Source organism: Salmo trutta, chromosome 26 (assembly GCF_901001165.1).
Source record: "Salmo trutta chromosome 26, fSalTru1.1, whole genome shotgun sequence".
NCBI classification, from domain to species: Eukaryota; Metazoa; Chordata; class Actinopteri; order Salmoniformes; family Salmonidae; genus Salmo; species Salmo trutta.
Window position 1 is genome coordinate 22,913,179 of NC_042982.1, and position 109,437 is coordinate 23,022,615.

A 109,437-nucleotide genomic window follows, 5' to 3' on the forward strand; every position below is an offset into this window, starting at 1 on the left:
TAAAGCCCTTAAATAGGGCAGAGGCAGCACACTCAGACCTATATCAGGAAATTCCTAGAGGCAGAGATAGGACGAAGGAAGTTCTAGGCAGGATAGCACTTCTGAGCTCACAGTTTTCTTCTTCTTAGCAAACACTTGAACAGCTTTGGGATAGGCTACATCTAGCGCCCTATCATCCAGCCTCTTTCGAAATGGTGTCCTCTTGTAAAAGGGTACATTTAATAGGATTATCTTTCAAAATCCTCTTTATCTTAATCTGGATGCACCTTTCATATACAGCATTGTATTCTTCATGATCACCTTTTTTTCTTTGGCATCAGAATTTTTACTTGCAGTAGCAATACAGCACTTTTGTATCTCCCATTCATGATATGGCCTGAAAGGCTTCCTGTTCATTTGGATAAAGAGATGCTGCAGCCTTATTGGTAGGGCTGGCCATCTGGTTGGGAGCCAATCAAGAGTATAAACTGCTTATCTGGAGCACCGATTGGTTCACTGTAGTTTAGAAGAGAAAGTTGTCACCAGCTTTTTTTACTGTTTCACATTCCGTATAATCATGAATTAGTCAAAGGTTTTCTTAATATAGGATCAACTGGATTAGCCTGTAATGCAATTAATTCTAATTTGCTATGTTATAACTAGTGTGATTACAGTGTTATTACACAAATCCCTAATACTCCATTAGGGTGTTTTCTTGTAAAATGTTACAGACATTGACTTCACTTTACAAACCTAATTTGTGAAGGCTGATGTTCAAGGATGGAATAATGTGTTATAATATGGTCATATGATCATAACTCATTATAAGTTGTTGTAGACATGTATAAACATGATATGCCCTACACATGAATAAAAATGCTTCAAGAGCAGCAAACCAAGAAAAAATCTTACCCTAGATCTGATCAAATCAAATTGTATTGGTCACATACACATGGTTAGCAGATGTTAATGCGAGTGTAGCGAAATGCTTGTGCTTCTAGTTCTGACCGTGCAGTAACATCTAACAAGTTATCTGACAATTTCACAACAACTACCTTATACACACAGGTGTAAAGGAATGAATAAGAATATGTACATATAAATATATGGATGAGCGATGGCCGAACGGCATAGGCAAGATGCAGTAGATGGTATAGAGTACAGTATATTCATATGAGTTGAGTAATGTAGGATATGTAAACATCATATAAAGTGGCATTGTTTAAAGTGACTAGTGATACATTTTTTACATCAAATGTTTTATTATTAAAGTGGCTAGAGATTTGAGTCAGTATGTTGGCAGCAGCCACTCAATGTTAGTGATGGTAGTTTGCCCCCGGTAATGCGTTGTGCAGACATCACTACCCTCTGGAGAGCCTTACGGTTGTGGGCCGAGCAGTTGCCATACCAGGCGGTGATACAGCCCGACAGAATGCTCTCGGTTGTGCATCTTTAAAAGTTTGTGAGTGTTTTTGGTGACAAGCCAAATTTCTTCAGCCTCCTGAGGTTGAAGAGGCGCCTTCTTCACCACGCTGTCTGTGTGGGTGGACCATTTCAGTTTGTCCGTGATGTGTACGCCAAGGAACTTCAAACTTTCCTCCTTCTCCACTACTGTCCCGTCGATGTGGATGGGGGGTGCTCCCTCTGCTGTTTCCTGAAGTCCACGATCATTTCCTTTGTTTTGTTGATGTTGAGTGTGAGGTTATTTTCCTGACACCACACTCCGAGGGCCCTCACCTCCTCCCTGTAGGCCGTCTCGTCATTGTTGGTAATCAAGCCTACCACTGTAGTGTCGTCTGCAAACTTAATGATTGAGTTGGAGGCGTGCATGGCCACACAGTCATGGGTGAACAGGGAATACAGGAGAGGGCTGAGAACGCACCCTTGTGGGGACCCAGTGTTGAGGATCAGCGGGGTGGAGATGTTGTTTTCTACCCTCACCACCTGTGGGCGGCCCGTCAGAAAGTCTAGGACCCAGTTGCATAGGGCGGAGGCCTGACCCAGGGTTTCGAGCTTAATGACGAGTTTGGAGGGTACTATGGTGTTAAATGCTGAGCTGTAATCGATGAACAGCATTCTTACATAGGTATTCCTCTTGTCCAGATGGGTTAGGGCAGTGTGCAGTGTGATTGCAATTGCGTCGTCTGTGGACCTATTGGGGTGGTAAGGAAATTGGACTGGGTCTAGGGTGTCAGGTAGGGTGGAGGTGATATGATCCTTGACTAGTCTCTCAAAGCACTTCATATTAGGCCTACTAATATCACTGATACAATACATGGTCTGTTTTCCTTTTCTTTGGGGTGTTGACATAGAATAGTAGGACTCACAATTGGTCAATCTGTAATAGCTTAGTTATGACCCTCGGCATAATTTGTTAGATATTCCAATAATGTATCTGTCTGAAACTAAATTGCACTAATTGAACCCAACTTCAGTGATGTTCGTGGAAATGCTTTGCCCTTATCATGACTCCAACTGCATCGCATTTGGGACCGGCTGTAAACCACCTTTGGTCTGCTTGGGTTCTCGAGAGCTATGCTATGTTGTTGTCTTAGGTCTCTTTATGTAGTGTTGTGGTTTCTCTTTTTTAATTTTATTTAACCTTTATTTAACTAGGCAAGTCAATTAAGAACAAATTCTTATTTACAATGACGGCCTACCAAAAGGCAGTCTCTCTTGTCATTTTTATTTTTAATCCCAGCCCCCGTCCCCGCAGGAAGTCTTTTGCCTTTTGGTAGGCCGTCATTGTAAATAAGAATTTTTTAAATAAAGATGAAATAAAATAAAATTTTAAAAGAGCTACATCATGCTAAGCAATGCTGGGGAAAAGTTGTTAAAAATAATGTCCATAGCTTCAGTAACTTGTTATGCTATGGGCATGCCATTTTATTTTGTCCATGGTAATTAGAGAAACTATTTAGTCTGCAGACCAGTAACTGCATTGTCACCGCTCATTGTGGTTTTTGTAGCTTTGCTGTTTCATGCGTTTAGGTCAGAGTATTGGGTCAGAGCAATGACTGTTTAATTATGAATGGGTCAGAGGGAGTTTACAGCGATAGGGCGGAACTGGCGTTCCAGGAACAGACTGAATTGAAAGAGGACGGGAGAGAATCCCAACATAAACACTGTGAAATATTGAACATATTCCTACTCTCATTCAAAGAAAAGGCCTCTCCAATTTTCCGACGATATCAAGGGTGCGGTCGCTTTCAGTGTAGTTGTTTTCGTGGTGTTCCCTGAGCTTCCCTCACATTTTTCCCCGCCGTATTTGTCACGGAGGGAGGCGGTGGAAAGCACGGCCGCCATCTTTGGGATCTGCCTGTAGTACGGGATTCGACAATCTGGGCCCCCGTTAGTCCAAGGCAAGGGTGGAGATTTTTTGCCAACTCTACACAGCCAACCTAAATCAACAAATCGGTTGGCAACTTTGAAAAACATCAGAAATCAGTGTAAGGAAAATATAATACAGGAAAAAACACACGCCCAGTACTCTTCCTGTCCACAATTGGTTGAACCACACGACATTCTCTGCTCGGCTCAAACCAGCCAGGCCCGTCGGAAGGGTGAGTTTAAACTGGCTAGCAGCAGCTAACGATAGCTAGCCTCACATTTTTAACGGGTTAAAATGTGAATGATACGGTGGTAAACAGTACTTGCAACGTTGCCCTAAAATGCACTTATACCTACGACACTTGTCATATCACCATGTATTGCTTGCACACCACATAAGAAACTAAGTTGGCTTCTATGGCTAGCTAACGTTACTAGTAACATCAAGTTAGCTAACAGTAGTACTAGTTAGCTGCTTCACGTTTTCTTGGCTGCATCGACCAAACTACTCGAATGGGGTGTAGGTAACTAGCTAGCGGTAACTTCCAGTTTGTTGACATTAGTAAAGCTACTAAAGTTGGCTGCATTGTCTCGTAGTAACGTTAAATGTTTTGTCGATTGGATTTTGGGGAGTTCTGACAGAACTTTGAGCAATGTCTTGGCTATAGCTAGCTAGGTATGTGTTAGTTATGCCACTACTAGCCTTGGCTGGGCAGCTTGCCAGCGAGCAAGCAAATGGTTAGGGAGTCTAGGGACGTTCCTCAATGATGAGTTTGCCTTGAACGTCATTCGTCAATTTACAATCTTTCTACTGTACTGTCACATTAACTAGGGTACATATTAGGTGTATGTTGCATCTCTCGCAAAGATCAGATGGTAAACAATAGTCTGTTTTGTTATGTTATCTGTTTCTTTGATCCACACAACATTTGTTTACAAATGCTGGGTGTTCCAGTCCTTATGCAATAGGTACACATCATTAATAAGAACAGAACACTACTAAATGCATTTGAATAAACCTAAAATTGCACAAGCCTGGCTATTATTATTTTTAAGAATGAGACAACACTTGGCAATAGCTTGCATTCCCATCCAGCTGCTATGACCCTAGTTTAGACCCCTCTATGATTGGATTTGTTAGCTGTGACATTCATATGCCCCAATCCATTAACGTTGGCCTAAAAGTCTCCATAAATGCTGGAAGGCACATTAAATCTGATGTCCTCCTTGCATATTGATTAATAATTGTCATTTCCCTGGTTCAGTTTGTGTGTGTGTGGTGTTTTGGTCAATTAAATGGGTGCCACTACCTTGTGAACTGAAATGAGTTGGCTATGTGTTCATACTCATTTCATTTGTTTATGGGGCTCTTACACAATCATGAAAATAAAGGGGTTGGGTCAATTCAGTTTTCAAATCAGGAAGTTAATTGAATATTGCTAATTGTTTTCTACTATGATGATCAATTCATGAATTGGATTTCAATTCACTTCGCAAACAGTGTACTGCATACTCCAGAGAGAGACACACATAGGTCCCAGGGATAGGCAATAAGGATGGCCATGTTTGTATCCACACCCTTGCATTGTCAATACATGAAATTATTGATTAGCCTATCACAGACCACATTACACTTACACAGATAATACAATACAGTTTTCCCCTCTAAGAGCTCCAAAGCAACACCATTGCTAGGGCTGTATAAGCTACGATAGAATAGTCTTACTGCCTGAAACAATTCCCAGCAGGGCCTATAGCTGAGCGAACAGGAAATGCTGAGAAATACAGTGCAGTGACAGTATGCAGAGGGAATTCCATCCCTCCAGCTTGTTGTCCTGTTCTGCTGTCTTCTTGCTGCCTCTCTCTCTGTGTGTATGTGTGGCACGCCGAAGTGTTTCATTAAATGTATCAGTTACCATCGCTGTCACTGCTCTCACATGCATCCTGCCGTTCAAAACGTCATCATCATGAGAGATGGGCTACAACAACAAGGCTCATTCATGAACAACAATGTAGTAAACAACAATGGCAATAAATCCACAGTCCCATGCCGTTAATGAGACTTTATTTCAGGGCTGTGGCTGCATCTGTACAGCAGGGTAGTGAGTCGTCCAGTGGGACAAAGGATGTCTGCCTGCTGTGCCTGAGGGACTGGAGTCCGGCTGTGCTGTTCCTCCCAGGCCAAGAAGGAGAGGAACAGTCTTGTGACTCTGGCGTCAGAGAGGGAGAGTGTTGCTCAGTGTGTCTGTGTGCAGCTGATCATCTGAGCTGGCTGGGCACAGTCAACCTTCCTCAGATAACTAGTTAGCTATCAACAATTACATCATGTTTAAGATCCAGCGATAAGTTACATGTTTATTGAGGCATACAGACAGTGACATATTGTGTTACTGCCAGAAATGTTTTTGAATTACAAAAAAAAATTGGCACTGTAGCCGACTCAATTTTCTGGTGTTGTCGAGGAGTGGCTATGCAGCCATAGGAGCAACATGTTACTACCACACTTGTTGGTCTTCCTCTGGCAATGTTGGAATAGGCCTAGTAAAAAACAGAGTTTTGTTTTTTTATTTGAGGATGGAAAATACCCCCTAAATATATATATTTGAATCAATTGACTGAGGAAATGTCTGTCTTGACCGTACAGGTCTAACAACTAGCCAGTTTTATGTTATGGATGGTATGGTGCATAGCTCATATCATCCATTCCTTAGTCACCTACTGTGTTGTAATGTTGGGTTTTCTTTGTGTGAGGTTATCAGCTGCAGGGCTATTTTCTTTGTTTCCTCCTTACATCTGTCTGTCTGCATACCTCTGTCTATCAGCCAGGACACAGCCCACTGGCTTTCTTACAGTAGTTGCTGTTTCTATGGAAACAGGAGACTGTGGTCTCTTCCTACTTCGTTTGCCAGAATGGACCAAGAGCTATAACTGGCCACTCTCCAGAGCTCAGCCTGACGTCACTGGCCAATGTGCCCATCCCTCGCTCCTATTATTAGGCTCTCCTGTGGCAGCCAGGGATGCTCAGAGGGCCATGATCCTACAGTAATGGGCTGGACATGGCAGGCACACTAGTTTCTTTCTCATCGTCTGCCTAAAGCAGCCCATGGTGTGCGTCATATCCGAGGGAGAGAACACTAGACTGAGCCAAAAAGTTGAAAGCACAGCACTGGTGTTTTTTTTCTCTCAAACCATTGATGACACAACTGAATTTGTACACCTGAGGAAACCCTTCAGACCGAAGACTGCACACAACTCTGCCACTCGAGGGTGTCTCCTTTGCACTTCCTCTCCCTCATGCATAAATAATAATGACATGAACCATGTTTCCATCTACAGTTTTTATGCGAGTAAAGTCATACCATATATATAATTATATATTTTTTACGACAGCTGTGATGGGAACAGGAAGTTTCGATACAATTTTATAAATACAGACATAATTTGTTCATTTGACATGGTGGGATCTTTTTGTGTCTGTAAAATATATTATGTGAGAAATGGTGGTGGAAACACCTTTATGGGCAATATTAACCATCATATCGAAGTAATCTTGGAGTTGGGCGATGATATGGTGTCGAATCGTAGATTTTATTAAACTACAGATTAAAAAATGTATGAACTTCACAGGGTCATGAAAGTGCACAATGATCTTGATGCTCCTTTCCAATAAGTATCGAGGGTCTGATTCTGGTGACATGATGATCGATGCATGACAGCAATTTGACTAATAAATATTCTTGCTCGTATCCATAATAATCTCATGTAGACTAGCCTACCTAATAAGAGCATCTGCTAAATAACTAAAACGTGGGAAAAAGTATGATATTAATGTGCTCGCTTAGTGCTACTTTGCTAGTTCTCACTCTCTGTCCTCTCCATCCCCCCAGGTGTGTACACGTATGAGGCCACTGTCCTGCAGATGAACCGTCGGTGGGGGCTGTCACGTCGCTGTCGCATATCCAGATAATCCCTGGCCGCGGCGGTGGCGGCACTGGCACGTCCCCCCCTCAGCATGCCCAACACTAGTCGGGCGGGGAGCCTGAAAGACCCCGATGTTGCTGAGCTCTTCTTCAAGGAGGACCCTGAGAAACTGTTCTCAGACCTGCGAGAGATCGGACATGGCAGCTTCGGTGCAGTCTACTTTGTGAGTACTTGGACCCGCCACTCTGTGCTCAGTAACAGAGCTGGACTTACATTCAGAACTGTTTAAGATATAGGGCAGGGTGTTGACTTTGTATTTTTCTTCAGGCACGAGATGTGCGGACCACTGAGGTGGTGGCCATCAAGAAGATGTCGTACAGTGGAAAACAATCCAACGAGGTAAGAGTGACTGTGCATCAAATGCCGTTGATGTTACATCAAACAGTTATAACCAGTGTTGTACAGTATACCGGTACTATGGTAATATCACTGCACCAAAACGTTATGATACCTCATTTTAGAATACCGTAGTACTGTTTCATATGATACTACTGGTCCAATGATATCCACTTCACTTTCATGCGCATATCACGTAGCAGCTGTAATCAGCCAGCCACATCCTCTACCAGCCCTGTCATCTGCTTCTCTCCGTCCGCCCTCCATGCACATCTATTCCTCCGTAAGGATTTTGAAATATAATTTAGCCTTGATGGCGAGCGGGAATGCAGACCCTGATGAGTCTTTTGTTAGAGTTGTACATTTGTTACATTGGAGCAGCATGCAACGCGAGCAATGTTGGTACATTCTATAATTTCATCCCTTGTTATGACCAAGAGCACACAGACCAGTCTGAGTGGACTTTGCAAGTTCACTGTCATGCAGCCTCTGAGTGTCAGAGGGGAATGGAGCAGCGCTTCGCCCCAGGCATGCTTGCAGCTTTACAGCAACGAATACGGCTTGTCTCTAGCCTAAATGGTTCAAAAATATCACCCATATTACCAGTTTTTCTTTCTATCAGGATTCACGCGCATTTTAAGTTATTTCACAAACCATGTCGCGGGCTGTTAACTAATCCTGGGTTTCTAATTATTGGTTTGATAACAAACAACGTTGTTCAGTCATGTTACCTAGCTAGCTAATAACCTGGTAACTTGACTGTAGGTTTAAGCAAATTTGATTGGCACAGGAAGAAAGCAAAAGGTTCTGCTACTCATGAGGTGTGCTTCAAAGGTAGGATTCATATAGGCCTAATGTAAGAATAAACTATATCAACAATCTATTTCTTTCTGGTGCTCCTTAAATTCTGCTTAGTGCCTAATGTTTTAAAAGTTGGGAGCAGTGTGTTTGGGAGAGAGAGAGAGAGAGTGGTGTGTGTTTTGTTTGGGCTTCCAAGTGGCGCAGCAATCTATGGCACTGTATCTCAGTGCTAGAGGCATCACTACAGACACCCTGGTTCGAATCCAGGCTGTATCACAACCGGCTGTGATTGGGAGTCCCATAGGGTGTTGTCTGGGTTTGGCTGGTGTTTGCCGTCATTGTAAATAAGAATTTGTTCTTAACTGACTTGCCTAGTTAAATAAAACAATTATGAGAGTAAGGGAGAGAGTGTGTGTTTATGAGAGTGAGGGAGACTGTGAGGAAGGGAGAGAGAGAGAGTGTGTGTCTGTGTTAACTGAAGAGTAAAGAAGGTTTCATGCAGTGTTTTCCCCTTACTGACACAGTGACATGCAGATCATTATGCAGTGTTTTCCCCTTACTGACACAGTGACATGCAGATCATTATGCAGTGTTTTCCCCTTACTGACACAGTGACATGCAGATCATTATGCAGTGTTTTCCCCTTACTGACACAGTGACATGCAGATCATTATGCAGTGTTTTCCCCTTACTGACACAGTGACATGCAGATCATTGTGCAGTGTTTTCCCCTTACTGACACAGTGACATGCAGATCATTATGCAGTGTTTTCCCCTTACTGACACAGTGACATGCAGATCATTATGCAGTGTTTTCCCCTTACTGACACAGTGACATGCAGATCATTGTGCAGTGTTTTCCCCTTACTGACACAGTGACATGCAGATCATTGTGCAGTGTTTTCCCCTTACTGACACAGTGACATGCAGATCATTATGCAGTGTTTTCCCCTTACTGACACAGTGACATGCAGATCATTATGCAGTGTTTTCCCCTTACTGACACAGTGACATGCAGATCATTGTGCAGTGTTTTCCCCTTACTGACACAGTGACATGCAGATCATTATGCATTTGTATTCCTTCCTCCCATTCCTCCAGCCAAATCACAGGTAGGCCTTTGCAAATATGAGCAAATCAGCCAGTCTATGCAGTATTCTATTATACACTGAAAGTGTGAAGTTAAATTCAATATGTGTTGTATTGAGTAGAAGTGTGAATTTCAGTGACAACGTGAACAAGGGGTTGGTGTACATGGGGAAACGGGATGCTAGGCCACAGATTTTTTTTTTCTTCTCCACATGGTATCGTCACAACACTAGTTATAACACAACAGATTCAGACAAAAATGTCACACTTGTTATCAGTTACCAGGTGAAGCTTACTTTGTTATAGATATAATCCAGCACCTTTCATAATTCTAGTTTTGTTAGTAAGCATCTCTCACTTGCAAATAGCATAATTTTTTCTGAAAAGTGCACAGTTAGCTAAAAAATATGTAAATCAGATAATTGTGTGACAATGTCGGCATGGAGTACAAACAATATGATCTATTAATCCCATGACATTGTATTTAATCAGTGGTGTGATGACACATCGTGTTCTCCAGGAAACAGTTGCCTCGTTTTAAAGGTTACGCAACTTCAATGAGTTGAGACAGTGCAGGGCTGTTACAGATGTTTTGTTTGTTGTCTCAATATCGGTTTACAGTGAAAAGGCTCAATAGCATCTAATCTAACAAGGCCTATTCCTTCAAGATCCTTTCCTCAGTGAGTTTGGAGCTTTAGGCCTATAGTTTCTCTAAATTTTGGTCTTCAAAGGGATTTGTTGTGTTTCTCAGCAGTTTCGAATTAAAACATCTAGCTTATTTGCTTAAAGTAGTGGAACTGCAAACCTGTTCCCTGAAGCGCAGTCTAAAAACAGTTGATAATCAGATTTGAATCTGGCAAAATGACTGGATTGGGTAATTCATTAACCCAAAGAAGTGGAGTGGAACTCAAAGGGAAGTAACTAAAGTTCAATGTAGAACACCTAATAGTTCCAGCCTGCGTTTCTGTCCTTATTGTTGAAATGGGCAATCTGCAGTTGCTACATCCATTTTTGGACTTATAAATGAATGATATACCTATTGATTCTTGAAGAATATAACTTTTATAAATACTTAATGAGCTTAGTTCAACTGTCGTACCCCATTAGAACCCCAAATATAACCTTGTTTTTCTCCAGTATTTGTAAGCATTGTAATTTTAAACAAACTGTATGGCGTCGAAACATTCTTAAAACTATAGATGTGATATCTTGGATGGTCAGACTGCATTTGAGTGGTTACATTTCTCCAGGTGCATCCCTCAGCTTTTTACCAAAACAAGAGGATGGATGACTGCTAATTGCCTGAACTGCAGATTGGCCCTTTTAGAGCATGTTACGCAAGCATGATGTAATCGTTCCACTGTTTTACCTTACAGAAATGGCAAGACATAATTAAGGAGGTGAAGTTTCTGCAGAGAATACAGCACCCAAACAGCATAGAGTATAAAGGATGCTATCTGCGAGAGCACACTGCCTGGGTAAGAGTGTTATCTGAATGGAAAATATAAACAATAGGTCAAAATGCTATGGTGAATACTCTGAAACAGGTACATTAATTAACCCTGTATAACACTCTCTCTTTCTGTCTCTGTAGCTGGTGATGGAGTACTGTCTAGGCTCTGCCTCTGATGTCCTGGAAGGTAAGATGGGAGTTTTTATGACACTGTGATGATTTATAAGATGAGTTCTTCTTTGTGGTTTTCACCATGATTTGCAGCACTCTCATCCCCTCTATCTCTGCATCTTCTGTAGTTCACAAGAAACCTCTACAAGAAATGGAAATAGCAGCGATTACCCACGGTGCTCTACAGGGGTTGGCTTACCTTCATTCCCACAACATGATTCACCGGTGAGTAGTGCTAGTAGCTGTATGTGTGAACGTGCTAGACTGACTTCTTTGTGCCCTTAGGGAGAGAGTGTGCCTGTGCCAGTGGAACAAAGCTCTAATGCCATAATCACTCTCCTCTGTTTGTCTGTCTGACAGAGATATTAAGGCAGGGAACGTCTTGCTGACAGAGCCTGGCCAGGTGAAACTTGCAGATTTTGGTTCTGCCTCCATTGTCTCTCCAGCCAACTCTTTTGTGGGGACGCCATATTGGTGAGTGGCAGAATTCCAATGTACAAGAAAAATGGATGGTGTTTGAAATATGGGGAAGAATTTAGAAATGGTTCACCCTCTATAGTCTCATTCAATATTTTCCATCAAATCAAAAGCGATGTAACGGTCATTAAAATGGGTATGTTTCCTCAGGATGGCCCCAGAGGTAATCCTGGCTATGGACGAGGGTCAATACGATGGGAAGATTGACATCTGGTCTCTGGGAATAACCTGCATTGAATTAGGTAAACTCTTTAGTCCATGTACTCTGCTCTGGTTCAACTCTAGCTCTCCTGTTGTTTTAATGTTCTCCTTTGTTCATTCCCTATCTCAAACCAGTATCTGGCCAGTAAAGAAAGTATACCTATTTTTATATTTTTCATACTGGTTGAAATAATACATGTGCTAGGTTTTGTCTGTCTTCCTAGTTCTTCTCCTCCCCACTGTCCTCCTTGTTATGTTTGGCTTTTAGTGGATCCTGGTAACCTATTGTTTTCTCTGATCTTTTTTTCTAGCTGAGAGAAAACCTCCACTGTTCAATATGAATGCGATGAGTGCCTTGTATCACATAGCGCAGAATGAAAGCCCCACACTGCAGTCAAGTGAATGGTACGTCATGTAGCTTCGTCGGAGTTGACTTACTCTTTAGGAGAAGGCATTTGTCCGCTTTTAAAGTGTGTCATGGTGAGAACGAAACTAACTCTTCCCTCTTTTCCACATCTCTCACTTCAGGACGGATTACTTCCGAAACTTTGTAGATTCTTGCCTTCAGAAATTCCCCCAAGACAGGCCCAACTCTGAGGAACTTTTAAATGTAAGACCTCTGATGTACACTACATGACCAAAAGTATCTGGACACCTGCTCGTCGAACATCTCATTGTAGAAATCATGGGCATTAATATGGACTTGGTCCACCTTTTGCTGCTTAAACAGCCTGCGCTCTTCTGGGAAGGCTTTCAACTAGATGTTGGAACATTGCGGCAGGGACTTGCTTCCATTCAGCCACAAGAGCATTAGTGAGGTTGGGCACTGATGTTGGGCGATTAGGCCTGGCTTGCAGTTGGTATTTCAATTCATCCCAAAGGTGTTTGATGGGATTGAAGTCAGGGCTCTGTGCAGGCCAGTCAAGTACTTCCACACTGCTCTCGACAAACCATTTCTGTATGGACCTCGCATTGTGCACGGGGGCATTGTCATGCTGAAACGGGAAACGGCCTTCCCCAAACTGTTTCCACAAAGTTGGAAGCACAGAACCGTCTAGTATGTCATTGTATGCTGTAGCGTTAAGATTTCCCTTCATTGGAGCTAAGGGGCCTAGCCCGAACAATTATTCCTCTTCCACCAGACTTTACAGTTGGCACTATGCATTGGGGCTGGTAGCGTTCTCCTGGCATCCGCCAAACCCAGATTAGTCAGTCGGACTGACAAAGACCGTGTTTCCACTGCTCTAGAGTCCTATGGCGGTGAGCTTTATGCCACTTCAGCCGACGCTTGGCATTGCACATGGGGATGTTGGGCATGTGTGCAGCTGTTTGGCCATGGAAACCCATTTTGTGAAGCTACCGACGAACAGTTATCGTGCTGAAGTTGCTTCCAGAGGCAGTTTAGAACTCGGTAGTGAGTGTTGCAACCGATGACAGACAATCTTTACGCGCTACAGCACGTGGCAGTTCCGTTATGTGAGCTTATGTGGCCTACCACTTCGCGGCTGAGTCGTTGTTGCTCCTAGACGTTTCCACTTCACAATAACTGCACTTATAGTTGACCGGGGCTGCTCTAGCAGGGCAGACATTTGACAAACTGACTTGTTGGAAAGGTAGCATCCTATGTTGGTGCCATGTTGAAAGTCACGGAGCTCTTCAGTGAAGCCATTCTATTGCCAATGTTTGTCTATGAATTTTGCATGGCTGTGTGCTCAATTTTATACACCTGTCAGCAACGAGTGTGTCTGAAATGGCCAAATCCACTAATTTGAAGGGGTGTCCGCATACTTTTGTGTATACAATGCATTCGGAAACTATTCAGACCCCATGACGTTTTCCAAATTTCGTTACGTTACAGCCTTATTCTGAAATAGATTCAATTGTTTTTTTCCCTCATCAATCTACATACAATACCCCATAATGACGAAGCGAAAAAGTTTTTTTTCTGCATTTTTACTAACTTATACAAAATTAACAGAAATACCCTATTTACATAAGTATTCAGACTCTTTGCTTGGAGTCTAGAAACTGAACTCAGGTGCATCCTGTTTCCATTGATCATTTGGGGCGGCAGGTAGCCTAGTGGTTAGAGCATCGGACCAGTAACCGAAAGGTTGCTAGATCGAATCCCCGAGATGGAATCCCCGAGCTGACAAGGTAAGAATCTGTCGTTCTGCCCCTGAACAGGGAAAACCCACTGTTCCTAGGCCGTCATTGTAAATAAGGATTTGTTCTTAACTGACTTGCCTAATTAAATATAGGTAAAAAAAATGTTTAATTATCCTTGAGATGTTACTACAACTTGATTCGTCCCCAAGAACCCAATGGTCACTATGACAGAGCTCCAGAATTGCTCTGTGGCGATAGGAGAACCTTCCAGAAGTATAACCATCTCTGCATCACTCCACCAATCAGGCTTTTATGTTAGAGTGCCCAGATGGAAACCACTCCTCAGTAAAATGACACTCCTCAGGCACATGACAGCCCGCTTGGAGTTTGCCTAAAGACTCTCAGACCATGAGAAACAAGATTATCTGTTCTGATGAAACCAAAATTGAACTTTGGCCTGAATGCCAAGCGTCACGTCTGGAGGAAACCTGGCACCATCCCTACGGTGAAGCATGGTGGTGGCAGCATCATGCTGTGGGGATGTTTGGAAAGATGAACAGAGCAAAGTACAGAGAGATCCTTGGTGAAAACCTGCTCCAGAGCGCTCAGGACCTCAGACTGGGGCGAAGGTTCACCTTCCAACAGGACAATGACCCTAAGCACACAGCCAAGACAACGCAGGAGTGGCTTCGGGACACGTCTCTGAATGTCCTTGAGTGGCCCAGCCAGAGCCCGGACTTGAACCCGATCGAACATCTCTGGAGAGACCTGAAAATAGCTGTTCATCAACGCCATCCATCCAACCTGACAAAGCTTGAGATGATCTGCAGAGAAGAATCAGAGAAACTCCCCAAATACTGGTGTGCCAAGCTTGTAGTGTCATACCCAAGCAGACTCGAGGCTGTAATAGCTTCCAAAGCTGCTTCACCAAAGCACTGCGTAAAGGGTCTGAATACTTATGTAAAAGCGATATTTCAGGGTTTTAAAAAAATAAATTAGCAAAAATGTCTTACTCTGTTTTTTCTTTGTCATTATGGGGCTTTGTGTGTAGATTGATGAGAAAAAAATATGTTTAATCAATTTTAGAATAATGCTGTAATGTAACACAATGTGGAAAAGCGGTCTAAATACTTCCCGAATGCTTTGTATAGTGTGTATCTTATTTATGATTATCATGATCTACCAATGCCAAGACCGATACAGAGCTCTGTTCACTTGATTTTGAGTTTACCTTAAATTAACATGAATCATACCCACCCTCAACTCAAAAGAAAATGATTGGTCCCTCTGCCTCCCTCTTTTTTAGCATGCGTTTGTGCAGCGGGAGCGGCCCGACTCTGTCCTGATGGACCTGATCCTGAGGACCAAGGTTGCGGTGCGGGAGTTGGACAACCTGCAGTACCGCAAGATGAAGAAGATCCTCTTCCAGGAGGCTCACAACGGCCCTGCAGCTGAGGCACAGGACGGAGACGAGGAGGTCAGTCGCCCAATCTGGCTCTGCTCTCCTGTGGAGCTTAGTTTGAGAGCATGGTTTATACCAGAACCATCGTAGTCTTTTGAAAAAAGCCTAGGTAGGACAATAATGATATTAATAATAATATTTCATTTGTAAACGATTATTTCCTCAATAAGGTGGAAAACAAGACACACACAAAATTCAGCAACCTTACATCAACAAGTAGAGAAAACAATCACAAATCATCAAACCACTTTAAGCGATCAAACATTAAAAGCTAGCTTGAATAGGTAGGTCTTCAGTTGTGTTTAAAACAAGGAAATTATTTAATAGAAGTTCCTCTAAATGCACTCTTAACCTTATAATATTACGGTTAATTATTATTATATTAAGGTAGGCCTGGTGAGTCTTAAAGATTCTCTCAATATTCAGTTGTTCCTTTTTATCTTCTGCTCATAACCTGCTGTAGTTGACACACTGTCATTCAGAAAGTATTTCACTCACCTGTGTCTTGCTGTTGTTATGGTGTTGTCCCCAGGAACCGGAGAACAGTGGCAGGACAGGCACAGTGAGCAGCGTTGGCAGTAACCAGTCTATCCCCAGTATGTCGATCAGCGCCAGCTCCCAGAGCAGCTCTGTCAACAGCTTGACCGACGCCGGAGATGACAAGAGTGAACTGGACATGATGGAGGGAGACCACACGGTCATGTCTAACAGCTCCGTCATTCACCTCAAACCGGTGGGTAGAGATGATCTTAGAGCTGGACCCGCAGGCAATGTTCCCTCAATTTATCTGGGGTACTAAGCAGATTTCTGGTCTGCTGGGTGCAAACTTGAACGTTGTGAGAAGCCTGTGCAACTTCTGGCACGCGTTTACTGTGAACACTGAGACTGTACCCGCATTTAGTTACAGTGACCAAGTAGGCTACTGTGGCTGTTTATCATAATGTAGGCCTATCAGAGTGGCCTACCATTAAAAAACAATGGAGAAAATGCATCTTATAACATTTTAACATGGAAATAGCTGTTCCATCATTCAGCCTACAGTAGCATCCAATGTGGTGTTCAATGTAGGCCTACATTCCATAAGATTTATGAAAAAATACATATAAGGATTGACAACCTGTTTATCCACTTGTCCTTCACGCAAGGAGGTGACTGAAAATGTTGTTTGATGCAAGAAACCACTTGCATCAAACAATGCATTATTATTCGCATACCATTATTACAGAGAATCAGACAAATTATACTACCCTCTGCCTATTGGCTACTTAGCTTATTCAAGCCTGTCTCAAAATACAACACTGCCCCTTTAACTCCCGAGTGGTGCAGCGGTCTACGGCACTGCATATCAGTGCTAGAGGCGTCACTACAGACACTGGTACGATCCTGGGCTGTATCACAACCGGCCGTGATTGGTAGTCCCATAGGGCGGCGCACAATTGGCCCAGCGTCGTCCGGGTTAGGGGAGGGTTTGGCCGGGGTAGGACCATCATTGTAAATAAGAATTTGTTCTTAACTGACTTGCCTAGTTAAATACAAATAATTTGCAAATAGGGATACTGCAGCTCTGATTGGTTATGGTGCACTGGTCTGTGTAGAGTATCTCTTACATAGTTTGTTTTGTTTCGGGAATGTTGCATTGATTTGATCACATTTCGCACAATAGTGGGAAACATTGATAGTGCCAACATAAGGGGAACACTAGAAAATTGAGTGAAGTTCAATCTCGTGCTTTTCTGCGCGGGCTGATATTTCTTCTGCACTGCAGTCCCGGGGGAACTTAGAGGGAACATTGCTCGCAGGATAACTGGACACTGCGTTTAATAATAGTGAGATGATTCAGTGATATACAAGACATAGTGTTTCCTGGTGCCTTTCACAGATTATGTGTAAGCGGTATTTTTCTGGTGTTGATGTGCTGCGTTGTATTTGTTTCTTCAGGAGGAGGAGACAACTTATCGCGAAGAGTCGGAACCTAACAGCCGGCCGCCCACTGAGCCTCAGTCTCCCCCTGCACACACTCCACGGCCAAAACACCACCGCAACCGCGAGCACTTTGCCACAATACGCACAGCCTCCCTGGTAAGAGCCCTAGAAATACAATGATACTGTATATAACATGATTTTAAAATGGACCCTTAAAGCCCCAGTGCAGTCAACTTGATTTTTCCTATGAAGTTGGAATAATACTGTAAAATTTTTATAATTCTTATAATGCCCTTTTAGTGTAAGAGCTGTTTGAAAAGACGGGTGGGATGGAGTTTTGGCATGCCTGGTGACATCACCAGGCGGTAAATTGATTAATAGACCAATAAGAAAGAGTTCCAAACCTCTCTGCCAATAACAGCTAGTTTTTATTTTTCCTCTCCCCACTCAGACCACTCCCAGACAGTCCTAGCAAAATTCTTGCTTGAGAAATTGCTCTTTGCTAAGAAGCTGTTTTATTTTTCTTTGAGTATTTTAATTGAAAACAATCACGGTAAGGTACTTAATTGTTACCCAGAAATCATTTGATATTGAGATAAAGGCCCAATTCAGCAGTTTTTTTAAGTGTCTGTTCCTGTAGGAGATAATAAGCTGAACCTAGAGTTCTATGATAAGCCCTATGTTTCCCCCAGGTGACCCGTCAGATGAAGGAGCACGAGCAGGACAGTGAGCTGAGAGAGCAGATGTCAGGCTATAAGAGGATGAGGAGGCAGCACCAGAAGCACCTGATGGCCCTGGAGAACAAGCTGAAGGCTGAGATGGACGAACACCGGCTCCGTCTGGACAAAGAGCTGGAGAACCAGAGGAACAGCTTCGCTCAGGAGATGGAGAAACTCATTAAGAAGCACCAGGCCGCCATGGAGAAAGATGTACGGTCATTTGCTCACTTACTTCATAATTCATACTTTGTCTAGATTCTACTACTGTTCCCTAGGTCTCTGTTGAATATTCTTGTTTGAAATTTTCAAATGTTTAATTTGTGTGTATTTCTGCAGGCGAAGACCTTTTCCAATGATGAGAAGAAGTTCCAGCAGCACATCCAGAGCCAGCAGAAGAAAGAGCTGAACAGCTTCCTAGAGTCCCAGAAACGAGAGTACAAACTCCGCAAGGAGCAGCTCAAAGAGGTAGAGAATCACACGCAGTCATACAGATGAACACACATTATACAAAGGCTTCAATCATTGCTATATCATTTCAAGAAAAAACAAGACTTGCACCATTGTTCGCCTACATACTCCTCTCAGCATGTCAGACAGACTCAATGAATGACTAAACCTCTACAAAAAATTTGCAAATGTGGACAGCAAGCTCCCATGTCGACTTGCTTAAAGCGGCAATCCGCAGTTGAAACGATAACAAAGCGTACTCCCACTGAGGTTGAGGGATGTGGCTGGAAAAAGTGTAACCACACTTAAGTTCATAGACAGAGTTATGGATGCAAGGACTGACCATCCATGATATCTAAATTATAGTTTTAACCGTGTTTTGAGGCTATACAGTGTTTGTTTACATTTACGTTGTTTGCAAACATTGGAAAAACAAGCTTATATTTTGGCTACTGATGGGGTACGACAGTTGAACTAAACTAATGTCTGCCCTTGTTCTTCCCCCAGGAGTTGAATGAGAACCAGTCGACCCCTAAGAAGGAGAAGCAGGAGTGGCTGTCCAAGCAGAAGGAGAACTTCCAGCACTTCCAGGCTGAGGAGGAGGCCAACCTGCTGAGGAGACAGAGACAATACCTAGAGCTGGAGTGTCGACGCTTCAAGAGGAGGATCCTCATCGCTCGCCACAACGTGGAGCAGGACCTAGTGAGAGAGGTCAGCTGTAATCACTCAGCTCTCCTCATTCATACAGTCCCTTGTTCCTCTCACTCTCCTCAAAAGAGGGTCCCCTTGCCTGCTCTCGGTCTTGGTTTTGTAACCATGGCTCAGCTGTGGGTTCTGCTCATTTTCTTACTTCCATACATAGTTCCAACATTCCTTTCGAATACTGCCCTTTGTCTTATAAAATGCACTTTTCTCCTAACCTGTATGGTTGTTCCTCCCTGCCTGTCCGTCTGTGTGTAGGAGCTGAATAAGCGTCAGACGCAGAAGGACCTGGAGCATGCCATGCTGCTGCGGCACCATGAGTCCATGCAGGAGCTGGAGTTCCGCCAGGTCAACACCATCCAGAAGATGAGGGCTGAGCTGATCCGCCTGCAGCACCAGACAGAACTCACCAACCAGCAGGAGTACAACAAGAGGAGGGAGAGAGAGCTCCGACGCAAACACGTCATGGAGGTCCGACAGCAGCCCAAGAGCCTCAAGGTGAGCACACATTGTATACTAACAGACAAATTGTTGTTTTCTGTTACTGTCAACGATGTAGGAACCTGTAGGATGTAGGAACCTGACCCCTCACTGTTTTGTTTGTCCTCCCTCCTCTGTCCCAGTCCAAAGAGCTCCAGACCTGACCCCTCTCTGTTCTGTTTGTCCTCTCTTCCTCCCTCCTCTGTCCCAGTCCAAAGAGCTCCAGACCTGACCCCTCACTGTTCTGTTTGTCCTCTCTTCCTCCCTCCTCTGTCCCAGTCCAAAGAGCTCCAGATTAAGAAACAGTTCCAAGACACATGTAAGATCCAGACCAGACAGTACAAGGCCTTGAGAAACCACCTACTGGAGAGCACACCAAAGTCTGACCACAAGGCTGTCCTGAAGCGTCTAAAGGAGGAGCAGACCCGCAAGCTGGCCATCCTGGCTGAGCAGTACGACCACTCTATCAACGAAATGCTCTCCACACAGGCTGTGAGTCACACAGGGACCTTGAAAACACTGCAGGGAGGGAGGCAGGAGAGGGATAAGTTTCTAAAAGCTGACTACTGATGATGGGCCTTTTGGCAATGAGGTCCTTTATCTACTTCCCCAGAGTCATATGAACTCATGGATAACATTTTTATATCTCTGCGTGCAGTTTGAAGGAAGTTGCTAACTAGCACGCTAGCAGATACCCATAGGCTTCCAGTCATTGTGCTAATGCTTGTTAGCGAAACTACCTCTAACTTCCTTCATACTGCACACAGAGACATACAAATGGTATCCACAAGTTCATCTGACTCTGGGGAAGTAGATAAGGGCCTCGTTGTCAATATCCCGAAGTATCACTTTAATATTGTGCTGACTCCCTGTCTGGCTCCCCTCGTCTCTAGCTGCGTCTGGATGAGGCTCAGGAGGCTCAGTGCCAGGTGCTGAGGATGCAGCTGCAGCAGGAGCTGGAGCTACTCAACGCCTACCAGAGCAAGATCAAGATGCAGACGGATGCCCAGCACGACCGTGAGAGGAAGGACCTGGAGCAGAGAGTGTCCCTCCGGAGGGCCCTACTGGAGCAGAAGGTCTGATCTTCCATACTGGGAACATTTTTTACATAAATGACTCAAATGGCACCCTATTCCCTGTATAGTGCACTGTGGTCAAAAGCAGTGCATTGTAAGTGGATAGGGTGCCATTTGGGATGTAGTAATGGTGTATTAGTGGCAAAAAGCTTCAATTGAAATATAGGCTTTATTTCATTTCAAGCTCCAGAGTTTGCTCTTATCATTGCTAAACCAGTGCTATTTTGACATGAAAATATTATGATACTGAGCAGCTGTGTGTATGTTTGTATCTTCAGATTGAGGAGGAGATGCTGGCCCTTCAGAACGAGCGTTCGGAGAGGATCCGTAGCCTGCTGGAGCGCCAGGCCAGGGAGATCGAAGCGTTCGACTCAGAGAGCATGCGTCTAGGCTTCAACAACATGGTGCTGTCCAACCTCTCCCCAGAGGCCTTTAGCCACAGCTTCCCAGGGGCCCCAGGCAGCTGGGCCCACCCCCAGACACAGCACCACTCTGGGGGCTCTCAAGGGCCACACTGGGGCAGTGGAGGGTCAGGGCACCAAGGCAGCCATCACCAACACCACTACCACTCTGGTCAAGGAGGGTCCCCCATGCAGCAAGCCTGGGGCCAAGGCATGCAGGGAGGCGGGGGTCCTCAGCCGTGGGGCCACCCCTCGGCAGTGCCCCTGGGGGCCAGAGGCAGTGGAGGAGTGCAGAATAGCCCCCAGGCACTGAGCAGGACAGCCTCAGGGGGGCGCAGTGAGCAGGCTATGAGCAGGAGCACCAGCGTCAACTCTCAGATATCCAACGGGTCGCACCTGTCCTACACATAGACTCCCAGAGTCAGAGTAGGATGCTGCCAAGTCCACAGAGCAGAGTGGGACAGTATGGGCTGAGCTCTACTACACCTCCACCTCTCTTTCACACATTTTTCATCCCCTCTCTCCTATTCCTCTCCTGTCCTGTGTACAGATGTGAATGCGTGTGGAAATAAATGTTGCTCAGGTCAAAAGGGCTGAAAGAGGCACACCCCCTCTACACAGCAGTTTATTAGCACACATACAGATCAGTTCTTCTGTTTCTATAGAAACCATTCAGTGTCAACACTAAATACTTATTATTTAGTGTTCTCTCTCTTAGAAATCATTTTCATGTACATATATATGTGTTATCCATAGCCACTGCTCTCCTTTTTCACCACTGAGACCACTGTCAAAAAGCCTTTTGACGTCTGCCAACTGCTTTTAATTTAAAAGTTGCTTAGTGTCTACCAATCACAGCAAACTAAGACAGCCCAGGAAATGCCCCTGCTCCAAATTTGATAATACATTGGCCCATCTATCTATCCAGTTACTTTATTATTATTTATTTGTTTACTCTCCTTATGCTAGCCTGCTTTTATGGTCATTTTAAATCGCAGAGATTGTTTCTCTTTCCAAATCTGAAGAAAGTTTTGTGTTCTAAAATGTTTTAACAGGGAGAGGTTTAATAAACTGCTCAGATACCGTATAGAGCTGCTTGACAATATCTGAAACAAATTAGAGTTGGTTTGACATTATCTTTTAGGTTTGAGATTGTGAGGGACACTGGGACACAATGTTGTTGGCTTGTATTTTGGCCAGCTTCCATAACTCGCTTTTGTTGTTGTAGCCGAAGCTACTTTAAGCCAGGCAGTTGTTATTAAACATCTCACAAACTTCTATCAACCCCTGTTGCAGGAATGTGGTGACATTTTGTGAATGGGATTTTTTTAATAAGTTTTTACATGCAAGAATCTGAGAGTTTTGTAGAATTAGATCAATTATATTTTGGCTGTTCTTATTTGTCTGTTTTTTATTAAGAAAGAAAGATAATAGTTTTTTGGAATTGCAGCTCGTAAGAGCAAGAGAAGTTTGTGTTTTTAGCAATGTCATATCATCGAGGTAGGATTTTTGTTGTGAATTTCACAGTTACACTTGCAGTTTGAAAGATTTAAATGTTTACATTTAATATATTGAAGAAGCAGTAACAGACAGTGAACCTTTTTATATCAATGAGCATTTTGCCAACATTTAGTGATCTGCATTTTATTTTACACCTCCCTGTGGGAGTCTAAGCTGCTAATTTATCCATTTGCCAATAAGAACACTAAAGCAGAATATGAATGTTTTAGATGCTATTCTTTCTATTTGTCTGTTTCGGATGCAATGCTAGGGGTCCAGGCTGACCATAGCTTCAACTATGGCCATATTCAGCTGTTCTGTACTACTGTAGTGTGTGGCACTGGCCACTAGGCAGCAGTCTTCAACCGTTCCTTAGGCCATAATAGCCCACCTACAGTAGATCCAAATCTTCACTGTTGTTTAGGGTTTCCAAGTGGGTGGGTGTGTCTCATAGCATTACTACATCAGCCAAAACCAGAGGGACATGGCAGAGCCATAATAAACTATAGGCTTAGCTAACAGCTAAAAGTTTATATGTATGTTAATACTCAGTAAGATGGTGCCTTTGTATGCCATGATACTGATAATTCATTCTCAGTGTAAAACTGGCATATTTTTTTATGTTTTAGTTCAGCTTCAGATTGATTAAATAGTTTACCAAGTTTGTATTACATTTGGCATCATTCAATGAAAATTGTGTACTTCAGGAAGAGAGGATCCTAACATCTGTCCTCATGTACCTATGAAATTGATGTCCATATCAGGAGTTTTGTGAAGTGATCAATTGAGCAGAAGTTCTAAAGGTGATAATATCATGCATACAGGTACTTGAGGGCTGGTTCTGGGTGTCTGCTGTGCGGAGGATGACAGATTGTGAGTTCCATCTTAGTTGGCTGAATGATCGAGGAGGGGATCAGTATAATTATTACATGATTGTCATGATTGTCCGATACAAGAGCCAAGACTCTAATACCTTTAATAAGAACCCTGACATTTATCAGTTGATTTTATTTTAGTGCCTTTAAATACTGCTGTCTTGTCAAAGCACTTTATACAGTACATACAATGTATAGAGTAAAACAGATGGTAGTTTGACTTTATTTTAGGCACAGCAACCTGAGGGATGAATATAGTGTGTCTGTATTATGTGGTTGAGGTGGGGAAGTTGAAAAGTGTAGCTAATAGTTGACCTTAGTCAGATACGTAGTCAGGATTTGATTACCTGGGGTTAATTACAAGTGAGTTAGCAGAGTCATACCAGTATGTAGACGTATTTCTATGGCTCTGTGGAGGATTCATGTTGGACAAGAACGAACCAGATTATGGTGACAGGGATAGTTAAAGGACTTATATTGTATGCTTGGTTAAAAAACACCTTTTGCACAAAATGTTGCAGGCCAGGTTTAACATGAAATAAGTGGGCACAGTAGAGCAGAGCTTCCATAAGTTGGAATAAAATATGATTTCAGAATGTGTTTAAAAGGGAAAGATTTAATCTCAATGTAATGGCTGTTTTTGACCATGACAGCAGGCTTGGCAAGGAGTTCATGTTGTGGGAGCTGGTTAATGTAATGCAGTCAGTGTTTAAAATGATAATGGTCCACAACTTGAGCAACACTAAACACTCTGCAATCAGGAAAAAAGAGACCATCTCATCAACCTAAAAGTAACAATGGCAGATAAATGAAGCGCATATACTTGTTAGTTACTGGTGTTCGGCATGTAAATATAACACTCGCACTAAATTATCATTCTACACTTATGTTGCTGAGTGGTTAAAGCTGGAATCCTTAATGGTGAAACTGCCACGTCCGTTTGGGATGTTACAACAACAGAAGTTACTGCAAACAACGAACACTGTTTTTTTTCCTATCGGACATCAATGCACGCGCTATTTTTTTTTTACCACACTGCTCAACGCACCTCTCCTCAGTTTCGTCCACACGTTAATAACCAAGGTGCTGGGGTGGACAGTGGCACTGTTTCCCCTAATGCAGATTCCATCTTTTAAAGGTGGCAAAGCACTTATGTAGTTATTTACTCGGACACCCACAGTGGTTTCTATCCGTGAGCGCGTTCTCTCACCCATGAAACAGTTTCTTTCATGGGTGAGTTTATGCCATTGTGGTTCCCCTCTTTATTTTCTCAACCTCCATTCCCTCAATCACCAAGTCTGCATTTACTATGAGGGTAACTATCTCTGTATGGAAAACACTTTAAAAACATATCTATTGAAAAGGCCACAAGGCTTAAAAATACCTAATGTTGCAGATATCTTAGGAAATTAAAGTGGGGTGAAATGTTCATATTGTGTATATCTACAATTTAAGAGATTAAACGTTTTAACTAAACTTGCGTTGTGACGAAGAACATTTAAAAAAAAGAATCTATAAGACTAACATTATTTAACTTGATAGACACTAACCAAATATTAAACAACATTGAGATTGGTATGGAGGTCTGTAAAAGTAACTGATGAAAAGTGAGCTTGGTTGTGTGTACACTGACTCTTACTGCTTTCTGTGCATGCATAGCCAACACTGTCATTTTCCTTTACTGTCACACTTTGTTAGTCATTGCACCCTTCATGACACCTGTCATTGCATTGAGTCTGTACCTCCTGTGTTTCCTTCTACTCCACCCTCTCTACATTCACATCCACCAGATTAGTACCTATTCTGATGTTTGTTCTTGTTGAATGTGATGCTACAATTGTTCAGTAAAACCTTGTTTGATTTTAGGGGCACAAAGAGATGCAGGAGAAGTTTGTTTTAAATGGTTGCAGACTCTAATCCCCAAATACAATTCTCCAATATCTGCCTCAGAATCATATCCAACTGTCCTTTCCAAAAAGCAGGCATGGGTTTCATTATGTTACAGTACATAGGGCTGCGAGTGTGTCCCAATACTCTCCAAAACCTTCCACCTCATGTTTCCTTTCATTTGTAACCACAGAGAGTTGAAACGCCTCAATAGGTTAATTTACCACTATAATGCTTATACCCACCAAGTCTTCTATGATCAGTGGTCAGGGGGAAAAAGGTATTTCTGATTATTGGGACCTAGCCCATGTTCAGGTCAACAGCTTCTTAGGTCAATGGTTCATTCACATGTCAGGCCAATGAAAGGTCCTTGCTATCCGTGGTCCTTGGGACGTCCCTACCCCATTGGAGTTGACATTTTAAAATGCTTAGGGTTCAGGGTAGGAATGTCCCAAGGATCCCGGATAGCACTAACCGTCAATGAAACCTCATCTCATACGAGATCGATTACCAACCCGTCACACCTTTTTGTTCATGTTTTTTTAATATTTTTTTTGTGAGGGAGACTACTTAGATATTTTTATTCATATTTGTTTTAATCATGTACAAGGCTTCTCCACCAACCTGGATAACGTTTTTAATTATAATTTAACATTGATGGTGTCAACTTTTGTTCTACTGACTGAAAGTATGGGATACTGAGTAAGAAACAGGCTAAAGAAAAATGGAGGTCCTCCCTCTGGTCAAACACTGTGCCATCCCAGAGCTGCCAAGCCCAGACACCACTGCATTGTTTCATCTCCAGAGTTCCCTTTGGCTTGGGCTGATGGCATGATTTTTTTTTTTTAATAGCATGATGTGAGCCATTTGGTTCTGGTCAGATGGCCAATGTAGAGGCTTGAAAAGATTGAGTGGTGATAGGCTACTTATGAAAACAGAGGGTCCATTTCTATGAGGATGTCAGTATTCTTCCTTGGCACAGCATTACCACTACAACTCATATATAACCTGTATTAAAATGTATAAATTGTGAAACCTGTTATTGAATGTCTGAAAGATTAAGAAGATTATACATACATTTTCACCAAAACAATATACAAAAAAGTGAATTGAAATGTGTAAAAAGATTCATGAAACAGAAGAATAAAACTAGGATCAAATGTACTATTTTGTTTGTATTATAATGACTATTGTGCTGGCAGAGGGATATTGAACAGAAATCAGCTGTAATAAAGTAATTTTAGTATATAACTTGTGTCCTGTCTTTTCAATTTGGAGCATAAGACATTTGAACATTGTGTTAGAAAATGTTCACTTTGTACAGAATCATTGAGCCTGGTTTGCCATTCTTTGTTCAGTTATTACATTCCACTACCTGTACTCTGTCATTTGCCAAATTTGGCATATGTATCGTGCAATTTCAGTGCCAACAGACATTGTATTTTAATTCCATAATTTTTGAATTTATATTAGGATGTAATATTTTTAGAATTTGTAATGCAAAAATGTAATATTTGAATTCATAATTTGATTTGAATCAATTGAATGAATATTGCGTTCTGTTTTTTTATTCCATTTAAATGTAATTCCAGTTCAATATTGATATATTAAATTGCAATATGGTACACTATATATACAAAAGTATGTGGACACCCCTTCAAATGAGTGGATTTGGTTATTCCAGCCACACCCGTTGCTGACAGGTGTATAAAATTGACCACAACGCCATGCAATCTGTATTAACAAACATTGGCAGTAGAATGGCCTTATTGAATAACTCAGTGACTTTAAACGTAGCACCGTCATAGGATGCCACCTTTCTAACAAATCAGTTTGTCATATTTCTGCCCTGCTAGAGCTGTTCTTGTCAACTGTAAGGGCTGTTATTGTGAAGTGGAAACGTCTAGGAGCAACAACGGGCTTTTCGGCACAACACCGGAAACTCAACTCACTGGTAGCGCAGTAACTTTGCTGGTGCATGCAGGCAATCAGGCAAAGCAGCCCCTGAACAATGAAAACATGCATGTTAGCTGGCTAAATAGCTATACAATGTTATATTTAATAAAGTAAAATCATATTAACTTCTCAAATAAGTTATTAAGCAAGCTAGCTAAATGTTCTAGCTTGCCAACAATACAAAAAAACTCAGTCAGCTGGTGCTAATTGCAATCTAGCTGTAGCATTGCGTATAGCTAACGTTAGCTAGCTAGACCAACCAAGTTTAGCTAAACATCTTGCCTCCATGAATGTTATTGATATTCACGGACTTGGATACCATTAAATCTGCTCCCATCACGATTAAAAGGTAAGATACTTTATTTCCAATGTTTATTGTTAGCTGGCAATGATGCATGTCACCAAGATTGAGAGGCAGCTAGCTACCCTCTCACTGAACACAGCTGATCAACGTTCCTCCCTAGACCAACATTCTACTTATTTGGTTTGGGCTTGAGTTCATGTGCTAGTGTTAATAATCCCCGAAATGTCCTTGCTTTCAACCAAAAAAAAAACCTGTTTGCAATCAAGATCTAAAATTGCCATTGCTTAATATTGTTATCTTTCTTCAGGACTAGCAGCTCTCATGTTGCTCCCACCAGTACCTTCACTATTTGTCTGTATAGGACTGTAGTGTTGGTAAGTTCCCCTATGGTTTAACTCTCCTCTCTGCTCTGTCTCATTGTAGAAGCCCCAGGATGGTGTGTGAGCTGCTAGTCTCCTCACTATGGTTCCTTTTTGTAATATTTTGGGTGGAGACCATAAGCGTGTGGCTGTTCCTATGTATCTTCTACCAGGACCAGGCATTTTATCACTGGGGAGATGGGTATGAGTATCTAATCATATTTTACACACAGGCAACTTGCTGATTTTCAATCGTCTTACAAATATCCAGATGAAGTATCAAACAGACCTTCCTTTCTCATTGTGTTACTACAGGGTATTTGCAGATGACCCTGGCCAAATGCTGTACATGTTGAGCAGGTGAGTCCTAATTTTGATTTCAATCTGTTCTTAGGTGTGATCAGATTAAATGCAGTACTATAACTTGTATCTGAAATGGGGAAACTATACTGTTAATAGTTATTACCATGTTGCATGTCACAAGAATGTGTTTACACATACTGGCAAGTGAATAGGCATCATCCGGTTGAGTTTTTGACACTCATGAATAAAGTCTCCATTGTTCTCTTTCCACAGAGTGGATCCCTCTGGACAGATGCAGACCTGAGATAGGGAAAGAATGAGGAACAGCACATCATGGATTGTTGGATGGATCTCATGGATCTCTCCAGATATAAAATGATAGGAGCTGTATGTTTGAGCCACTCCTATAAAATAATGAGAACAAGTAGTTGTTTTCTACCTCCCTGCTACTGGTTCCCTCTTAGATTTAGCGCATGGTCTTTGTCAACATGAACAAACTGCATTGAATGCAGTTGGATTGTTGTTGGATATGGGTAGAGACACCCAGCTTGGCAGAAAGAACCAGGAAGGGGGTCCTGCAGTAACTGGAATTGATGCATAGTGAGGCTGCTAAGTGTTCCCCACCAAAGCATGAACCATCATACATATGTTCTATTTCTATTGTCTGTGTTAATATGTGATAGGTCAAACAATGTGAAAAACACTTGGCAGATGCTTTGAAAAAATATTTTTAACTGAGGTTTAGTCCATAGTCAATGTCATTTTTGTGGATTTCAGCAGACTTGCACATTATCATGGTTGTACACCTTTGTTTGTTTTCACATCTGTCTATATACATAATCTGCTTCAGTCTGGGCACTTACATGACAGTGTCACTGGATTGTTTTGTTATGTAAAACACTAACATTATTGACATGACACACATATTTAATGAAAAGCTTTACTCTTGGAAATGTTACAACATTATGAAAATATAATTTGCACTCATCAGTGTTTTCTAATTTGCTCTTAAACTAAAATGTTGAATGTAGCTTTTTTGATGAAGACCATAGATCTGGGTTTTCTTGTTTTTTGTTGCTGTTGTAAAGCTCACACCTCAATAATAATGTAATGAATGCTCTAATCTCAAATGAGGAAAATTATTAGAATCCATAGATTAATTCCACATTTAGATTTGTATCTGTTCATAACATGTAAATTGTCTTAATTGAACGATTGTCCTTCTGTAATGTCAGGCATAGCCTAACACAAGTATTGTCTTTAATGTCGACTTCTTGTTTAGGAAAGTGACATGTCAGGTGTTAAACTGGGCAGTGACATCAATGGTACGTTTGTTTTTATTTCTTTGCATCCGAAGACCGAATAAATTCTAACATTTTCCAAGCTTGTTGTTGCACTTCTATTTCAAACAGTTTTTTTGCTACAGATTGGTTGTCAGTATGTCATTTCACCATTTCATATTCCAATACAGTAGAGGGCGATGATATTTTATTTTTGTAGCTTGCTTTCCGACGGAGAATCGTATAAATTGATACTGGCCAGTTTAAGGTACAACTGCCTACCACAAATCCACATACGATATATAGCAACAACTAACGGTAGATCTGCTACGCAATTATATTCAGGCCGCTCCGAAGCTACCCATGAAAATATTAGGGGTCCTACTAGTAGTAAGATGCCGCCAGCCAAGACAGAAAAGCAAAAAGAGCACAAGCTCTGAGTACTTTGGAGTAAATAGCTAGCTAGCTAGGTAGTCAACGGGGTTTCTTATTCTTTCAGGTAAAGTGTTTTAGTAAGGAGTTACTTGATCGGTTGTCTGAATTTACGTGAAGCTGTGCTTCCAGTCGTGATCATTATTTTAAGATAATGGCTCCAACTATACAGACACAAGCCCAGCGAGACTCAGAGGGTCACAGGTAAATATTCTCTCCGATGTATTTGCTTTGCCGCAACCTAGCTAATGACGGCATGGCTAGTTAGCGATCATCATAGTTTACATATGTTCTGACTGTGCCATCATAAGTTACTATTGAAATGGGGGCTGTGTTACTTCCTATTTATTCAGTCTCAGCTGAGTGTGTAGCTAACAACACTTGCTTTTTCTATCAACATGTCTAGGAGTTCATCACACAGAACTGTTCCAGAGAGGTATGTTTGCAGTTTGATGTTTCAACAAAAGAGATTCAGTTACAATTCAAGTTATTGTGTTTTTAAATGCAAAGGGGGTTGGAGATCTCTATTTTTTTAACCTTTACTTAACTAGGCAAGTCAGTTAAGAACAAATTCTTATTTACAATGACTGCCTACCAGGGAACAGTGGGTTAACTGCCTTGTTCAGGGGCAGAACGACAGATTTTTACCTTGTCAGCTCGGGGATTCGATCCAGCAACCTTTCGGTTACTGCTCTAAGCTCTAGGCTGCCTGCCACCCACCATGTCATTGACAGATCAAAACCCATATGACCATTAGGTGGTTATCTTTATCTTTAGGTTATGAGGATATGCGGCATCAGTGGTTGATAGAACATGTATTTGATGATGACTTCTTCTCTGTACATCTTTTAAATGTGTGCTTCCATGTTTGACCCAACCATTCTCCCAGGTCCGGCGTGGTCTGTCGGGTAAAGTACTGCAATAGCCTGCCTGACATCCCATTTGATCCCAAATTCATCACATATCCATTTGACCAGCACAGGTAAACACCCTTGTTCCTACCAAGTTTCCTCTGCTATTAAGGTCAGTCCAGATGTTGCTATGCCTATTAAATGTATTGTTGTTGGACCCACAGTGTGCAGCTTTTCTTTTCTAAGCCTTCTCCCATAAATACCGATCTGCCACTGACTCTGATGTGACTGGATGTTGCGCTGTCTGGTGTTAACAGGTTTGTGCAGTACAAGGCTACATCGTTAGAGAAGCAACACAAACATGAGCTGCTGACTGAGCCTGACCTTGGCGTCACCATCGACCTCATTAACCCAGACACCTACCGCGTCGACCCCAGCAGTATGTTTCTGAACGACATACACACTTATACCACACAGTCAGTATATTTTTGTGGTGGTTGCTTAAAGCTTGTGTAGTATTGAATTAGAATCGTCCCATCCTTAATTTTTCTAGTTCTTCTGGATCCAGCTGATGAGAAGTTATTGGAAGAAGACATCACAGCTCCATCCAGCTCGAAAAGGTTTGGATACAAACTGTGTACCAGTCAATACAGTATCTGTGTGACAAAATTCAGCTAAAATGTTAAGAATGACTTGGAATCTGTGTTATGAGCTCTTTGTTTGTTTTCCTGTAGATCTCAGCAGCACGCCAAGGTAGTCCCGTGGATGAGGAAGACTGAGTACATCTCTACAGAGTTCAACAGATATGGTGTCTCCAATGAGAAAGTGGAAGTCAAGTAAGTGTGACCTAACAGGCTACCTAACCACCAAATTCAGCATACACACTTCCCATTTTGTAGTGTTTTCCCTGTGTGTCCCACCCCTTCTATAACCTATGTGTTCTGTCCTTAGGATCGGTGTGTCTGTCAAACAGCAGTTCACAGAGGAGGAGATATACAAGGATAGGGACAGCCAGATTGCTGCTATTGAAAAGACCTTTGAGGATGCACAGAAACCGGTGAGAGTGCCCCGTGTTTGGCTCTGCACAATTTACTGTGCGATATTCAGTTCAAATAGGTCTTTCAGTAACAATTTCAAAGTCAATGTCCAGCTACACAGAGATGACACAGTTCATTGTATGCTCCTTCTAATATGATTAATTCCATCACAAACAAAGTTAATGTTGGATCTTATTTGTACCTAAATTGTCGCAGCAAAATAATCCTGCAGCAACAGGATTTTAATGTTGAGTCCATAATGTTGCTTGATTGGTGGTTAGGCTATTAGCTGGTCAAAATGAGGCTACATGAAAAGTGGTACACTTAATATATCTGTATAATATAACAGGAAAATTCTCAGCAACAAAAGTGATCAAATTAAGATCCTAGTATCTGTACATCACACGCTGTGTACCTCCTCCTTCCCCAGATTGCCCAGCACTACAGTAAACCCAGAGTCACTCCTGTGGAGGTGATGCCTGTGTTCCCTGACTTCAAGGTGAGCATCCATAACACTCAACAGGATATACAGTATCATTGTACTGGTCTTGGCTACCTATCTGCATTATGCCCATGGTCTTTGTTCCTGGGGAGTCATTGGTTCCTGTATCTGTTTCAAGCTGAATGTGTTCAACTCTTGTTGTCTTGCCCTAGTGTGTTGTGGTAAAGAGTCAGCATTAGTATGTTCTGTTCTCTGCTCCCCAGATGTGGATCAACCCGTGTGCTCAGGTAATCTTCGACTCTGATCCTGCTCCTAAAGACATGTCAGCACCCCAGGGTGTGGAGATGATGTCACAGGCCATGATTAGGTGAGGACAAAACATTGCCACATTGTGTGTGTGTGTCTGTGATTTTCTGTGACCGTCCTGCACTATGACAATTTACATCAGGTTCTGAATTGTTTATTGTTGTGACCTGCAGAGGTATGATGGATGAGGAAGGAAACCAGTTTGTGGCCTACTTCCTGCCCAATGAGGAAACGATTCGCAAGCGCAAGAGAGACGTGGATGAGGAGCTGGACTACATGCCTGATGATCTGTGAGTAATCCAACAAGCATTTACACACTTGAGTAGACAGGACACCAACAATTCTACTGATATGTTAACTATACTATCCCAATAATATTCAGTTTTCACGTTGTCATTGTCTACTTCCTCACACCTACTTGGTTCACCTTGTCCAAGTACATAACCTTTATGGTGTTGGAATCTCTGAAACACACTTACTGTATCATTGAACTAGATGTGATGAGGATGGTGTCTTTGTGTGTTCTAGGTATGACTATAAGATAGCCAGGGAGTACAATTGGAACGTGAAGAACAAAGCCAGCAAGGGCTATGAGGAGAACTACTTCTTTATCTTCAGAGACGGAGATGGAGTCTACTACAACGAGCTGGAGACCAGGTAACCACTGGCCAGAGTGGGGGGGTCTCAAAGTGGGGGTCTGTTGGGTTTACTGTAACAGGAGGTGACGTGGGTTTCTCTTGGAAGAGAGAATCACATGATTCTGGTAGATTTGTATTTTCTAGGGTGGGTTTAGTTAGTTAGTTAGGCCTGAGGACACCACCTGTGAAGGTTGTTGTTCTGACTGTGTTGTCCTGGATTGCAGAGTGAGGCTGAGTAAGAGGAGAGCTAAGGCTGGAGCCCAGTCTACTACAAACGCTGTGCTGGTGTGTAAGCACAGAGACATGAACGACAAGGAGCTGGAAGCACAGGTGAAACTGCTAGTCAGGCCCTCCTTTGGGGGGGGGGGTCACCTTCCTTGGATTACTTCTGTTTTCTACACTGAGCATTACTTTCAATCTGTGGGAACTACTGTGTTTACTTAATAAGTGGACCTCAACGCTGATAGATGAACAGGTAGTGCTGGACATAAGCAGAAAAGTGTACATTTGCAAACATGTAAATAATCAGAGCAATAACGACATCTGTCTTTGTGTCCATTAGGACGCGCGTAAGGCTCAGCTGGAGAACCATGAACCAGAGGACGAAGAAGAGGACATGGACTTGGGTAAACTGCAGGACTCTGGTCAGTCTCCCCCCTCTCTGTCCTCCCCAATGTTTACTACTGTGTCTGCAGAGTCTCTGTTTACAACTGCTTCTTAGATCCTTATGAACTAATTGTCTGTATCTGTTTGTTTCCAATCCCAGGTGATGAGAAGGAGAAAGGCAGCGAGAGTGAGGCAGACAACTCTGACAGTGACTCTGACAGGGAGGATGAGGATGGAAAGCGGAGTGGAGCTGAGAATGATGACGAGGAGGGAGTGAAACGGAGGAGGAAGGCCAGTGGTAGCGGCAGTGAGAGTGGCGAGGAGGAGGTCAAGCTGGCGGATGAGGTGGAGATCTTCGGTAGCGATGACGACAGTGATAACGATGATAACGAGCCCAAGAATGGAGCAGCCCGGAGCAGTGGGGAGGAGGGCAGTGGGAGCGAGGAGGAGGAGAAGGAGAGCCATAGGGAGAGGAGTAGGAGTGGCAGCGCGTCTCCGGCCCACAGTAGCGGGAGTGACCACTCAGAGGGTGGCCATGCCCAGAGCGGGAGTGGCAGTGAGCAGGCCTCAGATTCTAGCGATGGCAGTGACAGTGAATAAGAGCCTAGGCCTTCTTACTGTGACAACGCTGGCACTCCATGCCTTACCCCCGAGCACCAGCCAGCCCAGGCTCACGAGCCCCACCCTCAGAACAGCCCTGTCTTTACAGAGGCCAGCATCTCATTCCTGTTGAGAGTTAGTCTGCTACTTTTTTTTAGGAGAGACACAATCTCTAAGGGACTTCTACAAGGCTTTTGGGTACATGTAAATGCCAGTTACTCAAATGTCAGACTTTTGCTCATAGATATAGTTGGAGCCACTATCTTAGTAGTTTTGTGTACAGGACATGCTTCATTGAATACAATTATTTCCTACCAACAACATATTTAGTTTGTTCTTTTAAGCCTGAGTTTCTTTTCTTTTTTGTCTCACTCAATATGAGGCACTTAGTGGTGTGAAGCAGATAAAAAAAAAAAAATTCTGTAGAATTTTCTTGTGCATAAATCTATATATATATATATATATATATATATATATAAAAAAAAAAAATGTTGTCCTTTGCATTTGAGGATTCAATGCATTATAAATGTAATTGGAACAGTCAATAAAATGTGGGATAGTTTTGTAAGGAAATTTGTTTTTTCTTTAAATGTTTTTGAGTTAACTTTCAAAAGAACATTCTTTTTCTGCGCATTTCTTGTTTCCCCCCCAGAAACTATTACAATGAACCTGTATAAGTTCAGTTGTGACGGAAACTTCTTAAGATTTAGACATTGTAAATAAATGGTAGTAGCAGACTTTACATGTATGCCTGTATGTTTCTTATACTGCTAACAGTTACCCTCTCCATAGTCCCCTGTTTTTAGATGAAAATGCATTCCTGGAAACATTTTCCTTCTGACGCAGTAATAATGTAGCCTGGTCCTAGATCTGTTTGGCCTCTCATCAATTCCTTGTCACTCATTGGCATGACAATTCCACAAGGAGTTGTTAAGAGAGCAGAAACTGGCAACCAGGCTAGTAGTACTGGTTTGAGTATAACTAAGGAATAAGAATGCAATAACATAAGTGACAAAAGCAATTTATTGCAAACTGGTAATGAAGTTGATGTTGCACTTCTGCCAACATGAACACACGTGTCTGTTCAGCGAAAGAAAGACAGTTTGTTTATCAGCCACTCTTCAGACAAGTCATCTATGTTTCGCGTCTCAAAAACCTATTGAGATAAAAAGGGGTAGGAGGATCAGGATTAACATGCTTATTTTCTGAACATTTTCTATTATAACTTCTCTATTTTGTGAGTTTAGGGTTGGGCTTATGTTCAGATCATTATTATCAGTCAATACTCAAAACGGACAATAGTCCTGACCTTTGTGAGCTCTGCTGCGGAGACCAGTTGGTTCTTGCTTCCTGCGTACATCATTTGCTGCTCAGGCTTGCACCCTGTTGAGATGAGGAGGGTGTATAAGCTAAAGATGTCTGTCCACTGAACCTTTTTGATCTCCTTATGGTAAACACTGATTGAATCTCATTTCTATTTTCAATTATCAACCCTTACTACCTTCAAAAATGATTTGGTGCAAAGGGATGTTGCAGTACAGTAATGCTAATCCTTCACTCAATTGCCTGTTCACTGAATTAGGGTGGTTTACTCACCAACTGGACTTGAGAATATGAAACACAGCGGATAGGACACCCTGCCATCTGTATGGACGTATTTGTAGCTGTAAACAATGAATGTACACTATATTGTCAAGGAGATCCAATCACTGGTCAATGATACAACTGTAACACTGGCAGTTCTGGTGAATATGAGGTTAAACGATTTCTGCTGTATCATTCTGACATGTTATAAAAGGATATCTTGGCTGCCGCTCGGGAAGTTCATTCCTCAGGTCATCCAGGGAGATGTCCTGAAATGTGAGAGCATGTTTTGAGTTTAACTGGTATTGATACAGGTGTGGATGGATTTGAGTAATTATTAACTCAGTGTGGGATATTCAACATCTCAGGTAGACATTGTGACTTGCCTCATACTCTTCCTCCAGGATCACAAGCTGTTTTGCCATGTCAATTTTCACTGAGGGAATAGGATAACATATGTTTTTCTGTTTCTGGGTTTATGTTTTTTTTAAATGAGGTGAAACAGATGACAATTGGAACACGCTTTCGATTAAGTCTTACTCACTCAAAATGGCTGCATTGTTGGTCTCTTTTCGAAATCTGAACTTCTTTAGTTTTTCTTTCAGACTCTCATCCACCTCGCACACAACCAGAGAGCTTGACTAGAATATAAATGTGAAACAAGTTCATCACCCATGGGAAGTTTTGACACATTGTAATTGTATATGTTGGTCATATTGCTACTGTCAGGCTACATCATTGAAAGTTCTGTCATATTTCACTCAGAGAGAGAGAATAGAGAAAGAGGGAGGGAGGGAACCGGAGAAAGAGGTTTTAGAGCAACTTGATATCTGAAGTGCAAGTTTCCATGAACGCATAGCTCATAACAAAATCTTAAAGTGACATATTGAGGCCATGAAGTACTTTTGTTGCATCATGGAACGACACAGCTTCCTGTGTCAAGATGGTATGGGGGGAAGGGAAGGAAGTGGCAAAAATACATTTACGCCAGCCTAAAAAGCTTTACAACATAAACTAGGACATCACCGTCCATGCCGAAATACATTTTCCAGGTAAAGTGCAATATCGTAAAAATAAACGGTCTCTCATACCATTCTAGAAGAGGTCTTGTTTTGGTTTCTTGTCTGCAAAGATATTGTCTTCTTGTTGAGGTAGTTACTCCTCTGCCAACTGCTTGTGACAGGATGCTGTCTTACTATCAAGATCCTCCTTTTATGTAGTAGCACATACAGTAGGGGAGGGCAGACATGTACACATATGACCATCCCAAGTACCCCCTACCCGCACTGTGTCAGATGTAGTCTTTTGTTAGGGATATCGTTAGTTCAATCTGCAATCCTTTGTCACTGTATCCGACAGGAAATCGTGCATTTTTAATAATACAATGTTGTATACAGGGCGGCAGATAGCCTAGTGGTTAGTGCGTTGGGCTAGTAACCAAAAGGTTGTTAGATCAAATCCCTGAGCTGACAAGGTAAAAATCTGGTGTTCTGCTCCTGAACAAGGCAGTTAACCCACTGTTCCTAGGCTATCACTGTAAATAAAAACGTGTTCTTAACTGACTTGCCTAATTAAATAACAAATAACCAGAATACTTAGTGTTGCAACAAGATAAAATAACAAAGTGATATTCTCTTTTCACATTTGTTTAATGGGTGCAGTCAGAGAAAGCTGAGCATTTTTTGATATTGTGATTAATTCTACATTAGTGTTTTCAGCCTTTATTTCAAGAAACGGCCAATTTGCCAAGGAACTGTCTGTGTGTGCCCTCTGTCATTTCTATCTTCATTCCTCAAACGTTAATCTAACAGATCAAATGCAATCAATCCAAATATGTTTGAGACTAAGGAGTTGAATTTGAATGAACAGGGTGCTTGGTTTGACAGCAGCTATGCATCACATCAAAGAGGAAGAGAAGAAGCGAGAGGGATAATTGGGCCCAAAATCTCTCTTCTCCCGCAGGTGGTGTTTTTGTATGGAGGTCACGAGGGTGTTGAATTTGGGCAACAAACATTGCATGGCTTATTTGCTACGTGTGGCTTATTTGATCGATTAGAAGTTTCGTAATGCTTAGATTGATACAACTGTACTGATATAAGTAGGACACGTGATATGCCGGCAACTTTGAGAAAAAACACGTTATATCGGAGTTGTGCCCGTTGTTCATACGCGTCTGCCCTCTCATTGGCTAGAATCGTCCCACCTGATCTAGCCTCCTCCCGACTGCCTTCCATTTTTTAAGACATTTATTTCCATTGTTAGAGTGGCCACTTGAGTATCTGGTCAATATAATGGATACTCTGTGATCATATCGATCAACTTCAGTTTAGTAGTGGTGTGGGTGTTTGCGTTTAATCCACTAGATGGGGAACTTTTCTCTTTGTTTACCCCGCCCAAACGCCTTACGTTCGTCTCCGACGTTGCGTCAACTCTGAATCGAAGTTGGCTAGCTAGATTGAGCCAAGCGTACTTTCCCAAATTTTCTGTGTTCAAATAAACATGTTGTACATAGCTAGACTGTTTTAAATGTTACCTTTGAAATAATCAGAAAATCATTATTTTCAAAGCAACCAACGACAACTGTTGGATCGAAATCTTCGTCTCATCCAGCGTTTATAAATGAAGCAATAGCTTACCTGCTACGTTAGCTAGCTAACAAGTGACAATTTACAAAGAAGGTAAACAAACCAACCGCTAGAGGTTGGAGGGTGGGATGTGGATATAATGTATGTAATCTGACGTGTTTTTTGCTAAATGGACCATGGAGGACCTTTGCAACGCGAGGACTCAAATGTCGTTTAACGAGATGAAAAATAGAGAGACATTCCAACATCGCTACTGAAAAACAGTAACGTTACCATTCCTGAATCTCTCATCTATTTACACGGTGAAGGCCTGGTGCTAGTTTTTAGCTAGCTAACTGACCCCTAGCCCATCAAATCCACCCTGGCAACAGCCGTACCCTGGAAACGTCACCGTTGTCACACAGGTTTGTTTTTACGTTTTCTGACTAACTAGCTTAGCTAACTACATGTATGACCTGGTGAAACGTAGCTAGCAAGCTAACTTGCACAGGTAAGGCTGCGAGTTAACGTTAGCTAGCTACGTTTGACATAGTTACTGGCAAACTTGCTACGTCTACCAACAAACTAGCTAACGTAGATGAGTAACGTTAGCTATGTAGATAGGCCCTTGTTTCTGGACTGTCTTACGCGAACGTTAGCCTAGATAGAATAACATACCCCTCCTATTTGTTAGCTAGTTACTACTAATACAGACCATCCTGGCCAGAATTTAGCTTCTAACGTTAAGTTCTGTTTTTAAAAACTTGGACAAATATCTATAGGTTGCTGGCTGGTCTCAGAGCGTTTCGTATTATTCTGTACGTAAATCCGAGACACTCCATTTAGTGTGATATGTCACGTTTCGTATGGTATGTATTAATTTGTGGATGTCCAACACCCATTTCGTATGATACGTTACGAATTACAAATCGTATATATGTTACGAATATGCAAAAACGTACAATATGTTATGAATTCTGGTTAGGTGGCTAACGTTAGCTAGGGGTTAGAATTAGGGATTAAGGTTACATTTAGGAGTTAGGTTAAAGGGTTAGGGGAAGGGTTAACTAAGTAGTTACAAAGTAGCTAAAAAGTAATTTGTTGAAAAGTTACTTAAAGTTGTCCGTGAAGAGATTCCAACTCGCAACCTTTGGGTTGCTAGAAGTTCTCGTTATACGCCCACCCCACGACCAACCACCCTACTTTCGTTTTTACCATAAGTTAACATCTGTCTTGTGTAACCATACCAAACGTAACATATTATAGTTTGAGCGCCCGGATTTACATTTACTATGTTACGTCTAGCCTATGAGGCCAGGCTGGTTCTAATTATGTAAATGAAACATAGCTACATAAGAACTAGGCATTGCAAGTTCTATACCCACAAGTCAGGTGGTCATTGCAATACTGGGAGGGTTGGATGACTGTTTCAGATTTGATGACTCCATTACTTTACCCTGTAACAAGCTGTATTGCAAGTCATCACATAGTATTTATTGTTCTAAGAATACATGACAGCCATGGAGATAATGTGGTCTTTGTTTTTTGCTTCAAGTCAAACAAACTCATGCATTGACTCGGCAGTTAGGCCTAGATGTTGGCTTTATTAAACATTCACAGATGTTGGCTGAATGGTCAATAGAAATGTGCATGCATACTGCATTGATGTTCTCTGTGTTGATGCTGAAGTGATGATGCTGGCAATAATGTGCTCTACTTTCACTGTACCATGAAGCTGATTATCCTGCATTATGATTAGCTGGCCTAAATATTAGCGTGTTGTACAGAGACCATCTTTACTCTGGCAATTCCACGGTAACAGAGTGACACTAGCTAGGTTTCCATCCAATTGGCAAAAGTTTCATGTGAATATTCTAAAATGAGCATAAAAACTATATGCACATTTTACCAGAGATGTTTCTATCAAATTGACTTGTTGCAGATCAAAAGCAGTACGTGATGAGGTAGTGCACATCATTTTACCACAAAAGGTATTTATTTTCATGTAAGGAATAAAAAATACAAGATAAATGGGTTTCCATCATATTTTCAACTCTACTGATTATTTTCTCACAAATTTGTTATGCTTTATATAGCATGTGCCCACTCTGGTATTGGCACGTGCACTCTAGCTAATAGCGCCTTCCTCGAGCTGTTGGCTAGAGCACACGTGTAGCCTAGATCAGGGATGGACAACTGGCGCGCATGGCCCCCCTGTTTGTAGGCCCGCAGACCAATTTAAATTAAAAAAATTATTACAAAAAATGAGTTACTCAGTCGGGGTCTCAACTTACTGTTGAAAGAATAATATAATGCACAAGGTGCAATTTTGAATTTGGTTGTGCATCACAGCAGTTACTCAATTAGCCCGCCCATGTCAACAAAATGTTTTTAGATTGGTAAATTAGTCTAGCGGCTAGCTATCTAAACTTGTAGTAAGCGTTGTCGAAATACCGACCAGGGTAGGGTCCATTTAGTTATATTAAAAACTGCAAACATTTGCCTACACCCTATGGCAACATGTGTAGAATTGCAGTGAGTTAGCTGTAAAACAGCAAATTTTTCTCTCCGCCCTAAGGCAAAATAAGTTCAATTGCATGACATGAGTTATAAAATTGCTAAACCTTCTTTGTGCCCCATGGCAAAATGTGTAGAATTGCAACAAACTTGCTTTAAAATGGCATCTTTTTCTCTATGCCCCATGGGAAAATGAACAGAATTGCAGGCAATGTACTTTTCAGCTTCTTTTAATTTTCTTCGCTGTCACGAGAGGGTCGCAATTTCTTTTGATGAAGAACTGTGCATATGCAAAATTTGTTAACATAATGTCTGTGCCGTCATTCTATTCTCCAAGTAAATGTGTTTTGGTGAAATGTTCAGTGTAAATTGTTAAAAGTAGTCATTGTGCATAGAGTTGTATGGTTTGTTTTACTTTGCAATCATTGTTTTTTGTTTGACATACATTTTAAAGTGAACAGTAGCTAGGTTTCCATCCAATTTGTGACAGATTTTCATGCGAATATTATAAATTATGCATAAAAAATATGCACTTTTTCCCACCGGTTTGTTTCCATCAAAACTGACTTGTGAATGAAAGGCTGTGCGTGATGACTTAGTGCACATGAACACTTTTGCGCAATAATTCTCATGTACTGAATGAAAAACATACATTTTACACTCTATCAATGATTTATTTTAAGTAATAATAAATAAAAAAAGAAAGTTTGTCACACAAGCAAACTTTTACAATAAATGGCAAAAAACGTATTTCCGTGCATGCTCTCTAGCCAACAGTTCGCTGATAAATTGAACTGGTTAGGTTATACTATGAGAGGGATATGAGCAACATCATTCTTATTTCGTAATTGGTAGCTAAGCGCCGATCATTATTTCACAGCATACACTACCGGTCAAAGGTTTTAGAACACCTACTCATTAAGGGTTTTTCTTTATTTTTAGTATTTTCTACATTGTAGAATAGTGAAGACATCAAAAATATGAAATCATGTAGTAAGCAAAAAGTTTTTTTTTTTTTAAATCAAAATATATTTGCGATTCTTCAAATAGCCACACTTTGCCTTGATGACAGCTTTGCACACTCTTGGCATTCTCTCAACCAGCTTCACATTGAATGCTTTTCCAACAGGGTTCCCACATATGCTGAGCACTTGTTGGCTGCTTTTCCTTCACTCTGCATTCCGACTCATCCCAAACCATTTCAATTTGGTAGAGGTCGGAGGATTGTGGAGGCTGGTCATCTGATGCTGCACTCCATCACTCTCCTTCTCGGTAAAATAGCTCTTACCCAGCCTGGAGGTGTGTTGGGTCAATGTCCTGTTGAAAAACAAATGATAGTACCACTAAACCCAAACCAACTGGGATGGCGTATCGCTGCAGAATTCTGTGGTAGCCGTGCTGGTTAAGTGTGCCTTGAATTCTAAATAAATCACAGACAGTGTCACCAGCAAAGCACCCCCACACCATAACACCACCTCCATGCTTTACGGTGGGAAATACACATGCAGAGATTATCCGTTCACCCACTCCGCGTCTCAGAATGACACGATGGTTGGAACCAAAAATCTCCAATTTGGACAAATTTCCACTGGTCTTATGTCCATTGCTCGTGTTTCTTGGCCCAAGCAAGTCTCTTATTATTGGTGTCCTTTAGTAGTGGTTTCTTTGCAGTAATTTGGCCATGAAGGCCTGATTCACACAGTCTCCTCTGAACAATTGATGTTGAGATGTGTCTGTTACTTGAACTCTGTGAAGCATTTATTTGGGCTGCAATTTCTGAGGCTGGTATCTCTAATGAACTTATCCTCTGCAGCAGAGTTAACGCTGGGTCTTCCATTCCTATGGTGGTCTTCATGAGAGCCAGTTTCATCATTTATGGACTTGGTATTTTACCAAATAGGGCTATCTTCTGTATACCACCCCTACCTTGTCACAACACAACTGATTGGTGCAAATGCATTAAGAAAGAAATTCCACAAATTAACTTTGAACAAGGCACACCTGTTAATTGAAATGCATTCCAGGTCTCAGGAAGCTGGTTGAGAGAATGCCAAGAGTGTGCAAAGCTGTCATCAAGGCAAAGGGTGTCTACTTTAAAGTATCTCAAATATAATTTCATTTAACACGTTTTTTGGTTACTACATGATTCCATATGTGTTATTTCATAGTTTTGATGTCTTCACTATTATTGTATAATGTAGAAAATAGTAAAAATAAAGAGAAACCCTTGAATGAGTAGTTCTAAAACTTTGGACCGGTAGTGTACAAATGAAGACCCTCCATATTTATTGAAAAGGAGCGTCAAGCTCACTACCGTGCACTTTCACCACCCCGTTAAGTTCATTTTAACTTATTGCATCTGTAGCCTAATAAACTGAATGGTTTTTTTAAGTAGTAGTGGGAAGATCACACAACAAAGCATCGCGTGACTGCAAATATACCTTGACATGGTTGTTCAATCAACAAATGCGCAATAAATAGTTTCCACCGCAATTTGTCCCGTCATTAATTTTACCGACACAGAAAGATCCCACCATGCCGAACAAACATTCTGTCAACATTTCTGAAACTGTATGGAAACGTTGTCAGATTTCGTGATTGGCCCCTGTTGTAAGTTTGTGTTTGACTCACATTATGGTTATTATATTGGAGCCACAGTATATTGAAATAACCACAAAAAAATGTGTTTTGTAGACTGCCCTGACTTAAGCATGTGGTCTGTGGTAGTCATGCCACCATGTTGATATTGGTTAGTTCAATTTATTGCATGAGCAGCATTTCTGGTATTGGGATTTCATCGTCATGATCAGGGTTCAGTACTAGCATCAAATTCCTGGTTAAATTATACTGAACAAAAATAGAAACGCAACATGCAATTTCTAAGATTTTACTGAGTTACAGTTCATATGAGGAAATCAGTCAATTGAAATACAATTATTAGGCTCTAATCTATGGATTTCACATGACTGCGTATTTAGATGGGCATCTGTTGGTCACAGATACCTTAAAAAAATGGGCCTCAGGATCTCATTACTGTATTTTTTAGCATTATGTTCGTTGTCCGTAGCTAATGCCAGCTCATACCATAACCCCACCACCACCATGGGGCACTCTGTTCACAATGTTGACATCAGCAAACTGCTTGCCCACAAGACGCCATACATGTGGTCTGCAGTTGTGAGGCTGGTTGGACGTACTGCCAAATTCTCTAAAACAATGTTGGAGGCGGCTTATGGTAGAGAAATGAACATTCAATTCTCTGGCACCAACAGCTCTGGTGGACATTCCTGCAGTCCGCATGTCAATCAAATTGAGACATCTGTGGCATTCTGTTGTGACAACTGCACATTTTTAGTGGCCTTTCATTGTCCCCAGCACAAGGTGCACCTGTGTAATGATCATGCTGTTTAATCAGCTTCTTGATATGCCACACCTGTCAGGTGGGTGGATTATCTTGGCAAAGGACAAATGCTCACTAACAGGAATGTAAACAAATTTGTGTGCAATCTGAGAGAAATACTATTTTTGTGAGTATGAATTTCTGGGATCTTTTATTTCAGCTCATGAAACATGGGACCAACATTTTACATGTTTATATTTTTGTTCAGTGTATCTTATGTAGTTTTCCTTTCCGTTGATTTGTTAGGATTTGGATGATGCTGATACTGATGTACCTGAGAGAGAACCCTCCTGTCTAAGACACAGCCAGCTGGATTTAACACACCCTCTCCCAGCCCTCCCCTCAGCACCCCCATCTCCTGCACCTGAACCATGTGAGGGCCCCTCGCTCCACTTTGAGGGGATCCCAGGACTGTTGTGTAAAAGCAGCCACTGAGCGGGGCCAGAGTGAACCTGTGTGTGAGCAAGCAGTCTTCCCCCTAACCCCCACCCACATATACCCGCCCCCCTTCCCGTTGGGAACACGCCATGATGTTCCGAGACCAGGTGGGCATCCTGACGGACTGGTTCAAGGGCTGGAACGAGTGTGAGCAGACGGTGGCGCTGTTGTCCCTGCTGAAGAGAGCATCTCGTACCCAGGCCCGCTTCCTGCACATCTGCCTGGAGCACTGGCTGGCAGACTGCACTGAGATCCACATCCTGGAGGCAGAGGCAAACAATGCAGGTAGCTAATAACTGCAGATTTCTGAAGAACACATTTGAAACCCTATTGGATTAGTCATATTGTATTACCGGTACACCCTATCTTATGGTGTAAAAGCCATGTAACAGATAGACCTACAACCTGTAAAAATGTAATTTACTTGTAAACAATTGCCCCTCTGTCCTTCACCTCTCCAGACATTGTGAGCCAGTGGCACCTGGAGCCCATGGAAAAGGCGGTGTCCCTGCTGCTGTCCCACCTGCCCCTGCTGCAGCCCCGCAACAGCGAGGCCAAGTGTGAGTACATGAAGCTGCTGCAGAAGGTGCTGAGCCACACCATCGAGAGCAGTCTGTTTGTGGAGGAGAGCAGACAGCTGCTGTCCTACGCCCTCATCCACCCGGCCACCACCCTGGACGACCGCACCTCGCTGGCCATGTGGCTCAACCACCTGGAGGAGCACCTCTCCAGCGGCTACCCAGCGCCCTCCCGGCCCCCCTCTGGCCCCTACCACCCCCGCCAGGGCTCAGATGAGTGGCCGGGCTCCGCAGAGGTCCTGGACCCTGGCCATGGCTGGCTGGACAAGCCCCCCTCCTCTAGCTCCTCCCCTGCAGGGCAGAACGGACACATGTCTTTCCAGGGTGGGATGCCCTCGCCCATCAACAGCAACAACGCAGGTCAGTGGCTCACATCTCCTACCAAGACAGACTGAGGAAGAGTAAGGACATGTTTGGGTGAAGAGGAATATGCTAAACATAACCAAGATACAATACAACTTTTTCTTCATGTGGTTATGTAATCATGCTATTAATCAACTATTTAGTCTGTGATCTTTTTAATGATTGTCACATCTAAAGAATCTCTCTGTTTAGGCCTAGCCTTCATTAAAGGGATGGTTTACTGTGATTGTCTCTAACATCCTGACCCTACTGTGTCCCCTGCCAGGCATGGGTCAGATGGGCCAGCCCAGTCCTCTGAAGAGGTCCTCGTCCCTAATCCCCTCCAGTTCCCAGGTCTGTGGCGCAGATTGGCTGAGCCAGGACGACCTGGGGGGGCGACAGGCCTTTGACCACGCCCCCCTGTCCCCCCAGAGTAGTGTGGCATCCTCAGGCAGCGAGCAGACTGAGGACCAGGGCTCCAGAAACACCTTCCAGGAGGATGGCAGTGGCATGAAAGGTCAGGAGGTCAACCATAATACGCCAGGGGTTCAAAGCTAACAACAGGCCAGGGCCGGTCACACTGTTGTTGGTATTTCACTCTGGCAAAAGTCATGACATGCCAACGGCTACTGCACTTGGCAATGGTTGAATTGCCCAGTCAGTGGGATGTTATTTTTTGTTGTCTCCCCTCGTGTTTCAGTTTTTTTTGTTTGCGTGTGCTCCAGATGTCCATGAAAATGAAGTAGGACAGCGTTCTCCAACTAATGGATCTGAAGTGTTTATTTTGACATGCACTGCATGGATGCGTCAAGTATTCCACAGCAGTATCTATTTAAGTGATACCTGAGAAGCCGGTGTTTGGAGGATATATTGGCACAGGTGTTGTTAGTCTCCAAACACCAGCTTCGAGGGCATTATCACTTTTATACAATGTGTTACCAACATATTCAAATAATGACTGACATATTTTCATGACGAAACATTATTTTGATTAATTTATTCATACTATTTCATCCTTCCACAATATATAGACCCGACACAAATCTATGGTTGCTGAAGACGCGACCCAGTCATTCAGTCTTTTTGTTCTGTATCAATGGACGCGACCTAGTCGTTCGTTCTAAGTGTTCCATTGCCATACTGGCTGTCAACGTTCTTATCCCTTGCTTGCTAGCTAGCCAACTACGGCTAACGTAGTCAGCCAGAGTAACAGCAAAGTATTTGCATTTGTTTAAGCTGTTTTCTAGTGACATTTATTTGGATACATCCATAACAATGAGCTAATGAGGCGCAATTTCGCCTGGCATAGAAAATGTGCTCACTCGTCAGGACACTGTTGTTCAGAGGAGCTAGCCAACAACACAGCTACAGCAACACAATCCCTTCAAACTGAAGCTGGAAAGACTGCAAATTAGCTGCGTTTTGTTGTACCTTTTTTCAATTTAATTTTTTTGTATATATCCATAGAAATTATGCCAGCTAATTCATAATTTCGACTGGCTGAGAAACTCTGCCTGCCTGCCTGTCTGTCTTGTCGACTCCCGACTCGTTCATTACTATGGGACAACAGGAGATTCAGTTTGAATATTGAAACAATGTTGCAAATGTCGGAGAGACAGACGGCAAGGTTTATACAAATCTCCGCTGTTGAAAACGAAATGTTAGTCTAAAAGAAATGTGAGAATATCTTGATGCTTTTTATAGTGGAGATCAAGTTTCTAAGTTGCCTGGCTGGGCCGATGACAGTGGATTGCACAGTCAGGTGGAACAGAGTAAATAGGCATTTTGATGTCATAGATTTTAGCCGGTGGCGACTTGTGGAATAGACACCGGCTGGAATTCAGTTTTAACCAGTCAGCATTCAGGATTAGACCCACCCGTTGTATAATATTCGTTAGAGCTCTATCCTTGTCATTGTTTATGGACTAGAGTTACAAGGACTCAGCAGGAGAAGAATAACAACTTCTGAGCATGTTGTTTTTCTACTTTCTGTTTCAGATGTGCCCATGTGGCTGAAGAGCCTCCGTCTTCATAAGTACGCAGCACTTTTCTCCCAGATGACTTATGAGGAGATGATGATTCTGACAGAGCACCACCTGGAGTCACAGGTTTGTCATCGTTTGTCACAGGTTGGTCAGCTTCTCTCGTTAGTCCTCTCTTTCCCCTGCCCTCCTCATCAGTGTTACGGCCAGCTTTTTTGTCCAGCATAGTGATACCTCAATGAGCCATGAAATTAATAATCGCTGCACCCTACAGTTATACACAGCCTCCCCAGCACAGATAAATGTCTTGGCTCTGCTCCATAGCTTTAATGAAACAGATGGTGATCAGAAGTGTTATTTAGTAACTGGATATCTGGATGTCCATGTTTCTGTGAGCAATGATTCCTCCTTTTGTTAACTCTTTGTCGTCTTCTTCCAGAATGTGACCAAAGGTGCGCGGCACAAGATAGCCTTGAGTGTCCAGAAGCTACGAGAGAGGCCAAGCGTTCTCAAGTCTTTAGAGAAGGTAAATCACATGCTGTCATCACTATTATTTTAAAAGCATTTCAGATTCATTTTTATCTTATGATAGGCATGCTGTTCTGAACAACTTAACTGTTAGTTTCCATTTGGATCCCTGTGGCTTATATGGAAAAATCCAATTAAATGTGAATGAAAATGTCCACTATAATAATCACCAATATTTTAGATATGATACGACTCACATTTTTTTTCAATTAAAAGTTAACCAGCAAGTTCCGTGAAAATTTCCTGTCATACTTCAAGACCGCTTTGCTAATAAGATAATGCTATGATTGATCCAACAGGATATATTGGAAGGGGGCAACCTGCGTAACGCCCTACAGGAACTACAGCAGATTATCATCACCCCTATCAAGGTCTACAGCTACAGCCCTCCCAGTGTTTCCCACAGAGGATCCCCCTCAGACCACACCAACCCTGGAGAGGACAAGGACCTGGCCCAGGAGGGCTTCCAGCCCCACAACCCCCCTCCCTGCGACGGAGAGTCCTCAGCCACACCCATCTCAGACGGCGACATTGCTGGCCAGTTCACGCGTGTCATGGGTAAAGGTAAGAGAGGACAAGGCTTTTACAGGGCTGAGTACGTTTACATGTACATTCGTGGCCAAAAGTTTTGAGAATGACACATATTAATTTCCACAAAGTTTGCTGCTTCAGTGTCTTTAGATATTTTTGTCAGATGTTACTATGGAATACTGAAGTATAATTACAAGCATTTCACAAGTGTCAAAGGCTTTTATTGACAATTACATGAAGTTGATGCAAAGAGTCAATATTTGCAGTGTTGACCCTTCTTTTTCTTGACCTTTGCAATCCGCCCTGGCATGCTGTAAATTAACTTCTGGGCCACATCCTGACTGATGGCAGCCCATTCTTGCATAATCAATGCTTGGAGTTTGTCAGAATTTGTGGGTTTTAGTTTGTCCACCCGCCTCTTGAGGATTGACCACAAGTTCTCAATGGGTTTAAGGTCTGGGGAGTTTCCTGGCCATGGACCCAAAATATCGATGTTTTGTTCCCCGAGCCACTTAGTTATCACTTTTGCCTTATGGCAAGGTGCTCCGTCATGCTAGAAAAGACATTGTTTGTCACCAAACTGTTCCTGGATGGTTGGGAGAAGTTGCTCTCTGAGGATGTGTTGGTACCATTCTTTATTCATAGCTCACACACAAAAGTGTGAGTGAGCCCACTCCCTTGGCTGAGAAGCAACCCCACACATGAATGGTCTCAGGATGCTTTACTGTTGGCATGACACAGGACTGATGGTAGCGCTCACCTTGTCTTCTCCGGACAAGCTTTTTTCCGGATGCCCCAAACAATCGGAAAGGGGATTCATCAGAGAAAATGACTACCCCAGTTCTCAGCAGTCCAATCCCTGTACCTTTTGCAGAATATCAGTCTGTCCCTGATGTTTTTCCTGGAGAGAAGTGGCTTCTTTGCTGCCCTTCTTGTCACCAGGCCATCCTCCAAAAGTCTTCGCCTCACTGTGCGTGCCTGCTGCTTACACCTGCCTGCTGCCATTCCTGAGCAAGCTCTGTACTGGTAGTGCCCAGATCCCGCAGCTGAACCAACTTTAGGAGATGGTCCTGGCGCTTGCTGGACTTTCTTGTGCGCCCTGAAGCCTTCTTCACAACAATCGAACCGCTCTCCTTGAAGTTCTTGATGATCCGATAAATGGTTGATTTAGGTGCAATCTTACTGGCAGCAATATCCTTGCCTGTGAAGCCCTTTTTCTGCAAAGCAATGATGATGGCACGTGTTTCCTTGCAGGTAACCATGGTTGACAGAGGAAGAACAATGATTCCAAGCACCACCCTCCTTTTAAAGCTTCCAGTCTGTTATTTGAACTCAATCAGCATGACAGAGTGATCTCCAGCCTTGTCCTCGTCAACACTCACACCTGTGTTAACGAGAGAATCACTGACATGATGTCAGCTGGTCCTTTTGTGGCAGGGCTTAAATGCAGTGGAAATGTTTTTTGGGGATTCAGTTCATTTGCATGGCAAAGAGGGACTTTGCAATTAATTGCAATTCATCTGATCACTCTTCATAACATTCTAGAGTATATGCAAATTGCCATCATACAAACTGAGGCAGCAGACGTTACGTTACATCCTTATTCTAAAATTGATTCAATAAAAATGTTCCTCATCAATCTACACACATTACCCCAAAGCAAAAAGAGGTTTTTCTAAGTTTTAGCAAATGTATTAAAAATAAAAAAACATATACCATATTTACATAAGTATTCAGACCCTTTATGAGACTCGAAATTGAGCTCAGGTGCATCCTGTTGCCATTGATCATCCTTGAGATGTTTCTACAGCTTGATTGGTAAATTGAATTGATTGAACATGATTTGGAAAGGCACCCACCTGTCTGTATAAGGTCCCACAGTTGAGAGTGCATGTCAGAGCAAAAACTAAGCCATGAGGTCAAAGGAATTGTCCGTAGAGCTCTGAGACAGGATTGTTTCGAGGCACAGATCTGGAGAAGGGTTCCAAAAAAATTCTGCCGCATTGAAGGTCCCCAAGAACACATTGGCTTCCATCATTCTTAAATGGAAGAAGTGTAGAACAACCAAGACTCTTCCTAGAGCTGGCAGCCACCATGGTGGTGGCAGCATCATGCTGTGGCAATGTTTTTCAGCGGCAGGGACTGGGAGACTAGTCAGGATTGAGGGGGAAAATGAACGGAGCAAAGTACAGAGATCCTTGATGAAAACTTGCTCTAGAGCGCTCAAGACCTCAGACTGGGGCGAAGGTTCACCTTCCAACAGGACAACAACCCTAAGCACACAGCCAAGACAACGCAGGAGTGGCTTCGGGACAAGTCTCTGAATGTCCTTGAGTGGCCCAGTCAGAGCCCGGACTTGTGCCCAATCGAACATCTCTGGAGAGACCTGAAAATAGTTTTGCAGCGACGCTTCCCATCCAACCTGACAGAGCTTGAGAGGATCTGCAGGGAAGAATTGAAGAAACTCCCCAAATACAGGTGTGCCAGGCATGTAGCGTCATACCCAAGAAGACTCGAGGCTGTAATCGCTGCCAAAGGTGCTTCAACAAAGTACTGAGGAAAGGGTTTGACTACTTACAGTTGAAGTCGGAAGTTTACATACACCTTGGCCAAATACATTTAAACTCAGTTTTTCACAATTCCTGACATTTAATCCTAGTAAAAATTCCCTGTCTTAGGTCAGCTAGGATCACCACTTTATTTTAAGAATGTGAAATGTCAGAATAATAGAAGAGAGAATGATTTATTTCAGCTTTTATTTCTTTCATCACATTCCCAGTGTGTCAGAAGTTTACATGCACTCAATTAGTATTTGGTAGCATTGCCTTTAAATTGTTTAACTTAGGTCAAACGTTTTGGGTAGCCTTCCACAAGCTTCCCACAATAAGTTGGGTGAATTTTGGCCTATTCCTCCTGACAGAGCTGGTGTAACTGAGTCAGGTTTGTAGGCCTCCTTGTTCGCACACACTTTTTCAGTTCTGCCCACAAATCTTATATAGGATTGAGGTCAGGGCTTTGTGATGGCCACCCCAATACCTTGACTTTGTTGTCCGTAAGCCATTTTGCCATAACTTTGTGAGTATGCTTGGGATCATTGTCCATTTGGAAGACCTTTTTGCGACCACATCTTGAGGTGTTTCTTCAATATATCCACATCATTTTCTTCCCTCGTGATGCCATCTATTTTGTGAAGTGCACCAGTCCCTCCTGCAGCAAAGCACCCCCACAACATGATGTTGCCACCCCCGTGCTTCACGGTTGGGATGTTGTTCCTCGGCTTGCAAGTCTCCCCCTTTTTCCTCCAAACATAACGATGGTCATTATGGCCAAACAGTTCTATTTTTGTTTCATCAGACCAGAAGACATTTCTCCAAAAAGTACGATCTTTGTCCCCATGTGCAGTTTCAAACCGTAGTCTGGCTTTTTTAGGGCGGTTTTGGAGCAGTGGCTTCTTCCTTGCCGAGCGGCCTTTCAGGTTATGTCAGAATAGGACCCGTTTTACTGTGGATATAGATACTTTTGTACCGGTTCCTTCGAGCATCGTCACAAGGTCCTTGGCTGTTGTTCTGGGATTGATTTGCACTTTTCGCACCAAAGTACGTTCATCTCTAGGAGACAGAACGCGTCTCCTTCCTGAGCGGTATGACGGCTGCGTGGTCCCATGGTGTTTATACTTGCGCACTATTGTTTGTACAGAAGAACGTGGTACCTTCAGGCGTTTGGTTCATCCTTGGGAGCAATTTCCAGACTTGTGGAGGTCTACAATTTTTTTTCTGAGGTCTTGGCTGATTTCTTTAGAGTTTTCAATGATGTCAAGCAAGGAGGCACTGAGTTTTTAAGGTAGGCCTTGAAATACATTCACAGGTACACCTCCAATTGACTCAAATGATGTCAATTAGCCTATCAGAAGCTTCTAAAGCCATGACATCCTTTTATGGAATTTTCCAAGCTGTTTAAAGGCACAGTCAAGTTAGTGTATGTAAACTTCTGACCCACTGGATTTGTGATAGTGAAATAATCTGTCTGTATTGTTTGAAAAATTACTTGTGTCATGCACAAACTAGATGTCCTAACCAACTTGCCAAGACTATAGATTGCTAACAAGAAATTTGTGGAGTGATTGAAAAACGAGTTTTTGACTCCAACCTAAGTGTATGTATTCTTCTGACTTCAACTGTATGTAAATGTAATATTTTTTTTTTTTGGGGGGGGGGGGGGGGCTTCATAATAGAGGTCGACCGATTTTATGATTTTTCAACACCGATACCGATTATTGGAGGACTAAATAATGAAACATGTTCAATTTGGTTTAAATAATGCAAAAACAAAGTGTTGGAGAAGTAAAAGTGCAATATGTGCCATGTAAAAAAGCTAACGTTTAAGTTCCTTGCTCAAAACATGAGAACATATGAAAGCTGGTGGTTCCTTTTAACATGAGTCTTCAATATTCCTAGGGAAGAAGTTTTAGGTTGTAGTTATTATAGGAATTATAGGACTATTTCTCTCTATTCGATTTGTATTTCATATACATTTGACTATTGGATGTTCTTATAGGCACTTTAGTATTACCAGTATAGCTTCCGTCCCTCTCCTCGCTCCTACCTGGGCTCGAACCAGGAACACATCGACAACAGCCACCCTCGAAGCAGCGTTACCCATGTAGAGCAAGGGGAACAACTACTCCAAGTCTCAGAGCGAGTGACGTTTGAAACGCTATTAGCGCGCACCCACTAACTAGCTAGCTATTTCACATCAGTTACACCAGCCTAATCTTGGGAGTTGACAGGCTTGAAGTCATAAACGGCGCAATGCATTGTGAAGAGCTGCTGGTAAACCGCACGAAAGTGCTGTTTGAATGAATGCTTACTAGCCTGCTGGTGCCTACCACCGCTCAGTCAGACTGCTCTATCAAATCATAGACTTAATTATAATATAATAAACACACAGAAATACGAGCCTTAGTTTCTGGATTCGACCATATTAATAACCTATCATCTCGAAAACAAAACCGGTCCGTATTTTATCTAACAGGTGACATCCCTAAGTCTAAATATTCCTGTTACATTGCACAACCTTCAATGATATGTCATAATTACGTAAAATTCTGGCAAATTAGTTCGCAACGAGCTAGGCAATGAACACAAGAGCAGTGACACAATTTCATGTTAGCAGGCAATATTGACTAAATATGCAGGTTTAAAAATATATACTTGTGCATTGATTTTAAAGAAAGGCATTGATGTTTATGGTTAGGTACATTGGTGCAACGACAGTGCTTTTTTCGCAAATGCGCTTGTTAAATCACCACCCGTTTATCGAAGTAGGCTGTGATTTGATGAGAAATGAACAGGCACCGCATCGATTATATGCAACGCAGGACACGTTAGATAAACTAGTAATATCATCAACCATGTGTAGTTAACTAGTGATTATGTTAAGGTTGATAGTTTTTTTTATAAGATAAGTTTAATGCTAGCTAGCAACTTACCTTGGCTTCTTGCTGCCCTCGTGTAACAGGTAGTCAGCCTGCCATGCAGGCTCCTCGTGGAGTGCAATGTAAGGCAGGTGGTTAGAGCTTTGGACTAGTAACCAGAAGGTTGCAAAAACAAATCCCCGAATCCCCCCTGAACAAGGCAGTTAACCCCCGTTCCTAGGCCGTCATTGAAAATAAGAATATGTTCTTAATCTGACTCGCCTAGTTGACTTGTGCTTGTGCTTCTAGTTACTAAAAAATAAATGGCAAATCGGTGGCCAAAAATACCGATTACCGATTGTTATGAAAACGTGAAATCTGCCCTAATTAATCGGCCATTCCGATTAATCGGCCGACCTCTACTTCATAATTTTGCTTAGATTTCTAAACCTGTTTTTGCTTTGTCATTATGGGATATTTTGTTTAGATTGAGGGGGGAAAAAACATGTTATCCATTTTAGAATAAGGCTGTAACGTAACAAAATGTGGAAAATGTAAAGGAGTCTGAATACTTTCCGAATGCACTGTATATCGTGCATTTGGACAATTGTTGCACTTGGTTGTTGTGGATGGGAGATGTGTGTTTTGTTTGGAATGAGTTTTGGACGGTTTGTGTGTGTTGGTGTTGTGTAGCATTGTGTGAACCTCCTGTCCTGTCCATGTGTTGCAGTGTGCACTCAGCTACTGGTGTCCAGGCCGGACGAGGAGAATATCAGCTGTTACCTGCAGCTCATTGAGAAATGTCTGACACATGAGGTGAGATCGCGCAAAACCACGTCTATAAAATAAATACATTTAAACTTTTTCACATTCAGCCAGCTGGTGGTTTAAAATGTGACAAATCTGCAAACGATGTGTAACAACACGTAATGCTCCTCTCAACAGTATGTTGTAAAGATAACTTTCACTGCACTTAGAAAGTAATGGAATTGGTTTTTTGTTTTGTTTTTTTGCTGCTATGTGCTCTCTACCGCTCACTCTCTCTTACCTCTCCCTCTTTTACCTCTCTCTCTCGCTCACCATCTCTCACCCTCTCTCTATCACTATCTCTGTCTGTCTCTTACCATTTTCTCTTGTCTCTCAGGCTTTCACAGAGACTCAGAGGAAGAGGCTGGTCTCCTGGAAGCAGCAGGTTCTCAAGCTGCTCCGCTTGTTCCCAAGGAAAGCCATGCTGGACATGCCTGTGTACCGACAGAAAGGGTAAGACCACTGAACTTCTCTTCTCCTTTTGATCTATCACTCTTCTCTTTTTGATCTATCACTCTCCTGTCATGGCAGCTGAGTTTTTGTGCCATGATCTCTCTGCTACTTTAGTATGCAGTTTGTCCAGGTTCTCTCTCTCTGCCTCCTCTAGCTGGATTTCCCCCAGGGCTCTGTCTGACAACTGTTCTCTCTGCCTCTAGCTGGGCATATGGTTCCAACTCCCTCCCCACAGCAGGCTCTGTGAGTGCTGGGGGTCTGGCACGTAGGGGGCAGAGGGCATTCCAGATGCCCCCTCGTGGCCTCCCTGCCGGGCGCATGGGGCTCCTGAGTCCAGGTGGCATCGGGGTTGCCTCCCCACGCCACACCCTCACCAGCCCCACACTGCCAGGCCAGGGCAGACAGGTCAGTCATAGAATGGGATCATATGTCATATAGCCTGTTGGCATGGGATTCACCCACTGAAGTTAATTTATAGGAAAGTCAGATTCATTCAAAAGATAAATTATTTTCTAAGAAGTATTTTTCATTGAGGGTTTCAGCTAGTTAGCCAACATTAGATTTAACATTATTCTATTGATCTACACGTTATTATACCCACAGGGTGATGAACTATCCTTAGACAACATTTGTTTTGACAGATTTACAAGTGCAACCACAGGAAGTGCTGACAGTTTAATTAATGCAATACCTAGGGCAACATGTGGGTTAGGCACTGCATTTTGATATGCATTGGTTCATTATCATAGCTGGAAAAGTCTCTTTGTAGTCATCGTGCTGGGAAGACTAACATGGTGTAGAACATATAGGATGAGTGGCATGTTTGTGATGAGAGATGTTCTGTTGTCCCTGTAGAACCTGTGGTTTGCCAACCCTGGGGGCAGCAACAGCATGCCAAGCCAGAGTCGCAGCTCCGTGCAACGGACACACTCACTCCCTGTCCACACCTCCCCGCAAACCATGCTCCTGTTCCAGCAGCAAGGTAGGATCCTAGCACCCCCTTCCCTCAAACATTACCCCAACCACTTGTAAACATCATATACACTGTCTTACACATACCATCCACACCTTGCTCCAATCTCTATTCCCACTGTCTTTTTACACATACTAGCCACACCTTGCTCCAATCTCTATTCCCACTGTCTTTTAACACATACTAGCCACACCTTGCTCCAATCTCTATTCCCACTGTCTTTTTACACATACTAGCCACACCTTGCTCCAATCTCTATTCCCACTGTCTTTTTACACATACTAGCCACACCTTGCTCCAATCTCTATTCCCACTGTCTTTTAACACATACTAGCCACACCTTGCTCCAATCTCTATTCCCACTGTCTTTTTACACATACTAGCCACACCTTGCTCCAATCTCTATTCCCACTGTCTTTTTACACATACTAGCCACACCTTGCTCCAATCTCTATTCCCACTGTCTTTTTACACATACTAGCCACACCTTGCTCCAATTTCTATTCCCACTGTCTTTTTACACATACTAGCCACACCTTGCTCCAATTTCTATTCCCACTGTCTTTTTACACATACACGTGCATGTCTCACTACAACCTTCATTCACATTTCCTTTTATATCCCAGCGATATCTCCTTCCAAACCCAATCATACATGGTCTTTATGCATTTCACCCACATAGCCTTCTAAACCCAATTTTACGGCAGCTTACACATCCCACACACATCGCCCTACAAACCGCATTCACACGGCTCCATATCTAATGCATCTGTCAGTTTTTTTAAAGTGTGATTTATGGTCCAGATATGGTACACACACAAGCGGGATAACTGAGTGACCTGTGTCTCGTCTCTCCCAGAATGCCAAGTTCCAGGTGCAGACCTGGAGATCAACCCCACGCTGGAGTCACTGTGCCTCAGTATGACAGAGCATGCCTTAGGAGGTGAGTCAAAACACACGCCTTACACTCCCACATCCAACTTCTTGGAAGTGTTATGACACTGATATTTAAAACCACATTTAGGTTAACTGGAATTTTCTGATGTTGTTGAATAGTTTAATTTGTATTTGGCAGAGAGTGAAATAAAGTTACGATATGAAATCAAAATGAAAAAATAATACATTTTGTATTTATTAATAATTTCTTCCCAATCCTCCTTCCTGTAGATGGAATTGACCGAACATCAACAATTTGAAAATAAAAGCAGTGAAAAGAAGAAACCAAACCGACACTTCACTTCAACTGAGGCCTGTTCAGTTTCTCTTGCCCAGCACAAAAATATATGCTTAAAAAACAAAGAAAAATGGTCACTACAAAACGACAACTGTATATGTTCTCTGATATTTTTCTACTTTATTATACTTAACTAAGTTTATTATAAATGGAATACAGATGACTATTATATTACAGGAGGGAGAAGAGGTTACTTGTGCAACATGCTCAATGTCTTCTGCAGGACTGTGACATTAAAACGAGCAGAATGAGGCTCAGATTGTTGAGCTTTGAGAGGGAAATGGAGGATTGGTGCTGTCTTAAGGGCGTTCTATCTTACATGTTTCTCCCCTTTTCCTCCCAGAAACACGCAGAGACACGCCTCTCACCCCCAGATCCTGTAACTGTAGGGCCAGGGTGTCCCGACTAGGAGTAAGGCACTTGGCCTCCCACACACTCTGTGGAATTGGGAAGTAGAACAGCGATTAATCACACACGACCAGTCTGTAGCGCTGTTCTGATCCTAAAACACAACTACAGCTGTCTACACAACCACCCTACCCAGCTACAGCCAGAGCTAGTTAGGCCCTATACGTAGAGACACCCAACACCCTGGCTCATTCCCCTCACGTACCCAGCATGGGTTGACCCCCAACATGGGTATTACTGGCTCTGACACCTCTCCACCTCTACTAGGCCAAAGAGAAGGGCTCTGTGTGAATCCCTATGTTAGAATGATTTTTGGAGTGGCCAATGCAACAGTATACATGGTAATTGTTAAAAGAATGGCGGTTTGACGGTAACGTGTCGGCTGGAACTTGTCTGCATTGATATTTTGTTCCCTACTACAAAAATGATGATGAATCTCATTTGCAAGTTAAGCGCCGAGGCAAACCCCATAGGGTTGAATAAGGGCTGATGAGGTTTGTTCTATGTGGGGCCTGAGTGAGAAATTGCATTGGTAAAGAAAATGAAAGAAACAATTCCAAGAGGGGAGCTGTTGGTGCATCTGTTTTCAAGTAGTTACCTCACTATGTTATGCTGTGTGAGGAACCTTAATGAATTCCGTTTCTACCCTGAGGTCCCATTTATGATTGGCTCTGAAAAATGCAAAAGAAGCGCTGTCTCTGCCTCTCAGAATGAACCAGTACCCACCTCCTCACCCTGCCCTCTCCTCAACATGGCCAGTGTAGAGATTTGATGAATCATAATTTTTAAGTAGCCAGAATATATTCGGCCCTACGCTTACTTACAGTTTAAGATTACAGATTAAGACATCGCGAGCTATGGCTCGGAAAACGTACCTCAATCTAGAGATGAGAAATGCGTTTGTACTCCGAATTGGCCCATTATCTCAAATGTTACAGCTAGAATATTGAACAACTTCTAGTTAAGTAAACTGCCGTTTTCGCCCTCAATAGCCACAACAGTCATTATGGACTGGCATGTCGCGTTGAACAACAATGGAGCTGATTGGCTGACACTGCCATTCCAAAATGGCTGATGTGGCTTCTGCTACCTACCACGAGGACGAAACTAGCAGTGGTTCAATATTCTCGTTGTAACAGTTGGGATAATGGGACAATTCGGTGTACAACGCATTTCTCATCCCTGGATTGAGGTACGTTTTCTGAGCAACATCTCACACTGGCTCCGCAGTGTCTTCATCTAAACAGGAAGCCTGTCCCACCCCAGTGCAGCTGTAAGAAAGCGTAGGGTGGGAATCTATTCTGGCTAACTTTTTAAGGTGCTTGAAATATGTCCTGTTTGGATCTCTTTGTGTTCCAATTGTAAAACCCTAACATTTATTTAGTGGTATCAGTGTTGAATCAGAAACTCCTATACAACCTCTGTCTTTGAATGTGGCAGAGCGGAGGTGCATGTATGTATATGGTCTTAACGTTTGGATCACCTTTTGGTTGCATCACGAGGCAGGGATATCCATTCGCATTTTATTTCTGCAGAGCCATGGCTGGTCTATTTGTTTAGTAAACATGGTTATTTACAAGCTTGACTTTTCCACTTTTTTTTACTACTCTCCCTTCATATTAATAACTTGTCCTTTTTTCCTATAATTGCATGTTTTCCCCCACACTAATTGAACGATTGTTGTAGATATTGAGAGAGGGCAGTGTTGCACAGTCACAGTAGTGCTCAATGTCTCCAAATCCACCAGAGAGCGGAGATGATGGGACTGGAGTTCAATGTTGATACCTCCTAATAGCACTGTTTACCTCCCTCTGGGAGTGCCCATGTCATGTTCTGTGATGTGTAATGATGGGTCTGAAAATGACTGTTGGCACTTCAGTGCTCATTAATATACTGTCTCCTCAATATGTAAGGCCTAAAGCGCGTAGCTAAGCCTTCTAACACGAGCTAGCTGGGTAGAGAATGACAGATGCCTTTTACCCCCTCAGCTGCTTATTTACTTGCTGTAATCATCATTCTCACTAGACTAGATACTGTCTAGTGAGTGAGACCTGTATGAGGGTATGTTGTGTACCCTCTGCTCTGTGCTCCTGAAGTTTTTGAGTGACAAGAGAAGACTGATATAGCCTGGCCTTATGTATTTGAACTGTCAGATGCAACAGGCTGATAGACCGTTGATGTCACCTGAAATGCACAGTGACAGCTTCCTCTCTCTCTCGCTCTCTCTCTGATTGGCTATTGAGCCAGAGTAGTGTCCTAGTCGTCATGGTTTTCCTCTGAGCTGGCTCTTGGATAGATCTGACTTTATGAATAGATTCATGCTCACTAAGAGAGTCAAATGGTTTAAAAAATGTTCACAAATTTCAGATTCAGATAGGCAACCAATGATCTCAATCTAAGCTATTAAACTGATAATACATTCATACTAGCATGACATGTAATATGGCTCAGGTTGTAATTTCTCTCAATGCATACAATGGCACCTGAAGTAAGTCCTCCATGTAGGAGGTAGCCAGTCCACTTGTAGAAAAGGCTTAGTTCTTTAGGCCAGGCTAAATTGAGTCTGTTCATGCCAGGGTTTTAGGATGCAGAGGGGGATGAAATGGCCAATCTGAGCCATAATGTGTGAGTTTGAGTCTAGCCTAACACTAACAACTGGCCAAGGAATATGTTTACCCCCATGTTTACATTCCAGTGAAATGGGTTAGAAAGTGCACTTCATGAGTCTGGCTTTATTTTCACATGCCAAGCAGAATTATGAGGTACATAGCCAGCCTGTCATACATGAGACTCCTCCTCTCCAGTGGTCTGTCAGATGTGGTCGATGTCCCTGCCTGGCATAATAAATAAGCAGTACGTTGTAGGCTTTTTTTTTGCATCTCTGTCTTGTACAATTTATATTTAATTCTGACTCCCCAAACATTTTTCTAATGTTTTATGACTGAACATTTTGCATCCCATGCTTACACACTCTACTTTTTTACTGTCACACATTGTTTGAATCATCTGAACTACAACATTGATCAGATAGACAGTCCAAATAAAGGAGTTACATTTTTTTGCTACGTGACTCATGTTTGTGGTATCATCAGTTTTTTCTTTTATTCACAGTATTGCATATATATATATCACATACAGTTGAAGTCGGAAGTTTACATACACTTAGGTCAGAGTCATTAAAATTCATTTTTCAACCACTCCACAAATTTCTTAACTATATCAAAAGAAATCAGCCAAGACCTCAGAAAAAAATGTAGACCTCCACAAGTCTGGAAATTGCTCCCAAGGAAGAACCAAACGCCTGAAGGTACCACGTTCATCTGTACAAACAATAATACGCAAGTATAAACACCATGGGACCACGCAGCCGTCATACCGCTCAGGAAGGAGACACGTTCTGTCCTAGAGATGAATGTACTTTGGTGCGAAAAGTACAAATCAATCCCAGAACAACAGCCAAGGACCTTGTGAAGATGCTGGAGGAAACGGGTACAAAAGTATCTATATCCACAGTAAAACGAGTCCTATATTGACATAACCTGAGAGGCCGCTCAGCAAGGAAGAAGCCACTGGTCCAAAACCGCCATAAAAAAGCCACACTACGGTTTGCAACTGCACATGGGGACAAAGATCGTACTTTTTGGAGAAATGTCCTCTGGTCTGGTGAAACAAAAATAGAACTGTTTGGCCATGATGACTATTGTTATGTTTGGATGAAAAATGGGGAGACTTGCAAGCTGAAGAACACCATCCCAACCGTGAAGCACAGGGGTTGCAGCATCATGTTGTGGGTGCGCTTTGCTGCAGGAAGGACTGGTGCACTTCACAAAATAGATGGCATCATGAGGGAGGATAATTATGTAGATATATTGAAGCAACATCTTAAGACATCAGTCAGGAAGTTAAAGCTTGGTCGCAAATGGGTCTTCCAAATGGACAATGACCCCAAGCATACTTCCAAAGTTGTGGCAAAATGGCTTAAGGACAACAAAGTCAAGGTATTGGGGTGGCCATCACAAAGCCCTGACCTCAATCCTATAGAAAATTTGTGGGAAGAACTGAAAAAGCGTGTGCGAGCGAGGAGGCCTACAAACCTGACTCCGTTACACCAGCTCTGTCAGGAGGAATGGGCCAAAATTCACCCAACTTATTGTGGGAAGCTTGTGGAAGGCTACCCGAAACGTTTGACCCAAGTTAAACCATTTAAAGGCAATGCTACCAAATACTAATTGAGTGCATGTAAACTTCTGACCCACTGGGAATGTGATGAAAGAAATAAAAGCTGAAATAAGTCATTCTCTCTACTATTATTTTGACATTTCACATTCTTAAAATAAAGTGGTGATCCTAGCTGACCCAAAACAGGCAATTTTTACTAAGATTAAATGTCAGGAATTGTGAAAAACGGAGTTTAAATGTATTTGGCTAAGGTGTATGTAAACTTCTGACTTCAACTGTATTATATAAGAAACTTTGCAACAGTTACATACAGTCTTATCATAGGTCATTCTGATGTATCATACCGATGAGTATGGATTACAAGTGTGTATGTTTTGCATTTAATGGTGCCACCATTACATTCCATTCCAGTACACCACTACATGCCTAGTCAGTTAGTCAACAACATCAGGAGACTCAGTAAGTCAATATTTACAAACTACAATAGATGGACTGCCTGTACATTCATACATTTCGTCTGGATAATACACCTATCCATTTTTAATACGTTTGCTTTGAAATGTCGTATGTTATAGATTACATCGAGTTACTTAGATTTTTTTGTTGTTGATTTTTTACTTCCGGGTTGTGAACTTTTCCTTTTCCTGGTTTTATTCGCTAGCTTTTGGAGAGAGCAACAACGAAGTTTTTATGGTAAGTAAATTGATCTGATCAACATTATATCACATTTCCATTACAGTATAAGATTACGGTCAAATAAGGAGAGACTTCGCGAACATTCCTGTGTAATACTTTTGAGTGACAACCTTTTTTTCCCCTTGATGTTGCCTTCTGTGTTAGCTCAAATAGCAAACGTGCTTCCGTTATCATTAACCAGTTTAGTTCGTTTTTAGCACATTGTCAAAGGGTTTTTGTTATGTTTTTGTGTAAGGTTTAAGTAAGCTAACGCATCTTGCTAAAGAAAATAGTGATTCCTTAGATGTTTCAGAAGATGATAGGCTAATGCTACATAGCCATTTAACTAGCTAACGTTAACTGGCTAGCTAGAGGCACCGCTTCAATCGCATCCAGCTATAAAAGAACGCTTGCGTCATCTCCGTTATCAAGGAAGGAAGGAAGGAAGGAAGCGAGCGAGGGAGGGAAGGAAGGAAGGAAGGAAGGAAGGAAGGAAGGAAGGAAGGAAGGAAGGAAGGAAGGAAGGAAGGAAGGAAGGAAGGAAGGAATGGAGGATGGGAGGGAGGGAGGGAGTAAGTCAGTTAGTTAGTTAGTTAGTTAGTTAGTTATCTACTTGGGTTCTCAAGCATTTTTGAGCCGGAAACCCCATTTGTGATAGCAAATTCATCAGGAACCGCCACATAATCAGAACACAACTGGAGTGAGAAAAAATAGCATACTATGGGTTTTACTTTGACTTTGGCATTGCATGTTCGGACGAACCAAGTCTCGGCCCCTGGGAAGGAACTTTTTTAGCAGTTTTATTTATAAACATTAACACGTTTTCCATGCTTAAAGCACATTTTCTGCAATCCTACATATTTTGTCATAGAGCGGAGCGATTTTTTGTTGTTGCAGCTTTAAACCTCAAATCCAGAAATTCTACACATTTTGCCAGGAGGCAGTCTCATGGCAAAAGTTGCAGTTTTAAAGCTTGAATTACAATGAACATTTTATTGGTCACATACACATATTTAGCAGATGTTATTGCAGGTGTAGCGAAATGCTTCTGTTCCTAGCTCCAACAGTGGTGTATCTAACAATACACATAAATCTAAAAGTAAAATAATGGAATTAAGAAATATATAAATATTAGGATGAGCAATGTCAGAGTGACATTGACTAAAATACAGTATATACATATGAAATTAGTAAAACAGTATGTAAACATTATTAAAGTGATAAGTGATTCTATGTACATAGAGCAGCAGCCTCTAAGGTGAAGTGTTGAGTAATCGGGTGGCAGCTGGCTAGTGATGGCTATTTGACAGTCTGATGGCCTTGAGATAGAAGCTGTTTTTCAGTCTCTCGGTCCCTGCTTTGATGCACCTATATGGACCTCTCCTTTGGATGATAGCAGGGTGAACAGGCCGTGGCTCGGTGGTTGATGTCCTTGATGATCTTTGTGGCCTTCCTGTGACATTGGGTGCTGTAGGTGTCCTAGAGGGCAGGCAATGTGCCCCCGGGGATGCGTTGGGCAGACCGCACCACCCTCTGGAGAGCCCTGCGGTTGCAGGTGGTGCAGTTGCCGTACCAGGCAGTGATACAGCCCGACAGGATGCTCTCAATTGTGCATCTATAAAAGTTTGTGAGGGTCTTAGGAGCCAAGCTGAATTTCTTCAGCCTCCTAAGGTTGAAGAAGCACTATTGTGCCTTCTTTACTACACTGTCTGTGTGGGTGGACCATTTCAGATTGTCAGTGATGTGTACACAGAGGAACTTGAAGCATTTCACCTTCTCCACTGCGGTCTCGTCGATCTGGATAGGGGTGTGCTCCCTCTGCTGTCCACGATCAGCTCCTTCGTTTTGTTGAGGGAGAGATTATTTTCCTGGCACCACTCCGTCAGGGACCTTACCTCCTCCCTGTTGGCTGTCTCGTCATTGTTGATAATCGGGCTACTACTGTTGTCGTCTGCAAACTTGATCAGGATCAGCATAGTGGAGATGTTGTTTCCTACCTTCACCACCTGGGGGCAGCCCGTCAGGAAGTCCAGAACCCAGTTGCACAGGGCGGGGGTCAGACCCAGGGCCCAAGCTTAATGATTGAGCTTGGAGGGTACATTGGTGTTGAAGGCTGAGCTATAGTCAAAGAACAGCATTTTTACATAGGTATTCCTCTTGTCCAGATGGGATAGGGCAGTGTGCAGTACGATGGTGATTTCATCATCTGTGGCTCTATTGGGGTGCAAATTGCAGTGGGTCTAGGGTGTCAGGTAAAGTGGAGGTCAAATGATCCTTAGCTAGTCTCTCAAAGCACTTCATGATGACAGATGTGAGTGCTACAATGTGATAATCATTTAGTTCAGTTACCTTTGCTTTCTTGGGTACAGGAACAATGGTGGACATCTTAAAGCAAGTGGGGACAGCAGACTGCGATAGGGAGAGATTGAATATGTCCGTAAACACTCCACCCAGCTGGTCTGCGCATGCTCTGAGGACGTGGCTAGGGATGCCGTCTGGGCCGGGAGCCTTGCAAGGGTTAACGCTTAAATGTTTTACTCACGTCGGCCACGGAGAACGAGAGCCCACAGTCCTTGAGAGTGGGTCGCGTTGGTGGCACTGTGTTATCCTCAATGCGGGTGTGATTGCCTTACAGAGGGAATAACCACACTGTTTGTATTCAACCATATTCCCAGCACCTTGCCGTGGTTAAATGCAGCGGTTCGCATTTGCGCGAATGCTGCCATCTATCCACGGTTTTTGGTTTGGGTAGGTTTTAATAGTCACAGTGGGAACAACGTTCCCTATACACTTCCTGATGAACTCAGTGTCCGTGTATACGTCAATGTTATTCTCAGAGGCAACCCAGAACATATCCCAGTCCGCGGTTGCATGACGTCGGTGTCCTCAGCGTGGCTGGTTTTCCCTTTGTAATCCGTGATTGTCTGTAGACCCTACCACATATGTCTCATGTCTAAGCCGTTGAAATGCGACTCCACTTTGTCTCTGTACTGACATTTTGCCAGTTTGATTGCCTTACAGAGGGAATAACCACACTGTTTGTATTCAACCTTATTCCCAGTCACCTTGCTGTGGTTAAATGCGGCAGTTCGCATTTGCGCGAATGCTGCCATCTATCCACGGTTTTTGGTTTGGGTAGGTTTTAATAGTCACAGTGGGAATAACATCCCATATACACTTCCTGATGAACTCAGTGTCAATGTAATTCTCAGAGGCAACCCGGAACATATCCCAGCCGCGTGATCAAAACAATATTGAAGCGTGGATTTCGATTGGTCAGACGAGCATTGATAGACCTTAGCACGGGTACTTCCTGTTGGAGTTTCTGCCTTTAGGAAGGGAGGAGCAGAATGGAGTCCTGATCTGATTTGCCGACGGGAGGGCGGGGGAGGGCCTTGTAGCCATCCCGGAAGGTAGAGTAACAATGGTCTAGAGTTTTTGAAGCGCGATTTCTGCGGACAATGTGTTGATAGGACTTCAGTAGCGTTTTCCTTCAATTTGATTTGTTAAAATCCCCAGCTACAATAAATGCGGCCTCAGGATTTGTGGTTTCTTGTTAGCACAAAGTCCAGTGTAGTTCCTTGAATGCCGTCACGGTATTGGCTTGAGGGGGAATATACACGGCTGTGGCTATAACCGAAGAGAATTCTCTTGGGACAGTCGGCATTTGAGTGTGAGGTATTCTAGTGCGTTTATGTTCAAAAACATTTTTCTAAAACATTTTAAGGGGAATACAAGAAGTGTTGAAAAATGTATAAATGGTGTTGTACTGTGGATACCAATATCCCTGTGAGCCTTCCAGGCCCATGTTGCCCAACGTTAAGAACATAAATTGTAGATTAAAGGAGCTAAATGTAAACATTTTGCATTGTAATTCCAGGAAATGACCTTATACTATATCTACAGTAATAGTGGAATGAAATTACAAAGCAAAAAATATCACACCCTCTCAACTTATTCCACTGATCCTTGGCCAAATGTATTTAATCTGTGAGTAATATTCATTTCAGATCTGGTCCCGGACCCCACTTTGAGAACCCCTGATCTACTAGATGGGTTATTGACAATGAATATAGTTTATTGACTGTACCAATCGATAGTCTTTGCTGTCAGGGTGCAGCAAAAATACTTTTTCAATGTTTGAAAAAAGTTGACATCATGTTTTGTTAATTTAAAGACATTTTATGAATTTTATCCTAGTTTAAAAAAAAATGACATCCCCTCATTCTTGTAGAAATCAGTTGACAAGCCTAGTGTGATCAAAAAATGGTGTTGTATAACATTGTCTTATGGTTTATTATCCTCTATATAATGTATTGTTTTCTGGCATGCTTCAAAACAATCTTGCTTATAGGCCTTAGTTATATTTAATGTATATATGATCGTTTGCCCCTAATTGCTGCAGCTAAGAGAAACTCTGTTTTTTATTTTTTATCTTGTAGCCCCAAGTGACTGTGTCAGTGATTCATGGGACATGCTATTGACAGCCTTTGGGAAGATTCTGAATGGGAGGGCTTGCTGCTGAGAACTGACTACAGCCACAAATCACCTTTTCCCTGCAGCTGACCCCGACTGCAACTACCATTATTCCAGCCCATAATTAACCTGTCATGTCTGAACCGAAGGAGTCGGGTGATCGTGGGAAAGACAGGGAGCGGGGCGCCCGTCCCAAGGTGAGACACAGCCGGTCTGAGGAGAGAAGAGATGCCGGCGGGGGGCAAAAGGGAGGAAGAGGAAAAAAGAAAGGCCAGACGTCCCATGAGCAAGCTGGGGAGCGGCCTGTCAGCGATGGGTTTGAGTATGGGGACCTACTGACTGGTCTGGAGCCCAGGGACCGCTGCTCCTCCTCACCCCTGAAGGAGGGTAGGAGATGGCAGGGCCTGGAGGGGGTCACTTCACTCAGCCAGGACAGGGGGACAGCCAGGCTGGCACAGGGGACAGCTGAGCCATCAACCAGTGAGGCTGAGGGCAGGGGGGCAGGTGGCAGTCGCACACTCCGCCAAAAGATCCAGGATGCAATGGGGCAGTGTTTCCCCATAAAGACCAACACTCCATCGTCGTCCAGTTCCACTCAGCAGGTCTTTATGCCACAAGCTGCTGCTGCCGGGGCTGGGTCCTCCTCGCGCCGCAAGATCCACCTTACTGAACTCATGCTGGACGACTGTCCCTTCGCTGCAGGCACCGAGCTGGCTCAGAAGTGGTACCTCATCAAGCAGCACACAGCCCCCATCTCCACACCTCCCGTAGTGGACACCTTGGTGGTCAGCACTAGTGCCTCTGCCTCAAACATGGCCGCCGTGGTGGAGGATGTGGATGACCGGTTGCGAGAGCGCAGGCGCATCAGCATCGAGCAAGGCGTGGAGCCGCCGCCCAACGCAGAGATCCACACGTTTGAGGTGACGGCCCAGATCAACCCTCTGTACAAGCTGGGGCCCAAACTGGCCCATGGTATGAATGAGCTGGCAGGGGACGACAGGGCTACCATTCACCAGCAACAGCAGCTGCTTCTCCAGAGGCAACAGCAGCACCAGCTCCTGCTGCAGAGCTGTCTGGACACTCTGGATGAGGTGGTGGCCGTGGCCTCCTCCTCTTCTGCCTCAGCATCTGCCTCGGTCCCTGTCTGTGAGGCTACTTCTGTGCCTGACCCCATGGTTGACCCTGAGGTCACAGCCAGCCTCCAGCCAACCGAAATTGTTGTGCCCCAGGCTGAGGGTCCCCCTACTCAGGACGGCTATCGCATCCACACCCAGATCGACTACATCCACTGTCTGGTGCCTGACCTGCTGCAGATCACTAACCTACCCTGCTACTGGGGTGTGATGGACCGCTATGAGGCCGAGACTCTGCTGGAGGGCAAGCCAGAGGGCACCTTCCTCCTCCGCGACTCAGCTCAGGAAGACTACCTCTTCTCCGTCAGCTTCCGCCGCTACGGCCGCTCGCTGCACGCCCGCATCGAGCAGTGGAACCACAACTTCAGCTTCGACGTGCACGACCCCAGTGTTTTCCATGCGCCCACCGTCACGGGGCTGCTGGAGCACTACAAGGACCCCAACTCCTGCATGTTCTTCGAGCCTCTGCTGTCCAACCCCATCCACCGCACCCTGCCCTTCACTCTGCAGCACGTGTGCAGGGCGGTGATCAGCAGCCGCACAACCTACGACGGCATCAACGTGCTGCCCATCCCCAACACCCTGAAGAAACACCTGAAGGAGTACCATTACAAGCAGAGGGTGAGGGTACGGAGGATGGACACCTGGTGGGAATAACAAAGACCTTCTGGTGGAAGTGAACCACAACTAGGTTACTAACTTAACACTATGGAGGCGGGCCTCGCTCAGTGGACAACCAGTTGACTCACTCCATTTCCTTCCATTTGTCTTTATTAACATATACCTACCTACTGCATTCACTGTATACCTAGCTATCTGTTTTATCTATTTATTATTTACGGTATAAGACCAATGTCTTAAACTCTGTGGATACTATGTTAATTCAATTCTGATGCACATTCACACATTTTTCTCTGCTCACAATAAACTTCGGATTCATCGTAATGATACACCATGTGTGTAGAGATGTATCAATTCTTTGGGTTGAAGTGAACAGAGTCAAGGCTGGTTTGGTGGAAGTCTTATGGAACACGTACAGGTTTAATAATGGGTCAATGAATTACCATTGCCAAATGTAGGCTACTGGAGACAAACAGATGTGACTTCTAGTAGATAATGTGGATGGCAACCTGCTGGCAAGCTGCTGAGGACCTAGCTGGTGGTATAAACCATTTGCAAATTCATTTTTTATATATTTTGTGTCATTCCTTTGAAGGCGAAAGAAAGGTACTTGAAAGGGAATTTTTGACTCGTCCTAATTACTTGAATAATCCAATACTTTCCTGTATTGCCTATAGTTTTCAGAGGTAACTAAAACTATGGGGTGTAAGGCAGGTAAATGTCTCAAGCTTCTATCCATGTAAGATGTTACCGTTGTGTTACTTCCTATCAAATTAGAGAACCCTGAAGCCATTGCTGAATGCCTAACACAAAATGAATCCAATTGCATGCGAATTGAAGCCGTTTGTCAGTGTTAGAGCAAACAGACAGTGAGTGACGATAATAGAGCTGTTTTTTATGGTGCTGAGAACAGAACATGAAGCGGCACCTGCTGAGAAGAGCTCTATCTCTGTCTAGCTTTGGTCTATTGATCTTCTCAGCCTACCACTGAGCCTGTGTTGGAATCAGAGTAATGATGATGGAAGCACATTTAGGCTACCCTTACGTTTTGATTATTGAGTCATTGTGCTTTGTGCTTCGAGGCTATTGCTTTAGCCTGGTCCAATATACACATTCCAGCATGATGGTGATTTTAGGAAGGCCTCCATTTTGTATTTCGAAGTGATCTCAATATCATGTTTCAGTACTGGCTATATCAAAGGGAGCAGTGTATTATCAATGAGCTTTAAAAAAAAATAAAACTCCCTTTTTAGTACCTTGTCCTCATGACCTGACCTGAAAACCTTGCCAAGCTGTTGTTGAATTTATGCCATCTCTCTGTCGATGATGTTTAAGCCTGAAAGGCTGATGAAATGATACAGTTAGTTATTTGTACATTTACACATCCCTTCTGCTGGGACTAAAAGCAGATCTGGAAGAATTCAATAAAGCAGACCTCTAACGTGACAGACAGGAAATTGTATTTGCATATATAAATAGAAACTATCCCTTTAGTAAATTAAATAAACACATTTATGTATTTTTTTAACCTTTATTTAACTAGGCAAGTTAAAGCAATGAATGCCCTCGTAAATGTTCCCAAACAAGACATAGAGGACAAAAAACATTTAATGCAAGGACTTTCATTTGACGTTTTTTTTGGGGACCCATTCATGGATTAATTGCATAATTTACCTATGCAGTGAAGTGATTGACCACTTTGTGTGAACACAATTTGGTATTAATGGAAACACACAAAGAGAGGCCTCTGTGCTAATTGATGTGTGCAGTGTGCAATAATTACAGTGGACAGCCGTCCTGATATTAATGAGTGAGCATGGAGAATGCACTTCTGTCAGCAGCCATCTTAGGTATCATCACTGGTATGTCTTCAGATGGATGCTTTGATTTAATCTAGAGCATTTATTTTATTATGCTACTGTTTGTATTTAACATTTTATCACTAAGGAGGATGTCACCATACTTTATGAAAAGTTCCATGTCAGCACTCAAAATGCACAGTGTTAGGGAGCCATCCCACTGGGCACAGACTTCATTTCAATGACTAGTTTTGATTTATATTTGGTTGTTGTCAACTAACGTGAAAACCACCAAAAATATAATGTAATTGGATTTAGGTTAAAAGTTGGGTTAAAAAAAGACAAAATTCCCTTATGTTTATGGCTTTTTTCAAATCCAGTCAGTTTTCCACATTGATTCAACATCATCACATAGAATTTTTTTGTTGACATGACGTGGAAACAATGTTGATTCAACCAGTTTTTGCTCAGTGGGATGGCCTTGTATATTTCCATAAGACTAATGTTAAAATGTTTTCTATGTTGGAGGACACATTTAACCTAGAAAACCATTCTTGGGCACATATAACTATTAAAGTGTAGTGTTGGAAAGTAACAATGGAAGTGCTCATCTTGACATAATGGTGTCTACAACGTGTATGCCTGGCTAGAGATTCCTCCAGCTTCATATGCATACAGTAAACTCATTCAACATTCAACTTTAGAGTTTTTTTTCTTGAGTACTCTCTCTGTAGCTCTCCTCTTTAGAGTTGATCGACGTTGGCTATAGGGGGCTGCAGGGTTGGGCATTGCCCACCCAAAATGTCATGTTGCCCACCCAATGGATTATGCCTGAGTTAATGTTAAACATATACAATTGCAGTAAGCAAGCTTTGAAACAGCCAAAACATTTGTGACTGCCCACTAAGGCATAATCTTAGAACTTGCCCTGGAGTTGATCTCCAAGTCCTGTATGTCTTACTACCTTTGCCCTTCCTCTGACTTGTTACATTTTCCACCAACTGTTTTTATGATGTGTGATTGATATAATCAGTTTCCACAGTGGGAACTACAGTATCACATCACGCTATTAGGGAGGGATGATTGCTCACTGTGCTGCTGTGAAGAAGAGCATTGCTTTCCATTGGGATAACTATCTTGTTTGGCTGAGTACCAACTATGTTTTTGCATAGTACATTTTCTATTCAGATATCTGTCCAAACAACCTTAATTGGATTTAGAGTGCTGAACAAAGAGTGCTGTTCTGGTTGATTAGGTTTAGATGTTGTTGTGGGAAACTGGGAATACTTTCATTGAGTTTCCCAGAATCAGCAATCCTCTCAGACATGGTAACAATTGCCTTTGTACCCAAAATACACTGAAGTGGACACATCAATGGTTTCAAATGAGTGAGGAAAGTAACACTTTTTGCTTTATGACCGGGTCTAAAATTAGTCACCATACTATGTTCAGCTTCAGTCTAATTAGAATCATCCCATCTGCCAAAGTGTTTATTAGATACCTCAATCAACTCCTACGATTGCAATCTCTCATGTTGTTCTAAACATCACACTCAGTACAACCCACAGAGCAGAGGAGCAGTGGTAACGCTGCTGTATCGTCAGGAATGCAGTAGGTGGCTCTAAAGAGCTTCAGCAGACTGTGTGTGTATGCGCAGTAGATGGGAGGGGGATTGGGGGTGGGGTGCTGTGGAGGGAGTGTGACTGCTGCCAGCGCCCTGGCTCTCATCATGCAGGTATTACAGGCGTCGGGGGAGAAGGAGGACTTCACTGCGCCTGGATCAACGTGCCCAGAAGGACACGAGGCACAGCAAGGCCCAAAGTTGATTGGCCACACATACTTAGTCTGTTTGGGTCTTTCCCGTCTTCCTTTGAGGGAGAATATTTTCCCTCTCAGCCTAATCTGTAGATTAAGAAATCAGGGGGGTGGAGAACATGCTTGGAGTGTTCACAACACCTGAAGACAATATGTTCCCAAATAATATGTGGTTTAGAATCATAAAAAACAGTGAAATGGCTCATTGTTGGGGAATGAGTCTCTCAGGGGTGGTAATGTTGTCTGTGTCTGTATGTATTGGGTCCTGAGCAGGAATATAATCATGAGAATCATCCACTCTGTATCTAGGACATGAATTCAGAGGAGGGTGTATCCAACTGATTCCAGATTCATGCCGGATGGATAAGGCTTGACGAGAGATTCCTCTTGTCCACCCAGGGAGTAGGAATACATTTCACAGAGCAAGCAGGAGTTGTGCTGGCAGAGGAAACTCTGCAGCTGACAAGTTCTTTCACTCTTACAAAATTAATGCCACAGGAGGCCGGTGGCACCTGAATTGGGGAGAATGGGCTCATAGTAATGGCTGGAATGGAATAAAAAAATAATGTCATTTTTTATTTATTTCACCTTTATTTAACCAGGTAGGCTAGTTGAGAACAAGTTCTCATTTGCGACCTGGCCAAGATAAAGCATAGCAATTCGACACAGGGTTACACATGGCATAAACAAAACATACAGTCAATAATACAGTAGAACAAAAGAAAACAAAAAGTCTATATACAGTGAGTGCAAATGAGGTAAGTTATGGCAATAAATAGGCCATGGTGGCGAAGTAATTACAATATATCAATTAAACACTGGAATGGTAGATGTGCAGAAGATGAATGTGCAAGTAGAGATACTGGGGTGCAAAGGAGCAAAATAAATAAATAAATACAGTATGGGGATGAGGTAGGTAGATAGATGGGCTGTTTATAGATGGGCTATGTACGGGTGCAGTGATCTGTGAGCTGCTCTGACAGCTGGTGCTTAAAGCTAGTGAGGGAGATATGAGTCTCCAGCTTCAGAGATTTTTGCAGTTCGTTCCAGCCATTGGCAGCAGAGAACTGGAAGGAAAGACGACCAAAGGAGGAATTGGCTTTGGGGGTGACCAGAGAGATATACCTGCTGGAGCGCGTGCTACGAGTGGGTGCTGCTATGGTGCCCAGTGAGCTGAGATAAGGCGGGGCTTTACCCAACAGAGACTTGTTGATAACCTGTAGCCAGTGGGTTTGGCGACGAGTATGAAGCGAGGGCCAATCGGCAGACTCAATAGCCTTGGTTTTTCTAATGACTGCCTCGCCTGGTTCACCAACTACTTTGCAGACAGAGTTCAGTGTGTCAAATCGGAGGGCATGTTGTCCGGACCTCTGGCAGTCTCTATGGGGTTACCACAGGGTTCAATTCTCGGGCCAACTCTTTTCTCTGTATATATCAATGATGTCGCTCTTGCTGCGGACGATTCCCTGATCCACCTCTACGCAGACGACACCATTCAGTATACTTCTGGCCCTTCCTTGGACACTGTGCTAACAAACCTCCAGACGAGCTTCAATGCCATACAACACTCCTTCCATAGCCTCCAACTGCTCTTAAATGCTAATAAAACCAAATGCATGCTATTCAACCATTCGCTGCCCACACCTGCCTGCCCGACTAGCATCACCACCCTGGATGGTTCCGACCTAGAATATATGGACAACTATAAATACCTAGTTGTCTGGCTAGACTGTAAACTCTCCTTCCAGACTCATATTAAACATCTCCAATCCAAAATCAAATCTAGAATCGGCTTTCTATTTCGCAACAAAGCCTCCTTCACTCACTCGCCGCCAAACTTACCCTAGTAAAACTGACTATCCTACCGATCCTCGACTTCGGCGATGTCATCTACAAAATAGCTTCCATTACTCTACTCAGCAAACTGGATGCAATCTATCACAGTGCCATCTGTTTTGTTACCAAATCACCTTATACCACCCACCACTGTGACCTGTATGCTCTAGTCGGCTGGCCCTCGCTTCATATTCGTCGCCAGACCCACTGGCTCCAGGTCATCTATAAGTCTATGCTAGGTAAAGCTCCGCCTTATCTCAGTTCACTGGTCACGATAACAACACCCACCCATAGCACACGTTCCAGCAGGTATAGCTCATTTGGCCGCCTTTCCTTCCAGTTCTCTGCTGCCAGTGACTGGAACGAATTGCAAAAATCGCTGAAGATGGAGACTTTTATTTCCCTTGCCAACTTTAAACATCAGCTACCTGAGCTGCTAACCGATCGCTGCAGCTGTACATAGTCCATCTGTAAATTGCACACCCAATCTACCTACCTCATCCCCATACTATTTTTATTTTATTTACTCTTCTGCTCTTTTGCACACCAGTATTTCTACTTGCACATCATCATATGCTCATTTATCACTCCAGTGTTAATCTGCTAAATTGTAATTATTCGCTCCTATGGCCTATTTATTGCCTACCTATTCATGCCTTTTGCACACACTGTTTATAGACTTTCTTTTTTCTACTGTGTCATTGACTTGTTTATTGTGTTATTGGCTGGTTTATTGTTTACTCCATGTGTAACTCTGTGTTGTTGTCTGTGTCACACTGCTTTGCTTTATCTTGGCCAGGTTGCAGTTGTAAATGAGAACTTGTTCTCAACTATGCTACCTATTTAAATAAAGGTGAAAAAAACAAACAACGAGAGCGTACAGGTCGTAATGGTGGGTAGTGTATGGGGCTTTGGTGACAAAACGGATGGCACTGTGATAGACTGCATCCAGTTTGTTGAGTAGAGTGTTGGAGGCTATTTTATAGATGACATCACTGAAGTCGAGGATCGGTAGGATGGTCAGTTTTACGAGGGTATGTTTGGCAGCATGAGTGAAGGATGCTTTGTTGCGATATTAGGAAGCCGATTCTAGATTTAATTTTGGATTGGAGATGCTTAATGTGAGTCTTAAAGGAGAGTTTACAGTCTAACCAGACACCCAGGTATTTGTAGTTGTCCACGTATTCTAAGTCAGAGCCGTCCAGAGTAGTGATGCTGGATGGGCGAGCAGGTGCGGGCAGTGATCGATTGGATAGCATGCATTTAGTTTTACTTGCGTTTAAGAGCAGTTGCAGGCCACGAAGGAGAGTTGTATGGCATTGAAGCTCGTCTGGAGGTTAGTGAACACAGTGTCCAAAGAGGGGCCAGAAGTATACAGAATGGTGTCGTCTGCGTAGAGGTGGATCAGAGAATCACCAGCAGCAAGAGTAACATCATTGATGTATACAGAGAAGAGAGTCGGCCCGAGAATTGAACCCTGTGGCACACCCATAGAGACTGCCAGAGGTCCGGACAACAGGCCCTCCGATTTGACACGCTGAACTCTATCAGAGAAGTAGTTGGTAAACCAGGCGATGCAATCATTTGAGAAACCAAGGCTGTCGAGTCTGCCAATAAGAATGTGGTGATTGACAGAGTCGAAAGCTTTGGCCAGGTCGATGAATACGGCTGCACAGTAATGTCTCTTATCGATGGTGTTTATGATGTTGTTTAGGACCTTGAACTTGGCTGAGGTGCACCCATGACCAGCTCTGAAAATAGATTGCATAGCGGAGAAGGTACGGTGGGATTCGAAATAGTCAGTAATCTGTTTGTTAACTTGGCTTTTGAAGACCTTAGAAAGACAGGGTAGGATATATATAGGTCTGTAGCAGTTTGGGTCAAGAGTGTCACCCCCTTTGAAGAGGGGGATGACCGCGGCAGCTTTCCAATCTTTGGGAATCTCAGACGAAACGAAAGAGAGGTTGAACAGGCTAGTAATAGGGGTTGCAACGATTTCGGCAGATACTTTTAGAACGAGAGGGTCCAGATTGTCTAGCCCGGCTAATTTGTATGGGTCCAGATTTTGCAGCTCTTTCAGAACATCAGCTATCTGGATTTGGGTGAAGGAGAAATGGTGGGGGCTTTGGCGGTTTGCTGTGGAGGGTGCCGGGCAGTTGACCGGGGTAGGGGTAGCCAGGTGGAAAGTACGGCCATTCGTAGAGATATGCTTATTGAAATTCTCAATTATAGTGGATTTATCGGTGGTAACAGTGTTTCCTAGCCTCAGAGCAGTGGGCAGCTGGGAGGAGGTGCTCTTATTCTCCATGGACTTTACAGTGTCCCAGAACTTTTTTGAGTTAGTTCTACAGGATGCAAATTTCTGTTTGAAAAAGCTAGCCTTAGCTTTTCTAACTGCCTGTGTATATTTGTTCCTAACTTCCCTGAAAAGTTGCATATCACTGGGGCTATTCGATGCTAATGCAGAACACCACAGGATGTTTTTGTGCTGGTCAAGGGCAGACAGGTCTGGAGTGAACCAAGGACTATATCTATTCCTAGTTCTACATTTTTTGAGTGGGGCATGCTTATTTAATATGGTGAGGAAGGCACTTTTAAAGAATAGCCAGGCATCATCTACTGACGGGATGAGGTCAATGTCATTCCAGGATACCCCGGCCAGGTCGATTAGAAAGGCCTGCTCGCAGAAGTGTTTTAGGGAGCGTTTGACAGTGATGAGGGGTGGTCGTTTGGTCGCACACCCATTACAGATGCAGGCAATGAGGCAGTGATTGCTGAGATCTTGATTGAAAACAGCAGAGGTGTATTTGGAGGGCGAGGTAGTTAGAATGACATCTATGAGGTTGCCCCTGTTTACGGATTTAGGGTTGTACCTGGTAGGTTCATTGATAATTTGTGTGAGATTGAGGGCATGAAGCTTAGATTGTAGAATGGCCGGGGTGTTAAGCATGTCCCAGTTTAGGTCACCTAGTAGCACGAGCTCAGAAGATAGATGGGGGGCAATCAATTCACATATGGTATCGAGGGCACAGCTGGGGGCAGAGGGAGGTCTATAGCAAGCGGCAACAGTGAGAGACTTGTTTCTGGAAAGGTGCATTTTTAGAAGTAGAAGCTCGAATTGTTTGGGTACAGACTTGGATAGTAATACAGAACTCTGCAGGCTATCTTTGCAGTGGATTGCAACACCGCTCCCTTCGGCAGTTCTATCTTGGCGGAAAATGTTATAGTTAGCGATGGAGATTTCAGGGTTTTTGGTGGTTTTCCTAAGCCAGGATTCAGACACGGCTAAGACATCCGGGTTGGCAGAGTGTGCTAAAGCAGTGAGTAAAACAAACTTAGGGAGTAGGCTTCTAATGTTAACATGCATGAAACCAAGGATTTTACGGTTACAGAAGTCAACAAATGAGAGCACCTGGGGAGTGGGAGTGGAGCTAGGCACTGCAAGACCTGGATTAACCTCCACATCACCAGAGGAACAGAGGAGAAGTAGGATAAGGGTACAGCTAAAGGCTATACGAACTGGCCGTCTAGCACGTTCGGAACAGAGAGTAAAAGGAGCAGGTTTCTGGGCACGATAGCATAGATTCAAGGCATAGTGAACAGACAAAGGTAAGGTAGGATGTGAGTACATTGGATGTAAACCTAGGCATTGAGTAATGATGAGAGAGATATAGTCTCTAGAGACGTTTAAACCAGGTGATGTCATCGCATATGTAGGAGGTGGAACAAAATGGTTGGTTAAGGCATATTGAGCAGGGCTTGAGGCTCTACAGTGAAATAAGACAGTAATCACCAACCAGGACAGTAATGGACGAGGCATATTGATATTAGAGAGAGAGGCATGCGTAGCCAAGTGAACATATGTGTCCAGTGAGTGATTGGGCTGACTGGGGACACGGTGATTCAGACAGTTAGCAGGCCGATGCTAACAAGCTAACAGTTAGTAGGCCGGGGCTAAACAAGCTAGCAGTTAGCAGACCAGGGCTGGCAAGCTAGCAGTTAGCAGACCGGGGCTGGCAAGCTAGCAGTTAGCAGACCGGGGCAAGCAAGATAGCAGTTAGCAGACCAGGGCTGGCAAGTTAGCCTTTTCCGGGACGTTGCGATAGGGGTAAGTCTGTTTTTGCCGCTTCGTGCGGTGACGTTGATAGACCAGTCGTGGAATTAGTAGGGTTCCAAGTAGCTCTAGGTAGCTAGTAGGCCGCGGTTAGCAGAATGGGCCTTCAGCGGACGTCGCGCCTGAGGGGCCTGTTGGAATCCTCGGGCAGATTATGTCGGTATTCCAGTCGTAGAGGATCGGCGGGGTTCCGTGCCCCGTACCGTCAGTAGAAGGGGTCCAGATATTGTAGCCCAGGAGTGGGCTTCGGTGGTAGCACAGGAGCCCTGGCCGGGCTAGCTTCAGGCTAATTGGTGCTTGCTCCGGGATGGAAACGCTAGCCAGGAGTAGTCACCCAGGATTGCGGTTAGCTAGTTGCGAAGATCCAGATGAAAATGTTCAGAGTTTGCGGTAGGAATCCGGGGCTATGGGGGGAAAAAAATAATAATAATAGGTCCGTTATGCTCTGGTTTGAGTCACGTTGTTCGAACTGGCGAGAGCTTTCCGAGCTAAAGCTTAGCTGATGACCGCTAGCAATGGTTTGCTGATAGCTGGTAGGTAGTTATGGAATGGCATTGAACACCTTAAACACATGGTTTCTATGTGTTTGATACCATTCCATTTACTTCAATCCAGCTGTTATGAGCCGTCCTCCCCTCTGCAGCCTCCTGTGAATGAATCCCACTGAAATTCAGCCCTGAGTATGGATTGCATTATGAATCATGTTCCTTTCACCAAATAAATACACTTAATTGTGTCGTTAAAGCAGTACGAATAACAGTTTTGAAATATTGCCGAATTAGGTAACTTGTCTTCCCTGCGAACAGCATTTGGTGAATTTATTGGATATAACTATCAGTGATAAGCTCACAGTATCCTACTGTAGATATTTCCCTGTATACAAGCTTTAACTTAATACATGCACACAGCTTATTTTTTGTCATCCAATATTTTCTTGTTTGCTTAGGGCTTTTTGTATGTCCTTACACCACAAAGAAACAGTACATTGTATTTACAGTGCATTACTTATTCTATGTACTTCTGTTTTCCCTGTGGCATACTGTATCTTCATGGCAGAGAGTTTCCTGCCTGTCTCATAACCCCTCCCTCTCTCCTGCAGTGGCAAATCCTTGTTGCCACAATGGGAGGCGCGTACAAGAGCCAGCGGATGGCGCACACGTTTGATGGAAAGGCATAGCAAAGAACGCCAGACACAGCCCAGAAATGCATTTGCCACAAATTACATATGTATGTTAGAGCCAAGGACTCCTAGCAGTGTTATTATTTTACTTTGACTTTATCAATTCATATAACATCTACTAGCATGTAACGTGTGGATTATGACAGTATCTTAAGGAAGTGATTTGAATGTGCTAATTAATGATGTTGTGATATGGTACTTCAGAGAAAGTGCAGCTCAATCTCCAGAACTAATTAGTAACATCGCTCTCCTTGATGAATAGGCTATTATCAACTATGTAGAACTATTAAAGCTTTCCTTGATTCACCTGGAAATAGAAAACAAACCAGACTCAAAGTAAACAATCTATTTTGTTTGTCTTCTTCTATTATAAAAGTGAAAGGTATGAGCCACGTAAATATAATCTTCTCTCTTCTACAATCTTTCCTCTTATAACAAATCCAAAATATCTATAGGGTCCAAAAAAAACCCCATCAAAACCAAATCAAACGTTTTGGTCGCATACATGTGTTTAGCATATGTTATTACGGGTGTATCGAAATGCTTGTGTTTCTAGCTCCGACATTACAGTAATATCTAACAAGTATTATCTATCAATTTCACAACATATACCCAATACACACAAATCTAAGTAAAGGAATGGAATTAAGAATATATAAATATATGGACGAGCAATGTCAGAGCAGCATAGACTAAGATACAGTAGAATAGAATAGAATGCAGTACATACTCATATGAGATGAGTAATGGAAGATAGGTAAACATTATTTAAGTGACTAGTGTTCCATTTATTAAAGTGGCCAGTGATTTCAAGTCTATGTATATAGGCAGCAGCCTCTAATGTGTTAGTGATGGCTACTTAACAGTCTGATGGCCTTGAGATAGAAGCTGTTTTTCAGTCTCTCGGTCCCAGCTTTGATGCACCTGTACTGACCTCGCCTTCTGGATGGTAGCGGGTGAACAGGCAGTGACTCGGGTGGTTGTTGTCCTTGATGATCTTTTTGACCTTCCTGTGACATCTTCCTGTGACCCATTGTTTGTGGTTCAAAATGTTTAATGCATATACAGTATCCCCACACTACAGTACTGTACACTGAGTGAACAAACATTAGGAACACCTCATAGACTGACCAGGTGAATCCAGCTGAAATGCTATGATCCCTTATTGATGTCACTTGTTAAATCAACTTCAATCAGTGTAGATGAAGGGGAGGAGACAGGTTAAATAATACTTTTTAAGCATTGAGACAATTGAGACATGGATTGTGTATGTGTGCCATTCATAGGGTGAATGGGCAAGACAACATATTTAAGTGCTTTTCAACAGGGTATAGTAGTAGGTGCCAGGCGCACCGGTTTCAGTGTGTCAAGAACTGCAACGCTGCTGGGTACTTTATACTCAACAGTTTCCCGTGTGTATCAAGAATGGTCCACCACCCAAAGGACATCTAGCCAATTTGACACAACTGTGGGAAGCATTGGAGTCAACATGGGCCAGCATCCCTGTGGAACACTTTCAACACCTTGTAGAGTCCATGCCCCAACGAACATTTTGCTGTTCTGAGGGCAAAAGTTGGTGCAACTCAATATTAGGAGGGTGTTCCTAATGTTTTCTACACTAGGTGTATATCAAACACTTGTTCTCATTAAAGTATAGCTTTAATTAACAATATTGTCTCCATACAAATGTCATGATGTGACTCACAGATCAAATCATAAACATGGACACTGACAATATGCCATTTCACTGCCTGCTAACTGTCTTGTGCAATGATGCTGGAATTAAGATACAGTTTAATTTAGACGGAAAGGGAGCGTGTCTGTCAAATGGACATGTTGAACTTAGAATCAGTGCGCAACAGTGGAAGCCATTATCTCCACAGAAACACAGTTGAGGGGCTTGTAGCTTTGGTCACTTTCAATATTATTAACGACAGAAGATTTGGTTGTCGGTGCAGCACCAAGCAGCTGCAATCAGGAGCACTGCTCTTTCACGCTCTTGCTCAATAATTAGAAACAGGGTGGATGGAGGGAAGAGGATGTGTTTAACCTTCATGTCTCCTTGTTTTCTTCTCTGTGAATTTGCTACCTCTTCCAATGTTCCTTCCTGTTTTCTGTTAGCATCCTGTTTTTGGTGCAAACCACAGTAGTCCAGATGTTTATGAATATATTTGTAGTCCCCTTTCTGTTGTCATGTGTGTTTCAGATGACCAGTGCAGTAAATGTTGTAACTGCAATGGTTTTTATTTCATTTTAAATGTATAATGGTATAAACTTTGGCTCTGATTGTGACATTTCAGTGCTCCTTCTCTTGGCATTTAATGCACAAAGACACCTTGGCGTCCTGCAGGCAAGCTATTTTTACCTTTTGTAAATTGCTTTCTCTGCTTAGGAGGGTAGAAGGAGAAACCTTTCACAGGTAGGGATTTGGGATCTTATTTCTCAAAAAGGTGCTTTTCCATGCTTATCCAAAAAATAGACAAAATCCTGAAATGGTGAATTGCAAAAGGAGTGTAGGATTAGGAGTTGTGAGGACATGCTTTGCTCTGCATCCATAGCTCATTTTGCATTCCAACCAGGATGCTTGGCTTTCAGCCCCTGACTGCCAGAGTAGAGGCGATCCCAAATTCCTGTCAGAAAAGCACAGGAAGCTGTGACCTCCTTTGAAAGCCTATGAATCATCCTGTTATCTTCAGCACTTCACCAAGAGGAACTCTCATTTGAACATATCAGAGTCCAGTCATGACTGGGTAAATGAACGGTGCAGGGGATTATTCACACCACAGTTTAAATCTGGGAATCAAATTGGAATGGCTTTTGGAAATACCATTTCTCTAATGCACCAACACCAGATTAAAAAACAGTTACTTTTGGATAGTGAGAGTGATTGAGAATAGATGTGAGAGAGAGAGAGATTTATTGAATTATACTCCTTCAGCACTGCAAGAGCAGACTAAGGTAATGAAGCAGGAAAGCCATTAGTATGGCCTATGTGTGTCTATTCAAATTAACTCTCGGCCTTGCAACTGTGACTCAAAAAACCACCTCTTCAAGTCCACTGATTAAATGCAGTGCATCCCAACACTGGCTGATTTCCCTCTTATTACCAGTGAAAGCTCAGGTAACCCAAGTCAAGTTCATGGTCTAAAATTCTTTCTTGGGTTGCCCATTCAAAGTGTACAGTATCTCCTGTCAGCAGGGACCTCATTTGTTCATTAATTATTTTCAATGAAATGGGAAATCGTGGGAGGGCATTGCAAATGAAATGGGCTCCATGCAGTTTCCAGGGCAGGCAGGTGGAGTGGTTCCCTTCGTTCATGTTTATAGTTCAGAGCAAACTGGGACAAATATCACTGTGGAACTAAAACATGTATTCTCGATTTGTGCTAAAAAATAACATCATCTGTTTGGCTTTGTCCATTTTGTCATACACATTAAATTCAGCTGTTTGAATCCAATGTTCTTTTGTTCACTGGACATCTCGGTAACTTCAAATGCATATACTGCAGTTGAGATGTTTTAGATAATAGTATTTACTCTTGGGATTAATTATGTGCTTAACTTTTTAGATCAGTTATTAAAGGCTTATGAATATGAATTTTAGGGCAGATCATTGTGCTATTGTGATGCTGGGGATGGAGCAGTTACATTAGTGAAGACCTAGATGGATTTATTGGTATTGCATTGTGGCATTAATCCCCTAGTCCCATTATGCAGCTCAGAGTGTGAGAGAGAGAGAGGGAGAGCATTCACTAATGCAAAGGACTTACTCTATGAGTTGATAAGAGATGGACTCCCGCTTGTTGTTGTGGCTTGGCAGAGTTTGCCAGACAACATTGTAGACAACATTGTGTTTTTAAAGGTCACTACTTCCCCCACACACAGACTTGATGATGAATATGTTGTCGCAACATCATCATATCTCCTGGGAGCTTGGAGACCACAGCGACGTCCGTCGTACCACCCACTGGTTTCACATACGGTAGCTGTGACGTTGTAATCCTGACAATAGTTGCCCTCTGACGATTTGAGAGATGTGTAGTCGTGGAAGGGGATGTGAGAGAACGGTGGGGAACACCACTGATGGTTGATTGCGTCAGCAGGGGAGAGTGAATGCTGCTCTGTTCTTATTTGCCTGTCTTACAATAGCTCTAAATTAAATCAACAATCAGCAATAGAGCACAATGTTATGCTCACGGGCAGAAATGTAACCAATGAGCCCCAATTGCAGGTATAAATGATGGTGTTCATGCCAAATTGAATGATTCAGTGTAAATACAGTTCCTTCAGAGAACTATTCACACCCCTTGACTTTTTCCACCTGAATTTAAAATGTATTGAATTGGCGTACAATTTTTACAAATTAATACATAATGAAAAGCTGAAATGTCTTGAGTCAATAAGTAATCAACCCCTTTGTAATGGCAAGCCTAGATAAGTTCAGGAGTAAACATTTGCTTAACAAGTCACATAATAAGTTGCATGGACTCACTCTGTGTACAATACTAGTGTTTAACATGATTTTAAAAAATTATTTTCATTTATGTACGCCACACATACAATTATCTGTAAGGTCCCTCAGTCGGGCAGTGCATTTTAAACACAGATTCAACCACAAAGACCAGTGAGGTTTTCCAATGTCTTGCAAAAAAGGGCACCTATTGGTAGATGGGGGGGGGGCAGACAGACATTGAATATCCTTTTGAGCATGGTGAAGTTATTAATTACACTTTGGATGGTGTATCAATATACCCAGTTACTGCAAAGATACAGGCCCCCTTCCTAACTCATTTGCCGGAGAGGAAGGAAATGGCTTAAGGATTTTACCATGGTGACTTTATGGCTGTGATAGGAGGAAATTGAGGATGGATCAACAACATTGTAGTTACTCCACAATCAGTGGCGATTTTAGCATGTCAATCTTGCGGGCCAAAAAAAGAATTTGTGGGATGCATGTCAGCTAAGCCACAACACAACACAAAATAATACATTAATTGCACTATAACTGTCACGCCTGCTCCTGCTCCCCCTCACTAACGCTCAAGGGCGCCAGACTGCCCATCATTATGCACACCGGTCACCCTCATTATGCGCATCAGCGCAATATTGGACTCACCTGGACTCCATCACTTTGTTGATTTCCCCTTCTATATCTGTGTGTTCCTCAGTTTGTTCCCCGTGTCAGCACTAATGTTGTTTTTGTTTCGCCTGACCAGACGCTGTCTGTGTTCTGTTTCATGTCCGTATTTATGAAATGTTCACTCCCTGTACTTGCTTCTCGTCTCCCGGCATCTGTCCTTACAGAATGCTGACACCACAATTTGAACCATCAGGGAGTTTTTAGTTTTTGTTGGTGATGTCGGGTCCTGGTGCCACTGCCGGGTCCTGGTGCCACTGCCGGAGGAACCGGGGGTGCCTCAGCTGGCTCGTCGGGCTTCCACGTCTTAGCTGGCTAGAGAGGTTTCCTTGCCTCGGTTGGCTCGGCAGGCTCTGATCCCACGTCATGCCTCAGCCGGTTCGTCAGGCAGCAGAAAATATGGAGTGTAGCGCTGTGATTGGCTCATTGTTCTGTCACTCATGGGGACACTATTTCACCGCCAAGTCTAAGGGTAGAGCTTGAAAATTCATACCAAACATTGTTGGATACCAGACATTGTTGGACTCTGTGCTCACTTGGACAGGAAGGTGGCATGGTGGTCCTTTGTGGGCAAATTTTGTCATCATAGTCTGGCATTCTCTGGATTTATGGTGCTTTCAAGACAACTGGGAATTCAGGAAAAAAAGGTTGAATCATCATGATGTCAGTGATCTTCAGGTCATAGATTTGATGTCATTTTATCTGTGGCCAGTGACCTTGAGCCTTCTTGGATGGGCACTTCTAATGTAACTCTTTGGCAGCACCCAAGGGGCTTGAATTTTCAAGCTCTACCCTTAAACTTGGCAGTGAAATAGTGTCCTCATGAGTGAAAGAACACTGAGCCAATCACAGTGCTACACTCCCTATTTTCTGCTGGCTTGCCCCAACACCACAGAAAGCACTGAGCTAGGCTGAAACACCTGCATTTTGGAGCTGCCTAACTCTTACTGTTTGTATGCGACTTTATTAACTAATTTATATATATATATATATATATATATATATTTTATTTTTAATTTTTTTTGCATTGTTTTCAAACTGATATGTGACACGTATTGCCAAAAATAACATGCAAAACAGGGGAGCCCCCCAAAACAATTTATTTAAAAAATAATAATAATAAAATGTGGGGTTTAAAACAGGAGGGGTTTTCCTGTAAAAACAATTGCCTGTAAAAAAAACTGCAAGAAAATTGGCAAGCAATTAATTTTTGTTTTGAATACAAATCCAATACAACACATTACTGAGTACCACTCTCCATATCTTTAAGCATAGTGTTGGCTGCAACATGTTATGAGTATGCTTGTAATCGTTAAGGACTTGGGAGTTTTTCAGGATAAAAAAGAAACGGAATGGAGCTAAGCGCAGACAAAATTCTAGAAGAAAACCTGCTTCAGTCTGCTTTCCATCAGACACTGGAGTTACTTACTAAGAAGACAGTGAATGTTGCTGAGTGGTCGAGTTACAATTTTGACTTAAATCTGCTTGAAAATATATGGCAAGACCTGAAAATGGTTGTCTAGCAATGATCAACAACTAATTTGACAGAGCTTGAATAATTTTGAAAATAATAATGGGCAAATGTTGTGTGTGGAAAGCTCTTAGAGACTTACCCAGAAAGACTCACAGCTGTACTCACTACCAAAGGTGATTCTAACATGTATTGATTGATAAATTACTTTTATTTTTCATAGATCTTTTTTTACAAATGTTAGAATTGTTGTTCCACATTTACATTAAATAGTATTTTGTGTAGATCGCTGTCACGTTCTGACCATAGAAAGCTTTTATTTTCTATGGTAGAGTAGGTCAGGGCGTGACAGGGGGTTTTGTCTAGTTTATTTATTTCTATGTTGTTTCTGTATTTCTATGTTGTTTTTTGGGATGATCGCCAATTAGAGGCAGCTGATCATTGTTGTCTCTAATTGGGGATCATATTTAAGTTGTTGGTTTTCCCACTAGGTTTTGTGGGAGATTATTTTGAGTAAGTGTATGTTGCACCTCTTCGTCACGGTTTGTTGTGTTGTTCATTAGTTTATTTGTATGTCTTGCATAGTTTCACAGTTATAATAAAATGTGGAACGATACACACGCTGCGCTTTGGTCCCATTCTTCAGACATCCGTGACAATCGCTGACAAAAAATGACAATTAAATCGATTTTAAACCCACTTTGTAACACAACATAATGTGGAAAAAGTCAAGGTGTGTGAATACTCTCTGAAGGCACTGTAGGTTTAAGATGGCAGGCAACCAGGAACTCTGTGTGAAGCATGCTCAGGCTCTATTACAGCTGCATCTGAGCCGACTTTGTATGGCTTATGTTGTGTAAAGATGGCTAATAATCGCTATTACACATACATACATAAGGAGTTTGAGGGTTATCAGTTAGCTAGGGGAATTTTTTGAGCTACAGATACTATAATGACCTCTCATTGTGCAGGGCAACTCATTTAAATCCAGGTTAGGGATGCTTTTTGACTGTTAATGCCTGTGACATTTCTAAATGTCTAGTTACATAAGGTACAGGGCTGCTAGCCCCAGAGAGGGAGACAGCGGACCCCGGGTGAGCAAGCAGAGGCCAGGGGCCCAAGAGGTGGAAAAAAGGATAACCTTTTAAAATAAAAGTAGATTAGGTCATTCATCCTTGTCAGTGTTTTCACTGTTTCCGCCGCAGAGAAACCGTATAGCCATGCTGGTACAATCTGAGAACTTCACATACAGCCTGATCAATCGAAAAGCATTCCATTGTACATCCTTGTGTCTCCTGGAAATGTCCCCCACATGACTGCTGGAATAATAGCACAGTTGGATAAATACAGGACTTTATAGCCAGTTCAATGGAATGAATATTTAATGTGTAACTGTGGGATATGACTGTTATAACTGATATGACTTAAGACTATAGCCATTCATTTTCACCTGCACAATTACATGAGGTCACTGTTCATTAGTTTCACATAGAAGACATGAGCTTTGGGGTAAATTTGATTTACTTTGAGGTACATTTGGTTTGCTTTGAGATACATTTAGGAGATTTAATGGCCGGTCTAATGCATGACATTGGAATTGTCTGTTATATATATAAAGGCTTTATAAAGGCTTAATAAGTAGTAAATTAACAACGATGAATTATTCTTATTTAATTACATCCTTTCCTCAAAGCATATAGTTAGCAAATAACTTTATTTTTGAAAATGCACTTGCATTTTTCAGAGGTTCTGCTCTGCTGTTCATTGAACATCAAACAGCATTGAGCCACACCTGTTTAGCTACAACATAAAAAAATTATATACACTACCGTTCAAACGTTTGGGGTCACTTAGAAATGTCCTTGTTTTTGAAAGAAAAGCAAAAAAATAATTGTCCATTAAAATAACACCAAATTGATCAGAAATACAGTGTAGACATTGTTAATGTTGTAAATGACTGTTGTAGCTGGAAACAGCTGGTTTTTAAATGGAATGTCTACATAGGTGTACAGAGGCCCATTATCAGCAACCATCACTCCTGTGTTCCAATGGCACGTTGTGTTAGCTAATCCAAATGTATAATTTTAACCTCTAGAGGACCCCTTCGAGATAAAATCCCGTTAACGGGATTGGTTGGACAACAACCAGTGAGATAGCACGGCGCGAAATTAAAAAAAAAATCATCTCAAAATTAAAATTAAAGTATTATTCGGCATTTTAAAGATACTCTACTCGTTAATCCAATCACATTGTCCGATTTCAAAAAGGCTTTACGGTGAAGCAAAACATTAGATTATTTTAGGATAGCACATTAGCAAAAAAATAAATAAAGCCATTTTCCAAGCACGGATAGCCGTCACAAAACCAGATATACAGCTCTAATTAAGCACTAACCTTTGACAATCTTCATCAGATGACACTCCTAGGACATCATGTTAGACAATACATGCATTTTTTGTTCGATCAAGGTCATATTTATATCCAAAAACCAAATTTTTACATTGGCGCGTGACGTTCAGAAAATGTTTTCTCCCCATAACCGCCGGTGAATAGGCACATCCATTTACAGAAGAACTCATAAACGTTGTCAAAATTTACAACAATTTTTAATTTAAAGAATTAGAGATAATCTACTCCTTTATGCAACCACTTTGTCAGATTTGTAAATAACTTTACGGAAAAAGCACATTGTTCAATATTCTGAGTACAGAACTTAGCCTTCAATGCTAAGCTATACAGTTAGCCTACAACCACGGCGTCGACAAATCTCTAAAAATAGGTTCGAAATATTTTCTTACCTTTGCTGATCTTCGGCGGAATGCACTCGGAAGGGCACCCACTTCCACAAGAAATGTTGATTTGTTCTGCAAAGTCCATCATTTATGTCCAAATACGTTGTTGACCCATCCAGAACACTTTACAATGCCATGTGGCGTGGACGCAAATCCATAGACGAAATGTTTACAATCAATCCTTTAGGGTATTTTTTTACGTAAAATTGCGATAATTTTACAACCGGGCAATAGGTATTCATCCCAGAAGAAAAATAAAAAACATGAAGTCACGTGCACGCGCATCATAAGACACCTGTCCTCAGACTGGCCAGTGATTGACTGAGCCACAATTTTCTGCCCGGTAACAGGTGATGGATGAAACCAGTTCCTAAAGATTGTTGACAGCCAATGGAAGAGTTAGGAGGTGCAACGTAAATCCTATGTCACTGTAGTTTTTCAAGGGATTCAAAAGAAAAACTACATTTCTAATTTCTCCCACTTCCTGATTACATTTTTCTCAGGTTTTTGCCTGCCATATGAGTTCTGTTATACTCTCAGACACCATTCAAACAGTTTTAGAAACTTCAGAGTGTTTTCTATCCAAATCTACTAATAATATGCATATTCTATTTTTTGTTTAAATTGGGTACGTTTTTCATCCGGCCGTGAAAATACTGCCCCCTAGCCCCAAGAGGTTTTAAGAGGCCAGTTGATCATTGCAAAACCCTTTTGCAATTATGTTATTATGTTAGCACAGCTGAAACTGTTGTTCTGATTAAAGAAGCAATAAAACTGGCCTTCTTTAGACTAGTTAAGTATCTGGAGCATCAGCATTTGTGGGTTCGAATACAGGCTCAAAATGGACAGAAACAAAGGACTTTCTTCTGAAACTCGTCAGTCTATTCTTGTTCTGAGAAATGAAGGCTTTTCCATGCGAGAAATTGCCAAAACCGAAAGATCTCGTACAACGCTGTGTACTACTCCCTTCACAGAACAGCGCAAACGGTCTCTAACCAGAATAGAAAGAGGAGTGGGAGGCCCCGGTGCACAACTGAGCAAGAGTACATTAGAGTGTCTAGTTTGAGAAACAGACTCCTCACAAGTCCTCAGCTGGCAGCTTAATTAAATAGTATCTGCAAAACAGCAGCCTCAACGTCAACAGTGAAGAGGTGACTCTGGGATGCTGGCTTTCAAGCCCTCAGTCCAGCCTCTCTCAGCCTATTGCGGACAGTCTGAGAACTGATGGAGGGATTGTGCGTTCCTGGTGTAACTCGGGCAGTTGTTGTTGCATTCCTATACCTGTCCCGCAGGTGTGATGTTCAGATGTACCGATCCTGTGCAGGTGTTGTTACACGTGGTCTGCCACTCGAGGACGATGTTCCTTCTGTCTCCCTGTAGCGCTGTCTTAGGCATCTCACAGTACGGACATTGCAATGTATTGCCCTGGCCACATCTGCAGTCCTCATGCCTCCTTGCAGCATGCCTAAGGCACATTCACGCAGATGAGCAGGGACCCTGGGCATCTTTTTTTTGTGTTTTTCAGTAGAAAGGCCTCTTTAGTGTCCTAAGTATTCAGAACTGTGACCTTAATTGCCTACCGTCTGAAGCAAGCACCAGCTAGCCTTGAGCTAGCCTCGAGCTGGGCAGGGGTGCAGCCATTGGTGAGCCTGGGAGGGCATAGGCCCACCCGCTTGGGAGCCAGGTCCACCCACTGGGCAGCCAGGCCCAGCTAATTAGAACATTTTATTTCTTCCACAAAAGGGCTTTATTAAATACAGAAACCCTCCTCAGAAGGTCCTGAGCTGGTGTGGTTACACATGGCCGGTTGGATGTACTGCCAAATTCTCTAAAACGACGTTGGATGCGGCTTCTGATAGAGAAATTAACATTAAATTATCTGGCAACAGCTGTGTTGGACATTCCTGCAGCCAGCATGCCAATTGCACTTCCCCCTTTAAAACTTGAGACATCTGTGGCATTGTGTTGTGTGACAAAACTGCACATTTTAGGAGTTGCCTTATATTTTACCCAGCACAAGGTGCACCTGTTTTTTTATTTTTTATTTAACTAGGCAAGTCAGTTAAGAACAAATTCTTATTTAAAATGACAGCCTAGGAACAGTGCCTTGTTCAGGGGCAGAACGACAGACTTTTACCTTCGCCTCAGGGATTCGATCTAGCAGCCTTTTGGTTACTGGCCCAACGCTCTAACCACTAGGCTACCTGTCGCCGCAATTATTTAATGATCATGCTGTTTAATCAGCTTCTTGATATGCCACCCCTGTCAGGTGGATGGATTATCTTGGAAAAGGAGAAATGCTCACTAACAGGGAATTAAACACATTTTAGCACAACATTTGAGAGAAATACACTTTTTGTGCATATGGAACAGTTCTGGGGTCTTTTATTTCAACTCATGAAAAATGGGTGCCAACAATTTTGTTGCGTTCATATTTTTGATCAGTATACATTTTGGGTCATTTAGCAGACATTCTTATCCAGAGTGACTTACAGTCAGTGCATTTAACTAAGGTAGATAAACAACAACATATCACACTCATAGCAAGTAAAACGTTTCTGTAATTGTTTTCTGAGAATGTTGTTGCTGTTCGGGTCAGCTACTTGCAAATGTATTTCTGTATTTTAAAATACAAAATACATGTATTTTAATTAAATATATATATAGTTTATTTTGATACATTGATCTTTATGGTATTTGTATTTTGTCATTGTATTTTGTCATTTTTGCCCATCCCTGGCTGCAGGGAGTCGGAGCCCTTTACCACCCAACATCCATTGGTTTGCATCGGTGAGTCAGAGAGGCAACGCTCAGCCCGCAGCTCCAGAGCTCTTGTCACTCCTCCTTAATAATTTAATTAAAGTGATTATACACAACCCTTTTGTTTTAGCTCTTGTCATTGTTGTGGCAAATATAACTTACTGCACCAAGGAAATTAATTGGCTGGCGTTAACCTGTGGGGTGACAAAGACAAATCCTTTGACTTATGGGATACTTAGTCAGCGTGCCCTAAAGGCCCCTCATCATCATACTGAAATAGAGTGAAGAGGTCTTGAGTGCTACTAAAATAGTCTCTCTTTAGTATGTGGTACTTCAGGCCTTTCCTCTATATTCTGTTCACTCACACAGCATGGCCTGCTGCTAGGGCAGAAGGCATGTCTCCGGCTGAAGGATCAAAAGCACCAGCCTGATTTAGTTAGTGGAGAACTTCCAAGGCACTTTCGTACAGCGGCTATATGATCAGTCAGATCACGATTGCTGGTTTCGAAGATGTTTTGCAATCTGAACATTAGTTTTACAATGATGCAGCATCAGCACCGTCCTCTCAATATATCCCCTTCCACTTCATTGGAAAGTTTATTATGTCTGGGAATGACTTCCTGGCAATATTCCTTTAAACTGTGTGTTGTATGTAAAAGGTTTCCTCTGTGGCTTCCTCTAGGAGACAACAGCAGTGTGCAAGCTGCCTAATCATGAAAATAGGGATTGTGGTGGTGACAACCTTCCTTGCACACATTGTTTCTTCTATTCCGGCACAACACAAATTGGTGACATCATTACAGAATAAGTCATGACACTTCATTCTTCAAATCTGAATGGATCAATAGTTTTATGAAGCTAGCTACACTGGTATTTTCAGCCTTGTTCTTGCTTTTTATAAGACTAGTTATATTGACCTTGTTCTAACTTTGAATGACACTACAGTGGGGGGGAAAATTATTTGATCCCCTGCTGATTTTGTACGTTTGCCCACTGATAAAGAAAGGATCAGTCTATAATTTTAATGGTAGGTTTATTTGAACAGTGAGAGACAGAATAACAACAAAAATATCCAGAAAAACGCATGTCAAAAATGTTATAAATTGATTTGCATTTTAATGAGGGAAATAAGTATTTGACCCCCTCTCAATCAGAAAGATTTCTGGCTCCCAGGTGTCTTTTATACAGGTAACGAGCTGAGATTAGGAGCACACTCTTAAAGGGAGTGCTTCTAACTGCAGCTTGTTACCTGTAAAAAAGACACATGTCCACAGAAGCAATCAATCAATCAGATTCCAAACTCTCCACCATGGCCAAGACCAAAGAGCTCTCCAAGGATGTCAGGGACAAGATTGTAGACCTACACAAGGCTGGAATGGGCTACAAGACCATCGCCAAGCAGCTTGGTGAGAAGGTGACAACATTTGGTGCGATTATTCTCAAATGGAAGAAACACAAAAGAACTGTCAATCTCCCTCGGCCTGGGGCTCCATGCAAGATCTCACCTCGTGGGGTTGCAATGATCATGAGAACAGTGAGGAATCAGCCCAGAACTACACAGGAGGATCTTGTCAATGATCTCAAGGCAGCTGGGACCATTGTCACCAAGAAAACAATTGGTAACACACTACGCCGTGAAGGACTGAAATCCTGCAGCGCCCGCAAGGTCCCCCTGCTCAAGAATACATATACATGCCCGTCTGAAGTTTGCCAATGAACATCTGAATGATTCAGAGGACAACTGGTGAAAGTGTTGTGGTCAGATGAGACCAAAATGGAGCTCTTCGGCATCAACTCAACTCGCCGTGTTTGGATGAGGAGGAATGCTGCCTATGACCCCAAGAACACCATCTCCACCGTCAAACATGGAGGTGGAAACATTATGCTTTGGGGGTGTTTTTCTGCTAAGGGGACAGGACAACTTCACTGCATCATTTGACGGGGCCATGTACTGTCAAATATTGGGTGAGAACCTCCTTCCCTCAGCCAGGGTATTGAAAATGGGTCGTGGATGGGTATTCCAGCATGACAATGACCCAAAACACACGGCCAAGGCAACAAAGGAGTAGCTCAAGAAGAAGCACATTATTAAGGTCCTGGAGTGGCCTAGCCAGTCTCCAGACCTTAATCCCATAGAAAATCTGTGAAGGGAGCTGAAGGTTCGAGTTGCCAAACGTCAGCCTCGAAACCTTAATGACTTGGAGAAGATCTGCAAAGATGAGTGGGACAAAATCCCTCCTGAGATGTTTGCAAACCTGGTGGCCAACTACAAGAAACGTCTGACCTCTGTGATTGCCAACAAGGGTTTTGCCACCAAGTACTAAGTCATGTTTTGCAAAGGGGTCAAATACTTATTTCCCTCATTAAAATGGAAATCATTTTAACATTTTTGACATGCGTTTTTCTGTATTTTTTTGTTGTTATTCTGTCTCTCACTCTTCATATAAACCTACCATTAAAATTATAGACTGATAATTTCTTTGTAAGTGGGCAAACGTACAAAATCAGCAGGGGATCAAATACATTTTTCCCCCACTGCAGTTATATTAACCTTGTTTTAGCTTTGTATGACACTAGTTATATTAACCTTGTTTTAGATTTGTATGAGACTAGTTATATTAACCTTGTTTTAGTTTTGTATGACACTAGTTATATTAACCTTGTTTTAGCTTTGTATGACACTAGTTATATTAACCTTGTATGAGACTAGTTATATTAACCTTGTATGACACTAGTTATATTAACCTTGTTTTAGTTTTGAATGACACTAGTTATATTAACCTTGTTTTAGTTTTGTATGACACTAGTTATATTAACCTTGTATGACACTAGGTATATTAACCTTGTTTTAGTTTTGTATGACACTAGTTATATTAACCTTGTATGACACTAGTTATATTAACCTTGTATGAGACTAGTTATATTAACCTTGTTTTAGTTTTGTATGACACTAGTTATATTAACCTTGTTTTAGTTTTGTATGACACTAGTTATATTAACCTTGTATGAGACTAGTTATATTAACCTTGTTTTAGTTTTGTATGACACTAGTTATATTAACCTTGTATGACACTAGTTATATTAACCTTGTTTTAGCTTTGTTTGACACTAGTTAGATTAACCTTGTTTTAGTTTTGTTTGACACTAGTTATATTAACCTTGTTTTAGTTTTGTTTGACACTAGTTATATTAACCTTGTTTTAGTTTTGTATGACACTAGTTATATTAACCTTGTTTTAGTTTTGTATGACACTAGTTATATTAACCTTGTATGACACTAGTTATATTAACCTTGTTTTAGTTTTGTATGACACTAGTTATATTAACCTTGTTTTAGTTTTGTATGACACTAGTTATATTAACCTTGTTTTAGTTTTGTATGACACTAGTTATATTAACCTTGTTTTAGTTTTGTATGACACTAGTTATATTAACCTTGTATGACACTAGTTATATTAACCTTGTTTTAGTTTTGTATGAGACTAGTTATATTAACCTTGTTTTAGTTTTGTATGAGACTAGTTATATTAACCTTGTATGACACTAGTTATATTAACCTTGTTTTAGTTTTTTATGACACTAGTTATATTAACCTTGTTTTAGTTTTGTATGACACTAGTTATATTAACCTTGTATGAGACTAGTTATATTAACCTTGTTTTAGTTTTGTATGACACTAGTTATATTAACCTTGTTTTAGTTTTGTATGACACTAGTTATATTAACCTTGTTTTAGTTTTGTATGACACTAGTTATATTAACCTTGTATGACACTAGTTATATTAACCTTGTTTTAGTTTTGTATGACACTAGTTATATTAACCTTGTATGACACTAGTTATATTAACCTTGTTTTAGTTTTGTATGACACTAGTTATATTAACCTTGTTTTAGTTTTGTATGACACTAGTTATATTAACCTTGTATGACACTAGTTATATTAACCTTGTTTTAGTTTTGTATGACACTAGTTATATTAACCTTGTTTTAGTTTTGTATGACACTAGTTATATTAACCTTGTTTGACACTAGTTATATTAACCTTGTTTTAGTTTTGTATGACACTAGTTATATTAACCTTGTTTTAGTTTTGTATGACACTAGTTATATTAACCTTGTATGACACTAGTTATATTAACCTTGTTTTAGTTTTGTATGACACTAGTTATATTAACCTTGTATGACACTAGTTATATTAACCTTGTTTTAGTTTTGTATGACACTAGTTATATTAACCTTGTATGACACTAGTTATATTAACCTTGTTTTAGTTTTGTTTGACACTAGTTATATTAACCTTGTTTTAGTTTGGTATGACACTAGTTATATTAACCTTGTTTTAGTTTTGTATGACACTAGTTATATTAACCTTGTATGACACTAGTTATATTAACCTTGTATGTGACTAGTTATATTAACCTTGTATGACACTAGTTATATTAACCTTGTTTTAGTTTTGTATGACACTAGTTATATTAACCTTGTTTTAGTTTTGTATGACACTAGTTATATTAACCTTGTTTGACACTAGTTATATTAACCTTGTTTTAGTTTTGTATGACACTAGTTATATTAACCTTGTTTTAGTTTTGTATGACACTAGTTATATTAACCTTGTATGACACTAGTTATATTAACCTTGTTTTAGTTTTGTATGACACTAGTTATATTAACCTTGTATGGCACTAGTTATATTAACCTTGTTTTAGTTTTGTATGACACTAGTTATATTAACCTTGTATGACACTAGTTATATTAACCTTGTTTTAGTTTTGTTTGACACTAGTTATATTAACCTTGTTTTAGTTTTGTATGACACTAGTTATATTAACCTTGTTTTAGTTTTGTATGAGACTAGTTATATTAACCTTGTTTTAGTTTTGTATGACACTAGTTATATTAACCTTGTTTTAGTTTTGTATGACACTAGTTATATTAACCTTGTATGACACTAGTTATATTAACCTTGTTTTAGTTTTGTATGACACTAGTTATATTAACCTTGTTTTAGTTTTGTATGACACTAGTTATATTAACCTTGTTTTAGTTTTGTATGACACTAGTTATATTAACCTTGTATGACACTAGTTATATTAACCTTGTTATAGTTTTGTATGACACTAGTTATATTAACCTTGTTTTAGTTTTGTATGACACTAGTTATATTAACCTTGTTTTAGTTTTGTATGACACTAGTTATATTAACCTTGTTTTAGTATTGTATGACACTAGTTATATTAACCTTGTATGACACTAGTTATATTAACCTTGTTATAGTTTTGTATGACACTAGTTATATTAACCTTGTTTTAGTTTTTTATGACACTAGTTATATTAACCTTGTATGAGACTAGTTATATTAACCTTGTTTTAGTTTTGTATGACACTAGTTATATTAACCTTGTATGAGACTAGTTATATTAACCTTGTTTTAGTTTTGTATGACACTAGTTATATTAACCTTGTATGACACTAGTTATATTAACCTTGTTTTAGTTTTGTATGAGACTAGTTATATTAACCTTGTTTTAGTTTTGTATGACACTAGTTATATTAACCTTGTATGACACTAGTTATATTAACCTTGTTATAGTTTTGTATGACACTAGTTATATTAACCTTGTTTTAGTATTGTATGACACTAGTTATATTAACCTTGTTTTAGTATTGTATGACACTAGTTATATTAACCTTGTTTTAGTTTTGTATGACACTAGTTATATTAACCTTGTTTTAGTTTTGTATGACACTAGTTATATTAACCTTGTATGAGACTAGTTATATTAACCTTGTTTTAGTTTTGTTTGACACTAGTTATATTAACCTTGTTTTAGTTTTGTATGACACTAGTTATATTAACCTTGTTTTAGTTTTGTATGACACTAGTTATATTAACCTTGTTTTAGTTTTGTATGACACTAGTTATATTAACCTTGTATGACACTAGTTATATTAACCTTGTATGAGACTAGTTATATTAACCTTGTTTTAGTTTTGTATGAGACTAGTTATATTAACCTTGTTTTAGCTTTGTTTGACACTAGTTATATTAACCTTGTTTTAGTTTTGTATGACACTAGTTATATTAACCTTGTTTTAGTTTTGTATGACACTAGTTATATTAACCTTGTTTTAGCTTTGTATGACACTAGTTATATTAACCTTGTATGACACTAGTTATATTAACCTTGTTATAGTTTTGTATGACACTAGTTATATTAACCTTGTTTTAGTTTTGTATGACACTAGTTATATTAACCTTGTATGACACTAGTTATATTAACCTTGTTTTAGTTTTGTATGACACTAGTTATATTAACCTTGTATGAAACTAGTTATATTAACCTTGATTTAGTTTTGTATGACACTAGTTATATTAACCTTGTATGACACTAGTTATATTAACCTTGTATGACACTAGTTATATTAACCTTGTTTTAGCTTTGTATGACACTAGTTATATTAACCTTGTATGACACTAGTTATATTAACCTTGTATGACACTAGTTATATTAACCTTGTTTTAGTTTTGTATGACACTAGTTATATTAACCTTGTTTTAGTTTTGTATGACACTAGTTATATTAACCTTGTTTTAGTATTGTATGACACTAGTTATATTAACCTTGTTTTAGTTTTGTATGACACTAGTTATATTAACTTTGTTTTAGTTTTGTATGACACTAGTTATATTAACCTTGTATGACACTAGTTATATTAACCTTGTTTTAGCTTTGTATGACACTAGTTATATTAACCTTGTTTTAGTTTTGTATGACACTAGTTATATTAACCTTGTATGAGACTAGTTATATTAACCTTGTATGACACTAGTTATATTAACCTTGTTTTAGTTTTGTATGACACTAGTTATATTAACCTTGTTTTAGTTTTGTATGACACTAGTTATATTAACCTTGTTTTAGTTTTGTATGAGACTAGTTATATTAACCTTGTTTTAGTTTTGTATGACACTAGTTATATTAACCTTGTTTTAGTTTTGTATGACACTAGTTATATTAACCTTGTTTTAGTTTTGTATGACACTAGTTATATTAACCTTGTTTTAGTTTTGTATGACACTAGTTATATTAACCTTGTTTTAGTATTGTATGACACTAGTTATATTAACCTTGTATGACACTAGTTATATTAACCTTGTTATAGTTTTGTATGACACTAGTTATATTAACCTTGTTTTAGTTTTGTATGACACTAGTTATATTAACCTTGTTTTAGTATTGTATGACACTAGTTATATTAACCTTGTATGACACTAGTTATATTAACCTTGTTATAGTTTTGTATGACACTAGTTATATTAACCTTGTTTTAGTTTTGTATGACACTAGTTATATTAACCTTGTTTTAGTATTGTATGACACTAGTTATATTAACCTTGTTTTAGTTTTGTATGACACTAGTTATATTAACCTTGTTTTAGTTTTGTATGACACTAGTTATATTAACCTTGTATGAGACTAGTTATATTAACCTTGTTTTAGTTTTGTTTGACACTAGTTATATTAACCTTGTTTTAGTTTTGTATGACACTAGTTATATTAACCTTGTTTTAGTTTTGTATGACACTAGTTATATTAACCTTGTTTTAGTTTTGTATGACACTAGTTATATTAACCTTGTATGACACTAGTTATATTAACCTTGTATGAGACTAGTTATATTAACCTTGTTTTAGTTTTGTATGACACTAGTTATATTAACCTTGTATGACACTAGTTATATTAACCTTGTTTTAGTTTTGTATGAGACTAGTTATATTAACCTTGTTTTAGTTTTGTATGACACTAGTTATATTAACCTTGTTTTACTTTTGTATGAGACTAGTTATATTAACCTTGTTTTACTTTTGTATGACACTAGTTATATTAACCTTGTTTTAGTTTTGTATGACACTAGTTATATTAACCTTGTTTTAGTTTTGTATGACACTAGTTATATTAACCTTGTATGAGACTAGTTATATTAACCTTGTTTTAGTTTTGTATGACACTAGTTATATTAACCTTGTTTTAGTTTTGTATGACACTAGTTAAATTAACCTTGTATGAGACTAGTTATATTAACCTTGTTTTAGTTTTGTATGACACTAGTTATATTAACCTTGTATGACACTAGTTATATTAACCTTGTTTTAGTTTTGTATGACACTAGTTATATTAACCTTGTTTTAGCTTTGTATGAGACTAGTTATATTAACCTTGTTTTAGTTTTGTATGACACTAGTTATATTAACCTTGTATGAGACTAGTTATATTAACCTTGTTTTAGTTTTGTATGACACTAGTTATATTAACCTTGTTTTAGTTTTGTATGAGACTAGTTATATTAACCTTGTTTAAGTTTTGTATGACACTAGTTATATTAACCTTGTTTTAGTTTTGTATGACACTAGTTATATTAACCTTGTTTTAGTTTTGTATGAGACTAGTTATATTAACCTTGTTTTAGTTTTGTATGACACTAGTTATATTAACCTTGTATGACACTAGTTATATTAACCTTGTTTTAGTTTTGTATGACACTAGTTATATTAACCTTGTTTTAGTTTTGTATGACACTAGTTATATTAACCTTGTATGACACTAGTTATATCAACCTTGTTTTAGTTTTGTATGACACTAGTTATATTAACCTTGTATGACACTAGTTATATTAACCTTGTTTTAGTTTTGTATGACACTAGTTATATTAACCTTGTTTTAGTTTTGTATGACACTAGTTATATTAACCTTGTTTTAGTTTTGTATGAGACTAGTTATATTAACCTTGTTTTAGTTTTGTATGACACTAGTTATATTAACCTTGTATGACACTAGTTATATCAACCTTGTTTTAGTTTTGTATGACACTAGTTATATTAACCTTGTATGACACTAGTTATATTAACCTTGTTTTAGTTTTGTATGACACTAGTTATATTAACCTTGTATGACACTAGTTATATTAACCTTGTTTTAGTTTTGTATGACACTAGTTATATTAACCTTGTTTTAGTTTTGTATGACACTAGTTATATTAACCTTGTATTACACTAGTTATATTAACCTTGTATGACACTAGTTATATTAACCTTGTATGACACTAGTTATATTAACCTTGTTTTAGTTTTGTATGACACTAGTTATATTATCCTTGTTTTAGTTTTGTATGACACTAGTTATATTAACCTTGTATGACACTAGTTATATTAACCTTGTATGTGACTAGTTATATTAACCTTGTATGACACTAGTTATATTAACCTTGTATGAGACTAGTTATATTAACCTTGTATGACACTAGTTATATTAACCTTGTATGACACTAGTTATATTAACCTTGTTTTAGTTTTGTATGACACTAGTTATATTAACCTTGTATGACACTAGTTATATTAACCTTGTTTTAGTTTTGTATGACACTAGTTATATTAACCTTGTATGAGACTAGTTATATTAACCTTGTTTTAGTTTTGTATGACACTAGTTATATTAACCTTGTATGAGACTAGTTATATTAACCTTGTTTTAGTTTTGTATGACACTAGTTATATTAACCTTGTATGACACTAGTTATATTAACCTTGTTTTAGTTTTGTATGACACTAGTTATATTAACCTTGTTTTAGTTTTGTATGACACTAGTTATATTAACCTTGTTTTAGTTTTGTATGACACTAGTTATATTAACCTTGTTTTAGTTTTGTATGACACTAGTTATATTAACCTTGTTTTAGTTTTGTATGACACTAGTTATATTAACCTTGTTTTAGTTTTGTATGACACTAGTTATATTAACCTTGTATGACACTAGTTATATTAACCTTGTTTTAGTTTTGTATGACACTAGTTATATTAACCTTGTTTTAGTTTTGTATGACACTAGTTATATTAACCTTGTATGACACTAGTTATATTAACCTTGTTTTAGTTTTGTTTGACACTAGTTATATTAACCTTGTATGAGACTAGTTATATTAACCTTGTTTTAGTTTTGTATGACACTAGTTATATTAACCTTGTTTTAGTTTTGTATGAGACTAGTTATATTAACCTTGTTTAAGTTTTGTATGACACTAGTTATATTAACCTTGTTTTAGTTTTGTATGAGACTAGTTATATTAACCTTGTTTTAGTTTTGTATGACACTAGTTATATTAACCTTGAATGACACTAGTTATATTAACCTTGTTTTAGTTTTGTATGACACTAGTTATATTAACCTTGTTTTAGTTTTGTATGACACTAGTTATATTAACCTTGTATGACACTAGTTATATTAACCTTGTTTTAGTTTTGTATGAGACTAGTTATATTAACCTTGTTTTAGTTTTGTATGACACTAGTTATATTAACCTTGTTTTAGTTTTGTATGACACTAGTTATATCAACCTTGTTTTAGTTTTGTATGACACTAGTTATATTAACCTTGTTTGACACTAGTTATATTAACCTTGTATGACACTAGTTATATTAACCTTGTTTTAGTTTTGTATGACACTAGTTATATCAACCTTGTTTTAGTTTTGTATGACACTAGTTATATTAACCTTGTATGACACTAGTTATATTAACCTTGTATGACACTAGTTATATTAATCTTGTTTTAGTATTGTATGACACTAGTTATATTAACCTTGTTTTAGTTTTGTATGACACTAGTTATATTAACCTTGTTTTAGTTTTGTATGACACTAGTTATATTAACCTTGTATGACACTAGTTATATTAACCTTGTATGAGACTAGTTATATTAACCTTGTATGACACTAGTTATATTAACCTTGTATGAGACTAGTTATATTAACCTTGTATGACACTAGTTATATTAACCTTGTATGACACTAGTTATATTAACCTTGTTTTAGTTTTGTATGACACTAGTTATATTAACCTTGTTTTAGTTTTGTATGACACTAGTTATATTAACCTTTTTTTAGTTTTGTATGACACTAGTTATATTAACCTTGTATGAGACTAGTTATATTAACCTTGTTTTAGTTTTGTATGACACTAGTTATATTAACCTTGTTTTAGTTTTGTATGACACTAGTTATATTAACCTTGTATGACACTAGTTATATTAACCTTGTATGACACTAGTTATATTAACCTTGTTTTAGTTTTGTATGACACTAGTTATATTAACCTTGTTTTAGTTTTGTATGACACTAGTTATATTAACCTTGTATGACACTAGTTATATTAACCTTTTTTTAGTTTTGTATGACACTAGTTATATTAACCTTGTTTTAGTTTTGTATGACACTAGTTATATTAACCTTGTTTTAGTTTTGTATGACACTAGTTATATTAACCTTGTATGAGACTAGTTATGTTAACCTTGTTTTAGTTTTGTATGACACTAGTTATATTAACCTTGTATGAAACTAGTTATATTAACCTTGTTTTAGTTTTGTATGACACTAGTTATATTAACCTTGTATGACACTAGTTATATTAACCTTGTTTTAGTTTTGTATGACACTAGTTATATTAACCTTGTTTTAGTTTTGTATGACACTAGTTATATTAACCTTGTATGACACTAGTTATATTAACCTTGTTTTAGTTTTGTATGACACTAGTTATATTAACCTTGTTTTAGTTTTGTATGACACTAGTTATATTAACCTTGTATTACACTAGTTATATTAACCTTGTATGACACTAGTTATATTAACCTTGTATGACACTAGTTATATTAACCTTGTTTTAGTTTTGTATGACACTAGTTATATTATCCTTGTTTTAGTTTTGTATGACACTAGTTATATTAACCTTGTATGACACTAGTTATATTAACCTTGTATGAGACTAGTTATATTAACCTTGTATGACACTAGTTATATTAACCTTGTATGAGACTAGTTATATTAACCTTGTATGACACTAGTTATATTAACCTTGTATGACACTAGTTATATTAACCTTGTTTTAGTTTTGTATGACACTAGTTATATTAACCTTGTTTTAGTTTTGTATGACACTAGTTATATTAACCTTGTTTTAGTTTTGTATGACACTAGTTATATTAACCTTGTATGAGACTAGTTATATTAACCTTGTTTTAGTTTTGTATGACACTAGTTATATTAACCTTGTTTTAGTTTTGTATGACACTAGTTATATTAACCTTGTATGACACTAGTTATATTAACCTTGTATGACACTAGTTATATTAACCTTGTTTATGTTTTGTATGACACTAGTTATATTAACCTTGTTTTAGTTTTGTATGACACTAGTTATATTAACCTTGTATGACACTAGTTATATTAACCTTGTTTTAGTTTTGTATGACACTAGTTATATTAACCTTGTTTTAGTTTTGTATGACACTAGTTATATTAACCTTGTTTTAGTTTTGTTTGACACTAGTTATATTAACCTTGTATGAGACTAGTTATTTTAACCTTGTTTTAGTTTTGTATGACACTAGTTATATTAACCTTGTTTTAGTTTTGTATGACACTAGTGTCATGACTGTCCTGATCAGGTCAGGGTACAGGAGACCACCACCCTACAGATTATCTCCCAAACCCCCAACAGAGGAGGAGAGATCTAGGGGTCTGAAGATGTGGGGGTTTTATGACACCTCATGCCCATAATACAGAGAAATTCCTTTGTCCTAACAATGGAGAACTGGCCTCAGAACCTTAAACATGCAATAAAGGAACTTTGGAACAATGGTTTCCGTCAGCCACAATGGTGGTTATGACGAAAAGTGGAATATTAAAATGTATGTAACTTTAGTATTTGTTTTTAAAGGTTAAGAGATGACGTTATTATGAAAACATTGTACCTTTAAGAGTTTTCCCAGTATATGCCTGATGTTTATACATTGTACGCTGTTTGGAAAATATCCAAATCAAACAGAATGTTTTGATAAAGATGAAATGTGAAGTTAGTGTCTAAAATCGGATTTTTAGCCAAATCTAAGCCTTGCCCCCTTTGACTTGGTCCGCCCAGAGAATCGCCCTAAAGGCTGTTACACCCACTTCTGACCCGAGGGTATAAGACAGGAGAGTGAAGAATTAACATAGTAGACTATTGACCCCAAGCTGCAGCCAAGGTCTAACAAAGTCGACGAACCCCAAAACGAAACACAAGGTTGAAGACAAAGAAATATTTTTCTACACGAGCTACGGACGAGTAGCTGTGTCTAAGCGGGTGAATTCAAGCCGAACCACCCAGCCTCCACTCTCCATTGAATCGTGGTATCGACACCATTCGAGCCGAAGCTGTGAGCTCTGAGCTACAGAGCTGTCTGTCCTCAGAAGACCCCTTTCCGATCAAGGGTGAGGATCAGACCACTTAGCCAAGAAGGACACTGACATCGTGAGGACAACCAGAGAGTTGCGCCGGAGGACTTCGTCATTTAGAAGCCTAAACGACCCACGCGGAGCTTCCCACCTGAGAACTACAACACGTAATTACATCATTATATTCTGACCCATAAGAGCGGCAGTTCGGGGCAAGGCTAATTTTAAATAAGCATGGCTGACAAATGAACCCAAATGTATATTTCTCTCGTGTACTTCCTTTCTTTCTCTCTCTTTAAAATCCCCATTTTGGGTAACAAGCGCCATAGTGTGTTGGCCCGTTATACTAAGTCCTAATCAATAGCTAGACTGTGTTTTGTGTATGTGCATTTTTATCATCATTTTAGCTTGCTAGTAAATAAATAATCAACTAAGATTGGTGTGGTAAATTCAGTGGTAAAGCCCGGGTCCGTGCAGATTCCCGGATTATACGACTTTCAGATTATGAGACTGTAGAGGAAACTGATTAATTTAGCGACTGTTGTAATCGATATTCTGATATCCTTTGAGTTAATTTGGGAAATAGAAACTCAATCAAAACAATGTTCCCATGGTGCCCCAGGTTAATGAGTTAATAATTGCTTGATTCATTGCTTAATTCATTTAATCACGTAATTATAAACCGTTAATCATTCGATGAGCAACAGTCGTCACATTAACTAATACAACGTCACGACATATGGCGCCCCGTGTTAGGCATCTAAGATAGGACTAGGCCGCACTGTTGTGTTATTCCATATCAATTGTGTAGCAATATATATACATTCCATTAATAGCTATAGGCAGGACTAGTGCGGGAGAGAAGTGTGTGTGTGTCGTTCCATTTGACCCAGATACTGGTCGGGAGAGAACGACCCCTGTTGTATATCTGACCAAAGCCAGTGTGAAGGGGGTCTACTGAATGCTACGAGCTAGGGCATATGTACCAGCCGATGCAGGCATTCTGAGAAATAATACTAGTTGGGCCTAACGTAGTGTTATTTCTGTCGATCGCTTTCAGGAGTGATCTGACTCGGTCATAAGTAATTCCTAGAGCAGAGGACATATGAGCCAGCCATTACGGAAATTAGAGTAGATATATTCGTTTGACCGAAGCTAAGTTATTATCTCTCTACCTCTCGCGTTGGGTAACGGGGAGAGGTTAAGGGTTGAACGTGAGACGTCACCAAGTAAACCCGTTCCCTTGTTGGAAGGAACATCCCTTGTGCGGCGAGGGGGAAACCCCGCGCAAGGAAAGCTAAGCATTGCGCCAGATGCTAAGCTAACAAAGGGGAGCAGCCATTTTTGTTTTCCTCTTTGTTCATAGTGAATTCCCGCGTTAGACGGGAATCCTGTGTGTTCTCAGCTTGGGCTATCCGTAACCTCTGGCGAAGAATCGCCAGTCATTTTTCGTGAAATAAGTCAGGTTACGCTGTAGGATATCAAACCAGTCTTAACTGATTAGATATCATTGTCTTGTTCAATTTTATACATACATTAAATTGATACACTACCTCTCCAGGTTGGTTATGGGAATAATACACACACGAATGTGCCATAACCAATGAGACATGGTTAAACTGTTCCACGTTAACTTAGATATAGCAACTATTTCAGGTTAATTAAAGCTAATTCCTTTAGCCTATACGGGGTTGACTAATCATTCAAATTGATTAATAGATTAAAGCTGTTTTACCAGCTTAATGGTGTTTAGGTAGACTTTTTAACAGTTTTGTAAAATTCTATTTTCACTGATACCCTGTCAGTTTTAGCTTGTGTTAACAGTGACCTCCGGTGGTGAAGAATCACCAGTAATTATTTTTAAATAATTCAGGTTATGCTGTACGATATCTAACCGGTCTCAACTGATTGGATATCATTGTCTCGTTCAATTTAATATACATTAAATTGCTACACTACCGTCCAGGTTGGTTATTGGAATAATACGCAAACTAATGTGTTCTAACCAATGAGACATAGTTAAACTTTTCAATGTTAACTTAGATATAGCAATTACTTCAGGTTAATTAAAGCTAATTCCTTTAGCTATACGGGGTTGACTAATCATTCAAATTGATTAATAGATTAAAGCTGTTTTACCAGCTTAATGGTGTTTAGGTAGACTTTTTAACAGTTTTGTAAAATTCTATTTTCACTGGTACCCTGTCGATTTTAGCTTGTGTTAACAGTGACCTCCGGTGGTGAAGAATCACCAGTAATTATTTTTAAATAATTCAGGTTATGCTGTACGATATCTAACCAGTCTCAACTGAGTGGATATCATTGTCTCGTTCAATTTAATATACATTAAATTGCTACACTACCGTCCAGGTTGGTTATTGGAATAATACGCAAACTAATGTGTACTAACCCATGAGACATAGTTAAACTTTTCAACGTTAACTTAGAGATAGCAACTCTTTCAGGTGAATTAAAATTAAAATTCCCAAATAGCCGATACAGGTTAGATTTATCATTAAAATCGATTTAATCAATTAAACCTGTTTTGGCAAGTTCAGTAATAACCAACTCACATTACTGACCCAGTCTTGATGATTCATTGACGTTTACAAACTGAGTTAAATCGTGTTTGCAGCCTCCAACTAAAAAACCCAAACATTACGTAAATTGAAATAACTGACAATCATAATAATGAGCAATCCATCAGATGGGTTTCCACCCATTTCCCCTCTAATCAGTGGACCTTCACCCACGGAAAGATTGATCGCGGACCTCAGCAACGATGCAAATCCTAACTATGCCGAGGGGCTGAAAATGTTAGATTTCAATGCCATAAGCGAGAAAAATGCAGACATTGCGACAGACGCTCTTCAAAATAGACCATCAGGCGGAGGCCTTGTGAAGGTTCTCTCCAGTTTAGCCCTCAACTATGCCCACCAGCAGAGATGGACAGTGCACCAGTACCTCAGTGCCCAGCAGAGGCACGAGCAGGAAGCTGGGGAGTTCAAGGTACAGGTGGAGAGAACCAGGGAGCTGGCATCGAAAGCCGAAAAAGATAAGCTACTGCTAGCTGAGGAACTGTGTGTGAGAACAGATAAATTGGAAGATCTGTCTAACACTTATAACAAAGAACGCGAACAAACTCTTGACCAAGTCCGTATTCTAAAAGAACAACTCGGTTTAGCCAAAACTAAATACGATGAAGTCCACGCGAAACTAGATGAATCGGAAGAGCTAGTTAGAAAACGGGGCGAGCAAATTGATGCCCTACAAACGGTTGTGAATGAAACCACTCAAAGCAATAATGCTCTATTCCAAAAGCTGCAGACCAAAGACGATCAGTTAATGAACACAATGACCAAGTTGGAGGACAAAACAGCAGAACTCATTGAAGTCGCTGATTTAATGAAGGATGAGAAAGACCAGGTGAGAAAGTTGGAAAATGTGACCTCTAAACAAAAGGAGGACATCGCATCACTGGATCTCTCACTCCACACTCGCGACCTCTCCCTGCAAACCATGACAGATAAGTATGAGGCCGAGCGAAAAAAGGGCGACACCTACGTGTCGAAAATAAACACCCTCAACTCCCAGGTGGACTCTGCGATGCAGCATAACACCACCCTTAGGTATCATCTGGAGGAACTCCAGAACAGTCACGCGCTATCGCGGGACAACCAAACCAAGCAACCTAGCTCACATCCGGAGCTAAGAGAACGAGGGAATGTAGATGACAGGAGATTTCAGCCTCTTTCTCTTGGCCATTCGGCCCACAGTGAATTGGGGCCTCCTCGCCAACACAACCACAGCTTGACTTGTCCTCTTGGCCTCTCGGCCGACAATTCTCCACGGGAGAGTGCAGATGCTCCCCGCGCACTTGGCGGGGATCGCCTTGACAAAATCGTCAAAAACTTCGC

At 41.1% G+C, this 109,437-nt stretch overlaps 5 protein-coding genes across 8 annotated transcripts; 4 read left to right on the top strand and 1 right to left on the bottom strand.

Moving 5' to 3' along the window:
* Positions 1 to 2,897: 2,897 nt before the first annotated feature.
* Positions 2,898 to 26,650, top strand: LOC115163439 (serine/threonine-protein kinase TAO1). The gene is made up of 20 exons (XM_029715295.1): positions 2,898 to 3,542; positions 7,197 to 7,453; positions 7,558 to 7,629; positions 10,893 to 10,994; positions 11,111 to 11,156; positions 11,269 to 11,365; positions 11,501 to 11,614; positions 11,768 to 11,859; positions 12,130 to 12,223; positions 12,347 to 12,428; positions 15,234 to 15,404; positions 15,922 to 16,122; positions 17,328 to 17,468; positions 18,005 to 18,241; positions 18,368 to 18,496; positions 18,986 to 19,189; positions 19,439 to 19,678; positions 19,940 to 20,152; positions 20,554 to 20,736; positions 21,015 to 26,650. The coding sequence occupies exons 2-20, from the start codon at positions 7,322 to 7,324 to the stop codon at positions 21,546 to 21,548; spliced, it is 3,084 nt and encodes a 1,027-aa protein (XP_029571155.1). The 5' UTR covers positions 2,898 to 3,542; positions 7,197 to 7,321; the 3' UTR covers positions 21,549 to 26,650.
* Positions 26,651 to 29,846: 3,196 nt separating this feature from the next.
* LOC115163449 (RNA polymerase II-associated factor 1 homolog) lies at positions 29,847 to 34,931 on the top strand. Of its 2 annotated transcripts, none has more exons than XM_029715320.1 (14): positions 29,847 to 30,237; positions 30,434 to 30,469; positions 30,923 to 31,015; positions 31,202 to 31,323; positions 31,438 to 31,504; positions 31,619 to 31,720; positions 31,836 to 31,941; positions 32,352 to 32,420; positions 32,627 to 32,730; positions 32,843 to 32,959; positions 33,198 to 33,326; positions 33,532 to 33,637; positions 33,870 to 33,951; positions 34,074 to 34,931. In XM_029715320.1, the coding sequence occupies exons 1-14, from the start codon at positions 30,188 to 30,190 to the stop codon at positions 34,511 to 34,513; spliced, it is 1,623 nt and encodes a 540-aa protein (XP_029571180.1). In that variant the 5' UTR covers positions 29,847 to 30,187; the 3' UTR covers positions 34,514 to 34,931. The 2 variants fall into 2 exon arrangements, with proteins under 2 accessions (XP_029571180.1, XP_029571181.1); XM_029715321.1 differs by having other exon boundaries at positions 30,440 to 30,469; positions 34,074 to 34,513.
* Positions 34,932 to 35,518: 587 nt separating this feature from the next.
* LOC115163456 (glia maturation factor gamma) lies at positions 35,519 to 37,334 on the bottom strand. The gene is made up of 7 exons (XM_029715338.1): positions 37,189 to 37,334; positions 36,642 to 36,738; positions 36,484 to 36,533; positions 36,317 to 36,366; positions 36,110 to 36,192; positions 35,823 to 35,896; positions 35,519 to 35,669 (listed from the first exon to the last, which is right to left on the bottom strand). The coding sequence occupies exons 1-7, from the start codon at positions 37,189 to 37,191 to the stop codon at positions 35,598 to 35,600; spliced, it is 429 nt and encodes a 142-aa protein (XP_029571198.1). The 5' UTR covers positions 37,192 to 37,334; the 3' UTR covers positions 35,519 to 35,597.
* A 1,017-nt stretch (positions 37,335 to 38,351) lies between these two features.
* Positions 38,352 to 61,335, top strand: LOC115163444 (protein Smaug homolog 2). Of its 2 annotated transcripts, none has more exons than XM_029715314.1 (13): positions 38,352 to 39,086; positions 44,825 to 45,301; positions 45,478 to 45,954; positions 46,223 to 46,453; positions 47,935 to 48,065; positions 48,358 to 48,444; positions 48,746 to 49,010; positions 55,121 to 55,206; positions 55,535 to 55,650; positions 55,854 to 56,055; positions 56,506 to 56,632; positions 57,483 to 57,566; positions 57,791 to 61,335. In XM_029715314.1, the coding sequence occupies exons 2-13, from the start codon at positions 45,106 to 45,108 to the stop codon at positions 57,817 to 57,819; spliced, it is 2,031 nt and encodes a 676-aa protein (XP_029571174.1). In that variant the 5' UTR covers positions 38,352 to 39,086; positions 44,825 to 45,105; the 3' UTR covers positions 57,820 to 61,335. The 2 variants fall into 2 exon arrangements, with proteins under 2 accessions (XP_029571174.1, XP_029571175.1); XM_029715315.1 differs by having other exon boundaries at positions 47,935 to 48,044.
* Positions 61,336 to 62,776: 1,441 nt separating this feature from the next.
* On the top strand, positions 62,777 to 71,743 carry LOC115163447 (suppressor of cytokine signaling 5). Of its 2 annotated transcripts, XM_029715319.1 has the most exons (3): positions 62,777 to 62,903; positions 63,106 to 63,137; positions 67,562 to 71,743. In XM_029715319.1, exon 3 carries the CDS (start codon positions 67,730 to 67,732, stop codon positions 69,383 to 69,385), a length of 1,656 nt encoding a protein of 551 aa, XP_029571179.1. In that variant the 5' UTR covers positions 62,777 to 62,903; positions 63,106 to 63,137; positions 67,562 to 67,729; the 3' UTR covers positions 69,386 to 71,743. The 2 variants fall into 2 exon arrangements, with proteins under 2 accessions (XP_029571179.1, XP_029571178.1); XM_029715318.1 differs by lacking the exon at positions 62,777 to 62,903 and having other exon boundaries at positions 62,921 to 63,137.
* Positions 71,744 to 109,437: the final 37,694 nt, after the last annotated feature.

Coding starts and splice junctions, on each gene's coding strand:
- LOC115163439 (XM_029715295.1), top strand. CDS start 7,322: ATGCCCAACACTAGTCGGGCGGGGAGCCTGAAAGACCCCGATGTTGCT. Junction 11,157..11,268: donor TGCCTCTGATGTCCTGGAAG/GTAAGATGGGAG, acceptor CATCTTCTGTAG/TTCACAAGAAACCTCTACAA. Junction 17,469..18,004: donor CAATACGCACAGCCTCCCTG/GTAAGAGCCCTA, acceptor TGTTTCCCCCAG/GTGACCCGTCAGATGAAGGA.
- LOC115163449 (XM_029715320.1), top strand. CDS start 30,188: ATGGCTCCAACTATACAGACACAAGCCCAGCGAGACTCAGAGGGTCAC. Junction 31,721..31,835: donor AATGAGAAAGTGGAAGTCAA/GTAAGTGTGACC, acceptor TTCTGTCCTTAG/GATCGGTGTGTCTGTCAAAC. Junction 32,960..33,197: donor GACTACATGCCTGATGATCT/GTGAGTAATCCA, acceptor TGTGTGTTCTAG/GTATGACTATAAGATAGCCA.
- LOC115163456 (XM_029715338.1), bottom strand. Junction 36,193..36,316: donor CTTCCCGAGCGGCAGCCAAG/ATATCCTTTTAT, acceptor AATATAGTGTAC/ATTCATTGTTTACAGCTACA. Junction 35,670..35,822: donor CCGCAGCAGAGCTCACAAAG/GTCAGGACTATT, acceptor TTATCTCAATAG/GTTTTTGAGACGCGAAACAT.
- LOC115163444 (XM_029715314.1), top strand. CDS start 45,106: ATGATGTTCCGAGACCAGGTGGGCATCCTGACGGACTGGTTCAAGGGC. Junction 45,302..45,477: donor GGCAGAGGCAAACAATGCAG/GTAGCTAATAAC, acceptor TCACCTCTCCAG/ACATTGTGAGCCAGTGGCAC. Junction 48,445..48,745: donor TTCTCAAGTCTTTAGAGAAG/GTAAATCACATG, acceptor TTGATCCAACAG/GATATATTGGAAGGGGGCAA.
- LOC115163447 (XM_029715319.1), top strand. CDS start 67,730: ATGTCTGAACCGAAGGAGTCGGGTGATCGTGGGAAAGACAGGGAGCGG.